This window comes from Humulus lupulus, chromosome 8 (assembly GCF_963169125.1).
Source record: "Humulus lupulus chromosome 8, drHumLupu1.1, whole genome shotgun sequence".
In the NCBI taxonomy this organism is placed as follows: Eukaryota; Viridiplantae; Streptophyta; class Magnoliopsida; order Rosales; family Cannabaceae; genus Humulus; species Humulus lupulus.
In genome coordinates, this window is record NC_084800.1 from 64,390,798 (window position 1) to 64,534,976 (window position 144,179).

The 144,179-nt window shown below is 35.1% G+C and overlaps 6 protein-coding genes and 1 long non-coding RNA gene across 15 annotated transcripts; 6 read left to right on the forward strand and 1 right to left on the reverse strand.

Moving 5' to 3' along the window:
• Window positions 1-18,258: 18,258 nt before the first annotated feature.
• Window positions 18,259-19,045, reverse strand: LOC133793841 (uncharacterized). The gene is made up of 3 exons (XR_009874981.1): window positions 18,967-19,045; window positions 18,557-18,621; window positions 18,259-18,372 (listed from the first exon to the last, which is right to left on the reverse strand). It is a non-coding gene; the product is annotated as an uncharacterized LOC133793841 (long non-coding RNA).
• Window positions 19,046-43,077: 24,032 nt separating this feature from the next.
• LOC133797545 (uncharacterized) lies at window positions 43,078-50,095 on the forward strand. Of its 2 annotated transcripts, XM_062235474.1 has the most exons (14): window positions 43,078-43,172; window positions 43,525-43,620; window positions 43,877-44,020; window positions 44,507-45,394; window positions 45,605-45,695; window positions 45,793-45,863; window positions 46,199-47,246; window positions 47,333-47,424; window positions 47,515-47,625; window positions 47,973-48,079; window positions 48,548-48,695; window positions 49,005-49,157; window positions 49,359-49,517; window positions 49,659-50,095. In XM_062235474.1, the coding sequence occupies exons 1-13, from the start codon at window positions 43,134-43,136 to the stop codon at window positions 49,416-49,418; spliced, it is 3,048 nt and encodes a 1,015-aa protein (XP_062091458.1). In that variant the 5' UTR covers window positions 43,078-43,133; the 3' UTR covers window positions 49,419-49,517; window positions 49,659-50,095. The 2 variants fall into 2 exon arrangements, with proteins under 2 accessions (XP_062091458.1, XP_062091457.1); XM_062235473.1 differs by having other exon boundaries at window positions 47,333-47,625.
• Window positions 50,096-52,806: 2,711 nt separating this feature from the next.
• LOC133797546 (putative 3,4-dihydroxy-2-butanone kinase) lies at window positions 52,807-61,247 on the forward strand. The gene is made up of 20 exons (XM_062235476.1): window positions 52,807-53,019; window positions 53,374-53,447; window positions 53,551-53,614; window positions 53,907-54,019; window positions 54,116-54,163; window positions 54,352-54,423; window positions 54,542-54,631; window positions 55,293-55,466; window positions 55,747-55,830; window positions 56,953-57,008; window positions 57,197-57,327; window positions 57,406-57,498; window positions 57,687-57,751; window positions 58,347-58,490; window positions 58,589-58,629; window positions 59,408-59,491; window positions 59,597-59,670; window positions 59,740-59,852; window positions 59,925-60,020; window positions 60,753-61,247. The coding sequence occupies exons 1-20, from the start codon at window positions 52,980-52,982 to the stop codon at window positions 60,876-60,878; spliced, it is 1,782 nt and encodes a 593-aa protein (XP_062091460.1). The 5' UTR covers window positions 52,807-52,979; the 3' UTR covers window positions 60,879-61,247.
• Window positions 61,248-62,570: 1,323 nt separating this feature from the next.
• On the forward strand, window positions 62,571-74,358 carry LOC133797547 (homeobox-DDT domain protein RLT3). Of its 2 annotated transcripts, none has more exons than XM_062235477.1 (18): window positions 62,571-62,728; window positions 63,133-63,237; window positions 64,030-64,365; window positions 64,943-65,001; window positions 65,198-65,431; window positions 65,550-65,615; window positions 65,700-65,895; window positions 66,239-66,339; window positions 67,385-67,471; window positions 67,599-67,730; window positions 68,089-68,229; window positions 69,213-69,335; window positions 69,485-69,943; window positions 70,318-70,728; window positions 71,391-71,996; window positions 72,896-73,000; window positions 73,207-73,424; window positions 73,807-74,358. In XM_062235477.1, exons 2-17 carry the CDS (start codon window positions 63,177-63,179, stop codon window positions 73,420-73,422), a joined length of 3,333 nt encoding a protein of 1,110 aa, XP_062091461.1. In that variant the 5' UTR covers window positions 62,571-62,728; window positions 63,133-63,176; the 3' UTR covers window positions 73,423-73,424; window positions 73,807-74,358. The 2 variants fall into 2 exon arrangements, with proteins under 2 accessions (XP_062091461.1, XP_062091462.1); XM_062235478.1 differs by having other exon boundaries at window positions 73,858-74,358.
• A 16,618-nt stretch (window positions 74,359-90,976) lies between these two features.
• LOC133797548 (uncharacterized) lies at window positions 90,977-93,844 on the forward strand. Its single transcript, XM_062235479.1, has 9 exons — window positions 90,977-91,135; window positions 91,223-91,295; window positions 91,514-91,583; window positions 91,819-91,900; window positions 92,165-92,273; window positions 92,741-92,829; window positions 92,911-92,975; window positions 93,083-93,161; window positions 93,340-93,844. Exons 1-9 carry the CDS (start codon window positions 91,067-91,069, stop codon window positions 93,508-93,510), a joined length of 807 nt encoding a protein of 268 aa, XP_062091463.1. The 5' UTR covers window positions 90,977-91,066; the 3' UTR covers window positions 93,511-93,844.
• Window positions 93,845-95,031: 1,187 nt separating this feature from the next.
• On the forward strand, window positions 95,032-99,739 carry LOC133797549 (uncharacterized). 3 transcript variants are annotated; one of them, XM_062235480.1, is made up of 7 exons: window positions 95,032-95,161; window positions 95,273-95,610; window positions 96,417-97,421; window positions 97,567-98,598; window positions 98,702-98,870; window positions 99,018-99,175; window positions 99,270-99,739. In XM_062235480.1, exons 2-7 carry the CDS (start codon window positions 95,317-95,319, stop codon window positions 99,510-99,512), a joined length of 2,901 nt encoding a protein of 966 aa, XP_062091464.1. In that variant the 5' UTR covers window positions 95,032-95,161; window positions 95,273-95,316; the 3' UTR covers window positions 99,513-99,739. The 3 variants fall into 3 exon arrangements, with proteins under 3 accessions (XP_062091464.1, XP_062091465.1, XP_062091466.1); XM_062235481.1 differs by having other exon boundaries at window positions 95,114-95,131; XM_062235482.1 differs by lacking the exon at window positions 95,032-95,161 and adding an exon at window positions 95,811-95,958 and having other exon boundaries at window positions 95,471-95,610.
• A 27,876-nt stretch (window positions 99,740-127,615) lies between these two features.
• LOC133797550 (chloride channel protein CLC-c-like) lies at window positions 127,616-132,083 on the forward strand. Of its 5 annotated transcripts, none has more exons than XM_062235485.1 (8): window positions 127,616-127,981; window positions 128,194-128,437; window positions 128,847-129,047; window positions 129,266-129,443; window positions 129,534-129,796; window positions 129,907-130,176; window positions 130,263-131,388; window positions 131,480-132,083. In XM_062235485.1, exons 2-8 carry the CDS (start codon window positions 128,214-128,216, stop codon window positions 131,576-131,578), a joined length of 2,361 nt encoding a protein of 786 aa, XP_062091469.1. In that variant the 5' UTR covers window positions 127,616-127,981; window positions 128,194-128,213; the 3' UTR covers window positions 131,579-132,083. The 5 variants fall into 5 exon arrangements, with proteins under 5 accessions (XP_062091469.1, XP_062091470.1, XP_062091467.1 ...); XM_062235486.1 differs by having other exon boundaries at window positions 127,616-127,923; XM_062235483.1 differs by lacking the exon at window positions 127,616-127,981 and adding an exon at window positions 128,036-128,060.
• Window positions 132,084-144,179: the final 12,096 nt, after the last annotated feature.

A 144,179-nucleotide genomic window follows, 5' to 3' on the forward strand; every position in this document is an offset into this window, starting at 1 on the left:
CTGTGATTAAGTTCACGGAAATATCATTTATAAGGAACTTAGTGGGAGTTAAGGATAATACTGATGAGGGGTAAAACGGTAATTTGCACCCAGCTCGTTAGTAAGTCATCGATAGATGATTGACTGATTGTAATGGTTATAACAATGGATAACGTATTTATGGTTTTGAAAATACGTTCTATGAATTCAAGAGTTCAATTCCGAGTCTATAGTGGAGTCACGAGGAATTAATAAGGTAGTGAAATTATTCGTAAATAAATTCACGGTAACTTGTTGGAGCTTGATTTCATGGATCCATGGTCCCCGCATCACCTTTGAGTAAATCATCTAGAATGTCTCAATTAATTGATTTAATTATCAATTAGGATTTTTAAAGTTGACTAGGTCAATTTTGGAAAATTTACAGAGATATGAGATTTAGAGAATAAAAGAGAATATTTTGGTAAATTTATTAATATTGATAAATTGGTATCAATATAAATAAATAATATTAAATCAAGTTTCAAATTATAATTAGTTAATTTGAATAAGGATTTAATTAATTAATTAAAAAAAAATAAAAGGTTTTGAATTTAGGCCCAGTTGGGATTTAAATTTAAAATAAAGAGATTGGGCCCAAGTTCATTTATGGCAGCTCAAGGCTTTTAGTTTTGTTTATTATTTTTAATTAATTTAAATTTAAATAAATCCCATTAAGTTGCCTTTATAAGGAATATGATATCTAGGGTTTTTAGTAGCAAGTCAGTCTCAGTTGATTTGGGTAAGTGAAAACCTAGACACTCTAATCCTTTCTTAGCCACAATCTCTTCTTCTTTTCTAGATCTCTATCTCATGTGTTGAGAGCCAGCCCACACTAGTTCTAGGTTGATCAAAGGCTTGGTGAGGAAGACTGTGTTGCTGATCTTGTTCAATCTCTTGATAATACTATGCTACAGAATGGAATCAAGGGTTAGAGAGATTGAAGGATGGAGTTGTTCCAGTTCCGTTGCGTAATGTAAGTTTTTACTTTACTTTGTATTTGTATCAATTTCATAGGAGCATGTTCTAGGAATTTGCATGTTTGTGTTGATAATATGTAAATTGCATGAAAATAAATAAAGATCCTGCAATTAGTTTTTCCTACAATCCTTGGCAACAGAAAACAATTCTTGGGGCAGGCTTTATTCAGGTCGGAGAAGTCGATGTAGGTCCGCCACTTATCGTTGGGCTTCGGGACCAGCACGGGATTGGCGACCCAAATTGGAAACTTGGCTTCACGGATAAAGCCGCATTTCTTGAGCCGAGCTACTTCTTCCTCTAAGGCTTCAGCCTGGCTTGTTCCGAGGCGCCTCTGCTTCTGGGACTTTGCAGGAACGCTTTTATCCAGATGAAGGGTGTGCATGATGACACTTGGACTGATTCCCACCATGTCCTCGTGTGACCACGCAAACACATCCAAGTTATCCCGCAGAAATCTGATCAGCTTCGTTTTCCTCTTGTTACAGAGGTTTTTCCCGAGTTTGACCATCCGTGAAGGGTTCTGCGGATCGATGTTTATTTCCTCGAGCTCCTCAATAGCCTGGAGCTCGGACCTGTCCTCGCCTATTCGGGGGTCAATATCCTCACTAAAGACGATATTTTTCCCCTCGGCGCTTTGAGGTTTTTCAATCTCAGGATCAGCTAAAGGTTCCTTAGATTCCTCTCCACCACCTTGGATGGCCATTGCTAGCTGCACGTGTTTCGATTTTCCCTTCATGGAAATGTTGTAGCATTCCCTGGCAGCGAGCTGATCGCCTCGGAAAGTGCATATTCCCGTGGAAGTAGGGAATTTCATCGCGAGGTGGAGAATGGAAGTGACGGCCTCAAAAGCTATGAGTGTGGGTCGTCCCAAAATTGCGTTGTACGCAGCAGAGAAGTCGATGACCACGAAATCGAGGTTTGGAGACTGTCCGAGGTCCTTCTCCTAGGGTGATCACCAGCTCGATAGTCCCTATAACCGTTGATCCTTCTCCCGAAAAACCATACATCATCATGGAGGTCGCCTTCAACTCGGCGACAGTCAAACCCATCTTCTCCAATGTGGACCGGAATAGAAGGTTTACCGAGCTCCCATTGTCGATCAACACCCTCCTACCTCTCCGATTAGCGAGTTGAATTGCTACGACCAGAGGGTCGTTGTGAGGGAACTGGACATGGCCCGCATCTTCTTCCGTAAAAATGATCGGTTGCCTCTGTAACGCCCTACTACCTTTGAGTCGTTACTGAGTGAGTTTTAAAAGAAACTTTGTGCAAAGAACTTGCTAATCGAGGTTATTAAAACAAAAGTGTGATTAAGCAAAAGCTAAGGCTGTAATCTTTAAAAATGCGTTGTTTCATTGAAAACTTCTAGTATTTAACATTTGGGATCCCGAAATAAGGTTTGAAAACTATTTACAACTTAAAATAAGTTTACAGTTGATTAAGTATTAAAATCACAGATTATTACAGCCATTTCTCAAATAAACCCCCAACCAAAGCAGTCGGGCAGGCCAAACATGTACGCGTCGCTTCATGCTCTCCATACTCATGGCTGGTCGACTCATTCTTTGCCCTTACCTGCAACACAGAGCACCCGTGAGCCGAAGCCCAGCAAGAAAACTCATGCAGTAAATAACATATGCATATAATATACCAGCATATAATCCATTGATAAACAGGAAACCATCAGACTGAACAAACACGGCCATGCCGCCCAAGAGGCCTAACCCAAGCCTGGGGTCTCGGTCCTTACCGTAAGGATAACTCATGTATCCATTGGGTCCCACCCTGACTATAAGCATCCCATGTGCTAGGTGTTACTTCCGGCCCCCACGGCCGTTCTCAGCCTTCGCCGTTCTCGGCCTTTGCCGTTCTCTACTATAATTGCAAATAGTATAACTCAAGTAGCATTCAAACATATATCAATTCAATTAAGTCTGCACCCTAACATGTAATGCAATATAGGGTCGTGCCCTGCAATCATCTCAGCATGCAATATAGGTTCGTGCCCTGCAATCACATCATGGGCCCATGCCCTGTCCTACGGGTGCTATAGTTTTCTTACCTGTCAATTAGATAGCTTTCAACACTTGACTCCTTGAGCACGATCCCACTTGAGCCTTAGCGCACACCTAAACACAACCATAGGTCAAAGTCAACACCGAACCCCAAGTCCGAAAACCTAGCCTCGGGACCAATCCCGAACCCCCCGGGAAGACCTAGATCCACAAAACAAGGTGGTGGAATCGAACCCCGAACCCTAGGTCAAAATCCCTCAAAAATAACCCAAAAACCCCTTTCTGGGAACAGGGTAGCGCTACAACGCTCAAAAGGGGGCGCTATAGCGCTACAAGCAGAATCGACATCCCCAGAAACAAGGCCTAGCGCTACAGCGCCCAAAGACTAGCGCTGTAGCGCTAGTTGCAGGCAGGCAACACCAGATTTCATTTTCTGCGATTTCTTTGAGCCATTCTCAACCCAAACTTCCCCAAATCTTTACCAAACTCAAAATCAAGCTTATAAACACTCTCCACTCATCCCAAGCATCCCAAATCCTCAAAACCCAAGCACATTCATCCCAAATCTCAAAATTTACCATGGTTAACTCTAAACCCAGAAATTCAGTCAAACAACAAAGTTAAAGGCTTAGAATTCATACCGTTGATGCAAATTTAGACCTTGATTCATTTCCTAGACCTCCATAGCTTGATCTTCCTCAAAGCTTGCCCAGAAATTCCCATCATCTCAGCTCAAAACACAGCTCAAACCAGCCAAACCCTTAAAACTGAAAACTCTAAAAACTTATCTCAAACATTGATGTGTTCTTGCTAATCCTTGCCAAATATTCAAATCCAACTTAGGATCCTTGATGCTCAGCCTATCCTAGCTCTCCACTGAGCTTTGCTCCAAGAAATTTGAAGAGAAATGGTGCTAGAATCCTCAAACCGCCCCTTTTGGAAACCCTCTGTTTTCTTTTCTTCCTTTTTCTTTCTTTTCTTCCTTTTTCTTTCTTTTCTTTCTTTCTCTCCACAGCCATCACACTCTCTCTATAAATCCCACTAAGTATATAAAGCCTTATTTAATCTATCTCTAAAAATCCAAATGACCAAAATGCCCTCCCTATTAATTCTAATCCCATTTGTCCAAGTAGGGCCATTTTAGTCATTTTACCCAATTCCCGCTAATCCTCAAGTGTCTCTAATATTTTCCTGCTTGCTTCCCAATACCTGATAAATCACCAAATAAGTATTCCTCGTCATCAAATTAACCTCAATATAATCATCAGATTCCTATTTATACCCCAGGCTCGCCCCGAGCTGGGTATAAATTCTCACCTGGACTTTTCCGCTAATTTGCTCTCCCTGGGATCGTCTCGAGTCACAAATCACAGACACACCCACATCACAATGTGGTCTCAACAATCATCGCATAATAATACAGTTATGCCCAAAATGGCCAAAATTACAATTATGCCCTTCTGACACAATCAGGGCCTACATGCATACTAATACACATAGTCATGCATCTCAAATATTCAAATAGTCATATAACATGCATTAAATCACAACCATGCATTTAACTCATTAAAGTCACACATAAATCCCATCATGCCCTCCTGGCACGCTAATCAAGGCCCTTAAACCTTATTAGCAAATTTGGGTCGTTACAGCCTCTCCAATCGCCGCTGCTTTGGCAGACGCTGTTCCGGGACAAACTCTACTTCATTATGCACCTTGAGTTCGTTTACGTACCTCTTCTGGGCACCCCTGCTCGCGCCAGCTAAATGCGGACCTCCAGAGATTGTGGATATCTCGCCTCCTATCACGGGAGGAGGGACGTCCTGATCTACCCGAGACCCGGGCTGACTGACCGGGACTTCCGGAGCAGGTCGACTTGCTGGAACCCTGTTCCGCACGTACTGGGCCAAGGGGTCGGCTCGGATGAGAGTCTCGATCTCATCTTTCAAATGCCTACATTCATCGGTATTATGGCCAACATCGTTGTGAAAACGGCAAAACTTGGAGGTGTCTCTCTTCCCATTTTGTTGTTTTAATGGCTCCGGCCTCTTCCAGGGGAGGCGAGTAGAATTAGCTAGGAAGATGTTCTCCCTAGAGTGGGTGACCTCTATATAAGTCGCATAGACGGGCTTAAACTTGTCTACGGACTTATTCTTCTTTAGGCCGTGCTGGCTGCCCTCGTCGTTCCCCTTTCTTTTGCCTCCACCGAGTTGGTTGTTCTGCGTGACATTTTGGGTCACTGTCGCGACCTCCGTCCCCACTCCAGCGAGCTACTCAGGGACCTAGCTGGTCCCTGTAGCTGAGGTTCGGCCTCCTCCAACTTGATCCATTCCTGGGCTCTATTTAGGAATTCGTTCACCGAGCTAACTCCTTTCATTTGTATATCTTTCTAGAGTCCCCATCCGACGAGGATTCCAGTTCTCAAGGCCATGAGCTTGGAGCTGTCATCCGCGTCTCTGGCCTGAGCAGCGACGCTCGCGAACCTGCCCAGGTAAGCCTTCAGAGGTTCGTCGGGCTGCTGCCTCAAGTTAGCCAGAGAATCGGCCTTGACGCAGGCAGCCTGGGAGGCTCGGAATACCCTTTTGAAGTCAGCAGAGAAAGCCTTCCAGGAGCTGATTGATTGTCTTTTGCTTTGCTTGAACCACTGCCTGGCTGGTCCAGTCAGTGTGGAGGGAAATATCAGACACCTCAGCTCGGGGCCGATGTTGTGGGCCATCATCTGGGTGTTGAACATTCCCAGATGATCCGACGGATCTCCGTCTCCATTGAATTTGGACAGGTGCGGCATACGGAAACCAGGTGGGTAAGCCGTTGCTACTATGCTGGGGCGAAGAGCTCCATCTCGTCCCCCGAATCATATTCATCTTTCTCTTTCTCCGACAGGAGCTTCCTCATCAGCTCCTCCATCTGAGCTAGGCGCTCGAGGGTTTTATCCTGATTTCCTTGGTTATTCCGGGGCTGCTCAACAGCTCCGGATCCATTGTACATATTTGGTGGGTTATTGTAATATCCAACATTTTCATTATACATTTTTATTATAAATCAGAATTTTAATACATAATGTAACGACCCAAATTCGCTAATAAGGCTTAAGGACCTTGATTAGCGTGCCAGGAGGGCATGATGGGCTTTATGTGTGACTTTAATGAGTAAAATGCATGGTTATGATTTAAAGTATGTTATATGACTATTTGAGATGCATGACTATGTGTATTAGTATGCATGTAGGCCCTGATTGTGTTAGAAGGGCATAATTATAATTTTGGCCATTTTGGGCATAACTGTATCGTTATGTGATAATTGTATTATCTGATTTGTACCATGTGAGTGTGGTGATATTATTGTGATGCACGTGCCGAGACGGTCCTGGAGAGCAAGTTAACTCAAAAGTCACAACGGGATTTTATACCCGGCTCGGGAGGAGCCTAGGGGGTATTTCGGGGATTTTGTAACTTAGTTCTTGAGAGATTATGGTAACTGGTAATATGGTAACTTATGTAACTGTTAGTAACCATAGAGAGTAACAGGTTTAGATAGAGAAATGGTAGAATTGTAATGGATAGGAAATGACTAGAGTGCCCTTGAGGTTTAGTTAGCAAAGGGTTTTGATGAAGGGGTAAAATGGTCATTTGGCAGGGGGTTTAGACAAAGTTCAGCTGGGATAAATGGGGTACACGGTTTGGCATTTAGTCATATTATGGGTTTTATAAAAAAAAATTGAAAGAAGAAGAAGAAGAAGAAGAAGAAGAAGAAGAGGAGAAGGAGCTGAAGTTGGGCAATTTAGGAGGAGAATCATGGGGTTTTTGGCTTGAAGCTGGATTTGGAGAGGGCTCAAGGTTGAATTCTTGATTGAGGTAAGAGTTTTAAGCATCCTTGGGTTTTCATATCTGTTGTGGTTTAAGATTTTGAGGCATGGTTTAGGTTTTTCAAGCTTGGGTTTGTGTTTTTGGCCTATGGGTTTAAATTTCAGAAGTTTGAATTCAAAGGGGTGGGTTTTGAGTGTGATTGTGTTATTGAGCTGGGTTATGATGTTTATGGGTTGATTGAATGGTCTACTTGGGGTTTTTATTTGGTTTTGGGGCTTAGGTGTGAGTTTAGGATGATTTGGGAGTGTTTTGGTTCGAGGAAATGCAAAGGAAAAACCCAGAAATCTGGGTTCGCGAAGGAGCGTCGCGGCCCTGTTCTTGGGTGCCGCGGCGCGAGGTTGCATCAGGAGGAGGGCAAGCCGCTGGGCGCCGCGGCCCTTGAAGGGAGTGCCGCGGCCCTAGGCCAATTTTGACAGCCAAAAATTGGGTTTTTAGGGCTTTTGCCCGGGGACTCGGGGGATGGTTCCTAGGTATTGTTTTAAGGAATTAGAGGTCCCGAGAGTGCGGGAATGGTTTTGGATTGGTTAATATTAAAGAGTGTTTTATATGTGTTGTGACTAGGTTTTTGGTGAGGCTCGAGATAGAGGACCATGCTCGTGACTTTGGTGCATTGTGAAGCTCGGGATACAGGTAAGAAAACTGTAGCACCTGTAGGACAAGGCATGGACCCATAGTGTTAATGCAGGGCACGGCCCTAAATTGTATTACATGTTATGGTATAGTTTTGATTGAATTTTTATATGTTTGAATGTTATTTGAATCGTACTATATGTGATTATAGTAGAGAGAACGGCAAAGGTGCCGAGAACGGCAGCAGGGCCGGAAGTAACACCTAGCACATGGGATGCTTATAGTCAGGGTGGGACCCAATGGATACATGAGTTATCCTTACGGTGAGGACCGAGACCCCAGGCTTGAGTTAGGCCTCTGGGGCGGCATGGTCGTGTTTGTTCAGTCTGATGGTTTTCCTGTTTATCAATGGATTATATGCTGGTATAATGTATGCATATGTTATTTCCTGTATGAGTTTTCTTGCTGGGCTTCGGCTCACGGGTGCTCTGTGTTGCAGGTAAGGGCAAGGATTGAGTCAACCAGCCATGAGTACGGAGAGCGTGAAGCGACGCGTACAAGTTTAGCCTGCCCGACTGCTTTGGTTGGGGGTATTTACGAAAAATGGCTGTAATAATCTGTGATTTTAATAACTAATCAACTGTAAACTTATTTTAAGTTGTAAATAGTTTTCAAACCTTATTTTGGGATCCCAGATGTTGTATACTTGATGTTTTCAATAAAGTAAAGCATTTTCAAAAGATTACAGCCTTAACTTTTTCTTAGTCACACTTTTGTTTTAAAAACCTCGGTTAGCGAGTTAATTGCACAAAGTTTTGATTTAAAACTCACTTAGTAACGGCTCTAAGGAAGTAGGGCGTTACACATAAAATGTACAAGTTTACAAATTTAAGAAATAGTAATGGAAAAATAGTGTTTAAAATATCATTTTATGTTTTTAATGAGATTAAAGAGAGTGAAACTTGAGTAGTCAAGTATTGGACCTAAATGTCATATAATTTTAATTGGAGATTTTTATAAAATTAAGAAAGTTTTGCTAAAGGGCTTATTTGAAAAGAATTTTAGTATTTTGGGTCCAAGTGTAATTTAAATAAATAAATAAATTAAAAAAAAAAGGCTTCAGCCTTTTAACCGAGTCTTTCTCTCTCTCTCTCCTCAGAAAATTTCTTTCTCTCTCTCTCTCTCTCTCGCGTGCGTGCGTCTGCCCGACCACCAAACATCCACCGGCGGTCACCAATTATAGCCACGCGCTGGACTGTTGGGTTCAGAGGCCTCCGAACTATCTACCACGCCGGAATCTAGAGCTCACTCGCCGATTAAACACCTCAACTGGTTGATTTAAGTTCGGCCACCCCGCGACTTCAAAGTTGCGATTCGGTCACCTCGGGCATCCGTGTGCCGATCCGTCACCACCATCGTGTTCCTCGTGTTGTGGGCTTCAAAACCCAATAACTGGTTCCTACATCTACCATAGTTGGGTGGTGGGCCCACCACAAGCCACCGCGATCCACCGTAGACCGACGGTCGAAACTTAGTGTTCGAGGTTCCGAAGTACGTTTTGAGTTTCAGAAAATCACCGTTTGACTTGTTGTGGAACCCGATCATTGTGGTATAATTTCTTTGACCTATATTGTGATTTAATTGTGATTGATTAGAGTAATTGTTATTATGTGTATTTATAGTATATAATTATATATTATTGATATACGGAATATTTTCTGTAATTTACTGGCTGTCTGGGATTATATGTATTTTTTATACAGGTTTTGATTTTGGGATTGTCCACTTTATAGCCGTTGTGCTGTCCAATTTTCTAGAAAATATTAGATATTAAATAAAGTATAAAAATACATATTTAATTGATTTTATATTAATATGGAAATTTTTATGATTAAGTAATTTTAATTATTATTGTTATTATTTTGTTAAGTAAATCAAGAATATAGTTTCATATATATATATATATATATATGAAAAGTGTGATTTATAGTAAACCTATTATTTAACAATTATTCTTATATATTAATATTTTGTTAATATTTAAATATGAAAATAGTATCAGTATTAGTTTCTTACAGTTATTGATATTTGTAAGACCAGTAAATTTTGGATAAAATATATTTATTATATCACTGGAATTGATATTATGACTAATTAATAATAATATAAATATTTATATTTATATTTATATTATTATCATTATATCGATTATTACAACTTTATGTTAAAAATATGATTTCTTTTATAAAATGACTATTTGAATATATACATTCATATATGTATTGTTATTGAAGTATTTTTATTATTAATATTGAAGTAAGTTTATTTATAGACGATAATTATTATTCTTGTTATTATTATCATAAGAGTGCATTATCTTATGAGCAAGGTTTAAAGCATGGTTTTATATGAAGAGTTATTTGTATTACGTTGATAATAATTATTATTATCATTTATATAGTTTCTGGTATTGTTAATATACACTATCAATAGTGTATATTTACGATTTTGATAGAATTTAATAAATGATGTGCCTTGAATAGGATTTGTATGGATTTGATTGATTGACTATTGCTGAGCAATTTTAAAATAAGCTAAGGACCTAAGGTAAGTAAATCTCACCTTTTGTGCTTAAGTGTAAGATGCATGACTACATTGATTGTGTACATCTGATGAGTTAAGTATGGTATGATGATGATGCATATGATAAGTATGTGAAGAATGGTTATATGAACACCATAAGGGTGTTGTGTGATATGTAATTGATGAATTTCGTGATATGTGAAAGATGTCTTACTTGGTTAAGAATGATATGAATTATGTGCAAGTATGTGTTCTTATGTTGATGGATATGTGGATTACTTTATGTTCATGATTTGTTATATGTTATGATATATGAAGCGTTTAAGTTTTTAGGCTGGAAACCTTAGACCTGAACCATAGCTCTACGTTAAGGTATAACAACGCCACCAACCCAAAGCTTCATGTATTATGACTAAAGATGTTTTGAGTTATATGAGATGTGATACAATGCCTTGATTGAATACCATCAACATGAATCATGAACATGAACATTGGCATTTCAGCATTAGCATGTATGCATGGCATGTACAGTTATGTGATACATTATTATGTGATATAAGACCATGCATATGAATATGAGAAAAGTTATGAAATGCCTTGAAAATTCTTATGTAAAATTTAACATTTTAATGACACAAGACTTAAGCAAAGTTATAATAATATGTTTAAAAAGGGTGCCACTGTTTTGATGAAGCAATTAAGTAAGTTCAGCAAAGAAGACGGAGGTCTATAAGACTAATAGTGGCTGCCCACTAGTATGGGCTAGGTCAGAGTTGACCATTCAGACATGCTTGCCATGTTCCCGTCTTTCTCCTCCATATGTGTAATAAGTATGACAGCTATGGCGACGATGAAATGAGTGTTATGATGAGCCTAGCTGAGATGATGGCTAGCTGAAGGAGAACCCATGGGATTCTATATGATATGTGTAACAAGCCCTGCAGGCATTGGCCGAATCAAACAGTGTGCACAAGTGATATTGGGCCCATAAAAATGTGAAACTAAAAAAAAGAGCATAAAAGTAAAGTTTGAAAGTGCATGAGCAATAAATGAAATGCATAAGTATATAAGTCAGCATATTAGTATATGTGCACTACAAACTCACGACATTCATGTGTATGTGTATGCATGAGATTTGCTTACTGAGCGTTAGCTCATTATGTTATTTTCCAACATTTTTCCAGGTGTGGCTTTAGCTGTTGAGCAACTTGTGGAGCACGGACTCAGTAGCAATGCAATAATGGTTTAGAGTTTTCATATGGCTGCCTTAAATTTAAAGTATTCATACGTGTAATAATTTCTTCTAATAAGTTTATATAAAAGTTTTAAATTTTTCTGTATTTCTTCGTATCATTTTATTTAATTCTTTTGGTCAAGTGCCTTACATACTCGTAAACCCTAGAATTACGAGTATGTGGCAGACGTACCCTACCTTAGGGACGTTATAGTTATTGCCCCTCCTATCTTGAGATAGGTTATTTGGGGCATTCCCGTCGTTACGTACTTCGGACAGGTCCCCCCCTGAGCGAGCATGGCTGCCACCTCCTACTGGCTCTCCTCTATGAGAGTTAAGGAGATCTCGCAGGTCGCCCCCCTGGGTGGTTTGAGGGCTTTGTGCCGAGCTTAAACGCTGACGCAGGTCTCCGCCAGAAAGGTCGCTCCGGCGACTGCCGGTCCAGTAGAAATGCTCGGAGTCTGTCTTTGGGGGTGAGGATCCAGGCTTTCTCTCGGCGCCCTCCTACGTCGAGAAGGTCTTGTGGACGGCGGGTTTCTCCCAATGCTTCTGTTGACTGCATTTTTAGCCAACGACGTGAGAACGTCAAAAACGACAAACCTTCAAGAGAATTCAAACGACACAGACAGTTTAATAAAGAAAATAAAGAACACACGCAATTTTTATAGTGGTTCAACCTCAACCAGTTGGTAATAGCCTAATCCACTTAGAGATTTGATTATTTTATCTACACTCAAGATCAGATGAACCAGTGTCAACTGAGTTTCTTCAGTGTAAATTCTCATTATACAAAAGAGTTCTCTCTCAAGAAAACGCACTTTCTCTCTCTAGAAAACTCAGGCCAAAAATTCAAATTGCCAAAAGTCCTTTTCTGATCCCATCAACCCTCTATTTATAAGATTGGGATCAGAAATTGATATCCCCCTAGGATCGGGATAGTTTATTATTCGTATTATATTTAAATTACAAGAAATATTCAAAATACAACAGAATCCTCAATTTGAGCAAAGAATGAGAGATTCCCGCGTATGCCCAGTCCGAGTCTTGCTGAAGCCGTTTCTGGGAATTTGACGCAGTCTGGTCTATTTGGTTGATGAATATCGTCTTCTGGTCAAACACATGCATGTTGGATACATACAAGTGCTGGTCGGACATATGCATGCCATTTCTTTATTTGGACAACCATGCACTTGCTGGACATATGCATAAGGACCAAACCATTGTCTCTCCTCGGACATGCGTCCGACCACGCCCTTAGACTGCTCCTCGGACCAAAGTCTGACCACACTCCTTGGACTGCTCCTCGGACCAAAGTCCGACCATACCTTGGACTCTCCTTAGACCAAAGTCCGACCACACCCTTGGGCTCTCCTCGGACCAAGGTCCGACCACACCCTTGGGCTCTCCTCGGACCAAGGTCCGACCACACCCTTGGGCTCTCCTCGGACCAAGGTTCGACCACACCCTTGGGCTCTCCTCGGACCAAAGTCCGACCACACCCTTGGGCTCTCCTCAGACCAAAGTCCGACCATGCCGTTGGACTGCTCCTCGGACCAAAGTCCGACCAGTCACTTGGCTTGGACGTGACACCTCTCATGCAGTCAAAACTCTTCATTGATGTACTGGGCTGCTGCTAAGCCAGATCACCCAACTATTCCTTGCCACTTGTCATTTCTATCGCCACATCATCATTTTCAAAATTTTGGGGATAACAGCTTCCATAAGATGGAATATCTTGGATGGGCCGAGGTGGAGATGGATATCTTATTGGTGAGGGAGGATGCCTGACCGGAGATGCAATCCTGGTTCCATCAGGGCGGATCAAGTTAGATGGGGGCCTCGCGGCCCTGCCAACCTGCGGGTCCCGCGCCTAGCGATCTGGACGAGGCGCAGGACGGCTGGTGGGGACGGGCTGATGCTGTGAGCCCTCCCCAGATCTCCTTCTGGAATTTCCTCGAGCTCTCCTGGGCGCGCTCTAGGCTGGTTGGGAGCTGGGAGTTGAAGTTCGGACCGAACGACTGTACTGTTGTTGTTCGACTCTAGGCATTTCTTCGAAGTTTGCCTCTCGACGGTGCGATGAGGGAATAGAGTTGGCTGTCGGAGGTCTGTCCGAGTGGCTAGGCCTGGACCGATTACCCCGGCGAGACTTATAAGTCTCGCCTTGCCTCTTTCCGGCGTTAGCGTCGGTTGTAAGAGGGGGTAGTCGGGCCAACACATCCTTGATTTGCTTATTAGCTTTCGCTAGTTGGCTCCTCAGCTGAGCGTTTTCCATCTCTACCGCAGTGTAAAAATCTGAGTTTGGATTAGGTGGCCGGGGCGCCGAACTTCCAATGTCATCATGGCCCGCCGGTTGTTTGCCCGGCCGCTGTTGGACCTCAGGAATTTGTTCACCGGGGATGGCGATATGATGAGCCTCCTGCCCATCATGTTGTTCCGTCTCGTTACCGTGTCTGGATCGAGTGGTCACCATAGTGGATGTTTGCGACAGCACCAATCTAACTTTCTCTCAATGAAAGCACCAAACTATTGACGCGGTTCTTCGCCAACAGGTAATTAAGAAAATAAGAGGAAGGGATTAGTGCTTATGTTGAACCGAAATAGATGAATGATCTTTTGAAAATGGGCGGGTGACACAATTACGTTTTTAGGTGGTTCAAAGGTTAAAATCCTTCTACTCCACCAATCAATATTATTGCTATATGCTTGGTATTCTTTTACAGGGTATTTCTTACACAATAGAATCCAACCCTTTGCAACTCCCAGGGTCTCCATATTTATAGGAGAGGGCACCTGGGAGTTGGTAAGAAGGCCATCCCTTGACCTTCTTACCTATCATGTCAACTCTGTGACATTCATGATTAATTCCTAAAACCTGACACATGAAGTGTGGTCTAATTAATAGGTAATGGGATAATGGGCCGCACGACCCAACCCAGTCATGGGTGTCTGAATACACACGTTCATGCTGCGTGTCCGAGAAGTCAGGGATATAGCAGACATGTGATGTCTGATATATGCACGTTTACCTTGCGTGGTTGACTTTATAAAAGGTCACAGCCTCCAACTCTAGCTCGTACCACGAGCTGGATGCTTCCCTCGACCTGTGGCCTTCAGAGTCCAAACTCAGTCTAACCTTGGTGAACCCTTAGGTTACCTCGAGCTGAGGGGGTAGGATCTTTCGATGGCAGCTCCGGTCTTGGGGGATGTCCACGTGGTAGACATGATTAGGCCGTATCTCATGATTAGGCCGTATCTCAGCTTGCTAACAGCCCGTGGGAAAACCAGGGCGTACAACGGTGTATATTGTAGTTATAGCAGACATCCCACCAGTTTTCAAAAAATTCTAAATATTTTATAATAATGAAAACTAAAGTTCAAAATGGTAAGTTGTACATGTTGTAATGACCCACTAATCTAGACTATTTGGACCATTAACAAAACTATACATAAACTTACATTTTTACAAAAATACCAAAATTTTATTTAGTAACTTGTAAAATAAGAGTTACTTATAAATAAATAAAATTCTAATAAGGATATGGGATCCCATTGTCTTTAAAAACAAAAGATGATTTTAAATAAAAGACATTACATAATTGGTGCGGAAAATACACATAAAACCATAAAAACATAAAATGAGACTACATCCTCGAATCGAATAACGCTCGGCCCCTTGACTCCATTCACCATCGATACACATCCTCTAAGCGTCACGAATCTTACCACCTCTAAAGCTTATTTTCCTGCACATAAAACAGAAAGGAATGAGCCTAATGCCCAGCAAGGAAAATCTAACACATAGTCATATACATAATTTCATAAGAAACATAAAGACTTAACATAATACATATAACATACACTTATTATAATGGCCATTATTACTTGGGGTCCCATAGACTAAACAAGCATATGCCCATGGAATTAGTGGGGTCCTACTAGCTAAGTAGGTCATATGCCCATAATCCATTTGGGGTCTTGTTAGTCATATGGGTCATATGCCCAAGCCTACAAACATACATACATATCATAACACATTAATAACATAAAACATATAGATAACATAAGCACATAACATATTGATTCTAGCCTATTTTCCTTACCAAAGTTACCGGGATATAATGGACTGAGTTGGGACTTTTTGGAACACTCCTAAAACCATAAGAAAGAGTGAGTCTAAAGAAAGGAGATGAAATGAAAGAGATGGAAAGACTAAACCATTTGAGAAACACGCTTACCGAACTTATGTGCTCAAGAACTTAGATTCCCTAACCAAAATGAAGATTAAGGTTAGAGATTGAGTAGAAGACTATGAGAAAGAAAATAACATAATACAGAAAGGAACTAGAGTTTTGGTTACCTCAAAGACTTGAAAGACCAATCTACACCTCCACCGAAATACTATAGAACTCACTTCCCAAAGTGTTTGATAAGATTATGTTGTTTAAGCTTATAGTATTCCCAAACCAGGTGTTTACACTCTCACACTCACTTAACACTAGCAGCTTCTGAACTTAGAGCAAAAGGTGAATAATGGCTGGGTACTAGGTCCTATTTATAGAGTTTGGGAATGAAAGTATCTTGATTTTACTTGAATAAAAATAATGGCTTTTTAGGTGAAAATCATTTGAATAATCGTTCAGCAGAGGCTGAAGACTCGTTCAAAAGATGCTGGACTTTTGAAGGAGTTTGAATGGCTGAAAGGAAATGAATTCAAAAACGTTTGAAAACATACTGGAGGAGGTGATATATCGCCCCCTATAGGCGATATATCGCCTGGGCCAGTATGCCCGAGGCGACCGTGCATTGTTTCGTGTTTTCCGTATTTACGTGCTGCGATATATCGCCCCCTATAGCTGCGATATATCGGCACACGCTGAATAATTAAACACGAAATTACACATTTTTAGCTAAGTTTGAATGGAGTAAACAACCTTGACTAAGCCCTCAACGTATTCAAAGTTGCTGACTGACCCTATAACATTCAAACTTTACTCCTTATTAAATTAAATCCTCAAAAATCTTTAATCCTTAATCACCATTCATAACATGTGCTTAAAATCCTATTGGTTGATGTCTAGACCTTATAATATAATAAATATAATCCTTAATATCAGTCACATTAATCAAACCTTAGGTTATACTTAATATTCTTAAACTATAGATTAAACTTAGAAAATCTATAAGTACTACTATGAGTGTCCAAATAATTCCCGGCCTGAACCAAAAATCCATAGTAACAAAGATAACACTAAACATACTATAACACTACTAAACAATTTGCTAAGTAAAGTTCTTGGACTCTACACATGTATATATATATATAAAAAAGTACTCGTGCAATTGAATGTTTGGACACTGCTTTGGATATTGTAAATTATTCAGAATTTACCAAAAACTGGTAGGATGCCTGCTATAACTACAATATACACCGTCATATAAAAAAATTGAGTTATAATTTCTCTACGTGCCGAAAACAGAGATGCCCCTACTGGTAGTGATGAGAATGAATGAGCAACACTAGAAAAGTCATTGCAAGTTCCAATTGGGCCAATTTCAAGAGCAATAGCTAGAAGGTTCAAAGAAGCACTTAATGGACTAATCCAAGAAATATGAGCTGATTATGAAAAGATAAAGTCCAAGATTAGTCAAAATGGAAATCAATGCATATTCAATGTTATTAAGGCAATTTAAAGTGGCTGGTTAACTTCAAAAAATGAGGTCATTGAGTTTAGATGGTTTATAGGCATATATTTATGCTTTATTTAAGATATTTAGTTATATTAAAGTTAGACATTTTCTCTTCAGTCATTTAACTACGTTTTAGAAGAATACTAGTATAAAATTGAAGGGTTTTTGTCTATATTGATGCATATGTATCAATTTAATGCTTCAAATGTGATTTTTCTTATTCTTGGAGGGATGTTCCAAGTATAAATAGGGGGAGATACGAGATTTCTAAATAGATTATTGGAATCAATATATTTTGGAGAGTATTTTCTCTTTAGTACTTCAAATGACTTCTTAGAACTTATCAAAATCTTTCTTGTGGTGTTCGTTTCTTGACTTATCACTCACAATCCTTCTTATTTCTTGAGTGTGGCGTTTATTATCCTTCTTATACCTTTAGTTCTTATCTCTTTATAGATAATTGTTATCGCTCAAAAATTCAGGGATGATGTGGCAAATGAAAAAGTGGCACGTGACATCACAAATTAGGAAAAAACGACGAAGTATTGAAAAAAGATTGATGAACAAAAAAGATAGGTCCAGGACCTATAGAGAAGTCGACATGGCCAAAACCCCCTAGGGGTGGTTACACTACAAGAAAAAACAGTATTCATAACACTTAAAAACTGCTAACCGGGACTATTGATAGCACTTCTGAAAATGCTAATGTAGCCCATGTTATTAAAAGTCCAGTCTTTTCTATAACAGTTTTTGAATGTTATGTTCGGTGTTATCTTAAACTATTCAATAACACATTTTTAGGTGCTATAATATTCAAATAATAACATTTAGATAGAGTTTTTGATTATAAATTTGAAGTTTAATCTTGTACTTTTTTCATAACACTTTTCAACTATTACATTTGATTATTTTGATAACATTTTTAGTTTGTTATATTATATAAACCATAACAATTTTTTACGCTTATAATATGTTTCTAAATCATAACATATTAAGGTTTTTTATTGTGATAATAGTACTTATAAGTTTTTTTTTTAATTAAAAGATTTTCATTATTGTATTTTGATAAAAAAAAAATCAAAATTAATCATAAAATATAATTATCAATAGATTGATAAACCATAAGTATTACATTAAACAATAACTAATTCAAACTCGGAATGTGTTTATTTCATGAGATCTTAGTTCTAACTTAAGTTTGAAAGTATAACATAATAAAGTATTATAATCTTGAACATTTTTTACTTCAAAAATGAAAAACAAAAAATTACATGATACATTTTCTTCCAAGAGAGCTTTCTCTTTTCTTTTGGCCCCTTCATAAGCCGCATCACTTCTTATTTTCCTTTCTTCTATTTGGGACCTGAGTTCATGGTCCCTTTGGATAGCAGTCAAGTGATTATCAAGTGCTTCGACACTACAGATGATGACCCAAAAATTAGAAAACAGAAAGTCCAAATCTGACTTAAACAATAAAAAAGAAGAAGGAGATGAGAAATCATTAAAATTCCAGGGAAAAAAAATATCAAAAGCATGAGCACTTCAATGAGGGGAGGCAAAAAAAACAATACAACATTATTAACAAGGAATTGCAGTCTTACATTTTTCTTCCATCAAGTATGGCTGAATTTCAAGTGCCGACTCATTCTCAGAGTCGTCATCATCACTAAGAGATAAATCAAGAAAATACAAAGTATTAATAGAAACTAGCGAGATCTCTAACAATCAATGCAATATCACATACCATAGAAATATCATAGAAGTCTGTCATGAATACACAACAGCTGAATAAAGCTTTTGATGACAGAATAGGGATGCAAAACTTGAATTGATAAATGGAATATAAGTAAAGGAAAACAATCAAGGCCAGTTAAATGCATACCTAACAACCATATACTTCACACTAGTTAAAATAGAACATTTCACAAATGACAAATATGGAATAGAATATAGAAATAAGTTGAGACAACTGCAGTTATATAAATATATAGAGAGAGAGAGAGAAAGAGACCTTTTCTGAACTATGAGGCCTTGAAAGTGAGTATCAAAATCTGAAATTCCAGAGCTTAACTGGTCAGAATCCATTGATGCATATAGAAATAGACATGTTCTGTAAAATTATCACTAGGCAGCCACAGAAAAGTCTTCTCCCCATCAATTGTAGGAAGCTTGCTTTTCCCTTTAGTCTTCACCACAGCTGCCATATGACTGCTGCCCTTCTGAAACTCGTTTAATATATCGTACAGTGGCATATCGGCAGGAACTCTGAGCATACAACATACAAATCAACATTGGATACTCTGACTAAATGTATTTTCTGAAAAATAAAAAATTAGTAATTGAAGAGTTAAGCAAACCGTGGTATTCTCCGGATGGAAACGGCACTGACTGGAGTCTCTGTTTCAGGTCGTACAGTAAGAAGACTTTTCACCTAACAATAAGCAGAATTGAACAAGTTAAAGAGCAGAGTACAAAGTATGTTGCCCGCTGTTTGTTCCTTTGATAAGTCAAATTTAAAATGCATCTAGTATACAAACATCTTCTAAACATTCACATTCTACTATGCCAGAGCACTGTATGCGAAAATAAAAATAAAATGTACAAACTATCCTCAGTGAAACTTTGTGTAAAAAGGTGACAGAACTATTGACAAGCCAGCAACTAATTGGGATAGTGTTCCTAAGATGATAGGCTAGGAGCCTAGGACTGATATCACAGCTAAAATATCCTTCTTTTAACACAATCTATCACTACAACAACAACAAAACTTTCTATATTTTATTCTTTTATAAAAATATAGTTTCTAAGGTCGAGTGACTGAATCTTTGAAAATCAGCTAAAAACAGCATGTAAACAAAAATTGTGAAAACCAGTAAAGGAAAAAAAACAAAGAAAAAAGATTGGAAAGGAAAAATCAGAGAAAGAAAATAATACTTTTTCCAGTTTCATGTTGATGAGTTGTAGAACAGGAATTATCTACCTGAACTTCAGAATCAATCCTGCAAATTAACACATTAACACGTTTGCATTATATCCATGAAGACAAGTAATAAAAAGAAGATTGGAATGAAGTGGAAAGAAAGATTGGAATGGAATGGCACAGAAACATAGAGACAAGCTAACAACCTATCAAGATCATAACCTCCCACTCCAAGAACAAAGTCCATGTCAACGGATCCAAACTTAGCTTGCTTCATTTGTGCCATCCCATTAATATGCTGGCACTAGTGCACATAAGAGTATAAGTTTTTAAAAAATTATTTATTATGAGAGTGAAACACAAAAGCTGAATAGGATACAAAAGTTGATTCTTTGGCTTCTGTTAGCGGAGAATATTCCATTTTGGAAGTATAAGCAGAGGAAGACACATATAGGAGCAATAACTTCTTATATGCTATTCGTTAAAACTGTATACAATTATTAATATCTCAGAAAGAACACCTTAATTCTCTTGGTCAATATCTCTAACTCAACCTCAGTCACTAAATCTATCTGCTGAAATAGTTGGAATCCAATTAGCTTCAAAGCTCAGAATCACCTCACATTTTAAAAACAAATGCCAGATTCAATGAATACACTCTAACTTGTTTTCTGATTAAAAAAAAAAAAACTCTACCTTGTTCAAAAATAATACAATCAGCATAAGCAATTTGTTCTACAGCCTCGTTAACCACAAATCTTGGTTTTATTTCATTAAGGTGTTGCATTGCGTGCTTGGAATCAACCAAAGTAACAACTCCATCAAGTTTCACAAGTTGCAAAACTAATTCATCGGTACAAAAAGTTTCTATAACAGGAGCAGGTTTAGCAAGTCCTACAAAGCAAATATCACAATGATAATCAAGCACCAAAACCAGTTTGAGATAAAGTTTGAATAAAGAATTATGAGTCATTTGACATTCCCAAATGGTAGAACCATTTGTGAAATTAAATGTAAAATCTACTAAACGAATCAATTTTCTCTTGTATGGCAAATACTTGGAGGGTGTTTTACTGTGCAAATTTATTGGTTTCTTCTCAATACAATAAAATAATAAATGCAGTTTTCTAGAAATGCCAAACCATTTGGTTTGTTTTGAGGTGAAACAGCTGACGCAAACAAACAACTCAATCTCTATGATTTGAGCCTTAGATTTGCGATAAAAATCTTTCTAGAGACATCACCCAAATCACTGATAATACCCCAAAACCAAAACAAAAATCAATACAAGTTTTACTTAACAAACTAAAACACTAAATATCAAAATCAAAGTTAAAAAAAAAACAAAATACCTTACCTCTTGAGCTACTCCGAGAGAGGCTTCAGTGAGGTGAAATTTGAGAGAGGCGAGGGAAAGAAGAGAGCGTGAGAAAGAGAGGCCCTGTGAGTGTTTGAATTAGCTAGCATACAACCTCTCTAGTTTTTATTTTCTGTGTTATCTCAATTAGAAACAAATATATATAATCAATATTCAAAACACTTTCTTGATATTAATTTGAAATCTGAAAAAGAAAAAAAAAACTATAGAAGAAACTAACAACTTCGTGAGTGATTGGGTCACTTGCCGCCTTTTGGGTAAAATTTCAGCTTGTTTTTTTTATTAGGATATATTTATAACACTTCCAAATTTACGTAATATTTGAACGTAATATATAAGAAAAATTGTTGTAGTGTTAGCCTGGCCCTAACTCCTAGGGGTGGTCGGCCTGGCCCTAACCCTTAGGGGTTGTCGGCCTGACCCCAACCCCTAGGGGTGGTTGGCCCAAGCATGCCCAAAAGCCCCCCGGGGTGGTCGGCCCACCCTATCCTCCATAGGGTGGTCGGCCTACACTCCTGAAAATGGGTAAAACTCACGCTCATTCAGAGCCTAGCACCCAGAAGATCAACAAGCCTAGCACCTAGAAAACCAACGGGCCTAACACCCAAGCTCTAAAGGGTCGTTGAGCCTAGCACCTAAGTCTCATAGACCAATCTAGACTTAGGATTTTTTCAGAGATTTCAATCATGCATTGTCTACCACGATCCAGAGAAACAACGAGAAGACCCACGATCTCATAATCATAGGGAGGTGGACACGTATCTCCACTACCTAATAATCGTGTACCAAACCACGATCCCAGTATTACTGATCATGTAATAGCCCTTGGGTACTATAAATAAATGACCCAGGGCTTCATTGAGGGGGATCTGACAAATATTTTGGGAGAAACTCTGGGCAAATTAGCAACGAGTGAATACTTCTGTTCATCATTGTAATTGTCTATCGAGTAATTTAATACTAAAAACTAAGTGCATTAGGTTATTACTGTTCATCAGAACAGGACTGAACTACTATAAATTCATGTGTGTTTGTTTAAGATATTTGTACTCTGTCGTATTTTATATTCATTCTGTTCAAAAGGTGTCGTATACTGTACATACGATCGTTGGCCAATTTCACAGGTCAACAATAACGGGTCAAGGTTCTTTTTTTTTTTTTTTAGAATTTGATTTTAGAACGATCCAAGGCATCCTTGTTCTAAATTGATTTTTGGGTATTATTATTTTTATTAGGGTTCAAATAATTTAGAATCACATCAGGTAGGGCTAAAATGACACTCCTACTATAAAATTCCCCTATAAATATATATATGCATTAAGTTTAAATGCGGTAAAATTGAAAACATATATATATAACTATTCATATATATAACGATGCAGTGTGGTGCAATTTGAATCGTATTTATAAAAATTTAAAACTACAAACCACACTGCACGGTTTGGCAAAAGTACAAACCACAACCGCATCACGAAGGGTTCCAAACACAAATTTTGCTGTGGTTTAATGAACACCCCTAATTTTCAAATACATTTGTGAATTACATTGATTGTCATTTTGACAGCATGTGTTTTTTAACAATTTATTTTAGTTTGCTAAGTTATCACGTGCTTTTTATTAGGATTATTTTAGTTCTCTTTAGGTATAAATAGGTTCAACTAGCCTTAATGATAACTAACCCAAATATTTTTTTAGACGGAGTATTTTGTCTATCTTATATTTGTCTTTCTTGGTTTTTTTCCCTCTAATATTCATGTAAAGAAATTTAGGAGCTTTCATGGAAGAACTGGGTGTTCTTGGCTGAAGGGATTTCATTCACTTCAAGAGCTGACTTGTTTGTTGAATATCGTCGTTCAAATTGCTTAATTAGATCATCATATAGGTAGCAAAACCAATTTTAATGTCCCAAGATACATAACTCATAATTTTGGTAAGTCACTGTCATTGTTTTAGAGTAGCTAGTATTTATAAAATAAATAAGTGCAGATCATATATTTTTACTTATTTTTGTACGGTTTATATTTTTTTATACCTTATATTTTTTCTCATTACCTGTTTGTACCTTGCATTTTGATAAATTATTTTTTGGACCATGTAATTTGTAAAATTATTCAAATAGACATTTAAACTCGATTTTGATGAAGAAAAAATATGAATATAACAACACATTTGTTAGACAAAATATTTGTAATTTTGTTATGAGTAATGAGTTGTTAGTTTGATGAATTGTTTATGATTTTAGTTCAAAATTTTTTGATCAAATCGGTCTTAGGGATCTATTTGAATATTTTACAAAACACATGGTTCAAAATGTAATTTGTCAAAACACATATTCTAGACAGGTAATGAGAAAAATCACATGATAAAAAAAAAAATATATTATTTTTAAAATTCACCATTATTTTTAATTTGTTTAATGTATTTAATTTTTAAAATTCACCATCTTTGAGGAAAAAAATTAAATCAAACAATGAATTTATTGTACATGCAAATAGAACTAAAGCAAGTAGTACAAATAAACTCTTAATAAAGTTATTATTGTATATGATTTTTTTAATTTCTTATTATTTAAATAAAAAGAAGTAAAAAATATATAATTTTTAAATTATTTTTTTAATTTTCAGCTATTTTTATTTTATTTTTTAATTAATTATATATGTGGCACCCACATCAGTGTCTATATGAATTATGTGAGTTATATTATGATATGACTAGTGTTTGCATGTCAGGTGTATTAAATATACATGTGGGCCCGTTTCTTATTAGAATGGTATTTTCGTAATTTTGACTCGTTGATGGTATACTTGTAAATATATGTGTTTTGTGATTTAGACCACATTATTATGTGGATATATTCAGGTTACTCGGCACGAGACGATCTTAGTGAGCAATTTAGCGATTTAGTTTCAACGAGGTCCAATACCCGGCTCGGGGTGAGTCTAGGAGGTATTTTGGTAATTTAGTACATTACCAGGATTTATAGGGCAATGGGAAGTTATTTGGTGATTATTTGAAGGTATTAGAATTAATTGGGAAATATGGTGTTAGTTGTTGATTATTGGGAAATGGTGGCAAAAGACAATTTTGCCCTTGAGGGCATTAGAGAACTAAGGTAAGTGCTGAGGGTATTTCGGTCTTTTCCCTAGCCTTGGAATATCTTAGTCACTTAGAAGTTTTCATAAGGAAATTAGATAACACTAAACCCTCCCTTTTTTTTTCTCTCTCATTTCTCTCTACCTCACTTTGGTGAAGTGTTGAGTTTTGGAGGAGTTTGATTTGAATTGAAGGCTTGGAGCTAGGATTGGATTAGGAGTAGCTTAGGGGTTGGATTACACAGCTGAGGTAAGTTTTAAACTTTGTTTTGCTGTGAATTTCTGGTTTGAGTTCTTTGTGTTTTTGAGCTTAGAAGCTCAAGATGGGATTGTTGGTGTTAATGGAATTTTGATGAAGTTTTGGGGTTTATATGTTGTTTGAAATGTTTGGGAACGTTTTGGGAGTTAGTTTTTACATTGGTACAACTTTGGGATGAATTTGGAGGGATTTGGCTAAGAGGAAAATATTGGAAATATCTTGGAGTGTCACGTCTTGTATGAACTCAAGGGCGTTAGGGTTATTTTGAACTGCCATAGCGTCGCGGCGCCTGGTGGGCTGCCTCGCAGCGCGTGTCCAGTGAAAATAGGTCCAAGGCTCTCTGCTTTGGGGTGCTTCGTGGCGCTAATTGGGAAGAATAGCTAACTAAGGTTTCGAGTTGCGGGGACTCAAACCTAAGGACTCAGGTCGGATTCTACTACTTGGTTTAGTAGAATTCAATGTCCCAGAGGCTAGAACTCGGTCCAGAAGCCTTTATCTACTCGATATTGATGGATATCCTTTACTATGGTTTTGACTAGGGTACTGCTAGGGCTCGAAAGGGGAATGTGCTCGAGGGTCATTTCTATTTACACAGTGCTTGAACCAGAGGTAAGAAAACTGCACCTTGGATTATGATTAGGGCTCGGGCCCCTATGAATGAGCATGATTATGATTATGCCTTTGATGATTTGATTAGGCATGCTTGAGTTCTCTATATCTAGATAATTATTAAATGATTTATTCTTGTTTGTATTATATGATTGGAAGACTTGAATTATAAGTCAAGGGCGACAATAGTGCGCTAAGCGCAGGTCGAAATACTTGTCTTATAAGTTAAGGGTGGCAATAGTGCGCTAAGCGCTGGCCGATATGGTTAGTCTTATCCAGGAGTGTGGTATATGCTTGACCGACCCTATGGTCACTTGGAAAATAAAACGCTAGGTACGCTTGGCCAGCCTTAAGGCTAGTTATACAGAAATAGGGTAACGGGCCCCAGGGTGACTCTACAGTCACTAATCTAGGGCAACGGGCCCCCATGTGACTCTATAGTCACTTATATGGATTGAATGCATGCACAAGTAGGGTTATTATTGCTAGGCATGCTAGTTATGATTCTGTAATATGTTTATTAACTGTTTATGAGCATGTTTAAGTTTTCTTGCTGAGTCTTGGCTCACGGGTGTTATGTGGTGCAATTAAGGGAAAAGGGAATTTGGACCAACCATGAGTTGGAGAGCTTCAGTGACGACGTGTACATATGTAGCTTGCTCTACCACCATGACTAGGGATTCACAGAGGAACTAGGGTTAAACCCTATTTTTGCCACTTAAGCCGACTTATGTTGTAACGACCATTTTGAGTTGTAAATGAATTTTTAAATGTCTATTTCGGGATCCCATGTACGAACTTAAACTTTTTAATGAAAGTCAATATTCCTTTGACCAAATTTTTTTAACTGTAGTCCGTTAATTACTTCTAGTAACACGTTTATGTCCAAATGACTTAATTTGCAAGTCCAACACTATTTAAAATACACAGTGTAACAGTCTTGGCTATCCAGGGCGTTACACAACATCCTAGGTGACGTATTTTCTGGCACTCGGTGACGCTGTTGCGAAAATTAAAGCTACGCAAGTATATGTAGCCGTGTCAAGTAATAAATTCCGTAAGAACGGATATCGTCCCACAGAGACTATCTCCCAAGTACCACTAATTGATTTTCAAATTCCATTTGGTTAATAAAAATTTAAATGAACAATTAACTATAAACAAATTTAAAGAATTAAAACCAACACAATAAATTACCACTTAAAAATCAATAATAAAAACAACCTAGGAATTAATTTCATCAATTCATTCTATTAATTTCAATAATCAATTTTAAATCTCTTCTTTCTATTCTAATAGCAGGTTAATTTATTCGATTCCTATTCTTTGTCAAGACATAAGATCTCAATTTATATGCAAGTCTTCTACATTTCTGTGATAAACTTAAACATACAACAGACATTAAACATAGAAACCTAATTACTACACAAGTCATATAGGTACTTTCGTCCAATATGCACCCTATGTCTATATGATATAGCATATTCAATTCTCATCTTTCGAATTTTGAATCAAAACCATTAAATCAAGCAAATAGTGATCAATTATTTACTAGCATTAAACACACATCATATAGATTAGATAGAAAAGAAAGATCAATAAAAAATCATAATAAAATTAAATAGAAATCCCATTGACTACATTAATTCCTAGAATAAAGAAATTAGTTCATAAATACCATGATGAAAATAAACTGCAAATAATTATTCATAAAAGTAACCTAAAAGAATTTAGATGAAAAAGAAAACTAATTACGGCAGCTTTTTTTTATCTAGGGTTTATAAAACTTCCCCTCCTCCAAAAATCGCAGAATAATGTCACTTAAATAGCCCTCAAGTGTTCCCAAGTGAATAAACCAAATTACCCTTCAAAAAGTCGTCTAAAATCTGAAAAATGCTTAACTAGCGCTATAGCGCTACTTTTGGAACGTTGTAGCGCTATTAACAGTGCCAAAATGCTTCAAAATCTGGTGCACTAGCACTGTAGCGCTCTCATTATGGCACTGTAGTGCTAAAGTCAGAATAGAACGAAAATAGTTTCGAACAGCCTGCAGCGTCAACTCATCGTATTTTGATCATAAATCCTATGATATAACTCCGAATTGAATGATTCAAAAATATATGGAAAGCTAAGATAAATATCTACAAATTATATTTCTAGAAGTATTTCCAGAAAGTGAATAAATAATGGTAAAAATTCGTCTTGAATTCTCAGACTTGCGTTATAGAGCATAAACGACATGTGTTGAGCATCTTCAATGTAGTATTTTCCACACATAATGTCTTGAAACTCCACAATCAACACAAAATCCATCTTATTTATCATATTTAACATGTTTCTTCTCATTTCACTCCATATTATGTAATTGACCATTAAAACCTGAAACAAAAAGAAAACAAGCATAAATCTGCACTAAACAATCCTAAATAACTAAAAACACAACCTAAAACGATCTCTAAAACAAACCTAAAATGAACCTAACAGTCGCCTCACAGGCAACAAATCGCCTAATAATAAGTGATACCTCGCCTGTTGCGGTTTCTCAAAATTTTCGGCTTAGGCGATGCGTCGCCTCCCGGATGGCGACACGTCGCCTCTAGACCTGGCTTACATTCTCAAAATGTGTCTTAAACACTTCCAAATGCTCCCAAACCTTAGACCTATATAAGTCAATTATAGATGCCTATTACAAAATCTCATATTTTCACTTCAGCTTAAGTGAAAACCATTAAGTGTTTTGCAAAACATTATGTAAACAACTTAATTATTATATTTAATCAATTTCAACAATTCATTCTCAAGAAAAGTCCATGAATGTATTTGTGAACGTGACCATTAATGGTGCAAAAACGATCCATGAGGTTCTCGAGTGAACATAGTAAATGTGTGTGCATTATCATCGGTTTGTTATCAATGAATATTGGTTCAATGCTTCAGCAACAGCAACCAAAATTTTAACAAACTTTGTGATAATTACACTAAGATAAAATTCATGTTGAAATATATTTTACTTTACGCTCTAATACATTAATTTTTATAAATAGTGGAATTATTTAATTAGGTGGGGGAATATTATAGAGGAAATTACACCATATATGAGATTTTTTCTTAAACTTTGAAAAATATGGCAGTTTTTTTTCCTTAAGTTTTTTATAACATATTTTTTTTGTTCACATTTTTATGAGAGTTTTTTTTTCCCATATATTTATAAAATTTTATTTGTATACCATATTTTATATTTTATACATTTTTAGTAGTTAGTTTTCATATGTTTTGAGATTATTTTTATAATTTTAATCTATTTGTATTATTTTTTATCATTCATATTTTATAAATTATTTTTTACACAATTCTTTGAAGAAAAAAAATATGAGACTTTCATCACCATACATTATATTCCCATTTCTTATTCTTTTCTTCCATTTTTATCTTCTTCAATCAATATTTTATCCATACTAACTGGTTACCACTATCAAAACAATTTTGATTTTTTTTTTGTGATAGTAATCCTGTGCCACTGTCAATTTTTTTAGTGATGTGTGGTAACTAGTTATAACAATAAAAACCACTTTTATTTTTAAATGATTTGTAGTAACTAATTACAACTATAAAATATAATGTTGATTTTTTAGTAATGTACCATTATCAAAATATAAACTGAATTATAACTGGTTACTTAGTAAGATTTGGAAAATTGATATGAAAAAAATAAATTAAATTGATCGTGAAGGTAACTGGTTACAACTAGGTCTGAAAAACAAAATAAATATGAAAAAAAATAACCAGTTGCGATGGTAACCGGTTACTTAGCCAAACCTGGAAACAAATAAGATCACAAACAAAAAAGCTAAACTAGTCATAATCGTAACTGGTTACATATTCAGATCTAAAAAAAAGAACCAACCGCTATGGTACCTGGTTACTTAGTCAGGTGTGAAAACAAAATCAGATCTAAATTAGCCGTTATTGTAACTGGTTACAGCTAGATCTAAAAAAAATCAGATATGAATACAAGAATCAAACGTCATTGTACTCGGTTACTTAAACAGATCTGGAAAAAAAACCTCAGAAACCATAACAGATCGTGACTGTAACCAATTATAGTTAGGATTAGAAGTAAAAAAAAAAAATGAAGTGCAAAATCATATTTGAAATGGCAAAACCAGATGTGAAAAAGAAGAAGAACAACAAAGAGAATCAAAATAAAACTAGATCTGAATAAGAAGAAGAAGAAGAGAGAAAGAAAGAGAGAAAGAAGAAGAACTAGAGGGGCGGAGGTACGTCGCAATCAAGGGCGGGGGTGGAGGTGCGTTGTCATCGTCGGGGGCGGAGGGCTGAGATGAGAGAACCAAATGGGAGAGGAAAGAGGAAGAAAGGAGAAAAAAGAGAGATGTCATGAGGGAGAGAAATGAGAGAGTAAGAGAGAGTTTTATGTATTTATGATTATGGTAATCTATTTTTTATATTTTATGGAAGTACCATATTTTTATTTATTTTTCTTCAAAACTTACCATATTTTGTATAATTTTTTCCATATTTATGTAAATTATGATGTATGATAAAATGCGGCCAAAATACCAAATATTATGTTTTGGGTATAGCAGTCACAACATGCTCTATTAAGTGCACTTAAAACTTATTGGTATGCCATGTGTATTTAAGGTTCTATTTAAACTATTTTACAAAAACATGATCAAAAAAATAATTTGTCAAAACACAATATCAAAACAAATAATAAGACAAAACACAAGATTAAAAAATATATAAACCATTATAGAAATGCAAAAAAAAAAAAAAAAACAAAGAAGATTATTAAGAATACAATAAAGAAATTTATTTGATAGATGTTAAAAAAAAAGACAAAAACAGGATCACATTCACCTGCTTATTCACACTTGTATATAATATAGTAGATATATTTATTTCAATACTAATATAACCTTCAATATTTCACCATGGGGTAACTCCACGAAGACCCTTTTTAACCATATATTTATAAGCATAACCCTCATTAATGTTTCTCACATCAATGTCCTTATAGACATTTAAAAAGACATTAATACCCCTCAATGAATATTAGGTTGTTCTCTCATTTGTTTGTCTTGCACGTACCAAGCAGCCATCAAGATGATCTACTCTCACCAAAAAGAGCAAAGACATCTTCTCTATTAAATCACCAAATCTCAAGGATCTACTATCATCACCATTTTTCTTCTCACTAAGATTTGGAAAGTGACGTTATCTACCACAGCCCTTGTCTTCTCACCAAAGTTGAAGAAGATTGAAACTTTTGATTTGATAATGTGTATCTCTTTTTATTTTTAGGTTATGGGTATCTTATGTAATAGTTTATATGAATTTTTCGAACTATTATAAGTTGAAAAATATGTTAAAATAAAGAATTTTATGTTGTGATGACAAATTTTCGATTGATTTTGCGATTTAGGGTACTGTGTTCACACATAGTTCATATGTAGTTCACACATGGCTCACACGCCGTTCACACATGGTTTACACATTGATCACCATACATTAGGATCGTGGTTCACACGTAGTTCACCCCTAATTCACATCTGGACCGCATATGTTTCACACCAAGTTCACACCTGATTCACCTCTAGTTCTCAACAAATTCACATCTGGTTCACATCTAATTCACCCTTGGTCCACACCTAATTCACACCTAGTTCACAACTAATTCACACCAAGTTCACCCCTAGTTCACACTTAATTCACAGTTGATCCACATATTCACACCTATTTCACACCACGTTCACCCCTAGTTCACACCTAATTCACAGTTGATTCACACCTAATTCACACTTGTTTCACTCCAAAATCACCCTTGGTTCACACCAAGTTCACTTCTGGTTCACACCTAATTCACCACATAATTCAAACCTAATTCACACTTAATTCACACATGCACGTAATTCACACATAATTCACGCATAGTTCACACCTGGTTCACACATGGTTAAAACACTAGTTCACATTCACACATAAATCACATATAATTCACACTTAATTCACACATAATTTACACTTGGTTTACACAAATTAATAAGAAAAAAGTGACAAAGTGTAACGCCCTGGTTACCCTAGAACAGTTTCGGTAAATTGGAAATTTGACCCGCTACCCGAGTCCTTTGGTTAAAAACGTGCTCTAAGTGTTATTAACAGGCTAAGGTGGAAAACCAATAAAAGGGAAATGATATATTTTGTTAAGTATATAAATTGTTCATGAGCTCATCAAAACATTTACAAGTTGTTTGTAATACAAAATGGTCACTACTGTTTCAAATTTACAACCCCACCGACCTAAGCGGCAAAAATAGGGTAAACCCCCTAGTTCCTATGAGAACTCCTTGGCCGTGGTGGTCAAGCGGCCGCATATGTACACATCACCACCTAAGCTCTCCACTCAAGGCTGGGTGAGCTTTTCTTTCCCCTTACCTGCACCACGTAGCACCCATGAGCCAATGCCCAGCAAGAAAACACAATACGACATGATATAATATAAACAATGATCATAATAATCATTCAGGACTATCAGTCCAAAATAGATAAGTGACAGTCGCAAAAGTCACTAAGTTGGGTATAGCTCCCTTTAGTCTTGTGACGATAAGGTCACTGGGGCTTAACAAATAAGTGATCCTTTCACTAGCTTGAACAGGATAGGTACATGGTGACTGGTCACCAACATAACTTTCCTCATGACCATAGAGTCATAACCTTGGAACATCGTTCCTTAGCCATGTGACAAACGATCACCTAGGCCTTTGGCCCTGGCTCTCAGTAACTAGTCTTAGACTAGCCAAGCGCTTATAAGTTTCATCAACCTTAGGGTCGGTCCAACACTAACACTTTAGTGCCATTCAATGCTGATCGATTAGATCTAATCTTCATTCGGCCCTACGTTCAGGACGCTCATGCCGTTCTGACTCTTAGGTCAGTGTCCCTGACTAATCAGTGCCATAGACATGTAAACAATATTCGCTAGCATTTAATATGCAATCAATGTCCACATTTATCAACTAGCATGTTCAATAGCAATCATGCATGTCATATACACAGGGTGCAGTTTTTTTACTTTAGGTTCGAGCGAGAAATATTATAAGAACGACTCCTGAGAACGATCGACCTTTTGGTTCCTTAGCGGTTACCTAATCACAATCAATTAGAACCTACATTAATGAAAATTAACATTTAAAGGGTCTTAACCTAAGCACCACCCTTGGGACCTTGAAATATGCCCACACGGTGAGTAGATTCGATCCCAGGCCTTAAGGATTGAAACCCCAAGCCAAAACCCCTTAAAAACACCCAAAACGGGACTTTGAAGGAACAGAGTAGCACTACAGCCCTGTTCCCTAGCGCCCCAACACTATTCTCAGAACCCCCAACACGCCCAAATGCCCTCTGTGTAGCGCTATAGCGCCCTAGGGTGGGCGCTGTTGTAAAGCCCCAAACTCCAGGGACCGTTACGGTGTGCCTTGTAAACAGTGCTAAACTCGCTAATCGAGTTATTTGGCCAAAATCGTGAACTAAGTATGATTAGCGGTTTAGGGATTAAAAACCTTGGTTAAGATGTAACGTTTCACTAGAACGTTTAACATATACATTGGGATCCCAAAAATATAATCTCAGAGTGTAATGACCCACTACTCTAGACTTTTTGGACCATTAACGAAACTATACATAAAACTTACATTTTTGTGAAAATACCATAATTTATCAGAAACTTGTAGAAACAAAGTTTACTTTCATAAAATAAGTAGGATATGGGTACCCATTGTCTTTAAAACAAAAATAACTTAAAAACTAAAAAGAGTTACATAGAAAATGCGGAAAATACATTTGAAACCATAAAAACATAAAGAAGACTACATCCTCGAATCGAATAACGCTCGGCCCCTTGACTCCATTCACCATCGATACACATCCTCTAAGCGTCACGAATCTTTCCGCCTCTAAAGCTTATTTCCTGCACATAAACAGAAAGGAATGAGCCTAATGCCCAGCAAGGAAAAATCTAACACATAGTCATAAACATAAACATAATTTCATAATAACGTAAAGACATATCATAACACATAATTCACTTATTATAATGGCCATTATTACTTGGGGTCCCATAGACTAAACAAGCTTATGCCCATGAGATTAGTGGGGTCCTACCAGCTAAATAGGCTTATGCCCACAATCTTTTTGGGGTCTTGTTAGTCAAATAGGGCATATGCACAAGCCTACAACATACACATCAATAACATATTCATAACATATGAAAACATAACACATAAAATAGCATAAACATAAACATATAGATTCTAGCCTATTTTCCTTACCAAAGTTACCGGGATTATGGACTGAGTTGGGACTTTTGGAACACTCCTAAAACCATAAGAAAGAGTGAGTCTAAGAAAGGAGATGAAATGAAAGAGATGGAAAGACTAAACCATAAAAAAAAAACATACTTACCGACTTATATGCTTATGAGCTTGGATTCCCTAACCAAAATGAGAATAAGGTTAGGGGACTGAGTAGAAGGTTTTGAGAAAGGAAATAACATAAAATACAGAAAGGAACTAGAGTTTTGGGTTTACCTCAAAGATTGCAAGATCACTCTAACCTCCACCGAAATACTATAGAACTCACTTCCCAAAGTGTTTGATAAGCTTATGATGTTTAAGCTTATAGTTTTTCCCCAAACCAAGTGTTTACACTCTCACACTCACTTAACACTAGCAGCTTCTGAACTTAGAGCAAATGGTGAATAATGGCTGGGTACTAGGTCCTATTTATAGAGTTTGGGAATGAAAATATCTTGATTTTACTTGAATAAAAATAATGGCTTTTTAGGTGAAAATCATTTGAATAATCGTTCAGCAGAGGCTGAAGACTCATTCACAAGATGCTGGACTGTTGAAGGAGTTTGAATGGCTGAAAGGAAATGAATTCAAAAGAGTTTGAATCCATGCTGAAGGAGGCGATATATCGCCCCCTGTAGGCGATATATCGCCTGGGCTAGTATGCCCGAGGCGACCGTGCATCGTTTCGTGTTTTCCGTATCTACGTGCTGCGACATATCGCCCCCTATAGCTGCGATATATCGGCACACGCTGAATATTTAAACATGAAATTACACATTTTTAGCTAAGTTTGAATGGAGTAAACAGCCTTGACTAAGCCCTCAACGTACTCAAAGCTGCTGACTGACCCTATAACATTCAAACTTTACTCCTTATTATATTTAATCCTCAAAAATCTTTAATCCTTAATCACCATTCATAACATGTGCTTAAAATCCTATTGGTTGATGTCTAAACCTTATAATATAGTAAATATAATCCTTAATATCAGTCACATTAATCAAACCTTAGGTTAACTTAATATTCTTAAACTATAGATTAAACTTAGAAAATCTATAAGTACTACTATGAGTGTCCAAATAATTCCCGGTCTGAACCAAAAATCCATAGTAACAAAGATAATGCTATAAATACTATCATACTACTATCTATCTTAGCTAAGTAAAGTTCTTGGACTCTACACAGAGTCTATTACAGAAAATATTTACAACAGGCCGTTCTAAGCGGCAAAACAGGGTTCAACCCTAGTTCCACTTTAAACCTCGGCCGTGGCGGACGAGCAGCTGCATATGTACACATCATCACCTAAGCTCTCCAACTCAAGGATGGTCCAGCTTCCTCTTGCCTTTACCTGCACCACGTAGCACCCGTGAGCCAAAGCCCAGCAAGAAAACACAATAAAACATGATATAATATCAACAACGATCATAATAACCATTCAGGACTATCAGTCCAAGCAAATAGGGGACAATAGCCAAAAGTCACAATAATGAGCATCGCTCCTTCTAGCCATGTGACGATAGGGTCACCAGGGCTTAACCGATAAGTGATTCTTTCTTAAGTTTGATTAGGACAGGTGCAAGGTGATTAGTCACCAACATAACCTTCCTCACGACTCTAGAGTCGAAACTATGGACAACGTCCCTTAGCCATGTGACAAACGGTCACCGGGGTCATATACCTTGGCTATAGTCATCTAGTCGTAGACCAGGCAAGCGCTTATAAGTTCTTCGACTTTAGGGTCGGTCTAGCATTAATGCCATAGAGCCATTCAATGCATGATTCTCGACTTTAGAGTCGGTCCCTGACTTGTCAGTGTCTTTCACCAGTAAGACATGCCACCAATCACATATCACATATTCCATATCCATAAACGAGGTATTTAGCATGCTTACTAAACAGGTATTAGTACCATTAGGGCCATGCATCAACACAGAGACTCAAGCTCTGAACGATATCATACTCAATATATAAGGCATGTCCCAATCACATGTTTCTCATGCATCACGTACAATAAATCCAACAATCTAACATGCACCAATAACAACCATGCGTATCACGTTTAATAGTCAACCAGCATGCGTCATGAATAGCCATGCATGTCATACATAATAATCAACCGACATGCTTCAATAATAACCATGCATGTCATACTCATTAATCAACCAACATGCATCATAATAACCACGCCTGTCATACATAACAATCAACCGACATGCATCAATAATAACCATGCATGTCTCATACATAATAGCCAACCGGCATGCATCAATAATAACCATGCATGTCTCATACATAATAATCAACCGACATGCATTAATGATAACCATGCATGTCTCATATACACAGGGTGCAGTTTTCTTACCTCAGATTCGAGCTAGTACCAATATAAGAACGATCCTTGAGAACGATCAACCTTTAAACCCTTAGCGGTCACCTAATCATAACCAAATATGGAACACCATTAATAACATGATAATCAAAGGTTCCACGCCAATATCTAGCCCCCAAGAGATCAATCCAAACTAATCCAAGTAGTAGGGACACTCCCGAGGCCCATAGCTAAGTTCCCCGGGTCAAAACGAGCAAACGGGGTGAAAACAGGGCAAGGGCTGCGGCCCTAGCACCTTGGGCCACGGCTCCCAGGGTTCTCTGAGGCAAGGGCCGCGGTGCCCTCCATCAAGGGCCGCGGCGCCCAGCGAAGACAAATTCCTGACACCTGCTTCATCGAACTAGGGCCGCGACGCACAAGAACAGGGCCGCGGCCCCCAACCCTGGGCCATTCCCAAACGTGTTTCAAGCACTCCAAATCCTCCAAAAACATACCCAAACATTCCCCAATCATCAAATCAAAGTTCCCAAGCTTCCCAATACTCCAAAACCCTCAAAACCCAAAGCTCAAACCGACCAAAAACTCAACAATTAACAAAGTCCAATTCTAAGCTTAGAAACTTTAAAAACTTCAAACTTCAAACTTAGATTACCTTCGATTGGGTTTTTTCTCATCAAATCCTTCGGTTAAGAAGCTTCTAATCTTTCCTAGGATCGCTATGCCTCGACCCTCGCTTGATTCCGACTCCCAGAACTCAAGATTTCCTCAAAAAGGCTCAAACGGTAAAACAGACTGTTTTGAGAGAGAACGAGAAGTTTCTAACGTACGTTCTTATCTGTCAAGCTACTTCAAGCTTAAGTAACCTCAAATAAAACCTAGTGCTCGGGGTCCCGAAAACACCCCCGGGGACACTATAGTCAAAACTTCCAGAATTTCACCCTGATCTCAAATATTCCCAATCTATCACCAAATAAACATTTATATTACCCCAAAATTGACACCGTTATGACGAAACCGCTAATCCATTATATATGACCGTCTCATGTAGAATAGCTCGAATATATCTCCATAATAATTAAATCTCATTCACAAATTACAATATGCACCCAATTTACAAATATGCCCTCAACATGCCAAATTACCAAAATGCCCTTATAATAAAAATACACCCATATGCATGCATTCACCATCATATAATAATATAATTCACGTAAACATGCATATAATCATTATATATCATATTAAATCAATTATGGCCCTCCCGGCCTCCTAATCAAGGTCCTAAACCTTATTAGGAAATTTGGGGCATTACAGCTATAGTGCTACCTCCAGAAGTGATACCCTTGAAACCTCCTTCTTCATCTTCTTTGATTCTAATTTGATTCAAATGCTTCCAAATCCCATTTTTTATGCCAAATGAACCCAAAAACCATCCTAACATACCCCAAACATCACAACCATAAGAACCCTAGCCAAAACTCCCAACAAAACTAAGTATTCAACCTAGAAATCATAGCTACAAAACATAACTAAAACAGGGTAAACCAGAGAATTCAATGGCTAGAAACTTACCCAAAGCTCAGCTTATGATGCTCTTCAATGGAGGAACACTCTTCCAAACTCCCAAGGCTTACTTCCCAAGCTTGAATCCTCAAGAATGGTTCAAAAATCTCAAAGGAAACTGAAGGAAAGAAGATACGGGAAAGCTCTTCAAGATACTATGTTTTTCTACCTCTTTCACAGCCCAAAAATGGTTTATATCTATCCTAGGAGTGAAAAGACCATTATACCCCTAGGTTAAATAAGGTTTTCTAAAGGCTCCCAAGGGCAAAATTGGTATTCTCCACCTATCTCGTTAATCATAATTAACACTCTCCAATTCTCGCTATTCTCAATAATCTCAAACACCAATAACTCACATCTCGTTACCCTTTAATTCCCAGCAACGCTCTAATTATTAAAATTACTCTGAGACTCACTCCGAGCTCCGAACTTAAACCTGTTATGACTAGACCGCTAATCAATAATCCAAGATCGTCTCATGCCGAATAGCTCGAACAAACCCACATTATAATGTGGTCTCAACAACATATCACCGACATGCATACAAATATACAATTATACCCTCAACGGGCCAAATTACCATCACACCCCTGAAATTAGAATGTGGACCCACATGCATGCATTTAACATCATATTATAATATAATTCACATATACATGCATTTATCAACTAATGGCATAATTAAGCAAATATGGCCCTCCCGACCTACTAATCCCGCCATTAAACTACATCGGAGAATTCGGGGCATTACACAAATTTTTCTTCCACTAATAAGATGAAGTTGACGAAGTCATTCAATTTTATTTAATGAGATGAAGTTGACATAATTTTCTTCATACATTAAAAAATAAGATACAAATATCTAAATAAAATACAACTATATTTGTAAGTTGTAGTAAAACAAATCTAAACAAGTATTTTTTCCAAAGACCTCCATGTTGTTGTCAACATCAACTAATAACTTCTCATAGTGAGTGTTAATTGGAGTTGGTATCTCTTTCTGGTCTTGCTCGTGACGATGCCCATCTACTACATCGGGCTCCGTGTGAGGTTCCTCGTGTTCTTCCCTTTCAAACTCCAATTCCACATCATTGTCTACAAAGCTAATAATACGACCCATGAGTGTAACGACCCGAATTTGCTAATAGGGCTTAGGGCCTTGATTAGTGTGCCAGGATGGCAATAAATGATTTAATATGTTAATATGTGGATTTATGTGAATATGTGTTAACGATGCATGTTTAGTTGAGTTAAATGTGCATGTGGGCCCCGTCTGGATATTAGGGGTATAAATGTGATAAATGCTTTATATATGTGATGTGTCTGTGCAGCACGATCTGAGACAATCCTGGGGAGCGGTTAGCCAGGAAGTCACAACGGGGTTGAGAATCCAACTCGAGGTGAGTCGAGGGGTAATTTGGGTATTAGTTATTATATGGGGTTATCGGGTTATGAAAATAAATATTTGGAGATATATTTGAGGATAGAATGTCTAGGAGGGAATATTGGGGAAATTTACCATTTTGCCCTCGGGGACGTTTTGGTACCCCGAGCCTTGAGGTAACCACATAGACTTAAGTTGAATAAAACAAACCTTAGAATTTTATAGAACTCTCAGAAACCGACTCACCTCCTCTCTCTCTCTTGAAGTGGTTTCTTTTCTTTGGAGGCTTAAGGAGAAACTTGGAGAGGTTAGCTAGAAGCTAGAGGAATTCAGCTGGGAAATCTTGGGAGCTAGGAGCTTGAGGATTAAGGGTCAAATCCAGAGACTAAACTCAGCAAAAGGTAAGCTCTAACTATGGGAATTATGCTTGAATTTCAGTTGTGTTTCTAGGCTATGCATGTGGGTAGAATTTGATCTGTTCTTGGGTATCTTAGTTGAGTTTTGGAGTAGGTTTTGATGGGTTTTGATGTTGGAACTGGGCTAGAATATTGGTGTTGATTGTCTAGAACTATTAGCTTGATTATAGGATGAGTTGGTTTGAAAAAATGCAGGAGAAAGGTGAAGAATTATGGGTTTGGAGAGGAGGGTCGCGGCCCGTGTGCGCGCGCGGCCATGGGAGGCCGAGAAGCTTCATGCGCGCCGCGGCGCTTGGTGATGTGCACCGCGGACCGTGTGGGTGTCAGTGAGGTGCTAGCCTCTGTTTCAAGGCTAGCCGCGACGCTTGTGGGTAGGGCTGCGACTCTTAGTACCAGTTTGTGTTTTTAAGGGTGTTTAGGCTTGGGAACTCAATGGTTAAGGCTCAGGATGGATTTTATCACCCGGATTGATAGAATTCAAGGTCCCGGAGGTTAGGGTTATGGCTCAAAGTTATTTATTGGATTAGAACTTGATGGATGGATATTGTTAATGTGTTGTGACTAGGGTTTCGGCAAGGCTCAAGTTAGAGGACTGTGCTTGGAGGGCTCGGGACTCAGGTAAGAAAACCCTTGTTCCCATAGAGCTTGTATGCAGGGCTGAGCCCAATGTGTTTGAATTGTAGGGCGTAGCCCTTTGATTGTATTTGTTAGTATTTTGTACTTGTTTATTATGCTATGAGTGTAATTATGTGAATGATCGGCAAGAGCCGGGAACGGTGTAGGCCGAGGTCGGCAGGGGCCGGGAACGGTGTAGGCCGAGGTTGGCAGGGGCTGGGAACGGCGATAGGCACGTTGAGTGCAAGGCCGAGTACGGCAAGGGGCCGGGAGCAACGTTGAGCACGTGGAGTGCGAGTTGCCAGGGCGGGTCCCTAAAAGGATACCTGGGATATCCTCACGGTGTAGACCGTGAACCCAGGGCCTGGTAAAGCGCCTGGGACGGCTAGACCGTATGTGTTTAGCCTATTGATGGCCAGTTTGTATACTTGGTGTATGTTTTGCATATGTTATCTGTTTGTGGGTTTTCTTGCTGGGCTTCGGCTCACAGATGCTCTGTGGTGCAGGTAAGGGTAAGGAGAAAGCCAACCAACCATGAGTGTAGCAGGCATGAAGCGGCGTGTACATGTTTGGCCAGCCTGGCTGCCACAGCCAGTGGATTTTGGGAGACGTTTGTAAATAAACCTAGATTTTGTCGTTTAGTCGACTTGGTTCAGTTTATATGTTGTAAATATTTCTAAACTTTATTTTTGGGATCCCAAGTGTTAAACTTTTATGATTTTCAATGAAATGGAATTATTTCTAAAGTTTTTTCCTCTGTTTATGGCTTAGTTACACTATTTGATCTAAAACCTCGATTAGCGAGTTGAGTGCACGTTTTTAAACTCACTTAGTAACGACTCTAAGGAAGTAGGGCGTTACAATGAGTAGTTCATTCAATCCTTGAATAATAGTCACGAAATTCTTTCTCTTTGGGTCTTGGATTGAGCGTGACCTTCACAAGATCCTGCAACAAAATAATAAATCAATAAGGTACAAACATTACTTATAAATCACAACCTCAAATAAAATCTCAACGACTCACACATGGTTCACACCAAATTTTGCATGATTCACACTAAATTCACACATTAATTGGTCATACCACATACACACTTGGGTCAAACTATATTCACTCATGTTCCACAACAAGTTCACACTAAATTCACTCGTTTTTCACACCAAAATGGATCAAAACTAAACAAACTTCTTCTAACAAATTTCGGCATGTTTGGCATTAGATAATAGTCCATGAGTATTCAATTCAAACCAATGGAGATAAATATGGTGCCTATTCTTTAGCTACTTTGAACATGTTTGGCATTAGATAATACTCATTCATATATTTGATAACAAACTAGTGCATTTGAGTTAAGTTCATTCCATATGATTTTCACTTATATATCATATATAATATGTTAATAAATTTATTCCAATAAACTAACAATATTAGAAAAAGAGATATATATCACACTAGAAATTAAGGCCATGCATTTTTAGTTGAGCATTATTACAAACACTTGGTGGGCACTATGAAAATTCAACAAATATGTTTCAAATTACTACAAAAGAATATCATAAACAATTGACATAAAAAATATAATCAAACAACAATTATATTACCTGATTGTAAGTTGTATATAAATTTATGTTTTTGGAGAAACACGATAGACAAAGGGTGGTGGTGGGAGGCTTCGGTGCTAGGGGCTTCGACTGTGGTGGTGGGAGGCTTCAACGACAATGGTGGTGGGAGGCTTCAATGAAGGGGACTCGACGAATGGGCGGAGACGATGACGCAGTGCTGCTGGGCGGAGACGACGACGCAGTTGGGTGGACATGCATTGGTGTGGCGGAGATGATGTGGGTGCTAGCCTGAGACGACAACACCACCGAAGCCTATTCGACAACAACGTTGAAGATAGCTGGGTTTGGGAGGGTTTTCGGTGGGAAGCTTAGAGATGAAAAGGGTAAGGGTTACATTTGTTTCTAATTGTTTATTGAACAGTGGGGTAATTTTGTCTTAAAGAGTCAATAATGTGAAAAACATGGACTAAGGGTTAGAATTATAAATATATGGTTAATTAGGGTCAACTAGTGTAGTTTCCCTCACTGTGCCATTATTATTTTTAAACAGTGTTAAAACTCTGTTGAAAAAAGAAAAAACAATGTTAAAACTTGGAGAAGTGCTGTGCAACACGGTGGAATTTGTAGAACGATCCACCCAATATATTTTGTGGTAGGTCATTTGTCTAAGTTTTCCACCCAATATATTAATATTTATTTATTTTAGAAAAATTTATAGTATCAAGTATTTTATTTATTTATTTTTATTTTGTACTTTTCTTCTTCCTCCATTAAAAAAACCCAACAATGGATGGAGTTCAAACCCAGAAAAAATATCATATTATTTTTCATGATAATAGGAACAACAGTCAAATAAACCACAATTGGTAAGAAAATATATTTATTTAATGATGTTCAGAGATTTTTTTTAAAAATAAAAATCTATATTCATTTTTATTGTCTTCTTTACTCTCATTAATAATCTAATTCAGACCTTAAATTTTCTGTGAACTCACACAAATAAAAATATAAAATTAAAAGTTAAATTCAAAATCCACATAAATGCATTCAAACCAAATAAATGCTAGGCAAAAATCACAAACAAAGAATAAGGATATAAGAAGTGTTATAGCTAATTAGCTATGGAACAACCCCACTAGTTTGGATTGACCATTGAAAGCAACTCTTAAAATTGGTGGACTAAAAATAATGTAAAATGTTTATTAAACTCTTCAGAAAATATTTAGAAGATTTATTGTGCAAGTACTTAAAAAAAGTTGAAGAGCTTGTTTTTACCAAAAAAAAAAAAATCAAAATAAAATTCTACTAAATTAAAAAAAAAATCTTTCTTGGAAATCATTTCCAACGGAGGGGAAAGAAACTACATTAAATACCAGAGCAGCCAAACTATAAAACTCTAAAACCAAAATACAACAAAAAGTAAAGAATTTGGCGGTAAAAATATTTGTATATCGGTGGGATCCACTAAAAATAGGCCACGTAAGCTCGTGATATACTTCAATCCATCTGGCTTGGGATGTTTTTATGGGCTTTATGGGGCCCTAAGCCCAAACGAATACCAAGCCAAACGGCCCAAGTTATGTCCTCTCTCCTATGATTTGTTTGTCTGTTTATTTAGTCCTTTTGGCGGTAAATTTACCTCCCTCAGCCTCGGGTTCTTTTTCTGGTTGTGTCCATGGATGCCCAAGGATTTCGTCCTCCTCAGTTCTCCGAGGTATCATTTTGCTCTTATCCTTTACCTTTTCTTTTCGGCTAATGATATTTATGGTTTTCTTTGTTCCTTCTTTCTTTATATTTGTGAATTGAATACTGTTATAGACCTCACTTAATAGTTTCAGTGTTCTTAAACAATACTATTTAGGTTTTTATGTATATATATATATATATTAGCTGGAAAGTAATGGACTTCTTGAAGGGTTCATTTTGGGTTTTGTGGAAACTCAGAAAATTTTCATTCATTATGTTATTCTCTGGGGTATTAGAGTTCATCATTTGGCTGCATTGCATTTGCCTTTATGTGGAAATTTTCAATGAATGTTGATGTTTTGATTATCTGCTGAATGTAGGATTTAGCCTGGGCTCCTGATTGGGTTCAGAATCAGGTGGAACAATTTGGTGGGTGCATAAAGGAACCTTTTGGGTCTTCGAAGCTTGCATCAAAGGTTTGGGTTTTCTTTCATATTTTACATATGCTTTTGCAACTGCTAATAGAAATATGCGGAGCATAATATAATTTCTCTATTTAATGGCCATTTTAAGAATTGTATTTTGAAGATTTAGTTGATAAGCGATCTGCATATTTTGTGTTCTTGTACATAAAATTTGCGGATGTGCAGATTGCACGTTATGCCAAGTCTAAATGCAAGGGCTTCCCTCGTTAAATTTTTGGCTCATGTTTTTATGTCACTACTATGATAGGATCTCACATCATTGCAAGGAAACATTTGCGCTGAAAATGATGTAGCTTTGTTGTCAAGGGAGGAAGGTATTCATGACCACTTATACTTGTTCATTTCTGGAGAAGACAATCCATCAATGAGTTTGGCTTCATCTCATGGAAATGTAAGATTATGGTTTTCAAGGGTACTAGCTAATATGGAACAATTTTTTAAATCAAGTACATGTTGCATGTCTAATTAGTTAGTTACTTTTCAACTACCTTATCTCATAGGATCCCTTGAGGTTTTCTACCATATTCAAATAGCATTCTAAATTTTGGGAACTATTTATTTAGGAGTAGATAGAGCAGTACAAATTGAGAATGTAATACAAAAGATGTTCAAGCCAAAGCATCCTTTTTAAGACTAGGACTTTTCTTCAACTTATTAGAGTCTAATTATTTAAGATGGATGGACTAAAATCCTAGAGTATTGGCCCATTTTAATTTCTGTGTGTTCTGTTTTCTTTGGTTTTCTGTAGCTGGGATTAAATGTTTTATAATTTTTTTAATTTTTTAATCATTTTCAAATTGATTTGGATGTATATTTAATCTTTTCTATTTTCTTGGTAAGAGTGTTTGTGAATTTATATGGGTTTTGCCATCAACAGGTGCTTCAATTTCTTCTCCATCTCTCGTCGGATGAAAGTGCACAATGTGTCCCCTCTCAAATTTTGGTTTCAGATGCATCTCAACCTGTTTCTAGATTTATTCCCCCAGTGCAACAATTTGAAAATCCCATTGCTCTAAAAGAGAATATTTGGCCTAAAATAAGCTGCAATGCTGGTGATCTAGATATGCATCCTAGAAATTCCAAGCCAGAACCTTGCCAAAAGTATCCTGGCAATAGCAAGAGTCCTCTGAGGCACTACGGAGAGTTCAATGTTGGACATCTTAAAGATACTGAAATGTATGATGCAGTTGAACTCTCAATCGCAGCATCTGAAGCATTGGTTATACATGAAATAGCAAATAGTAGGTCAGACGTAGAAGAAATAATTTCAACAGATTTGCTGGAAGTTACCCTTCGGGTGAAGCAGGCACGATTGGAATGGCTAGAAGATTCATTTGATTTCTCCACCAAAGAAAATGGTGATCTTGATTCTCTCTCAGACTTGGATGATTTTGCAATGACAGATGCTTTTGAAGATGTAGGATTGACGTGTGATACTTATGATCTTCAAGTTAATGGCTCTGCTATTTCTCATGTTGAAGAGACTCCTGCCTCTGAAAATTGCTACAGATATGACAATCATTCTGTCAGCACTGAACTTTGGGCTCAGCAAGTCAATTTTGATGATACTGCTACACCAAAGCAGTTTGAAAATAATTTAAAGATAGATGCAGTAGAAAGAATGGATTTGCCTTTAGAATCTCTTGATTGTGAGAGGCAAAATAATTTTTCTGACGATCCTATTCCTAGTTTAAATGCCACCACCACAGCTAGTAAAAATGATTCATCAACACCAAAAAATCCATGTGTTGTAGATACGGCACAGGTAAATTATGCTGACCTAATTATGCTTTCTTTTCTCACTTATCTAATAAGAAAAACAGAACATGCGTAACAGTTTCTTTCTCTTTTTTATGCTTTTTTTTTTACCTGTCTATTAATTATCTTTACTAAATTAGAATCCAGGAGGTTTATTGTCTTGGCATCCTGTATAGTCACTTGAATAATAAAATAACAGTGCAACTTTTGCTCCCAGGCAGTTGGCTCATCTGCGGTAGATCGGACTTCATCTCAGCTGCAAACCAAAGAACAAAGTGCTTCTCATGAATCAAAGTTAGAGGATGCCAGTGAGTTGAAAATTGAAATTGCTTTTCTTTTGCTTCTTTTTTTTTACTATAGTTGATTGCCAACTCAAATATACCCTACATTTATGGTTCTGTGAAGGAGAAGATAGGGTTACTTACCTAGTTTCAGAAAGATTTCAAAGTCGATGGTTAGGTGGCTGGTCAACAAAGGTGCTTGCTCTCATCTATCTAATTCCTTCTTCTTCATACTTTAAATTATCTGTACTATCTGTTATTGAGTTTAGGAAACTTTATGTTGTAATTTGTAAGAGAACATAATCGATTGACTGATTTTAATTGTTAATATTGAATTTTCTTTAGCATTCTCTGCATCCATTACCGTTGAGCAGGCACATGCAGCAAATATAGCACTGAAGCATAGAGAAAATAATTTCAATAGCTTATATTGTAAATTGCCTCTTCAGTTTATCTTGCCATAACTGTAAGACATGTAAAGTAAAACCAAGTTTTCTCATGTGGAAATGATTACATTGTCTACCTTTCAGAAGGAAGTAGATGCAGCCATTGCGTTGTCTACCTTTCAGAATGAAGTAGATGCTTCTGCACGGTTAAAGCTGAATAATGCCAAGATTATCATGAAAGCATTTGCTTGTGAGACAAGCTTACTGTCAGAGTCAGCAGACATTGCTCCGGATGCAAACTCTTTAGTTCCAATACATGAGTTCAAGTCCCATGGAGGGTCACAGTCAAGTATAAACAATGCAGGTTTGCTTGACAAAGAAAATCAAAGGATAATAATTTCTCAAGATGTTGTGAAATCTTCAAGTTCTTCTTTGGGCGATCCTCTCTGCTTGGTTGTTCCATGCAGTATTTCCTTAGATGATACCAACTCTGTTGAAGTTCAGAATCAGGGTGATATGGAAAATGGTAATGAAAGAGACTTCAGATCCACTGTAGAACTTGAAATAGAAAATTCACGCAACCTCTCAAAAGTAAATGTTGAATTTCAGTGTGGGAACACAGACATAGTTAATAAAGGTTCTGAAGGTATAGTTAGAAGACAGCTTACTTCACTCAAGACATACAGTATGCTTTTTCCACAAAATGTTTCTGCATCTAATGGGAAAAGTGTTCACTATAATCAATCATTTCAATCACAAAGTTGTGAGCCGTGGAAAGATCTTGCTTTCAATCAGAATATGAATTGCATTAGTGGTTCTGATAAAAGGAGTTCTAAGCAGTTGCCACTCTTCAATTCTGTCTGCAATTCTTTTGCTGGAAACAAGAATGAGGAAGTTTGTGAAACTATGGTGAATGGGAATTCAGTTGACAAAGTGAAAAAGCTAACACACCCGCAGTTAGCTTCTGGACCTTCTATTTTAAAATCCAATGGATATGTGCATCCTGAACAAGAACCACATCCAGATGGTGTTATCAAATTTCAACAAATATTAGGACTTCAAAAGATACAATCAAACCACAAGAATTCCCATGATAGACACTTTCCTGCTCGAAAGAGAGTTCGTTTCTCTGAAGAAGGACAAATTAAACCAAGGAAGAGCATTCAGGAGCTGCATTCTTCTAAAAGAAATTGTAAGGCTTGGTTGAGTAATTTAATGCCATTAGGTCAAAAAAAGTTTGAAACTGATGTTGTGTCTTTGCTTGTTGTTTAAATGTAGGCTCAACTATGGTTGCAAGCAAAAAGATCAAGTATATCGGTAAAAGGTCAAGCTATCAAATCGAAAAAGGTTTTCTTGGTTGTTGCTCTCAGGTTGGTAAGGGATTGATATTCCAAGGCATACAATTTTTGCTAACAGGAATTTCTAGTCAGAAGTCTAAGGATGTTAAACGACAAATACAGAAACATGGTGGTATTATTCTCACTGATATTCCTTCTCCTCCAAATTCAAGGAGAAAAAGATGGTCAAGAAATTATTGGTACCAGCTTCCTATTGTCTTATCCTCAAAAAAGGTGGATATAAAATATTATAATAATTTTTCCCATTTCTACTATTTATCATTTGAATGGTGGATTTGACAAAAATGCCATTGTGTTTAGACTTAGGGCCAGAAAGCATCTTTACAACTTGTTACTTCTACTTCTCATAAATCAGAATAAATCAAAAACTTGAAAAGTCATTTAGATTCTTATTAGGAGGTGGTGACCCTCCCATATTATTATGAAAATAGCTTTTAAAAAAATAAAATTAGACTGTTTTGTTCTTGTATCTCCTATAATTACAACATCTTTATACTTTGAGACGTGTGGATTAACTTTGTATACTTGTTTCTTAATAAGGTCTTTCTTATTTCTCTCAGCAACAAACTATCAAGTTCTTGTATGGATGTGCAGTAACTGCTTTAATATTGAAGGTTGATTGGGTTACTGATTCAGTTGGAGCAGGGTTTATTGTAGCACCTGAGAAGTAAGTTGTACTTCTTGTTTGAATATCATTTTTAGGTTTGTTCATGGGGTTATATCTCGTTCCTTTTTATAGAAATGAGTCTTTCCAGAACCATATCAGCAAATAGCAGAAGATTCTACAAGCAACTTGTATTACTTGTTAGTTGTTACCATAGATTCTATAGTATCCAGAAGATGTTTTTCTACTTTTATAATTTTAATGTGATCCAACAACAGCATATGTGAAATGGGTGTACTAAAAAGGATTATCATATGAAAGGGTAGAGCTAATAAATAATCAAGGAAGGCAAATTTAATTTTTGCCTTAATTATTATCATTATGATCTTATGATTATAATTTAAAGTTTTGGAATGTATATCACATCCACTGCTTTGAAATAGGCCATAAACCATACTGACTTTTTGCGAGCAAGCTTATATATGTATGAATATCTCAATGGTTGCATCAATCAAATTTATTCTTTTGCAGATACATGATTCTACCATGGCAAGATGTACATAGTAGCAGAGTTGAGAAGCAAGATCATGATGACAAAAATAATAGTATCTTCGACAAAGTAGGAATCTTGCTTCATGGGAAGCCAAATTTTTGTACCAAATTGTCTAAAATAGTCAAGGTATTTAATGTAATCCATGTTCAGATTTTTTACTTGCAGTATTCTCGATGCTATTTCCGTGTCTAATTATTGGCAAGAGAAATAGTACAGTAGAGAACAAAGAGAAACACATGTCAGAATACATTTTTTTATCTCTTAATATATGACAAGAAGAACAGGGAAGTTATGCTTTTCATGACATGTAAAACTTTGTTATGTTGTCATCCATAAGATTTTTTTAGGAAGTTACTGTGCAATAACTGATTAGGGTTTTATAGTATTATTTTTGCTCCTGCTAATTTAATCTTTCCCTGTTTCTGCATTGCCTAGCATGGTGGCGGGAAAGTGTTTAAGATCCTTCATTGGTTGGTCCATAATCTGGACAAGAAACAGATTAATGCGGGAGTTATTGTTACTGAGGATGAGAACACGACATCACGCCATTTAAGGCAATGTGCCAATGAACGGCAGATACCAATGATGGTCAGTTCTTAATTGCTTTAGAATAACAAGTTTTTTATCCATCTATGCTATCATGCAAAATGATAATTTTTTTTAATTACTGTCTTCCATGGACATTTCGATGCTAGTATGTTGTTCCCTAAATTTTGGAATATCTGAATTTCTCTTCAATGTGTGGATTTAAACTGAGCCAATTGTAAATCCCTTGTATCATTTTTGCAGCCGGCTGATTGGATAGTGAAGAGTCTACATTCAGGAAAACTTCTTCCCTTTGCAGAATGAATACTATTTCTTGTCAAGTTTAATGGTTACATAGATTCTCATTTACCAAACAACCAGATGAAGAAGTATAAATCTGCTGCTCAAAGCTCTGCTTAGCAGGTATTAATATATATTTGTTTTATTTTGAATTGCTGTCTATTGATTCCTGTTAGTGTGATCTTTTGGACTACGAAAGCATCCAATCAAGCCAGTTAGAGTTAGTTTTTTTGCTCAAAGAATATCTATTTTAATCTTTCTCAGGCTCATGTTATGGAATCTTAAGCTGATATTGGACCCCACCAGACAAGATTGCAATGCAAGTAAAATCCATTACAAGAGTGAGTGTGCCCTTTGTGTTTGAAAACCTAACCACCTCTTGAGCTGTTGGTCTGTTAGCCTCAGAGAGTCCAATTTTTATAAATTACCTTAACCCAAACTCCAAACCTAAAGGAAGAGACAGAGTGAGGAAGACATGAAATCTTTTGTGCTTTGTCTTTTTTTTTTCTTCTTAATAAATGTATTATATGTATATGGGTATAACTATGCCTTGTATATATATGTGTATTTAGCATAGTTTGAAATGTACAAATAAATTATATTTAATATCTATAAAGATTCTGCATGAAAAAAGAAAAGAAAAGAACTTGGAGGTGGAGGTGGCTGTATTGATGTGGTACTTCTTCTCCATCTGTCATAATGTGCAGTGTCTACTCACAGAGCATATACTTATCTTTCCAAAGGGAAAAGTACATTATGATACTTTTGACATAAATTACAAGAAAAAAAATCAGTGATATATTTAAACCAGTTGCAACATAAACACGGATTATTGTTATTTTTTACATTTTTAAATTCGAAATTTTTTAATGCTGACATGATTTTTCTAAACATAATGTTTGAATATAATACCAAATTTATACTAAATATATAGGCTATAGGCTAACTTTTACAATTTTGGATAAATTAAAAAAGAACTGTTTAAATGTTATTTTTTAACAATAATAATGATAACAAAATTCTCTAAAATTTATATTTTAATATTCTTTTAATAAGGTAGGATAGGCTAAACTTTTTTGTTATTAACTTATTATCCCATCATTTTAGCTTTTTACCTCAAAAGTCAACATTATGATTTTTTTTCCATTTAAATCAATAATGAAAATGAATATAAAATATTAACATTGTTCCTAATGGAATCTTTTGTTAAAAAATTACAAGAAACATTGAATAAAGACCTTTTTGTCTTATGGTATCACTTGTAACCCACACTATATTTCTTTAAAAATATAAAAATATTGATATATATATTATTCGTTGTCTATATTTGGCTGATGAAGTTTCCTATTAAAATCTCTGGAAAACGTTGTTTTTATATTTATTCAGTAAGAAGCTTCCCTAAATTGGATGCCACTCTATACATTTAGCTAATCTTCCTTTGATCCTTTATCTCTCTTATTTTTTTAATCAATAAACAATGTTATCATCTATAATATTAAATTCTCATTGTCTTTGTTTGGGATTGTGTTGGCTGTATTTGAATTGTAAAAGTAATTAGGATAAGAATACACTTTTTCAAATAATAATAATATCCAAATTTATGCAAGTGATTATAATTTTCCTTTTGTGTATTTATATCAGTCTAAAAACCAAACATAAATGCACAGCAAAATAAAATAAAAGTTCTTCCTTTTTTATTTGTTAACATCTTTCTATTATTATTTACGTTACGTATTCTATTTATTTCTATTTAAATATGAATATTTTGAGGTGAAAAAATGTATTAATTAGATATTTTTATTTTAATATACACAATACACAAATTTATATCAATATTTTAATTATTTAAACCACTTTTTTTTATTACCTTTTACAATTAAACCATAAAAAAAAATAATAGTAATGTGTAAATCATTATTTAATCAATTTTTTATTTATTTAATTAAAAATCTGACAATAAAATTAGAAAGTTTGTTTGGTAAGTCTATTTTTATTTTTTACTTTTTTAAATTTTCATTAAATTTTATCAAATTTTGAAAACATATTTTTCTTACTTTTAATTATTTTTTAAACAGTTTCTCATTTTTTTTCCTCTTCACCCCGATAGTCTTGGGCTTCTTTTCTCCAATGTTATCGATGACTTCCAAAACTATTTATCAAATATATAAGTTACCAAATACATCTTTTATGTTTTTATTTTTAAAAATAAAAAATAAAAGTAGTTACCAAATATATTTTTATTTTTAAAAAATCAAAAAACAAGAATAAAAACCATATTTCTATTTTCATGTTTAAGAAAATAAAAAATAAAATTTTTATCAAACACAGTCAATGTTTTTTTTTATCAAGTGACATGTGTGCTAACATATTCTAATAGAAACAAATTAAAGTATAGATACTTAAAAAAGATTAAGACTTATCCACTTTATTCACTAAAACAAATCTTACACTTTATTTACAAGAATATTTAAAATTCTGGCAACTTGTCAAATAGTGAAATATATAGGATTGACTTTAGGTTTTACACTATTTTATGATTTTATACTATGAATTTCATCAAATATTAAATGTAACCTTATATTCTTTAAAATTATATATATTTATATAAAAACTATGTGATTATCAACTTCTGACAAGATTTTATTAAAAAACTAAAAAATACTCTTTTATTGAATTATAAATAAAATTATTTATATTTATATTTGAATTTTTAATTTTAGTTTCGAATTTTGTATTTTGTATTTTTTAAGTTATAAGTTATCCTGTTTTATTTTAAATAAATAATTAATATCATTATATAAAAAGTAAGTTGGGTTTTTTATTAAATCTTATTCATAAGTTGATCAGCCAAAGTTTATCATGTTGGTTTTGACAATCACAAGATATTATGTCAGATATTAAAAAAAAATTATAATTATGTCAGATATTAAAAAAAAATCCTTGGTAAATATTACAATTATTTTAAGTAATTTTTGTTTGAGAAAATTTTATTAAAGTAATTAGTGAAAATAATTTTTTTTTGAGTAAGTGAATAATTTGTTTTTTAATGTTGACATTCTTTTGATAATTTTTTACAAATTAACTTATTAGATGGAATGTCAAATATGTCACAAATATTAACTTATTTTGGAAGGAATTATTAAAAAAAATATTATTTTTCCAAATATCCTATAAGTATTAAGATAAACATTTCCCCTTTATATATGATAGAAAGAGAGATAAATTCTCTCATGACAAACATTATTGAGACGAATAAGATAAAGAAAGAAAAAAAAATGGATAAGAGAATTTTTCTTTTAAATATAATATTTTAATAATCAATTAAGGAAAAAAAATATTAAACAAGTGTCACCAAATATATTTCTATAATAAATATTGAATTAGATATAATGGTATTTTTCTTGTAACACTTGAAGACAAATATCAATATTCAACCAAAAAAATAAAATAAATTAATTTAATATTCTGGCTCTCTGACGACGGAAAAACCAGTATTCCGCCAGGGGAGAGAGGAGGAGGGCATTTTGATTGACTTGTTTCATCACCATACTCTCTCTGTTCTCTGACTGTGATTCCTCTTTCGCCATGGCTTTTCAGGGCAAGAAGCTCATCAACAACCCCAATGGTACCGTTACCTCGCTCTATCTCTCTCTTCCTCAACCAAACCCTTTAGTATTTTTCTCTATTTGCATTGGCCGCAGAGTCAAATGTGCTGTTCTCGATTCTAATATACATGCACGAATTGTCCATCCTATAATCAAAGTTTTATTTTCTGGGTTTTCAATCATTATATTATTTTTGTTGGGAGTTCTGGGAAACCCAAAACGAAACTAGAATAATCGTGTCGATATTATGTGTTATTACTGATTTTTGTTGATTTTAAAGAGTGATCATTTATCGTTGATCGAAGTCTCTAGAAGTGTTGGCTGATGCATGTGTAAATTCTAATATTATGGAGTTGTTGTGGTGGTGGTTGTAGATGTGGTGACCGAGTTCATTGAGGGTCTTGTGGAAACGTACCCTGGCCTGCAATACTTAGATGGCTTTCCTCAGGTCCTATTCTTGGTCCTTACTCAAAATGCTTTCATTTTTATTTTGCATACATCAAAGTTATGAGTTTATCATCAACATTTCTTGTTGATTGTGGGAAATGCAGGTGAAGGTTGTATTACGTGCTGATGTTTCTGCTGCAACGTACGATAAAGTTGCTATTATATCAGGTTTTAAAAGTTGGAAAACCTCATTCAAGTGTTTTTTTTGAGTATTTGTTTCTAGTTAATATTAATATTTGTTAAGCATAGTGTATTGACTGATCTAAATACACCCACCTTATTATATGGTTGTAAATAAAATACCTAGTGTGTAATTTTCTGTGCCTGTTCTGGGTGCATTGCACTTTCGTCACTGATTTGATTTTCGAAACTAAGTGATTTGCATAATTTGAATTGAGCATTGGCAGTGAGTTGGAAGTATGAAATGATCCTTTGCTGTACTCTGAATTTAATGATGCAGGAGGTGGAAGTGGGCATGAGCCTGCACATGCTGGATTTGTTGGGGAAGGGATGCTGACAGCAGCAATTTGTGGGGATGTTTTTGCCTCTCCACCTGTTGATTCAATTCTAGCTGTATGATCTCTTCCAATTTATTCGTGTAATTAAAGAGGATGTTCACCCTATCAGTTATATAAAATTAGAGGATAATCTGATGTCGTTGAACTTTAGGGCATTCGAGCTGTAACTGGTCCAATGGGGTGTCTTCTTATTGTCAAGGTATTTTACTTTTTGTCATTATGGCATCTGTCAGCATGTCAATGCATTATTTGATATATCCACATTCAGAAGAAATTCTCACGGGCTTTACATCTATTTTACAACAACAAGAAATGTAGCGTTTTAAATTTCAAAGAGCCATGAAACTCATTTCTTGATTCATGGTTTTGCAATCTGGGTGTTTATAGAATTATACTGGTGACCGCTTAAATTTTGGTTTGGCTGCTGAACAAGCAAAGTCTGAAGGTTATAACATTGAGGTATGTTTTCATTATTAGTTTCTCATCTCTTGGTTGTTCTAGTAAAATAATATAGCGTACTGTCGTTTTTATTAGAAGGTTTTAACGCTATCGTGGAACTGTAAATTAAACCTTTCAGATTGTGTTTGTTGGAGATGATTGTGCATTACCTCCACCTAGAGGCATAGCTGGTCGAAGGGGTTTGGCTGGGACGATTCTTGTTCACAAGGTTCTGTCTCTCACTTCTTTGCATTATGTAGGATTTTGATGGCATGCACATTCATGTTTATGTATGCCACTCTATACCCTCTCGCTTGCTTTCCCTAGAAAAGAAAAAAGCTTGAACATTAGTTTGTAATACTTTCCCAGTGAAATGCAATTGATCAAAATTCAAAGAGTGAGTCATGGGAAAAGGATTTGCACAATTCCTAAAGCTTTTTGACATTTGGAATTTGTGAACTAAATTCCTAGTTACTTAATGATCAGTAGAATATTCAACCATTTTTTTGTATAGAAATTTCAGTAGAATATTCAACCATTTTTTTGTATAGAAATTTTATTGAAAAATGAAATGCAATATTGAGGAAGACATACAAGAAAGCTGCTTCCTTTCATAAGTGAAGCCATTAAGGTGTCGTTTAGTTGTAGTGGTGGAATGGTAATGGTAATGAGAAAAGAATGGAAAACTGGTAGACTAGGTGGGTTGGGTGATTCCTGCTCAAAAGGCCTATATTTGGTTTCTTCAATTATAAAGACTTAAAAGATTCTATGATGCATGTAGATCCTGATCAGGGCATAAGCATGTAGTTCAATTATTAAATTCCTTTTTCGCTAAGTAGGCAATGACCTTATCTACTTATAGTTCTGTATTCTTTTATTGTGAAAACTAGGTTGCTGGGGCTGCAGCTGCTGCTGGGCTTTCACTTGCTCTTGTTGCTGCAGAGGCCAAACGGGCATCTGAAATGGTTGGAACAATGGGTGTTGCACTATCTGTTTGCACACTGCCTGGTCTAGTTACATCAGATCGTTTGGGCCCAGGAAAGATGGAACTGGGTCTTGGAATTGTATGTTTATACACCTTATAGTGCTTACATTAGTAATTTCCATCATTGTAGCTTAGCACGGTTAATATTTTCTTGTTTCTGGTTTTTGTATAAAATAACTTAAAATTTAATCTAACTGCTGAGAGACTTGAAGATAGATGAGGTTTTTTTTTTATTATTTATTTAAATGTAATGATCATAAACTGGATATTTAAAATTATCACTCTCCAGCAGCTTTTATTGGTTTGTCACATTTGCCATAGTTTTATTCTTATAGCTGATTTCTTTATTTCTGTTACAGCATGGAGAACCTGGTGCTGCTGTGGCTGACCTTCAACCAGTTGATGTAGTTGTTTCTCATGTTTTGAATCAGATACTATCATCGGTAAGGCACAATGCTTTAGGGAGAGTCCATTCTAAGTAATTAGCAAATATGCAGGAAATTTTTATAGAAAATATTAAAATTTTGTGCTACCCAGAAGTTGTACCCTGTTGTATATGTCATCTTCTATAAGTAGTCCGATGAGGTAATTCTGTGGGATAAGGTTCAATTTAGGTTTCATTGTTATTGCATGCTGAGAAAGTTTTTAGAGTGTTTTCTGATATTTTGATGGATTGATTGTTTTGAGATATGTATATATACATATATTTTTATCTTTTCCATTTGTGATGGAGTCCCTGTCCTCTGATCATTGTACCTCTTATCTTCTTTCTATTTTATTAAAGTTTATGTATTCTGCATTGAAAAAAATGGAGTTGCCAATGAACATTCATTTGCCTTTATTTTGAAAAAAATGAAATCTTGTACCATTGGTGACTTAAGATCAGTTAATTGGTCTTGTCGCTAGTCATTACAATCTTTTAGCCAAATTGTTGTCCAGTAGATTACCTAGCTGCATCAGCAGTAGGAGTAAAAGGCCTCTGGAGCCTATATATTGGGAGACAACACAAACTTTGGATGGACATTAATGGATAATGAAGCGTCAGGTGATTATAGAGTAATGGCAAGAAACTTGTTTTAAAAATTGATGTTGAGAAGGTGGGTTTGGTATTTGATTTCTTTAAAGGTTTTGGAGGGAAGGGGAGATGCTAAGATTACAGGGGGTGTTAGTTTGGTAGCCTTTTTAGTAATGGTAAATGGAAAATGAAAGACACATGAATCTGCAACATATTTTGGATTCAATTCCATATTTGTTTCAGTTCCTGTGTTCCATTCTCTAGATTCTGCTAACATATTTAGCTTTGTTATTTAGAAAAATAGCAAAAAAAATTTATGGTGGGTAATGTTACACCCTCTATTTTTTTTCCCATTCCCAGCTCTCTTCTAAAAGTATCCCCCTGATATTAAAAAAAATTATAATTTTTTCTTGCACTCCCTTTATTTTTTTTTGCTCAAGTCTCTCACTCCCTTTAGATATTATGCATTGCTGAGCTTATAGTGAAAACATTTTGAATTTCATCTTACAAGATATCCAATCTCACATTGTCCAAATATTGCTGTTTGCAGGAGAACAACTATGTTCCGATTACGAGAGGAAACAGAGTTGTCCTAATGATTAACGGGTAGATTATGCTAATTTATTTTCATCTATATAAACTTATAGATGTGTGTGCGACTTGTATGTGTGTATTTTTTTTTATCAGAATCAAATTGTGAGGCTAAAATACGTATGAATGTAGAGATGGTTATTAAATTACTATGATGCATCCTCATTTGAATGAATTATAAAATAAATGCTTATTCATTGCAGTTTAGGTGCCACTCCTGTGATGGAACTAATGATTGCTTCTGGAAAAGCAGTACCAAAGTTGCAACTGGAGCATGGACTGGCGGTTGATAGAGTGTATACAGGATCATTTATGACTTCTCTTGATATGGCAGGTCTGGATTTAGAAAGAAAATACGAAATAGCTTATTGATAAAACATAAGAAAAATGTTCTCATTGTTATCCTTGTCAGGTTTCTCGATTTCCATCATGAAAGCGGATCAAGCTATTTTGCAACTTTTGGATGCTCCAACTAAAGCTCCAGCTTGGCCTGTTGGTGTTGACGGTCTGTATTATTCTTTTAATATTGTTTTATTCATTAGCTTTTAATATATATTCTTCTAGCAATATAAATCCCACACACACACAGACAATTTTATATAGTTATCTTGCCCCCAAATATAATTTGTATCCTGTGAATCCTCGAAAAAAAAAGTCCAAGTTTTTTTTTGAGCTCTGTAGCTGTCCTTGCAGGTAGTCATCCACCACCCAAAATTCCTGTTCCCGTGCCTCCATCTCGTTCTACAAAGAGTGATGAGGTATGTTCATTCAACAACAACAACAATAATAATAATAAACAGGTGGTACAATAACTTGGGATTTGAATTAGGAAAAGACCAATTTTGTTAATGCAGATTTTTTTTAAGTGGCCGATACATGAGGTTCTTTAAATAATTTGGCACCATAGTTTGAATTGTTGAAGCTACGTTCCATATTATCATAATTCAAAATAGACAAATAAACTTGAACCTTTAATTTGATATGGTCCATTCTCCTCACTTATCTTTGCCTTTTGAATGTCACTAACTGTCAAACTTTTCTGAATTTCAATGGATGTCAACTATTACCATGTTACAACTGGAGTTCTGATGGCCTCAATTAATAATGTAATTTTTGTATTCTTTGCTAGGGATTTGCATTGGTGTTTGTTTTCCTTATGTATCATAAATTAGAAGGGCTGTATTAGTTTTAATCTGGCCACCTTTCTAACATTAAAATCTTGTGTACATTGTTCGTTCTTCCATCAAGCATAATGACTAGTCTTTCCTTATATATAAGATTACTGCTATCCCTGATAACTTTAGCTACAAGATTATAGCCTGACTTTCTATATTTGTTTGCTTGTTTTATTAGTCATTAGGTCGGCCGCTTCAACTGAGTGAAGAAGGTCAGATTCTTGAGGCGGCTATTGAAGCAGCTGCAAATGCAGTAATCAAGATCGTGGATAGTTTGAATGAGTGGGACAGTAGAGCAGGTGATGGTGACTGTGGGTCAACAGTGAGTGTTATCAATCTGTCTCTACTATCTTATGCTATTTATTGTTGGGTGCATGGTATGTTGCTTGTTATACTCTTATTTTACTTTCTTATGTGCAGATGTATAAAGGTGCAGCTGCGATATTAAATGACTTGGAAACGTGAGTCTTATTTTACTTTCTTCTTCTTCTTAAAATTAAAGGAAAATATTAGAACAGAAAGATAATATTATTGTGTTTTATATAATTGTTAGGAATCTGAAGGAGAAGAATTTGACTTTATTTATTAATCTAATATTTTGAAGGATTATTCCAGATTAGAGTGGATATTTCTGGGTTTCTTTCCTTGTAAATCCCATGTTCTTTTCCTGTTAGATAATTCTTTGGTTTCTCTTTTTTCTTCCACTGAATATATCTGGATGGAAGGCCAAAGTCTCTACCAAAAAAAGTTCAGGCTTTTGCTTGGCTTCTAACTCTTATAAATTGTATGTGTTGAAAAGGAGGTTGTTCTATCCGGTGTAGACCCGTTCTTGATGTACTTTTTTTTGTAAGAGCTGCAATGAGACGGTGGATATATATATATTTCAAATGTACTCCCAAAATATGCAGGATTTGGTTGGGTGCCAGTTTTGCACTCAAGCCAGGCTTAGGGAGTTTTTGGGCATAAAAGAATGATAATATTATAGAAAATAATAATATTAGTTCTACAACGTTTGGAAAGATATTTAAATTTCTTTTCTTTTGTTGAGTTGGAGATATACTATATGTGTAATTTTTTTTTTGTTGTGTTTGGGCTCTATTTTTAGATTTGGGAGGATGTAGTTCTCTTTCTTGTATTTTTTTCTTTTTAACATAATTTTTTCCCCTCATTTTAGAAAAAGAAAAGATCTTACACTAAATGGTAGGGGATAACTAATTAGTTTCTGGTTTCTATTCTTAGTTATCCTCTGAATGATGCTGCTGAAACGGTGAATGAAATCGGATCATCTATTGGAAAAGCTATGGGAGGAACAAGCGGGATCATGTGCTTACTTCTCCTCATTTTTATCTTGATTTAGCTTTCCTTTCTTAATATGATTAGTTTCAGTTAAATAACTACCAAGACTTGTTTGCTTGTTTTTTTCACCAGATATAGTATATTTTGTAAGGCATTTTACGGACAATTAAAAATAAGCACCCGGTCAGATGTCACAGCAAAGAAATGTGAGGTGATTGCATACTGCAATAGTAACTAGCCTTAGCTCATCTTGACTTATCATTTTCTTATTCCAGGGGCTGAAGCACTCGAAGCTGCTATTGCCGCAGTTAGTAAATATGGGGGAGCCAGTGCTGGCTATCGCACATTGTTAGATGCCTTAATTCCAGCTTCAACAGTTCTCCAGGAGGTCATTATTATTGTTATTTAATTCCGGGTTCATTCTGTGGCTTTTTGTGCTTATAACCCTTTTCACATACAGAAGTTAAATGCTGGGGAAGACTCTGTTACTGCTTTTCTCCTTTCATCCGAAGCAGCTTTGGCTGGGGCTGAGTCAACCATACACATGCAGGCACAGGTAAAACTATTTCTGATCCTTTTGCTTTTGCCTTTTTTGAATTCGCCTATTGCAATTTGTTTTTCCTTTCATTAGCATCATTTACCTTCCCTCCTGGAGATTTGGCTTCTACTAACAAAGATAACAATACAAATTCTTTGTTTGGATCTTCGATTTTACTAAGGAAAAACTTTGAAGGAGAAAAGATGGATGAAAATATTTTAGACTTTTCTAAATATATTTAAAATTGTTTTAAATATTATAAAATTACACTACATTTAACTTTTATTTTTCTAAAACAAAAAGCATTTTTAAAATTTCTTGTTTGAATCCAAATACAATGAAATGAAATGAAATGTTTAGAATTCATCATTATTTTCCTTCCTAAAATCTAAGATCCAAACAAAGGTCAAGGGAACTTGGATTCTACAAAGGAAAACAGTGGGAAGACATTTCCTTGTTGGATTTTTAGCAATAAGAGGCTGGCAAAAGCTGAGAGCTCAAAAGAAAAAAACCCACATATTTTAAACATCAGGAAAACGTTCTCAGGGTTCTTTAGTTTCTGCTCTCAGCTTATGCTATTTCATTTTCTGCTCGTATTTCATTTTTTTTTGTTGGTCATGTAAGGTAACTAAGAAAGCGAAATAATTGTCTTGTTGTGAGGAATCTATCAATACTCATAGTCAACAAATTTGTCACACTTGAAGAAAGCTTTAACATATGGGATCCTAAGCTAATGCATTGTTTGTGTAGGCCGGCCGGTCAACCTATGTGCCCGAGGAGATACTTGCATCGGTTCCAGATCCAGGAGCAATGGCTGCAGCATCATGGTATAGAGCAGCAGCTTTAGCTGTTAAGGACAAGTGCCAGCCTTCGTGATTATGTATACGCCCTGCCCCTTATGCGTCGATGATCAATTCGTGCTCTTTTTTTTGGCTGCAGATCAACCAACAAAATCCTTTTTCTTTTTGCTCGTCATTTATAATTTACGGTCTTAACAATTTTAAGCTTTCCGCTTGTGCTTTTTTATGCATAATGCCGAGAGAGTTGAGCGCGCCCATGCGTGTCTTGATGTTTGTTTTTTGAGACTTGGAGACTAAGGTGTTTTAACTATACAAACATGTTTGTTGACATCACTCACACACACACTCAGAATAATTTGCATTTTTAAATATTTGGAGTTGGAAATAGGAGGAGGAATGGTTGTAACTTGTAACCTATCCTCATTTTATTTTATTTTTATGTTCATTCTTGGGTTGCAAGGAACCACTTCAGTGATTCATTTTAGTTCGAAACATGGTTCAATTCAACAAACTCATATTTGAGAATTGAGAAAATTAGCATTTATTTCAAAGTATGTTGTTAATGATACTTTTTATAAAATTAAAATGGATGAGATATTTTCAATTTTTTGTGACAGAAAATCTTGTGAATGAAATTTGATGGAAGCTTTATTTACTTTTGGAAAAAATTAAGACAGCTATATAAAAATTAAATAACACTATATTTATCCATGTAACTAATTTATCTATTTGTTTACTCAATTTTAGATGTATTTTTAAAATTATCAATGTCTCATCACATTTTCTCTTTCTTGTCCTAACACGTTCTCTCAAGTTTACTTTGTAAATTTTATTTTAATTTAAGTCTCCTTCTCAAAAAAAATAAATAAATAAAGTCTCACTCTATGACTTTATCTCCCTTTCCTTTGTCACGCAAGTTCACTTTGTAAAAAAAAGTATATTAAAATTTCTTTTTAACAGGAATAGACAAGAAAGTTAGGGTTTGTGTTTATGGAAATTTGTATGGTAGGGTCATTAAAAAGAGGCCTACCGATTGGACTATTTTGTATGTTTTAATTTATAAATAGTTTTCGGTGTGATATTTTTTATGATCCTGTATATCGTAGTTATTTAGAGTATCTTGTAAATTTTAAAAAAATTTTACAGTACCGAAAACTAGTTTAAAAATGAGATTGTTCTGACTAATTTTTTTATGAGTGTGGAATGTTTGAACCTAATTTTTAGCACGTTAAATTATTTGAAATTTTCTAAAAATTTGTAAGATGCTCTAAATAACTACGATATACACAATCATAAAAAAAATTACGTCGAAAATTATTCACGAATCAAAAATACAAAAGAACTCCACTGAAGCCCTACCATAGAATGTCCTATGTTTATTAACCTAAAATATTCCGTTGTTTATTATTATTATTATTATTCTAAATTCCTTATTATATTATTTATTTAACTTTTGTTCTTTTGTACCTGGTGATATATGATTTAATGAGTAGATTTTATGTATTTTCCATGCTGTTGTTACAATTTCATTTTTTGGCAAAAAAAAAGAAAAGAAAGTGTTATTTCATTTTATTTTTTAAACAAGAGTAAATAGTTGACTAGTTCTTATAACGAGGGGAACTATTTCTTATAATTTCTAAAAATAGGAAATAACAGATATTACTAACTAAAAGAAAAAGAAAATAGTTTTCTGGCAGCGGCACGTAAGAGAATAAAGATAGAAGATATTTATTTATTTTTGTAATAAAAAATCAAAATAATTTTATGGTAAAACCCACACCCAAAACCCTACGTGTTGATAATTTATCTCCACATGCCTCTAAACCCTTCTCAGTTCACTGCTCTGCTTTTCCTCTCGAGCTCATCCTCAATGAACCTCATTTCCATGGTAGCTCTCTGAGACACCGAGAGAGACAGGCACTGTGTGTAAGTTTCTCAATTCCATTCTCCCATTTCTGCAACCCAACCCAATCTTACTTTGTTTTTGTTTTTCTATTTCTATTTCTCTTTTTCATTTCTTTTGCTCTTCTTCTGTTCTCTGCAAAGTTTTTATGGCTTTCTTTGTTTTCGTTCCTCTAAGTGGGTTGGGGCTTAATTCGGAATATAAGTTGAATTATTTGCATTTGATTGAAATTTCATCATATGTAGGTGGTGATAATTCATTTGTTTATTATATTCTTTGTTTTCAAACGAATGGAAAAGAAAAGAAAAAAAAACCATTTTAGCTTTGTTTTTCCACACTTCTGGATACTGAAGTTTTAGTGCAATTATATGAGGAAATGAAGTTTTTTTTTTATTTTTAAATATTTTTTTTTCATTGGGAGTTGCAGATACCGGAAGCTGCAGTGGTAAATACCCACAAGGGGAAAATTAAATGATGGAGACAAAGAGGAAAACGCCTGTACAACTTGAAGCTCTTGACAGCATGTACCTAGGTAACAAGCTTAATCTCTCTCTCCCTAATATTTAAATACGTAAAAAAAGGATTGAATTCAAATAGAACCAATTTTGAAGTTATGTTCTCCAAGAGTAAGCTCAATTACCCAAAATGAATGTCATACTTGCAACTTACTCCTTGGTAGCTCAAATGTTCGGACATGTCTGAGATTTGAGTCCCTCATAGCAATTGTTATAGTTTCCTGGTCCCCAAATATTGTAGGGTTAGGCGGAGAGCCTAGTTTCAAAGAAAAAAAAGTGATACTTACAACTTCATGCTCAACAAAAGGCTGAACAATACATTCAAGAATCCCAATCATTCCAAGAACTCATGATATGTTGTTGTGAAGCAACAGTAGACATTTTATATATTCTCTATTGTTCTTCTATTTCTCTCCTTCCTTTGCAATTAAATACCACTACGTGCCTGTATTTTTTTTAGAATGCTTGGGTGATGCCGACAAGATTGTGCCCATTTTATACTTATGTTTTATTGTTATTATTCATTTTAAAGGAGCGAAGATAATTTTAATGTCAATAATTAAGAAAACCATAACAGGAAACATAAAAGGACAAGAGGGATAGAAGATTTCCAAAACATAAAAAAAGCACTCATTAAACCTCTGTTTTTTGTGCCAGAGCTTCCATAACAATGATGAATAGAAGACATTATACTGTGCATACTCACTTATTTAACATATGTTATTTGTGCAATGGCTTATGCCACAAGATTCTATTTTGATGTTTACCCTGAATGGTTGTAGTATCTAACATTATGATTATTGAGACAGAAAACAAATATCCTACACAAATGGAAATTGAAAACTATGCTACTACTGTGGGATTGACTTCCAAGCAGATTCAGTGTTGGTTTGTCGAGAAAAGGAGAAAGGAGAAAAGAGAAAATGTAATAACTGTATCCTCGGATTCAACTTCAACGGAGAAACATGCTGCTAGATCACGTTCTTCATCTTCCAAACACCAAAAGGCATCTGTTGCTAAGAACATAATATCCCAGGATTTGTTTGCCCCAGAGTACATTCTCAAAAGGGTCTTTCGGAAGGATGGTCCTCCCCTTGGTGTGGAATTTGATTCTCTTCCTTCAGGAAAACTATTCCATTGCAAAGGTATGCAGTAGAATCAATTCATTGCATATAGAAATATAATTGACGGCTTTCCTCTTTATGGTTGGAAATGTGATTTTTATTTTTTGTTCGATGAGCTTACTCAATTCGAAATATTACTATGGCTTTTCCATTTATTTTGAAGGTTTTTTAAGCTTAGCTTGTCTAAATCTTTCTTAACATTAAATATTGTTGATGGTCTTTCTTATGAACATTTGAGCCTCTGTTGCAAAAACTCCCCTAATGTATTGGCAATTGGTGCTTAGCTACTTGCTAGTTTTATTTGTCAACTTCTAGCCTAGAACGTTTTCTTTTTGTACGAGTCCTGATCTTTTGTTCTGCTTTTTATTTCTGTAGAATGTGTTGTTTGAAGATATTATTTTTGCCAGTTGTACCATAATATAAATTAGTCTGCTTATGAATAGTAAAACAGAGAGTATAATTCTGGATACTTTTCAAGTCCATGTCTTCATGTGGTTTAATGATTATTTGTATTGATTTTTTTTATTTATTTCAATATGCCTTTAGATTTTGGATATGTTTTCACACGCATCTCGATCTTCTGTTGTTGTTCTCTTAGATCCTGAAATTTTATATTCTTCTTGCAAAGAGAGCCAGAGAGCGACTAAAAGGACAAAGGTACCTGAGAAAATAAATTTCAGATAGCCTTTTCTTTTGATTATTTTTGTTTGTACATTTGGCTAAGGCCATAGGTTTTCTCTTGGGAGTAAACGAACCTCTTGAACTTTTGAATATTCATTTGTGCTCCTTACTTCTTCCTTTATTTGGTGCCAGTTTTCCTCTTTTTTTTAACGTGCACTATGATCTCAATTAGGTTTCCAAGCATGCTGTCATAAATACGATTTGTAATGGCAATAATGCACCATCAAAGAAGCATGGTATGGGTAAAGGTTTAATGACAGCATGGCGGGCAATTAACCCTCATGCTGGAGATAATCCTACCAGCATCGATTGTGCCAACGAAGAAACGGGACCATCAATTTCAAAATCCGGGTCACAAAATCCACAAATTCAAGTTAGAAAACCAAAAAAACAAAAAATTCTTACTGTAAGTCATTTAGACTGTGTTTGATTGAGGGTTAATAGATTGGTTATTTTTCGAAGTTTATTTGAATTGAATTTGAAAAAAGTTTACAAGTAGACTGAAAGGTTGGTTGCTCATTTAGATACAGGGAAGGCTAAGGAACAAATTACAAGAGAAGAAGAAGAAACATTCTGTTAAAAGAAGAGAGGTAATTACTATTTGTTATTGACTGCGATCTATATATTCCCAAGCTCGCAACTAGTGCTATACATAACATGTTGTTACATCCCAGGTGGAATCTTTCAAAGATGCAAATCAGAAGCCAGCGGGCAAAACAAAATGTGATCTTGCTTTGAGGGGAGGACATTCTCAAGAAAACTTTAATCTGATTTCTATGCTCATGGATGATGAAGAGCTGGAGGGGAGAGAATTACAAGCAGTATCAAATAGACCAGGGTGTTCTGGTCATTTTACTACTGGACTTCAAGGTTGCTCACTTTACAAAATTGGTTTTGTAGAAAGAGTTCAAAATTCTGTTTCCTATCTATCATTTGCTGTTTATGTATTTGGATCAGTTTTTCAGAAAACTACTTAATTGGAAATTTTACCACTTATTTTAAAAGTTTAATCTTTGATTCTTTTGATACGGACAGTTCCTTACAATTGTATTCTAGCAAAGTGGTCTTGAGTTTAAATTCATGAAACAAAATTATACTTTCCAATTAAAGCTAGGGTTCAGTAGTGTGATACATATTAACCTGTCTGTTTTCTTTTTTTTCTCTTGAATCATGATTATGAAATATCTAAGTAGACTTTGTTTTCATCTTTCAGATCTGTTGGTAAAGTTTCCACCAAATTCTGTAAAGATGAAGCAACCTTTCAGTATGCAACCTTGGGATTCATCTCCAGAGATTGTCAAGAAGCTTTTTAAGGTACAAATTTACCAAAGATTCTGCTGTTACCTTATTTAATGAAGTCCTCAGTTAGAAGCATAATGCAATGTATTTGGTAGATGCTAGATATCCTCTCATTTGGTTTTTTTTTGCATGTTTTGACGTTTTTATAATTATCAATATGCTCATGAAAAAAGATTGTTGTGTTAGTTAATACTGTTTTATAATCCTTCTGATAGTCTGACTCTGTTTAATTTTGCAGATTGTTCTTATTATTGTCACTTGGTATGTGTGTAAAATACAAGAGCTGTAATAAAATAATGATTCAACGTGGCTTAAAATCAATAAAATCATTGAAGAAATTAATCAAATAAGTCTAATTATGGATACAGAATCTTGTAATAAAATATTTTTCTCTTCAAATGTTTGTAGTTACTAATGTGTCATTTTTTGTTAGCTCTATATAGTTCCTGGATCATGCCTCATTCTTTTGTGTTTGTTGGCCCTGACAATCTAGAAATTAGATGTGAAAAAACTTCCAAGCTATCTTTATCTATAGGCTGTGTAGCAGCTTTCAGTTTCTAAAGGTTGCTTCAGGTATATTATTTCATTTAACTTGATTACATTCAGGCCTTACATACAGAATTTTTTCTACCCCATAAAAATTAATCAGGCCTGTACTTTGGTAGAGAACGGTTTGTGCATATATGATGCCCTATATCTCTTCCATCATATTTTTGTTGATTCACTCAACTCTGCCCATTTTGTTTTTTCATGTTAGGAAACAAAAGTTGTTAACAAGGTTTGGTCAGGGGTTGAATTTCTTTATGTGAAGTGTATTTTACTGATTACAATGTTTTCTTGCATCATTGGAACCTTTGTATGTTATTTGCCAATAACACTGTTTCTGACTGATAGAAGATTTATCATCCTAATTTTTTTTCTCTATTGTGAAATGCTGCTCTCCACCCCACCATTTCTCTTCTCCATGTGTTTTGAAATGGCAATATATTAAGGCATTTAGTTGAGACAATTACCTATCATTGGCATTAATCTTAAAACATGTGTTGACTTCTGTTGGCAGGTTTTCCATTTCCTCTATACTTACTCTCTTGTCATTGATGTCTGCCCATTCACCCTTGATGAGTTTGCTCAAGCATTTCATGACAAGGTTTTATTTCATCTTTAATCTGACTTTACTTTCCTTCTGTTTAACATTTTGTTTTCTCTTTTTGATCTTACCTCTTTTGATTTGAGTTCTTTCAGTGCTATAATATGTTCTCTAACATGCCTTTCAGGATTCCTTGTTGCTTGGGAAAATTCATGTGGCCCTTTTGAAGCATCTTCTATCTGATATTGAAGTGGAGCTCAACAACGAATCTTTGCCTCATCAGAGTAAATCTTGCAATTATCTTGCATTGCTTCACATGGTAAGTTAAAAAATACATACACTCACACTCACATTAGAGGGTTGTAAACTTTAGAAGTGAACTTTTTGCACTGAGATTGGAAGTTTAGTGCTATTTTATTTGAGTGCTTGTTGACATTGGCAGCATTGGAATCTAAAAGTATTTACTTTGAAATCCATATGTGTGTGTATATATATATATATGCTCAAATTCTGTCCAACGGCAGCAGAACTTTACACTCTAAAAGATGTGGTGCATTGTCAAGACTACACAAAACTTTTCATATGAATATTCATGCAAGTTTATTGTTTATCTTTGTTTATGATAAAACCAAATAGATGCAATCAATATTTAGGCTTCTTGATCAATGATTTTGCAGGTGGAAAATCAAGATTTTTCTTTGGAGTTCTGGGCGAGATCACTAAATCCTCTAACCTGGACAGAAATACTGCGCCAAATATTGGTTGCTTCTGGTTTTGGTTCAAAACAAAGTTCCATTCGAAGGGAAACCAACAACAAGGTATTCAAACATTTAATGATAGTGGCACTGATAAAGCTTCATGATGGATCTAGTAGACTGATATGCATACTTATATTATTTTTTTATGCTTGCAAATTGATTTTGCATGGCATCCCACATATGCATTATATGGTATTTTCTCTGCTTATTTGCTTCATAAATGTGAACCTAATACTTTGAAAACATAACTGTTCTCCAGTTGACCTAAAGTGTAACTGATTTAGAATCAGTTAATTCTACAATGTTTGATAGATTAATGTCACATAAAATTCTTATTACATCTTTCTAAGATCACTACTGAATAATACCAAAAGGTTGGTGGAGTGAAAGCATATTTACATGATTGGAAGGAAAAAATATTAGAACCTGTTTTGGAGTTTACTTTACCACTTTGGAATCAACTTCTCCTTGGCCCACACCAATTTCAGCAATCAAGGATGGAATTTCCCCAAAAATGTAATTTACTTGAAATACTAAATTAATATCAAATTACTAACAATGACTGTCTTCTGTGAGGCAATCATTACCTTTTTCCTCTCCAATTTTGCCTTCCTGCATGATGCTCAATCAATCTGGAAAACTGTGGTAGCTATTATCCTCGTCAATATTAATAACCATATTGTTATAGTTTTGTTACTGCAAAACTTTTTTTTTAATGCCAATATGTGTTGTTGCGTAGCTTTGAAAGTTCATACTAGTGCATCCAGATTTTGTCATCATTTATGGGCTTGCTGCATCAATATTTAGGGACTAGGGACTTTTCATGAAGGTTTCTTTATTTTATCGAATGGGTTTGTTTTCTACTTCTAGTAAGGTCCAAGTAATGGGTGGTTCTATGAGTGCTTAATGTAATGATTTACATCTTTTTCTGATTTACTTGGGAATTGGTGTCCTTGGTTGTTTTTCTAAGATGATAACTTATTATCTGCAATAACTTTTGTACTTTCATTTCATCTAAATAATAGAAGTCCATGTTTCCACAGGAAGTGCATCTTATGGTGAAGTACGGTCTACGTCCTGCCACTTTGAAGGGTGCATTATTTCGAATTTTGCTAGAACAAGGAAACAATGGATTGAAAGTTTCTGACATGGCAAAGTCTTTTCCAGTAAGTTACTCAAATGTCAATAATATTTCTTCCGAGGAAAGATGAAAGCAGTTGAACATGTTGTTTTTCTGCCGTTCTCCTTTTATCGGTTATATAATATAGAAAAACATTCAACTTATATCAGCAATGAATTTTGTTTTGTCTTGAAGATTGTTGATTTAAAACTGGCCGGCACTACTGAGGAATTGGAGTGTTTAATATGTTCAATGTTATCAAGTGACATAACTTTGTTTGAAAAGATCTCGCCGACCACATACCGTCTACGGATAAACTCTATCCTTAAGAAAGTAGAGGAACTACAGTCAGATACTGAAGACTCTGGAGCAGTTGATGATGGCCTCAGTGAGAGTGATGCATATAGTAGCGATGAAGATTCAAGATGTGATGCAGAAGATTCCACTCTTATAGAAGTGAAGAAATTAAACAACCAAAAAAATCAAAATGGCTTATTAAACTATTACACTGAAATTGATGAGAGCCATACTGGTGAATCATGGCTGTTAGGACTGATGGAAGGTGAATATTCAGATTTAAGCATTGAAGAAAAGTTGAATGTCCTGGTAGCTTTAATCGATCTGCTTCGTGAAGGATCTAGCATCAGAATAGAGGTAATCACAGATCATCTGGCATGGTCATCCCATGAATAACATGCAATGATTGTATAGTAATTTGGCGATGGAAGTTAGTTGCTTCTTCTTCCAATAATTTGACTAGGATTGGTTTGGTTAAAATCTATAAATTGATTGGCTCTCAAATCAGACTCATAATTTTAATTCAGCTAAGCCTTCAGTAGCAGATGGAGAAAAAACAGCTGACAAATTTACTTCTGAAATTTGTCTTCTTTTTTTTGCATCTTTATACTTCACTTTAATTCTGATTCGTAACATTTCTGTCCACGATTTTGAATAAGCAGTTGCTCATGCAGAAAACCTCTCTCAGACTTATAACTTTATTATTATTTTTTTTAAATAATTAAAAACAGGAACCTCCAAAAACTATTGCTGAATGTGTACCTAGTATCCATTATACTAGTTCGGGAGGAAAAATTAAGAGGTCATCAGCTAAGCGTCAAAACCTGCTAGTTTCATCTTGGGGACATCTTGGACAATTACAGGGCATAAAAGAAGCTTATGCCTACTGGAACTATCATGCAATAGATTCATCTGCATCAATCTCAAAGTTTTATGAGAGACCCTACAAGGAAAAAGATGCAAAAGATATAGAAATGTGGGTTGGTCTACATCCCATGCAATCTGTCTTTTTGGGGTCTGATCGTAGGTACAATAGATACTGGCTATTCTTAGGTCCCTGTGATGCAAATGATCCAGGCCATAGGAGGGTTTATTTTGAATCTTCTGAGGATGGTCATTGGGAGGTGATTGATACAAAAGAGGTGATGTTCCAGCTCTCCTTTGTTTTCTTTTGGTGTGTGTTTCTGACTATTTTATTGTCAAAAAAAATCATTTTCTCATCCACACTCACGCGCACACACACACAAAAGTTTTTTGTAGCTGCTTCAATTTTTCTGTTCTTGATTTTACATATATATTGTACGAGGAATTCTCCTATAGGAGCTTCCTACTGGTAGGGCTCTCAGTGTTCTGGACTCGTGAACAGTTTTCGACGCGATTTTTTTTTATGACCGTGTATATTGTAACTATTTAGAGCATCCTGCAAATTTTCAGAAAATTCCAAATAATTTACAGTACCGAAAAATAGGTTCAAACATGTTGCACGCGTGACTAATTTTTTTTATGCGCGTGTAAAACAACATATTTGAACCTAGTTTTTGGATTTTCGGTACTATAAGCTATTCGGAATTTTCTGAAAAATTGCAAGATGCTCTAAATAGCTACAATATACACGGTCATAACAAAAAATTCGTGCCGAAAACTGTTCACGGGTCGAGAAACATAGGGCTAAAAGTGAAGCCCTTATAGAAGAATTGTCTTATATTTTATTATTTGAAATATTGCATGATAAACATTATGTATCTACATGGATTAATGTAATTGATCAATAATTTATGTTTCTCCATATGGCTGTCAAGTGCAGGCTTTGTGTGCCTTGTTAGAAGTTTTGGATGACAGAGGTAAACGAGAGGCTCTACTTATTGAATCTTTGGAGAAACGGCAAGCATGTCTATGTGAAACAATGTCTAGTGGAATGGTAAACAGTAATGTTAGTGGACATTTGACTCAATCTGACCTGACTATCATTCGGGAAGACAGTTATTCTCCATTGTCTGATGTAGAGAACAATCTGACCTTGACTGATGTCATGTGTGATTCCTTGCCTTCATCTGGGGCCATAGTTATAGATGTCCGAAATAAGGGAGAAGAACAAAAACAAAAGTGGATCCGTCTTCAAGCATTTGATTCCTGGATCTGGAGTAAATTCTATTTGTGTCTTAATGCTGTAAAACATGGTAAAAGGTCATATTTTGATTCGCTTACCAGATGTGAATGCTGTCATGATTTGTTTTGGAGAGATGAGAAGCACTGCAGATTATGCCATACCACATTTGAAGTTGATTTTGATCAAGAAGAGAGATATGCTATCCATATAGCCACATGTAGGGATAATGAAGTTACTGATATGTTTCCAAAAGTCCTCTCATCGCAGCTCCAGTCACTTAAAGCTGCAATTTATGCAATTGAGGTATTTAGCTTTTTATATGCTACTTATATGTTATATCATATATTTTTGTGCTGGGTTGTGGGTGGTACCATGTGCCCCTTCATCACAATCCTTGTTTGATTTGGCCCACAGAAATTAATATTTCCACTTTTATGTAAGATTGCTTATGAAGTGATTTACTTGACCTAGGTGAGTTCTGCTTTGTAGAAGTATCGGAACCTAAGGTATAAGAAAAGTGTCATGCGTGACTAAGAATGTTAATAAATAAGAATCAAACTAGAGTAAATTAGAGAGGTGTTGGCAAAAATTTGTGATTATATTGTAATAATATCTTTATTTCCATTACATCTAGGCAAAGAATTTACACTCCTACCAGACTACTTTTTAGTTTATGTTTTTTTATTGTAGTCCTTGTATGATTTTGCCCCCATTAATTGAATTTTTTATACCCGATGTTGTTTAGAGATTTCTCTTTTCAGGAATTTCTTAGGAAATATTTGTCAATGGTTTTTTGCCATTGTTGGTGGAAAAATTGCTGAATTCCAGCAACAATTGAAACTTTATTTGCTTGTAACTTATATAGAAGTGAAACTTGGATTCATTAAGACTCTTACTGTACATTAACTAGATGCCCAATAGATATATAAATTATGATAACTGGGTAGAATCATTGGAGTAGTGGTGATTGGGTTCATGATACAGAATGACTTCTGTTAGTTACATATGGATTCCATGCATTTTACCTATATTCATTAATAGTTTGATCCCATAAGGTCAGAGGTTCAACTCTCTCTTGAGTACCTATGTAGTCATTGTTATACTTTCCTGTTTCTCAAATTTTGTAGGTAAGACAAGGAGCTATTTAAAAAATAATAAAAAAAAAAGAATAATTGTTTCATCCTCCTCATTCATTATTGCAGTCTGTTATGCCTGAAGACGCTTTAATTGGTGCTTGGACAAAATCTGCCCACAAGTTATGGGTCAAACGGCTCAGACGCACCTCGTCTTTGCAAGAGCTTATGCAGGTAATCTGCCTTTCATTTATCTATTCCTTTTTATGCTTTTTATTTTCTCAAAGAAAATTTTATTTGAAAATATTTTTGTAACACAAACACCTTGAGATAGAAAGCTAATTTTTCTCAGTATGCATGGTTAGTAAATAGTAAGGTCTATTTGAAAATTTCAATTCTCTAAGCTGCTCATTTTTATTCTATTTATTTTCATCTTGCAGGTTCTTACAGATTTTATTGGTGCCATCCATGAAAATTGGTTGTGTCAATGCAATGTCTTGCCGGGCTCTTATGATGGTGAAGAAATAATTGCATGCTTCACAACTTTGCCTCAAACCACATCTGCAGTTGCACTCTGGTTGGTGAAATTAGATGCCTTAGTTACTCCGTCCAAGGAAAGAGGTCATTCTGGAAAAATAGCTAATTATCAAAAGTAAAGGTATTGTCTATTTGTTCAATCATACTATCTAATATGGCATTTGAAACATCATAAACTTATCGAATGTGGGCATTTCTGCTCTCTTGTTCAGAACTTTTTAGTCGGCCATTCTTATTATCGTCTTCTTTGATGATTAGGGGTACAGTCCTTGTAAAGATTCTTTTGTTGGATGATATCAACTAAAAAATCTCAATAGACTAGGATTCAGTGTGAGATATATCATGTGAAAAGATCTTTCAAAGATTTGTTAAGTAATAGTAGTATTTTTGGAAGACTAGTTGTTTTGACAGTCCACTCTGATGTCCTTTATCAGAACAACTACATGTTTATTATCTTGACATTTATTCTCAACCTGAAATGCTTTCTTTTTCTAATATGTAAGATAATCATGGTCTGAATGAGGTACTCTACCTCTGGTAACGAACTTATGAAGGTGGGAAGCTTTGAATCCATAGTTGAGCTGTGCAGGACGGGAGCATACTCTACCTATTTTGTGTTGAGGAAAACAACCGGCTGTTGAAATCCAAAGAAGGGCGCTGACAATACCTTCTTATTGTTTTCAAGCTATTGAGTGGTTAGATGTACAGAATTTAGGACACTTAAAAAGACTATTTTGTGGCATTTATCAAGAGCCCTCCTTTTCTTGGGTAAGTTTACTCTTTTACGTGCTCTGATCAGATTTCATGTCTGAGCTCTTATTAATACTACATACATTCTCTGTATGGAGGAAATAAATTTTGTTCAGTGTACAGTCTAAAAGAAGAAAAAGGTTTTTGTGCTTTGTCAAATTTCTGCACATCTCACTCAATTTGAAAATAAATATAATGTATTACTCATATATTATATTTCTTAGCGTAAAAAGTCTGTTCTGTATTGTAAATTTACCTTTCGGCTTCTGGGAATATGATCCAAGTCCGAGCATCCTATTATATGATTTGCTATCTTCTGCTTTCTAGCAAAAGGGGTAAAAAATGTATTGGTAACTTAGAATTACACTCTCAAGTAGGGCTAGTTACATTTATATACTATCTATTTTGCTATTATTTTTGGATTGAAAGTGACAAATTTACCTTAGCACTAATATACTTGTTACTAATGCAGAGCAAAAATGTATTAGCATTTATATACTTATTATTTTTGGATTTATTACTAATGTATGACTAATAATCCATAACGTCCAATTTACGATATTAAGGTTCATATCACCTTTTAGGTTTGCTGGTAGACCACAACTATTATATTTTTTTGGTTTACTAATAAATCAGTTTATTGGTGTTAGTCATTTAGAGTGTTCATTTAAAGTAATAATTGTTGACTGCGTTTTTAGCCAACGACGTGAGAACGTCAATAACGACAAGCCTTCAAGAGAAATAAAAACGACAACAAACGGTATAAACAAGAAAAGTAAATAATACAGGAGATTTTTATAGTGGTTCAGCCTCGTACTCAAGATCAGAGTTGTGATTTATAGATCAGACAAGCCCCGTACTCAAGATCGGTAATAGCCCAATCCAGTTAGAGTTGTGATTTATAGATCCGTACTCAAGATCAGATGGACTGAGCCCACTGAGTTTCTTCAGTACAGATTGCAAAAATACAAGAATTCTCTCTTATCTCAGCACTTTCTCTCTCTAGAATAGACAGACCCAATTTTCTCTCTCTAGAAAGAAAAAGCGGAAGAAGCCCCTCTCTCATCCCATAAGCTCTCTATTTATAGGTCTGGGATCCTCAACTGATATCTCCTTATGATAGGGATATTTTATTATATTTATTACATTTAAACATTCAAAATTCGAAATGTAACAAACCCCCATTTGTGGGAAGAATGAGAGATTCCCGCGTATGTTGTTGAAGCTGTCTCTGGGAATCTTGACTTAGTCTCCTCTAGCTAGTTGATCCACCTCCTACTGACCACTCATGCAAGTGTTGGTTGGACGTGCATGGTGGTAGGATATGTTTTCGTGGGTTAAACGTGCATGGTGGTAGGACATGCACTTCTCTCCTCTAACATGACACTCTCCTCTAGCATGCCATGTTCCTCCTTGAACCAATCTCCTTGGCCCGAGGCAACCTCCTTGGCACCTCACCTTGGACAACATTGAGGCAACCTCCTCCATAACATCTCACCTTGGACAAGATCAAGGCATTCTCCTTTAGCATCTCCCAAACATGTCCGATCGAACATTGTATAGGCTCTCCTTATCAAAATCTAAGTCTCCTTCCTCTTGCATGAGACTCCTCCTCCTTAGCTACTTACCTTGGACACGTTCGAGCCAACACTTAGGAAACCTTGGGAGGCTTGCCTCCTACACACCCTTGGGGTCTCCTAAGACCACTCCCTTGGGGTCTCCTAGGACCACATCCTCCTTGGGGTCTCCTAGGACCACTCCCCTTAGCTCTCCTAGAATGCATTCTCCTTAGCCCCTTAGGATGCATTCTCCAATTTTTGGGTATAACAATAATATATTTAACTAATATTTATATTTTAAAGATTATAATTTAATCTGAATGTTCATAGAATCGTGAATACCCTAATTATGTTTGATTTATATACATCTACTAATATTAACAATATAGATTTATAGATTAAGTCGGATAATTTTCTGGTGCAATGAAATTTTAATCTAATTTTTTTTATACAATAGTGTACGTTACAAGGGACTTTACATAAATTTTCTAGAAATTATTTAAGGTATCAAAATAAGAATTCAAACAATTTGTTGTATACCTATTTATTTGAGATATGATATCGATAAATTCTAAAATCTTGTGAGAGGTCCCGATGACTATTATAAATATCGTTATATAAAAAATTTAGGTTAAAATTTCTTCAAATGCCGAAACAAAAAAGAATACATTGGTATATCCCTATTTAGGGGTTACGTCGGTAAAATCTTCTAGACTATATATTTTAGCATACTAAAAAATATGTTTATGTTTAGTTCATTATTTAAAAAGGTTATAACACTATATTACTGTTAAAAAGCGGTTTAAAGTGAAAAAGAAAAACTGGGGGACAATTATTGTATTTTGGTTAAACTAGACAATTCATTTTTAATTTTTGAAGGGTGAATGTCTAATATTAATCTACAAATAAATTATTCTCCCATCGTCTTCATCATCTTCTTCTTCTTCTTCTGTTTTCTTGAATGGCCAATCACTGCCAACGTCGACACATGCTACCAAGATGTGGTTGTTAGCCACTGAAACCCCCTTCTGTCATCCCATTTGTTGCCAACCACCATGGGTGGAAAAGATGTAATTTTGTTTAGTGTTGAACGAAAAAAATTTAATTACTATTATTTATATACAATTATTTCTTTTTAAAGGCTGAAAGGAAATAATTGATTATTAAAATAATAATAATAATAATACTAAAAAAAGAAATGGTCAGTCAAATTGAGAGCAAAATTAGGAGACTCTCTACTCTCTTAACTGCCCACTCCACCTATTTTTTCTCACCCATTAAGTTACATGGGTTGAGAAGTTAAAAAAAATAAATTTTAAAAAAAATAAATAGGCTCTATAAATAAGAAGAGTTGAGAACAAAAAAAAAAAAAGGAACCGACACTTTGAAAAAATCTGGGAAAGAGAGAGAGAGAGACATTTTGCATCAGAAAAAGAAACAGAGAGAAAAAAAAATCAAGAGACAATATTTCTTCAAATTGCTCAAGTTTCACAGGTAAATATTAATCCCTAAATTTCTTTTTCTCTATCCCTAAATTTCTTTTTCTTCCTAAGCTTTCTCTTGCTCTATGATGGAATGCACTAATTTCTTTCTCTTCATCTAACATGGAATGTACCCATTCCACTCTCAAACAAAAAAATAATGGATGCACTCATCCAAAAATCTATGGAATGCACTCATTCCGTCCCAAAAATTAATGGATGCACTCATTCCACTACAAATCTATGGAATGCACTCATTCCGTTCCAAATCTATAGAATGCACTCATTCTGCCCTTCATTTATTTTTCTTTAAAATAAAGTTGTACTGTTATGCTGTCAGAATTATCTTAAAAAAAATGTTAATTTTGATTGAGAACAGTAAAATCAAAGAAAGTACAAATTTGGCCTAAACCAAATACCTTGTCGAAATCTGAAATCAAAATAATTGCTTGAGTTAATTTCTTTGTTTTAAGCAAACAAAGTACAAATTAATTGATAAAAAAAAGCATTCACGGTGACCACGATGTTTGGTAGGCCAATCTGAATGAATATGAGCATCTATATATATATATATATATATATTAAATCATTACATGTCACAGTAAAAAAAAAAAAAAGAAGGCTTTATAATGATCCAAAGCCACTCTCCATGACTGACGGAAAAAAAACGGTGCAAAAAAGTGAAGTTATAAAATCAAACCAAGAAATATGTTATGTGTGCTTTAAAAGAAAAAGAAAAGAAGATTAAATATGTCCGAATCATAGCATAGAAGGGGACACAATCTTGGTCAAAGAAAAAATTCAACTTTGAAGGAATGATGATGTGCTTTTCAACATATGCTCAGTAAGTATTCATCCATATGTATGAACAATGAATTGCATATGTATACAAACAGTGCCTACAAAATCCAAAAGGGCACAAACGAAAAGGTCAAAAAAGACCAAATGTGTATTGCACTATATATGTTCCATGAAAAAAATAATATCAGTGACATATATTATGCTTATACTCCAAAGTTAAGAAACGAAAAGGGAATGTATAAAGGGCTAAAGACTGAATGCTTTAAACAAAACATATCATTCAAAAGTCATTCATGATCAAATATAATATATATACATATTTATATTTATATATATAATCACACAAGAAAGATTGTACTTAATATATATATATATATATGTATATGTATTGAAAATGATTCAAAATCAAACCACTTCCTCGACCAAAAGGGAAAATAGCATACATGAGGAAAAGATGAAAGAGATCTGATCAGGATCCTTTGACGATCTAATCATATATAAGTATATATATATATATATATATGTACGAATAAGATTAGACAAAAACTGAGAAACGAGACCTCAAAATAAATTTCAAGTCAAAGAAAAAAAAAATGTGTATCATGCATATACAACATATACATATAAAGGGGCTTACCTCCAAAAAAAATGTGTGTATGCTCTGTTTTATCTCTGTAAGTCTATTAAATAGACTCAGAGATATATCTAATAATCAAATAATATATAATAAAAATATCTTGAATTCAAAACCAAATTTAAATTCGAATTTAAGATATTTACATTATTTGATAAAGTCAAAATATAAAACTGTAAGATTTTATCTCAAAATTTTAAATTCAAATTTTAAAAAAAAAAATAAAATTTAAATTTTAAAATAATGATATTACGTGATATAAATTTTTTAGATTATTCTCCACAAATTTTTGGAATAATCAATCAAAATATTGGTCAAATAATCTCTTTATATATAAAATAAATTATTAAAAATATATATATAAAGAGATTTCAAGACATGAAATTATCACAAAAATGATAAAATTCTAAAACCATGCGAAATGGTATGAAATTTCCAAATCCCAAATGAGCTCATCAAAATCAATTCAAAATGACGAAATATCATTCCAAAATTTCAAAGAGGTCATTAACCTCACAAAAGCTCAATAATGGTAATTTTACCTCCAAATTAAACGTGCACTAAAATTTAAAAGCCATAATAAATGGTATCTCAAAAAGGGGTCATTCACCTCTTAATTATCCCAAATCTTTGAAAATACCGGAACTACGTTAGACTTGATTCCTAAAAAGGGATACGTAGGCAACTTAGTTGTTAAGACTAAGTGCAGTCGCCAATACCGCAAAATGGTATAAAAACACAAATCTCAAAATTCTATAAAAGGTCATCCACTTATGAATTTTTCCAAATTTTCAAATGGCAAAGAATTCCCGAAAATTGTCATATACCGGAATTCTTATATTCAAATTCTAAAATATCTCAATCTGAACTACAAGTGGCTTGATCCTTCACAAAGAAAGGTATGTAGGCAACTCAGTTAGCCAAAAGTACTGAGTTCAGCTGCAATTCCAAATTCATCACAGTTCTCCCTAAATTATTTAAAATTATTTAATATCATTGTAATTGGAATTAAAGGGTATTTCCTTTAAATAAAATGATTGTAATTAAGAGGTTATTCTTATAATCTTGGATGGGTTGAACTTAAATAAATAAAATCTTATGCTATAAATTTCGCATAGGTGAAATTGTGTTTCGCATTTATTTTTTATTTTCTAAATATGAAATTTTTGCTTAACATAATTTTTTCTGTAGGCAACTCAGTTAGCCAAAAGTACTGAGTTTAGCTGCAATTCCAAATTCATCTCAGTTCTCCCTAAATTATTTCAAATTATTTAATATCATCGTAATTGGAATCAAATGGTATTTCCTTTAAATAAAAGGATTGTAATTAAGAGGTTATTCTTATAATTTCGGATGGATGGGTCGAACTTAAATAAATAAAATCTTATGCTATAAATTTAGCATAGGTGAAATTGTATTTCACATTTATTTTTTTTATTTTCTAAATATAAAATATTTGCTTAACATTTAGTATGTGATATTTTCTTTTGAAAACTTTCGTTCGTATCTATTTATAATTTTGTTACTTCACATTTTTATAAAAAGAAATTTATGCTTTTGTTAAGAAAAAAGTACATTATTTTCATGATTATTTTTCCAACTATATTTTTCAAATTTTTTTAATTTATTACCACTTATCTAAAAAAAAATTATATTTTCATCTAAATTTGGAAAATTTACACAAATTACCAAAATTGACACATTTATTTCATTTTTACTTTTTTTACTATTTTGCTTTATCTTTTGTACTATTTTTATAATTTGAAATTTACAAAAATACTATTTGCTTACTAACACACATTTCTCACATTTCCATCACTTTATGATGTCACATATATTCTAATTGCTTCTACACATTTCCCTGTCTCTTATTGTTGACTATTCTTATTCTCAAACTTCCACTTTATTGTTTATTATTATTATTATGATAATGTGTTGAATGTAATTTAATAAAATAATGTGATATTTTAAGAAAAGACAGTTTTCAACCGCTAGCAAGTGAAAATGACAACCTACCTACTTCTTCTTCCTACACCTTTTAATCATTTTTTTTCCTTTTCTTTCAGGTTGCTCAATACTTCATACTCATTTCAGTTTCTATTCATCTTCTCCATTTTTTTTTTTTTTTTCAGAGACCAGCATAATTTTTTGATCTCATATTCTTCATAATAGTTACTACAGAGACAAACTCTGGTTCTACCTCTCCATTTACAAATAAAACTCTCACTCTCATGTTGTTGCTTATAAGTTTATGTTGTGTTGTTTTTTAATTATCTTAATGTTGTTGTTATGCTGATTACCTTTATGTTGTTTACTAATTTATATTTTGATGTTGTTTTTATTTAAGCATATGAATATCCTTTATATTATAAAGATGTATTTATTTTTAAATGTTTTGTAGTTATTGTTTAGTTGCTTTCAACTTTTAAGTTTGTTTTATTTCTTTTTTAATATTACAAATAATAAAAAGGTTGACCATACGGTTCAAGCAATAATTTTTTTTCTTTTTAGATGGGATGAGTAAACATGTTGTTGATGATATACTGTGTTAGAAAACTTATGCAGGATCTTTATTTATTTTCATGTATATCTAACATTAAACAAATTAATACGAAATAGCCAAAAACATGTTTCTAAAATTAAATTCAAAGAGAAATAATGAATAGAATACTTACAGTGTACGCAGCAGAATTAAAGAGTCATTCCTTCAATTTTTCTAACTCTTGTATCCTCTCTGTTGTAGATTGTTATCAAGAAACTGAACCGATCTTCTAATTTCTTCATAGTCTTCCAATGTAGCCTTAGAATCACCTAGACTAGTGTGGACAATTCTCAACGCATGAGATAAATACAGAGAGAAGAAGAGAAATTAATCAAGAGGCTTAGAAAAAATACTTGTGTTTAGAGAGAATCTAAAACTATCAGAAAATCTGACTTGTGACTTATGTTTTGACTTCTCTCTAAGCACTCATTTTATAGACTAAATTAGGCTATTTAATTTCATTAAAAAATTAATTAAATAATAACAATTTTAAAGCTCTAGGTCAAAATTATCATGGGTTTTAGGCCTGTGAAATTTCTCATTTGATTATAAGGCCGTTGAACTTAAAATAAATGCTTGTATTATTTTCTGTTGATTTAATTAATTAAATAATTATTTAAATCTTTTATCAAATTAATTATTTATAATTTGAACCTTTGATTTAAACTTATTTATTAATTTAGATACCAATTTATCTTAATTAATAAATCTGTTATAATTTCTCTTTTCTTCTCAAAATTACACAACTCTGTGAAACTATCCAAAATTGATCTGGTCAACTTTGATAATTCTAATTCATAATTAAATCAATTAATTGAGACTATCTAGATGATTTTATCCAAGGTACAATGGGGACCGTGGGCCTATGAAATCAAGCTAAAATAAGTTATCATGAATCTAACAAATAAATTTACTAACTTATTAATTCATCGCAACTCCACTATAGATTCGGAATTGCACTATTGAATTCATAGAACACTATATAACAAATGAAGATCCACTATTAATTATCCATCGTTACAACGACAATTGTCACTAAATCCTCTATAGATGGACTAAAATACGGTTTTACCCCTCATTGTATTTTATCCTTAAAACACTTAGTTCCTTGCAAATGATATTTTAGTAAACTAAGTTAAATACTGAAATGAGATCTCTATCATTTAACACCTTGAACCAAACTAAAAGGAAACCATCGTTTCACTTCTTCATCAGAAGCTATAGATGTTCATATCTATGATTAACACTCCCACTCAATTATACTACCGAGTTCCCAAGATGTAAGTATGGGCTAGTCCGTAGGGTAAGCTGGTAACGAACAAGTCAAAGAACTCAAATAATACAATCAGTTAGAATACTAACCACTCAGAATTGAGATTGAATTGTGATAACTCTACAAAATAGAGTTATTTTACCATATTTTGTATACTAATTGTTGCTTAGTTCTTGAGTTTTTAATTAACTTATTAAGTTTTTATGTAATTTTTAATTTATTAGTCTTAGTGTAGTTTTATAGATTTTTATACGTTTTTATAGTTATTATATTGTAATATGTTGTAATTTAATTATTTGAATTATTGTTGTGTGTTTAGTGGTAAAAATAAATGCATATTTATTCAATTTAAGTGTCAAAACAAATTAAGTTTAAATTAATATTTTTTTTAAATTAATGAGATGTATTTGTATGTTGAAAATATTTATTTGAAGTTAATTTATACTATTTTATAGAAATTAATTTGCATTTTTGCATTTTTATTTAAAGGAAATCAATGATAGAAGTGGCATTTTTGAGAAGAAGGCAAAGAAAATGGCTCAGGCATGGCCCAGCCCGCCTGTCCCCTGGCCCAGCCCGCCTGTCCCCTGGCCCAACCCGCCTGGCACCTCAAGTCAAACTCCTTCAGCCTTCAGCAGCTCCCCTTGCCGCCAGCTGTCACCGAAGCCTTCAATCACCCAGCCATCTTCATCTCCTTCAGCATATATGCCTCCTACGCCAGCTGTCACCGAAGCCTCCCAGCCTCTTCAAGAAGCCAGCAGCCACCGTGGGCCTTCCTTCTCTTCAGCCTCCACGGCCCAAGTCCCCAAGCCTCCTGGTGCTTCCTTCTTCAGCATCTCGGCCCAGCCCGCAAGCCCACGCGTGCCAGCCGCCTGCCACCAGCAGCCTAATGCTGCATTTTGTCATTTTTGAGCCTAAAAATGCATAAGTGTACCAATTGTCCCCTAGGCTCAAAATGCCACTTTTTACCCATTTTCTATACACTTTTTACCCCAAAATCATCATCACTCCTACAATTTACCCCTATTTACCACATTATTATTAATTTAATCAATTTACTTAATTTAAATTGATTATTTTAATAATCTCATTTTGGTTATAAATAAGGGTTTTGAAGACCATTTGGGGGGCTTAATGTTTTTGGGTTACCATCTTTTTCTCTCTACCTTTCTCTCTTCCATTTGGGTTTTTCAAGAGCATTTTGCAAGTATGTATGTCTTTTATTTTGTAATTTCTACTCTAGTTATGTGCTTCTAATCTTTTTCATAAGATTATTAAGATCATGATGAAGCAACTTGTAACTAGGTAATATTTATGTTGTATGTTGATTTCCCTTGTAATGCAACAAAGTCTATGGATTTTTCTTCTTCATATATTTCTTTCATCTTAAATATCTTGTATTTTAGATTGTTAGAACATATTTACACTTTGTTCTTCATTAGTGCATAAACATAATATTCTTTGTGTAAGATGTGTCATTAAATTGTACACATCCATGCTTAGAACAAAAATATTATGTTTTGCCTTATAAATAATGTTCATTGATTTATTTGTTATTTCATTAGATTGATTTACACTAAATGCTTTGAAATTATAATTTTGAAAAGTGAAGAAAAATCCTATATTTTTATAAGAAATTTGTGCTTAAAATTATAAATCTTTTTGGAAAATGATAGTTTAAAATATTTTAACTATCACTAAAACTTGGGAATCAATATACTAATAAATATTATTAAACTTACATTTTGTGGATTCTAGTATCTTAATAATCTTTTCTTTTAACACTTATTTTCAACTCATTATTGCTTTATTTTTATTCTCTTAAATAGCTTTATTTTTCAATCTTTTATCTTATGTTCATAATATTAAAACTCATCAATCTTTGGAGCTAGGTTAGAATTTATTATTTTTGATTTAAAATAGTTTCATTTTCGATTTTAGACAACTCCTTTGGGTTCGACATCCTTGCTTACGATCACTATTTTATATGGACGATTCGTGCGCTTGCGATATATAAATTTTTAAACATACCCGTTTTGGGTCCATCAAGTTTTTGGCGCCGTTGCCGGGGAGTTGCAAGAGAAAAGAAACGAATTTATCTCAAGGTTAGTGAATTCTTCTACTAGTTATTTTAATTTTTTTTTTAACACTTAAAAAAAAAAACTAAAAAATATATTTCTATAAAATCTAAAAAAAAAAAAGATAAAAAGAAATTTGGGACGGTTCAACCACCCATAAAAAAAAATATATACTTATATTTATATTTATTGTTTTTTTTTTTTTTAGTTGACGGCACTTGTGCCTCCTATCTATCCTTTTAATTTTTATAGTCGATGGCACTTGTGCCTCCTAATTTTGTTATAATTTTGTTGTAATTTTATTTCTTTTATATCTTTGTTAATTGATGGCACTTGTGTCTCCTAACATTTGTTGTAATTTTCTTTATTTATATTGTTGTAATTTTTATTTTATTTAATTTCCGCAAATTACTAGTTGATGGCAATTTTGCCTCCTAGTCTTCTATCTTATGTTTTAGTTGATGGCACTTGTGCCTCCTAATTTTTACCTTATTTTTGTTATGGTTGATGGCATGCTATGCCTCCCTACTCTTGCTTAAATTTGGATAGTCTTATTTAATTTTGCCTTATTTCTCTTTATCCTTTATCATTTTATTGTGAAAAATATATATATATTCTTGAAAGAAAAAAAAAAAAAAAAGAACTTAAATCTTGTCCTAGCTCTTGTTTTCATTTCTTAACATTGTTTTTTTGTTCTCTTAATTTTTATTTTCTTATTCTTTTTTTTTTTCCCTTAATTGCCATCTTTAAAAAAAAAAAAAAATTAGTTTGTCATTTAGTTTCTTCCATATGGATCATTTTAATTATAGTTGGAATTCTGAGTACAACTATTATGAGCATTCAAATTTAAATTATGGAGAAACTAATAATATGTATGATATGCATGAATCATTTGATATCCCATTTGCCCCCACCTATAATCCAAAATTTTCATTTAGTCATACCCAGTCTCCAATAGGGCATGAATTCAACATGCATAATCAAAGTCATGCCCAAGCCGACCTATCATATCCCATTGAACAAGAAACGAGTCCATTTTTAGAGGATACCCTACAACAGTTTATGCAATCAACCTACCAAATCTTACTAGCCCAATCTCAGTCAATCTCAAAAATTGAGACAATAGTAGGACAACTCGCAACTGTTATAGAGTCGGAAAAACAAGTTCATCCCAACCAACCCATTCCCAATCCAAATAGTCAAATTGAAAATGAAAAGGAGAATGAAGTTGTTGAAGAACTTGTAATATGCATCCAACCCCCTAATGAAACAAAAGAGTTGGATGAGATAATTTTCGAGGCTCATAAGGAAAATGAAAAAGATATAATTATATTTCAAGAGCCCATAATTGAACAAATTTGTATATTTACTCAAAATGAAAAGGAGTCTAATATAGATATGCAATTTTCTTATTTTATTGATATTCCATTAAAATTGCATATTTCTAACTTTCTTGTAGGTGTGATGTTATTAATTATTATTTATGGCATTTGCATCAAAGTCATAACTCACCCTACTAATGGAATTCTACACCATCGATTAGGTGTAGGTTAAAAGAAAAAAAATTATAGTCGAGCTAAAGACTATAAACTAAAGCGCTTTGTGGGAGGCAACCCATACTTTAATGTTTCATTTTATATTTCACTTGTTGTTGTGTGTTTTTTGTTTCATGATTTTCAATTTCCAAAAAGCTTGAAGGAAACTTCTTGCCCAAAAAGAAAAGAAGAGAAGAAAACAAATGAGCAAAATCAAGAAAGCATTCATCAAAGGGAGTAGTTCTTAATTTTTTCCATTTTATTAAACATTGAGGACAATGTTTCATTTAAGTTTGGGGGTAGTGTGTATGTGTTTTTCTTAGTGTTTATGTGTGTTTTCTTTGTGTTTATGCATGTTTTTCATTTGTTGAAAAATAAAAAAAAATAAAAAAAAAAATTCTTTATTTGTTTTTTTGTTTTTGTTTTTATGTGATTTTCATTTGTTATATAATGTTAAAAAAAAAAAAATTATTTTCTTTGTTTTGTTTGAAAAAAAAATTGGTGATTTTCATTTTCTAATGATAAGAATTATGATTGAAATTGTTCTTAGTTCTTAGAAAAATATAAATAATTATTAAGTTTTATTTTTAATTTTTAAGTTAGTTTTGTTTAAATATATATTTTTCATAATATATCACTTTTCTATTATATTTGAGCTTTTGTGATATTTGGATATAGTTTATTTAAACATTAAATTATTTAAATCTCTAAAATATATATATATATATATATTTGAAAAATCCTAGAATTTGCTTGATTATCTCTTGAGATTTAATTTATGTTTGTTTGCATAAACTTGTTTAAATGTTCACATGATGATTTGACATGTTAAATATTTATTTTGAAACAATTTTAACTTTTTAATTAATTACATAAGCTTTACTTTTATTTATAATTTTCTTTGAACTATTTCCATTATGTAATTTTTGACGAAAACATTTGACATCACCAATTTAAAAAAAAAAAAAAAATTGTGTTTTTAATCTTTCTTTTGCTCGAGGACTAGCAAAATATTAAGTTTGGGGGTGTGATAACTCTACAAAATAGAGTTATTTTACCATATTTTGTATACTAATTGTTGCTTAGTTCTTGAGTTTTTAATTAACTTATTAAGTTTTTATGTAATTTTTAATTTATTAGTCTTAGTGTAGTTTTATAGATTTTTATACGTTTTTATAGTTATTATATTGTAATATGTTGTAATTTAATTATTTGAATTATTGTTGTGTGTTTAATGGTAAAAATAAATGCATATTTATTCAATTTAAGTGTCAAAACAAATTAAGTTTAAATTAATATTTTTTTTAAATTAATGAGATGTATTTGTATGTTGAAAATATTTATTTGAAGTTAATTTATACTATTTTATAGAAATTAATTTGCATTTTTGCATTTTTATTTAAAGGAAATCAATGATAGAAGTGGCATTTTTGAGAAGAAGGCAAAGAAAATGGCTCAGGCATGGCCCAGCCCGCCTGTCCCCTGGCCCAGCCCGCCTGTCCCCTGGCCCAACCCGCCTGGCACCTCAAGTCAAACTCCTTCAGCCTTCAGCAGCTCCCCTTGCCGCCAGCTGTCACCGAAGCCTTCAATCACCCAGCCATCTTCATCTCCTTCAGCATATATGCCTCCTACGCCAGCTGTCACCGAAGCCTCCCAGCCTCTTCAAGAAGCCAGCAGCCACCGTGGGCCTTCCTTCTCTTCAGCCTCCACGGCCCAAGTCCCCAAGCCTCCTGGTGCTTCCTTCTTCAGCATCTCGGCCCAGCCCGCAAGCCCACGCGTGCCAGCCGCCTGCCACCAGCAGCCTAATGCTGCATTTTGTCATTTTTGAGCCTAAAAATGCATAAGTGTACCAATTGTCCCCTAGGCTCAAAATGCCACTTTTTACCCATTTTCTATACACTTTTTACCCCAAAATCATCATCACTCCTACAATTTACCCCTATTTACCACATTATTATTAATTTAATCAATTTACTTAATTTAAATTGATTATTTTAATAATCTCATTTTGGTTATAAATAAGGGTTTTGAAGACCATTTGGGGGGCTTAATGTTTTTGGGTTACCATCTTTTTCTCTCTACCTTTCTCTCTTCCATTTGGGTTTTTCAAGAGCATTTTGCAAGTATGTATGTCTTTTATTTTGTAATTTCTACTCTAGTTATGTGCTTCTAATCTTTTTCATAAGATTATTAAGATCATGATGAAGCAACTTGTAACTAGGTAATATTTATGTTGTATGTTGATTTCCCTTGTAATGCAACAAAGTCTATGGATTTTTCTTCTTCATATATTTCTTTCATCTTAAATATCTTGTATTTTAGATTGTTAGAACATATTTACACTTTGTTCTTCATTAGTGCATAAACATAATATTCTTTGTGTAAGATGTGTCATTAAATTGTACACATCCATGCTTAGAACAAAAATATTATGTTTTGCCTTATAAATAATGTTCATTGATTTATTTGTTATTTCATTAGATTGATTTACACTAAATGCTTTGAAATTATAATTTTGAAAAGTGAAGAAAAATCCTATATTTTTATAAGAAATTTGTGCTTAAAATTATAAATCTTTTTGGAAAATGATAGTTTAAAATATTTTAACTATCACTAAAACTTGGGAATCAATATACTAATAAATATTATTAAACTTACATTTTGTGGATTCTAGTATCTTAATAATCTTTTCTTTTAACACTTATTTTCAACTCATTATTGCTTTATTTTTATTCTCTTAAATAGCTTTATTTTTCAATCTTTTATCTTATGTTCATAATATTAAAACTCATCAATCTTTGGAGCTAGGTTAGAATTTATTATTTTTGATTTAAAATAGTTTCATTTTCGATTTTAGACAACTCCTTTGGGTTCGACATCCTTGCTTACGATCACTATTTTATATGGACGATTCGTGCGCTTGCGATATATAAATTTTTAAACATACCCGTTTTGGGTCCATCAAATTGACCTATGGTCAACTATATGATATGACTAGAATAGATAATAACGGTATGTTTACTTATCTTATCAACTGTTAATATCGGTCCAGTTCGATGTAACAAATACATCTGATCTTATCTACTTTGCTAATGTTCTGGAAAGAACATAACAATGTAATGTGTAAGTAGATCATATCGTAGATTGGCAAGTAAATGTAAATCCTGTGCACTGACTAATCTTAGGACTAACTTATTTTGAACATATAATCATATTTATATTCCACTGTGATTACGTCACTATAAATAAGATTAGCTATACGCTCGAGATTCAATAGAAGTTTATATTATTTAAATAATCATGAAAATAAAACATGTGAACAAAGTGATTGATCAAGTCAAAAAATGATTTCTATTCTTTTATTGATAATAAAATGAGATTACAAAGAATTTGAGTTTTAATTAGGGCATAAAACCCCAACACACTGTCCATTCTCTCTCTTTTTTCATTTCTTGTGCCCAACACCTCTCTCTCCATCTCTTTCTTTCATTCCTTCTTCTTCTTCTTCTTCTTCAAAATTTGAAGACAATGTTGCACTGTTGTTGTTTTGTATTGATCTTGCGTTGACTGTACATGTTGTATGGTACGATCATTGACAACAACGTCAACACAACATGCCAACAACCGACAATAACAATGTTTTAAATTGAAATTAAAAAATACTCTCCTTATTCTCATTATACTACCCAAAATTTTAATTCAGTGTTTTCCCTTCAAGATTTTTTAAAATAACTAGAAAGCAATCAGACGGCAACAAAATTTGATGAATAAATTAGGCCACCGACAAATTTTCACTCAATTTGAATGGTTCTACAAATTTAAACTAGTCGATTAGAAGTAATTTAGAAGATTTTGGTGATTCAATTTTCTGTTTTCTTACCAATTTTTTGGTTTCAATTTTACAAATTGAATGTTATTTTTTGTTTGTTGCCTTGAGATCTTGCTGTGGTTTTATGTACTGATGCTTTGCAAAGCTTGATTGCCGACATCCATGGAGATTTTCTGTTGCTTTGAGGTTCTTTGCTATGGATGATCAGCGAAGGAGAAACTCCCTATTCCCCACTAGCCTATTTTTGTTATTTTATTTTTGGGTTTTGGTTGCTGACCCATTTTTGTCCAAATAATTTTTCTGAGATTGAATGGTGGTATTCAGTTTTTTGCATGTAGATTTTGCTGTTGTTTTGTCAGATCCAAATTGCCGACAGCTATGCTGTTTTGATGTTGTTGTGTGATCAGTGCCATGTGATGCAAGAGAAGGAGAAGCACATTCCACATGAGAGAGAGTGGTGAGGAACTTCAAGAGCAAACCGTATTTATGTAAATAAAATTTTAGAACCGTATAAAAATTGTTTTCTCCGTGTGATAGTAAATTTTTTATTTTTTATTAGTTTTTGGTTATAACACAAATTTTCCCTTTAAATGTCTCATATGAATTTTAGTTTTAAAACTTAGATTTTGAGTTATTGAAATTAGTTTTTTTTTTTATATTAAAAAATGTTATTTGCGGTGAAAGTACCCAATTTATTACGTTTGTAGTACTTAAGTACCCAAATTATTTTTTTGGCGGCGAAAGGATCTTCCGTCCATGTTTTGAAGCAGATTGGTACAACTGTCAATTCTCATCATTAAGTTCGTCTATAAAACGTAGGCAAAAATACACAATTAAAAGAATATTTGCGGTGAAAGTACTCAATTTAAAAGATGTTTGCAGTGAAAATACCCAATTTAAAATATGTTTGTGATGAAAGTACCCAAATTATAAACAAATTGCATACCGCATAGGCGGACTTAAGGACAAAAGAGACAGTTATACTAAATTGCACAAAAACATAGACAGAATATACTTTTGCTGACAAAAAAATAACTAAAATACTTAAGTGTTACAGACACAATAATTTAGGTAATTTCGCCAGAAATATAACTTAAACAAATAAAAATAAAGAAGGTGATTTGTTGTTAAACCTAATAATAAAATAAAATTTGAGAAGTACAAAAGAAGGCATGGAACACAGCCGTTTTGAATAGAGCTAATTGTACAACTAGTCTCGTTCTTTCTTCTTCGTTGTTTTTGCTCGTCACTGAGACTTGGGAAGTTGCCATTCGGAAGAAGATGGGTGCTCAACCCAGAAAGAATCCCAATAAGTTACAGCTCAACCCCAACTGGGCTAATCTTCTAAAGGTGCTTCAACAGTTCTACTCTATCCTAATCTTATATATATATATATATTATAATTTGTCACTTCGTGACTTTTTGGGTTTTTGGCAGACACTGACGAGCCATGGCTCAAAACCTTCAAAACAATCTGATGACACAGAAGAATCTGAGACTCGCATATTAGGTAGCAAAAAATGTTTCTTTACTCAATTTGTTATTACGACTACTCTTTCTGTAACTTGCTTTATTAGCTATTGTTTCACTTCAAGGTTTTTTTTCCTGGGTATTGGAATAATAAGTTCATACTTTGTCATTCATAGTGGGGAGTTTTTCTAGGATAATGGGTTAAAAGTTCATTGATACTTTTGTTTGTCTTAATGAATTGATTGATTTTATTTTCAGGGAAGCGCAAGGAGAGGTCGAACTCTCAAATTTCAGTCAATCCTCTTACTCCGGTTAATGATGATTTTAGGTAATTTTTCAGGAATGGTTTGCTTGGTTGTTGTAAAACAAGTAAAGGGTAAATATTTAATGTGTGTGCGTTTGTATATAAATATATATTTATTTATTTGGTATTGGGAAATATGTAGTTCTATAATAAATGATTGAAAGAGTCTTCTTTCTAGTCTCATTTTTATCTTAAAGTTCTCTTCTTCCAAAAGGAAAAATAAAATGTAATGCTACTGATCATATGAAAATTTTGGCAGTATTACAGATGCCATAGCCATGGATTGTGAAATGGTTGGCGTTGGTCAAGGAAACAGAAGTGCTCTTGGGCGAGCTACTCTGGTATATTATTGTTTTGGGTAGCTCTTGTTCATTTGCATACTGACTCTTTGATTCAAATAGTAAAATATTTGGGGATTGTTGAGTTTGTCCCTTTTTGCAGTATTAGACCAAACTAGTTGGAGTATCTGTATAATCTTCGCTTTCATGGTTTATAGATGTTATTGTCTTATTGTGTGGGCACAGCCTATTCTTAATTCTTAGATAATTTCGCAGAGCATGTTGTTTACTTTCTGTCTCTGATGATTAGTGCTAATTCCATGCCAGGTCAATCAGTGGGGAAATGTCATCTTTGATGAGTTTGTTCGGCCAGTAGAGCGGGTTGTTGATTTCCGGACTGAAATTAGTGGCATCCGACCCCAAGACCTGAGAAAAGGTTAATTTTGTCAAATTTCTTTCAAGCTTGTTATTTAAAAATCACACTTTTATATTTTATTTTTTATGAGCTTTGAGCATATTGACTGCTTGTTAAAGTTGCATGCTCAATGGGACTTCTGGCAAGTTATTTTCAGTGTCAGTCGTTGCTTGCAAAAGTCTAATAAGGATAAGTTTTCCGATTTGATTACCGTTTGTTTGAATTCTTAATATTTTTTTATCTTATTCATCACTTTTTCTGTGTCTTCTTTGTTTGCACATAAGTGAAGGTTTTATTTTATTATAAAATTTTGCCGTTCATGGGTGTTATGTCCTTGATTGATTAGCGAGAACAATGTTGTAATGTCAATATTATCATCAAAATTTGGTTTAGCGATGTTTTGTGGTAGGAATTTGTAGATTTACAAGCCCATTATCTGTAAATTGTATTCAAATTTGTGATGCCTTGTTCATGCTAAAATCTTGCAGCCAAAGATTTCCGCACAGTTCAGAATAAAGTGGCTGAGCTGACTAAAGGAAGGATTCTAGTGGGCCATGCCTTGCGCAATGATCTTAAGGTAAGGTATCTGATTCTGGACTGTAATATGCTTTTGAGAAGTATGTATGTGAACCATTAATATGAGATTTTGGTTGGATAGGCATTGCTTCTAAGTCATCCCAAGATGGACGTGCGGGATACATCAGAGTATCCGCCATTTCTAAGGTAAATAATTCCCCTCCTGTTGGTACATTTGTTATTGAAAGCTGCAATTCGTTGCTCTTCACCTATATTACAACGCTGTTAATAAATGTGTGGGTTTTGTTGAACAGGGAAGGGAGCAGCAGGGCACTTCGACATCTAGCAGCTGAATTTCTTAATGTTGAAATCCAAAATGGGGAGCACTGTCCGGTTAGTGTTTTAGACTTACGGTGACAATTTTATCCAACTTTTCTGCCTGACCAGTGGCATTTACATTCCACTAATTAAAGACGAACATAATAATTATTATAAGATCATGTCCGTCCTTGAACGAATGAAACTTGTAGAATAATATGAATTTGTTGTGTGATTCTTAATACTGTTTTAGATTCAAGATGCTCGTGCTGCAATGGTGCTCTATCAGAAAAACAAAAAAATATGGGAAAAAATGGCTAAAGATCAGATAAGACTCAAAGAAAAGCAGAAGAAACGAAGGCCAAAAAAGAAAAGGAAACTGGGAGATGATCTGAATGTTAACCCTGCTCCAACTGCCCCATAGTTTCGATCGAAATCCCCTTTCAAAGGGAAAAAACAACTTTTTTTAAAGAATCAAAGTGTGAGCATTGCAAAATTCTGTAACGGTGGAAGGAAGAACAAGAGGAAAAACTGCACAAGAATTTGCTAAAACTGACAAGCTTTTCTTCACCAAGAGCCTCTACACAACCTTATTGGCTTAAAATGCACTTTTTCACATTGTTTAATGCTTTTTGTTTTGTTTATGTTTTAGGAATTTATTCTTTACTTTAGATGTTATGAGCCAAGGCTATTTTTGCATTGATGAAGTTTATGTATACCAAACAAGACTCATAATTGTAGAATTACTGTTTTGAGCAGTGAGTAGTTTGTCAACATTTATATGAATTGGTAGTGCAACCTTAAGAAGTCTCCTATGTTTATTACAAAAAAAAAAATCTCCTATGTTAAAAAAAAAAATTAGCAGTAGAACTGTAAGCATATCATAATGTACCATAAGTCTGTATTTTTATGTTTTAGCTTTGAGCAATTTGTGGAGTTTGGACCACTGTCCCCACCTAATAAGTAAAAACTGCACTCTTTCTATCCAAGAATTTGTTTATTACCCAAATCTCGGAAGAAAAGAAAAGAAAAAAAACACATTTTTTTTCCTTCTTTTGACTCTTCTCATTTCAAGCACATTATTACATCATATCAATTAGTTGCCTTCAATTGTTTTGTTCCCTAATGCACAATAGAAAAGAGTGTGAAACGATGTCGCTTTTTTCATGTGTCTCCAAAAAATATCATTTGTTTGGATAAACCAATTCGGTAATTTACAGGACTAATAACCTAATTAATGTGTTTAAAATAGAAACAAAAATTGTTTTGTGTAATTTATATGACATTAGCTTAATATAATGTGATATTCCCTTATTATTATTTTGGATTTATATCTTTTTAGATATTGTGTTTTTTCCGATTACCTATTTGTACTTTGTATTTTAAAAAATTCATTTTTGGACCTTATATTTTGTAAAATGGTTCAAATGGACTCCTAAACTTAATTTTGATTAATAAAAAATTAAATATAACAACACAATTTTAAGTATAATGATCTTATTTTTATTCTGAATTGTTTGTTTAGTGAATTATTTGTGATTTTAGTAGATAAAATTTTGACCAAAATCGAGTTGAACCATTTTACAAAACATAAAATCCAAAAATTAATTTTTATCAAAATACATTATTCAAACATTACGTCTAAGTACAAACCCTATTATTTTTTATTATAATTATTACAATAATAATAATTAAAAAAGAAAAAAAAAGAGTGGTGTGTGTGGGTAAGGAAAGTACACGAGAGTTAAGAATATATTAACCAATGAGATTTGGAGAAAGGAGGAAGAAAAGCGATGAAAGGATAGAAGAATAAGAGCACACGTCGGCCCACGCATATCCAATACCAAAATCCTCCACGTAACCCTTTCTAACCAATCAAATTCTTTCCCTAGATCTTTCTCTCTCTCCTACTCATCATTTTTTAGTGGCTCCCTTTTTTCATTTTTTTATTAATTAAACCTAAAATATTCTTCCCTTTCTAATCTCCCTATCTCTGTCTACACTACACTACTCTACTCTTCTCCCCGCCTCAATTGGAGTTGGAGGTTCTCCTTCCAAACCCTCCAAGATATTTGGTACCTCTCTCTCATATATATATATATATATATATATGTAAACTGAGAGTTTAGAGGCTACTTTCGTTAATGGCGATGACGAGCTTATGATATATTTGTTGTGTATTGTAGGAGATTAAGGTATATATACGAAGTGACTGAGACTACTGACTGGAATGGAAACTGCAGCGGCGGCGGCGACGCCTTCGCTGTGGCTGTCTTCATTGGAATCCATTTGCTCTTTCAGGATCAGCTCTTCTCACATTAACAAAACCGCCGCTTTCAGATTCCAACAACCACATCACCGTCTGCTTCTCACTTGCTCCCATGGCGCCCGTGCTTCTCAGCCTATCAAGAAGAAAACTCGTACCACTCGATCCAGCCCTAAACCCAAACCCAAAACCTTACGCCTCAATACTACTATTGACAAAGTTGCCTATCAACCCAGCAAGAGTAACAAGGTGGACCAGGTCAGTTATCTTTTGCTTAATTCAACTATTTTTATATTTAATTTTTAGTTGCTTTTAGGACTCGGATCGGATCAATTTTGTTATAATCGTTTTGGTAGTGTACTGTTTTGGGAACTTGTTCGACGTTTATTTATTTGCTGGTTTTATGTGAAAGATGAATTTATGCTAGAATTTTACAACTTGGAAAGTTTTCCAATTAGTGTATTGAAGGGAATTTTCGGTGTCAATTTACTGCGTGAGAATGCTGTGAAAATTTCTAATCAAAGAAAGAAGGATTCAATCGATTGGGCCTGTAAGCAATGTGCACAAGTAGACAAATCTTTCGTGGTTGGAGATTTAGCCTGATTGGTAATACACCCAGGTCTAAGCTTTCAAATCCTCCCACCACTTTTCATTCTACATTTTAGTTTTGATTTAGTTGTATTTGTTAACATAATAGACTGATTTTGTATCTGACTGAACAAATGTCACTTTGGTTTCCTGTTCGTAATTTAACTGTGTCCTTCTCAGTGTTAAATGTGCCAGGGGGAGACGTATTCATCCATATGATAAACAAATTTTTTTAATTTTTTAAAATGTCACTTCGCGGTTAACAATAATATGGTCAAAAACTTACCTTTCTGTTGAAACCATAGATAAGTCGGCTTATGATAGCAGCTTAGTTTTTTTTTTTGTTTTTAAAAAAGGTCGCAGCAGCTTAGTTTAGTATACATGGATTTAATAATATGTAAGAAACATCAACCTACTTCTGGAACTGCTTCAGTACAAACTTCATTACAGTTTCCTTTTTCCGGTGATGATTGCAGGCACAAAAAGAACAGCTTAATACCAATGCAAATGGGGATCCTCTTGGTCGCAGAGACCTCGGTAAGAAAGTGGTGAAGTGGATTACACAGGGAATGAGGGCCATGGCTGCTGATTTCGCCTCTGCTGAGGTTGGCGATGACAATGGTGATTTCTCGGAGATCCAACAACAAATGGGACCTGGCCTCGCCTTTGTAATTCAGGCGCAGCCGTACCTGAACGCTATACCAATACCTCTGGGCTTGGAAGCTGTCTGCCTGAAGGCCTGCACTCACTACCCCACTCTGTTCGACCATTTCCAAAGGGAACTCCGTGATGCTCTTCAAGATCTTCAACGCAGATCGTTGGTAGCAGACTGGCGTGAAACTCGCTCGTGGAAGCTGCTAAAGGAGCTGGCTGGCTCCACGCAGCACAGGGCAATGGCACGCAAGGCAGCAGGGCAGCCTCCAAAGAAGAGTGGCCAGAGCGTGTTGGGGATGGAGATGGAGAAGGCCAAGGCCATTCAGGGCAGGATTGATGAGTTCACCAACCGCATGTCTGAGCTTCTTTGCATAGAGAGGGATTCTGAGTTAGAGTTCACGCAGGAGGAGTTGGATGCCGTTCCTAAACCCGATGAATCCGCTGATTCCTCCAGACCAATTGAGTTCTTGGTCAGCCATGGCCAAGCTCAGCAAGAACTCTGTGACACAATCTGCAACCTGAATGCGATCAGCACATCCATTGGACTAGGTGGAATGCATTTGGTGCTGTTCAAGGCTGAAGGGAATCACAAGTTACCGCCCACAACTCTGTCTCCAGGTGACATGGTCTGCGTGAGAAGCTGTGATAGTAGGGGCGCAGGTGCAACCTCTTGCATGCAAGGTTTTGTCAACACCCTTGGGGAAGATGGCTGTACCATTAGCATTGCTCTTGAGTCTCGTCACGGAGATACTACCTTCTCCAAACTCTTTGGGAAGAACGTTCGCATTGATCGCATTCCTGGCTTGGCTGATGTGCTCACGTACGAGGTGGGACTCTTACTATTAATTTTTGCCGACCAAAGTAAACAAAAGAAAAACCAGAATGCGCTTTTTTTTTCCGCTGCTTCTTATTCTTATATTCGATTGTTCTTTTCATGAGTGATGAGTGTGCCTTCGCTGTTTTCATTCACAGCGCAATTGCGAAGCCCTTATGCTGCTTCAGAAGAATGGTTTGCGAAAGAAAAATCCTTCACTTGCAGTCATAGCTACACTATTTGGAGACACAGAAGATATGGCATGGTTGGAGGAAAATAATATTGTGGATTGGGGTGAACAAGAATTGAGTGGAAAATCGATTAATGGGACTCTTGATGAGGCTCAACGAAGAGCAATTGGCTTAGGTTTGAATAAGAAGCGACCTGTATTGGTAATTCAAGGGCCTCCTGGTACTGGAAAGACAGTTTTACTAAAGGAATTAATAGCACTTGCGGTTCAACAAGGTGAAAGAGTGCTTGTTACAGCACCTACAAATGCAGCTGTGGACAACATGGTTGATAAACTTTCGCGTATCGGATTGAACATTGTCCGGGTTGGTAATCCAGCACGTATATCTCCAACTGTAGCATCAAAGTCTCTGGGAGAAATTGTCAACTCTAAGCTCGCCAATTTTCGAGCAGAGTTTGACAGGAAAAGGGCAGATCTAAGAAAAGACCTGAGGCTTTGTTTGAAGGATGACTCATTAGCTGCTGGCATTCGCCAACTTCTAAAGCAGCTTGGAAAAGAGTTAAAAAAGAAGGAAAAGGTAGCAGTTAGGGAAGTACTATCCAGTGCTCAAGTCGTTCTTGCCACTAACACAGGAGCAGCTGACCCTTTGGTTCGAAAGCTGGATACCTTTGACCTTGTTGTTATAGATGAAGCTGGGCAAGCAATTGAGCCTGCTTGCTGGATTCCAATACAGCAAGGAAAGCGTTGCATTCTTGCTGGTGACCAATGTCAGCTTGCTCCTGTCATTCTATCTAGAAAAGCATTAGAAGGTGGTCTAGGAGTATCTCTGCTTGAGAGAGCTGGTACTTTACATGGAGGTCTTCTTACCACCATGCTAACTACCCAACATCGGATGAATGATGCAATAGCCAGTTGGGCGTCCAAGGAGATGTATGAAGGTTTGCTCAAGTCCTCTCCAACTGTAGCTTCTCATCTTTTGGTAGATTCTGCTTTTGTCAAGGTATCACAGCAGCTCTCTCGTGATTTCTTTGTTCGTTTTGCATTTCTTTTACAAATTGTGGTTTAGAAGTTTATGCTGACTGGTTTTGCATGCACTGTTACAGCCTACATGGGTAACACTATGCCCACTTCTCTTGCTGGACACTAGAATGCCATATGGAAGTTTGTCAATGGGCTGCGAGGAGCATTTAGACCCAGCAGGCACAGGCTCATTATACAACCAAGGGGAAGCAGATATTGTTGTGCAACATGTCTTTTCTTTGATATATGCTGGTTAGTGTTAGAGTCCTTTCAATACACCTTTATGTCAGTTGAACCGTTCTTGAAATATCTTCTCCCTTTGTCTACCACACTGCCTCTACTCTACATTAGTGATATTTGTATGTAATCACTTCTAATATGGTATTGGGTACCATGCAGGTGTTAGGCCAACAGCTATTGCAGTGCAATCTCCTTATGTTGCTCAAGTACAGCTCCTGCGGGACAGGCTAGAGGAACATCCTGAGGCTGCGGGAGTTGAAGTTGCCACAATTGATAGCTTCCAAGGTCGGGAAGCTGATGCAGTGATAATATCAATGGTATATGGCAGTCCTAAAATGCATGCCTAAAATAATACATATGAATCATAAAAAGTGTATATTGCTTGCTGATTCTTTTTTTGCTGTACTCAAGGTGCGATCAAACACTCTAGGAGCTGTTGGATTTCTTGGAGATAGTAGGAGAATGAACGTTGCCATAACAAGGGCACGAAAACATGTAGCAGTTGTTTGTGATAGCTCAACAATTTGCCACAACACCTTCCTTGCAAGGCTTCTGCGTCATATCCGTTATTTTGGCAGGGTGAAGCATGCTGAACCTGGCAGTTTTGGGGACTCTGGACTCGGCATGAATCCAATGTTGCCTTCCATCAGCTAAGAAAGTTTCACTTTTTGCTCCAAAGGACCATCTCCTTGTTACTGTACAGGTCTTTTTGTTTTACCAGCAAAGTAGTGATTATAGTAATACATGATCATTAATTAGTTTACTGTATATACACGATCCAATTCATTGATCAAGAACTTGTTTTGAATTCGTCTACACCAGTGAAGAACGAATGAAATTTATATTTCTTCACCACTCTACAAAGAATATGTATATCTTCCCCCTCTCCCTTTATAAATATATATATATATATATGTATATTTCAAATAAATGCTTTAGGTTTGATCCACTCAAAGTAGGAAGTCAGATTGAATAGTGTTTATATTAGAAACATACACCATAGAAAAGAAAACTTACACAAGGTAGAAAGTTGGAAGTCTTTTGATACAAAGTAGTTTCTTTTTGCAACTGTTTCTTTTGGGTTGTAAAAATGAGTTTGTCTTGTGCTTAATAATATCAATTAATAGAAGCAATTTCCTCAATTACATTGGAATTGAATGCTTGACCTCTGTTTTTTGTTCCTGTAAATGGAGTTGGTAGTGTGGTAGAATTCATTGTGGAGTGATATCCAAGTGAGTTGCAAACTTTTCAAATCAGAGTCAAGCTTTGATATTGTACTTGTAGTCAGTGACATCCATTCAAGATCACGGATATCTTATCCTCATAAATTGTAATTTTGGAGTTATATAAATAAATAAAAATGAGAACAGAGTATCAAAGATAATGACTGCTTGACTTTTTCATTCGATTTACTTTGGTTTTATTCTTTCCATAGTAGAAAGTGATGGTGAGGTTGTGGTTAATTCTTTTCTTTCTCAGTACTTGGTTGCTTCTAGATGAGGTTTTATCTGAAAGTATTTCTAGTGCATGAGCTGCGTATTTTTAATATTATTGCTTATGATTTAACTAGGTATGCACTTTTGATAGAAAATAAGTTTATTTGGGTCTATGAAATTCCTCAAGAGTCATTCTTGCAATTAAAAAAATATACTAAAATTCATGAGGTTATTTGGCAAATTTTATTTTCATGTGATTAGTTTAGCAAATCCCCAACTAAAAAAGCAAAAGAAATACAAGTAAGATGAAAATATCTTATAAAAGATCATTCTTACGAGCATGTTAAAAAATGAGAAAAATTACGATGCCAAAATCGTAGATTATAAACACACAAAGTGAAAAATGTGATCATTTCTTTCAGAAACTCAATAAAATAAAGCAACAAGCAGACACCGCATAAGAATAATAGTATAATTTACTTAAGTAATAAAAGTGTGATTCCATTCTATTAAACTATTATTATCCCTATAATTAATGTGTCCCTTAGTTTGAGGAGTATTACATTTTCATTCCAATAATTAAAAAAATAATAATTACATCAGCGAAGAACACCAAATCTGCTTATTTAAAACTCCACGGGTGATCTCATTCATAAATTGTACATCGAATGAAGGCATTTTAAAACAATTACTCCGTGCTCAGCTTCACTTTAAGCCCTATTAGTGGGGCTCTCAGTGTTATCGATCCGTGAATAATTTTCGGCGCGATTATTTGTATGACCGTATATATTGTAGCTATTTAGAGCATCTGCAAATTTTCAGAAAATTCCGAATAATTTACAGTACCAAAAACTAAGTTCAAACATGTTGTTGCACGCCTGACTAATTTTTTTTATGCGCGTGGAAAACAACATGTTTGAACCTAATTTTCGGTACTGTAAACTATTCGAAATTTTCTAAAAATTTGCAGGATGCTTTAAACAATTACAATATATACGGTCATATAAAAAAATCGTGCCGAAAACTGTTCACAGGTCGAGAATACTGAAGAACCCCATCGTTAGGGCTTAAAGTGAAGCCCTGATATAAAAAATTTCCTATATATTGAGAATTTCTCATATAGGGGCTTCACTTTAAGCTCTACCGGTGGGACTCTTAGTGTTCTCGACTTTTGAACAGTTTTCAGCTCGATTTTTTTTATGACCGTGTATATTATAGCTATTTAGAGCATCAACACGATTTTTAGAAAATTCTGAATAGTTTACAGTACCGAAAACTAGGTTTAAATATGTTATTGCACGCATGACTAATTTTTTTATGCACGTGTAAATTAACATGTTTGAACCTAGTTTTCGATACTGTAAACTATTCAGAATTTTCAAAAAATTTACAAATATTTTAAACAACTAAAATATACACAGTCATAAGAAATCATTGAAAACTATTTGCAGATAAAAAATATTGAAGAACCCACCAATAAAGCTTTAATGAAGCCTTCTTAAAAAATTATCCCATATATATTTTCTAAAACTTGACCACGGAATTATATATATATATATATATGCATATATATATTTTTCACATAAATTATAGATATTTTTTTTCTTCAACGCGCGATGACATTTTTAGTAATATGGGACTTTCCCCACTTTCTCAAGTTATTATGATTGGCATTTTTTTGAAAAAAGTTAGATAGAAAAAAGCTATAAAAGTTGGTTTACGTAGTTATTTTAAAGATGATTAGACTTAATAATAATAGAAGATTAGACTCAATGGAACGGTGGTTGAAGTTGAAGTTTGAAGATGAAGATGAAGATGAAGATGAAGATGGAGAAGTAAGAACACGTGCCAACCAATAATCGATGACCATTATTATTATTATCTTAATAAAAGTCTAATGCATTGAAAATATTTTATTCGTAAAGAGCTAGTAAAACCCATTAACGTGTAAGCAATGCCAATTTGTGTATGACCTACTAATAAAGCATATTTAAAACGTACTAGGTTCTGTATGTATGTGTACGATAACACGTTAGCGTTAATATATAATTTTTTAAAACACTACTAATAATTTGCAACCCTTGTGATATATATATATACACCGGAAATTCTTTCTTCCAAGCTTTATTGGTGGAGCTTTCAGTGTTTTTGATCCGTGAACAATTTTTAGTGCGATTTTTTTTATGATCATATATATTGTAGTTATTTAGAGTATCCGGTAAATTTTCAGAAAATTCCGAATAGTTTACAGTACCGAAAACTAAGTTCAAATATGTTGTTGCACGCGTGACTAATTTTTTTTATGCGCGTAGAAAACAACATGTTTAAACATAGTTTTCAGTACTATAAACTATTCGGAATTTTCTGAAAATTTACAGGATGCTCTAAATAGCTACAATATACACGGTCATAAAAAAATCGCGCCAAAAACTATTCACGGGTCAAGAAACACTGAGAGCTCCACCGGTAAAGCTTAAAGTGAAACCCCTATAAAAAAATTGTCTTATATATATATATATGGAATGTATATCTGCTATAATGTTTTGTTTCATAATTTTAGTTCGCATATATCATTAGTTCTTCATTTTTTCTATTATTGTTTTTTATCTCATTCTCTTATTTTCTATTTACAATTTTGTTTGTATCTTTTGTTTTTAGAATTGTAATTTCACCTTTATCTTTCTTCTATTACTTCTAATTTATTTGTATCTATTGTCTAGAGTTGTATTTTTTCATTATTATATTTTTATCTACTATTTTTACATTTATACATATATTTTTTACAATAGAGTTGTAACTTATTTAATCAATCACTTTGTCTTTTATATTATTTTGTTTAAAATTATAAAAGTATTATTTTTTTATATATCTCTCACAATATTTTGGTGCATAATTTTAATGCGATGTCATTTCTCATTTCAATTAATAAAAGAGGTGGGTTTTTTATTTCCATAACCGTGGGAAGGGGGATTGGAGAGATCTCTAATTGGTGAAGAAATGTCTAATACTATTAAGTTATGACTATATATAACTACCAAAAAAAAAGTTATTGTTTAGAATTTTCCTAACTCATACATATATATATATATATATATACATATTCACATTAAATGTTTGTGTGAATGAGACATTTAGCTAGGCAAAATAATTGAAATGAAATCATTATTGCGACTCCCTCACTTATTATATATATATGTATATAATATAATAAATAAGAAGAGTCTGTGTACTGCACGTTAATGCTACTACAAATACAATGAGATGTGAAGACCCGATATATTCCTTACTTTCTTCCCCACCATCCCCAAAGGCCAATCCTCTTGCCATATTCATGCTTTAAAAAAAATCGAATTAATTTTATTATTATTTAAGATATTTGCGGCGAAAATATTTAAGTTTTTTACTTTATAACACATAAATATCTAAAAAAAATTTTTGCGGCTTAAATACTTTCTGTCAATATTTTTGGCAACCGTAAGTACTTGGCTGTTAAGTGTCAGGTAAGCGCCTTCGTGTCGACCTCTAATTAGTTTAAGTTATATAATTTTTATTTTTTATTTAAAAAAATCATTTAAACATTTAAAATTATCAAAAATATCATAAAAAATTAAAAATGTTTATAAAAATTAAAAATTAATTTAAAAGCTTAATACCTAAATTAAATTTAAACAAAAACAATAAAATTAACTTAAAAAATAAAATTTTCCTTAAACTAATTTAAACAAATTAAAATCAATAAATTTATTAAAACCCATTTCTAACAAATCAAATACAAATCCAAAATTATTCCAAAAGTTTCAAACCCATAAAACTAACTAAAATTATTGTTCACCTTCTTTGCTTATTATTGAAGAGTCCATTACATTCATAACCAATTACAGAAAACGGAATGCTGCAAATTTTTTTTTTACAGAAAATGGAATAGACCCAAAATGAATCATTCCATACCCATCGACCATTGGTCTCTACAAACAAGTCAAACTCTTCCTGCTTATCTCAAATACAACAACCTAGAATTTTTTCAATAGATTTGAAAAGAAAAGAAAAAACGAACCCAGAATTTTCAAGATCGGGCTCAAGCAAATACCAAACTCAGATTCAAGTAATCCTAAAATTCAAGAAAAGCAAGATTCAAGAAAAATACAATATCTTTATTCCCAAATCGTAAAAAAGTTCGACATTTCAATCCAAATGAGTGTAAGCAACACAAAAAAAAAATTCTATAACTCAATTAAAATTTGAACCTACATTCAAATCTCAATATAAATAAAATCACAAGAACATAAATCCAAAAACCCATCTAGGCATCTTCTCAACTATCAATTCAGCAATCAAAAAATTAAAATCGATCTTTAGATGTAAACAAAATCCAAAAGAGAAGCACCTGTCGAATCTTCACCCACCAAAGTTCCAAGCCAGCAAGAAAAAAAAAGAATGCAAGAAGAAGGTTGGCCACAACTTTCCAGCTCCATCTGTCCATTAACCACGGACTTGTCGTCCATCAGCCACAACCTCATAGATCTGGTCATCCGTCACCCACAAACCAAGATCCCAAGCTTCAAATAATCAGATCTCAAATCCCCCAAGCTCTGTTGCGGACGGTGAACGGTGCACCTAGACACCTTGAAGTCGACGAGGTGCCATTGAAGTTGTCTGCCATTGAAGTCGAAAGGGGGATTTGAAGAAAACATATTGGGTAGAAGGGGGTATCGTGTAGGGGAGAGAGAAGGAATGGGAATAAATGATTTTTTTTTATTATTTCTTAATGATTTTTAAATTTTTTTGAAATTTTTATAATGTTTAAATGTTTTTTTAAGTAAAAAATAAAAATTATATAACTTGAACCAATTAGAGGTTGACACGTAGGCGCTTACCTGATACTTAACAGCCAGGTACCTACGGCTGCCAAAAATGTTGACGGAATGTATTTTAGCTGCAAAAAAAAAACTTAGGTATTTAAGTGTTATAAAGTAAAAAACTTAAGTATTTTCACCGCAAATATCCCTTATTATTTTGATGATTTCCCTTCTTTTTTATTTTCAAAGTATAGCGTGTAAACTAAGGTCTTATGCTTGAAACTTGGATTTTAATAGAAAAGAAGAAAAGAAAAAAAGTGAAGAAATTTGTTTTTTCTTGTGTTTGGAGTTGAATAAAAAGTTGGGGAAAGTTTTATAAAATGAAAAAGGAGGGAAAAATTGTAAGTAAAAAGGAGATTTCATTTTCCTTAATTTTTGGTGTGGAAAGTTAAAGAAAAACTAAGAATTATGACTCTCTAAGCAGTTTTAATATTCATATTGTAATCTTGGCTATAACATATATAAAGATATTTTGAAGTAGGATTTATTTTACAATGTAGTATGTATATATATATATATATATGTTACACCTAGATTTCGAGACTTGAGGATGAACCTCGAAAGCTGGATCCGTCAGGGGGTGAGTCCGAGATGGTCAAAATATATGATCATAACCTAGATACTGAACCTTCAAAGCAGGTGGCAATCTCGAAGATGGGCGGCCTCGAAGTCTTTCAAGCTCGAAAGACAGAACATCGGAGTACGTCCATTATCAGATGACCTCGGATCAAGTGGTCCGAGATTGGCATAAGTGTGAGCTCGAGGTAAGGCGGCCTCAGTGGTACTTACCCTCTCCAAACTGGTTTCGAAAAAATAAGGCAACTTGTACTTCGCTCAGAGACTTAGACGGACATGGTGTTGATTGCTAACCTCGAGCGGCTTGATAGGTCACTTGAAGAGACAGTCCATGCATTCAAGATATATTGTTGTTGTAACCTCCCTATAATAAAGGGATATTTATTAGTCAGTTACACGTCCCCTTGTCTTCAGGGGACGTTTCCTTGTACATAGGAGTTATGGGCTTTAAAGCCATTAAATTTGTTAATATACAGAATAACTTCCCTGAATGTGTGAGATAGTATTTTGAGACTTCCTCTATAAATAGAGAAGTCGTGCACCTTTGTAAAGGACCAAAATTTTGTGATCTTGAGAGAAACTCTGGAGAATTCATCCTTGAATAATTTCCAGAAATTTCCTAAGTTCTAATAACAAAGACTCGTGGACTAGGCAGAGTTAACTGCTGAACCATGTAAAAAATCCTCCTTGTTTTATTGTATTTTCTGGCCATAAATATTTACTGTTTACGTGCTCTACATTTCAAGTTGACTAAAAACGGCGTCAACAGTTTGGTGCTTTCATTGAGAGCCTTAAGCAGTGCCATCCCTGAACAAGTTATGGCCCAAATGATCAAAACATTCCTGAAGAAAACTATCCGAGACGCCCTGGGAAGCAGCCAATGGTAAACCCGGATGCTGAAGAGAGAAGCGAGTCCTCCGATTATTTAGGACCACCAGCACCTCCAAGGGATGAGGATATGTACTACAATCCTGAGCGGTACGTTCCCATTGTGGAACTTGAAAACCGGCAGCTGAAACAGCAGTTGGCTGAAGCCAACAAACGAAATGAGGAGTTGGCTAGGATAGCCGCAGAGGCTCAGGCGGCTCAGGCCTCGCCTCTGTGTGAAAACCAAGCCCCTCCTCCGAGGGACGTGCATGTCCCTCCTCGCAGGCCTCGTGGACGTCCGCGAAAAAATGCTGCCACAAGGGGGCCAGAGCAACCTCCAGCACTAGCAGAGCCATCTGCTCCCACGAGACCCCGAAGAAGTACCCGTGCCAAGGCTCCAGTTTATCCAACTGTGGGGGTACCAGCGGGAACTGAGAACAACCGAGCCCCTGCAGAGGCTCAGACTCAAATCCCTGGAAACACACAGAATGTAACCAACCCATCTCGGGCAAACTCCGGACCGTCTAGGCCACGAAATGGGTGGCAGCCACCATCGCCCATACGATTCCCTCCATCGCCTATAAGATACCCTTCACCTCCTCGCAGGAATGCTCAACCAGTTCGAGATGATGAGGAAAGACGTGCGGTGTAACGCCCTGGCTACCCCAGAACAGCTACAGTGAACGGTGGACCAAAAATTTGACTCACTACCCGAGTCCTTTGGTAAAAAATATGCTCTAAGTGTAATTAACAGGTTAAGGTATAAAACCAATAAAAAGGAAATGAAGATTTCCATTACAAACTGCTCTGTAGAGCTAAACAAAACATTTATAAGTTGTTCTCAGTACAAAATGGCCACTACAGTTTCAAATTTACAATCGCGCCGACCTAAGCGGCAAAAATAGGGTAAACCCCCTAGTTCCTCTGAGAACTCCTTGGCCGTGGTGGTCAAGCGGCTGCATATGTACACATCACCACATCAACTCTCCACTCAAGGCTAGGTGAGCTTTTCTTTACCTTTACCTGCACCACATAGCACTCATGAGCCAAAGCCCAGCAAGAAAACATAATACTATTCAATAACATTATCGAATGATTATCATTATAATCACACTGAGCATAAAGCTTTCAAACAAATGAGTGAACATCACACGTGGTCCTGATAGACCATACACTGAGTGACTGACAAGCAAGTCACTAATTCAAATGGAAGAGTGGCTGCTAGGTAAGCCACTAGCCTTCAACAGGTTCTGGTAAACCATACTGAGTGACTGACAAGCATGTCACTGTTTCAAGTGGGAGAGTGGCGGCTAGGTAAGCCACTAGCCTCCAAGCGCTTAACTCATTCATCGACCCTTGGGGTTGGTCTGGCATTAATGCTCTTTGAGTCATTCAATGCTGATAGTCGATTAGATCTAATCTTGTTGGCTTGCATTAACACGCTAAGGCCGTCCTGACTAATGAGTCAGCTCAATGTGACCAGAGCCTAGTAGCACTGCCGAACCTGACTAATAAGTCACAGCTTCACAGTTGATACTAGCACCTTTGCCAAATCTGACTAATGAGTCAGTACCATGCACAAGTGAGCAACATATGCTAAACATTCCATATTCAATCCAAGTCCATATTTACACAACCAGCATGGTTCATGAATATCCACGCATGTCACACTTGGGGTGTAGTTTTCTTACCTCTGGTTCGAGCTAGAATGAATAAAAGAACAACCCTGAGAACGATCAACCTTTTGGTCCTTTAGCGGTTACCTGGTCATAACCAATTATGGGATTCCATCAATAAAATGAACATTAATAGGTTCCCAAACCAAAACCTAACCTCTGGGACCTCAAACACTACTCAATCGGGTAGTAGGTTCAACCCCGAGGCCTTAGGCTTGAATCACCATGCTAGAAACATTATTTTGGCCCAAAATGCCCTAAGGGCCGCGGCCCTCCTCAGCTGCGCCGCGGTGCGCCCTCAAACAGAGAGGGTCTCCCCTGCCAGACGCCAAGGGCCGCGGCGCTCGACAGCTGCGCTGCGGCGCCCAGCCCAGACCAGCAACACGACAGCACGCGAACCCAACTTTTTCCCCTGTATTTTCCCTCTCAAACCAACCCTTCAAAACAGCTCCAAACCTCCTCCAAACACACAATTGAACCCCTAAACATCACCCATAACTTCCCCTCATCAAAACCCAACCTAAACATCACTTAAAACCTCCTCAAATCCACACTTCCATCAAGAATTCAAAAGCTGAAAACCAAAGAGAAAAACAGAGCACCACATGAAATAAGTGACTAAAACTCACCTTGAAACCAGCTTTAAACCTTCCTCAACAGCTGAACTAAGTCCACAACTTCAGCCTTTGAGTTTCCTAGCTAGAAACCTCTCCTAGAGCTCAAGAACACCAAAGGAGGAATGAAGGGAAGTGATGTACGGGGAAGAGGAAGAGAAGCCCTGTTTTTACTCTGTTCTTCTACAACCCTCCTAAGTCATATATATCCAAACCCCAAATGACCAAAATACCCTTAAGTCACCTTAAGCCTCTAAAACCACTTCAAGGGTAAAAATGGTACTTTCCACTTACACCGTTAATCATAATTAACGCTTCCCAAGTCCCGCTAATCTCAATATTCTCAAACACCAATAATTCACATCCCGTTACCCTTTAATGCCCGGTAACACTCTAATCATTAAAACACCCCGAGACTCACCCCGAGCCCCGAGCTTAAGCCTGTTATGACCAAACCGATAATTAACACACCATGATCGTCTCATGCCAAATGGCTCGAACAAACCCACATCATAATGTGGTCTCAAAATATATCACCAACATGCATCCAAATAAACAATTTACCCTCAACGGGCCAAATTACCATCACACCTCTGTAATTAAAAATATGGACTCACATGCATGCATTTCACATCACATTATAATATAATCAACATATACATGCATTTTATCAATTAATAACACAATTAAGCAAATATGGCCCTCCCGGCCTACTATTCATGCCGTTAAACACATCGGGGAAATTCGGGGCATTACATGCGGGAAGCAGGCAAGGGAACAGAAAAGCTTTCCGGGAGCGGAGAGGCGCCCCATATGAAAGAAGTCAAACATCCCGATCTCGCACGGCAGAGAAGAGGCGGCATGAAAGAAACCCATCTCGAAATAATCATGCGACAAGTCTTACTAGTGACGACTCTGGAGATAGCAGATCAATCAGTATGCATGATCGAGGTCGAAAGAATACAGGGAGCCGCAGGAATCGCTCCGACCTGCAGGAACACTTGAATCAGATTCGGGATAATGTTAATCCGACAAATTCGGACCTGAGGGATCGCCTAAATAGGCGTAAAGACCCCCTGCGGAGGCGCGAACCTGGAATTGTGATCGATGACAGCAAATTTCAGGCAAGACCCCTCGCGGACTCGGTCCAGGAAAGAATTGATCAGTTGGAAAAGGCCTTCAAGCTTTTGAAAAATGAGCAAGGTTAGGGTCGATATGAAGATTCTGACGAGGAGCTTGAACAGTTCGCTCCCCATATTTCCAATACTCCATTTCCTCAAGGATTTCAGATCCCTCAGGTCTCAACTTTTGAGGGAAAGTCCGACCCATACAGCCATTTGAGTACATTCAACACCATAATGAGAGCAAGTAACGTGGTTTATGAGCTCAGATGGATGTTATTTCCAGCATCGTTGACGGGACCAGCCAAAAGTTGGTTCGAGAAATATAGAAGACACTCAATCACTTCTTGGGATCAGCTGTTTAAGGACTTCAAGAAGCAGTTCAAAGCCATGATGAGGGTTAGACCTGAGGCATCAACTTTGACTAACGTCCGGCAGCAGCCAGGTGAGACATTAAAAAGTTACCTTACAAGGTTTATCTTGGAAGTTGCCCGAGCTCGAAATGTGGATGACAGCGGTCATCTAATGGCTGTCCAAGCTGGAGTGATGCCAGGAAGTGCTCTCTAGGACGACATGTAGAGAAAACCGGTGAGGTCCCTAACCGAGTTTAACAAACGAGCACAGAGGTTTGTTAATGTAGAGGAAGCGAGGTCGACACTTAATGTGACCTCCCAGCCCATAACTACAATGATAAACGTAAACTCTGCCTCCATCTCGGCGGACCCACCAGCTTCAAAGCCTGCTGCGGAAAACCTTTCCAAGAGAAAGAAGAACGAAGGGAGTATCCCCGAGGCCGAGGGAGGAAAGAAAAAGAAGGGGGAAAGATATTTCTCCGTGTACAGAGTGTACACCGAGCTCAACGAGTCTCGGGAGAACATATACCTGGCTAATGAAAACCACGTCCCCTTCAGACGTCCAGGCCCAATGAGAAATCAGAAGTCCAAGAGGGATTCCAACAAATATTGTCGATTTCATAGAGACACCGGGCACACTACTGATGAATGTCGACAGTTGAAAGACGAGATTGAAGGATTGATCTCGAAAGGTTATTTAAGACAGTATGTCAAAAACCAGAATACTAATCAGGCGTCTACGAGCCAGAGGGCAGCTGCGCCACAACCTGCACAAAATAACAATTCCCGAACAAGGGACGAAGATAGACCCCCTCTGATTGATGGAGAAGACGTAATAACCATCTCGGGTGGACCTCATCTCACGGGAATGGGCAGGAATGCCCAAAAGCGATATGTGAATGGGCTAAAGACTGGGGACAGGTCTCCTTATGAACCCGAACCTAGAGCTCCAAAAAGCCAAAAGATAGAATCTCAACCAATAACTTTTACCGAGGACGACGCGTCCCATGTCCAATTCCCTCACCATGACCCGCTGGTCATCACTCTCCATCTCGCAAATAAAAGAGTTCACCGAGTTCTCATAGACAATGGGAGCTCAGTAAACATTCTTTATAAAGACACCTTGGAGAAAATGGGACTTACTCTCCACGACCTGAAAGCGTGCGCAACAACGCTGTATGGATTTTCAGGAGAAGGGACTGCCTGTATGGGGTCCATAGAACTCCCCGTGACCTTGGGGGACTACCCAGTCTCAACAACCAAGATGATGGAGTTCGTAGTAGTAGACCTACCTTCAACCTACAACGTGCTGCTCGGAAGACCCGCCCTGGTTGGGCTGGGGGCAGTCTCGTCCGTAAGGCATCTGGCTATTAAGTTCCCGACCCCTAGTGGCATCGGGATGTTAAAGGGAGATCAGTTAGCTGGAAGGGAATGCTACAACATTTCCTTAAGAGGAAAGAAACAGACGAGCGCACATGCACTCGTCATTGTTCAAAATAAAGATGGGATGGTCTTGGAGATTGATGAAGAAATCGATCCAAGGGTTGAGGAGAAAGTTGATCTCGAGCCGTTAGAAGAGCTCGAAGAGATCCAGCTCGAAGAGTCTGATCCCTCGAAAAAGGTAAAGGTTGGGAAACACCTCTAGGAATAAACCAAATAGCAACTAATTTGCTTTTTGAAGAGAAACCAGGATGTCTTCGCATGGTCACATTCTGATATGGTAGGAATAAATCCGAACAAAGTGAGCCACGCACTAAATATCGATAAAAGCTTCCCACTGAAGCAACAAAAGCGAAGACAATTGGATGACGATAGAAAAAAGGCACTGAAGGAGGGCAAACCGGTTCATTAGGGATGCTTTTTACCCTGACTGGGTAGCCAATCCGGTGTTGGTCCCAAAGCCAAATGGGACACGGCGAACCTGCATCGACTATTCCGACCTCAACAAGGCTTGTCCAAAGGACTGCTTTCCCTTACCGAGGATTGATCAGCTTGTGGATGCCACGGCAGGACATGGCCTGATGTCATTCATGGATGCATATTCTGGATATAACCAGATTGCCATGCATGCCCCTGACCCGGAATATACGAGCTTCATAACGGACAAGGGGCTATATTGTTATAATGTCATGCCATTCAGGCTCAAAAATGCTGGGGCCACATACCAGCGGCTCGTGAATATGATGTTTTTGGAGCAAATAGGGAACAACATGGAAGTTTATATTGATGACATGCTAGTCAAGTCTCAACTTAACGATAACCATGTTGACGACCTTGAAGAGTGTTTTGGCGTGCTCCGGAAATATAACATGAAACTAAATCCTCAGAAGTGCTCCTTTGGGGTATCATCAGGAAAATTCCTGGGCTTTATTGTAAACGCTCGTGGAATAGAAGCCAACCCAGACAAGAACCACGCCCTGATCGACATGCCCTCACCTCGAAGACACAAAGATGTCTAAAGTTTGACCGGCAGGATGGCGGCACTGAGTAGGTTTATCTCGAAATCTACAGATCATTGTCTTCCGTTCTTCAACCTATTGAGGGGAGGCAAAAAATTTGAATGGACGGAAGAGTGCGAGCTGGCCTTTCAAGAGCTTAAAAAGCACCTCGCAGAGCCCCCCATCTTATCAAAACCTGTTACGGGAGAAGTACTATACTTATATCTTGCCACTACCGAACATGCAATAAGTGCAGTGCTCGTGCGAGAAGAGGAAAAGGTACAGAAGCTTGTGTATTACATCAGTAAAAGATTACTGGGGGCAAAGTCGAGATATCCCTTGATGGAAAAGCTAGCTCTCAGCTTAGTCCATTCATCTCGCAAATTACGACCCTACTTTCAAGCGCACCCCATCCATGTTTTAACCGATCAACCGCTTAGGCAAGTCTTGTCTAAGCCAGAAGCTTCTGGTCAGATTCTTAAATGGGCGGTTGAACTCGGGCAATTCGAGATCACCTACCACCCGAGGACGACCATTAGGGCACAGGCCCTGGTGGACTTTATAGTGGAATGTACTGGCATGACCAACGATGAAGTTATAATCCCGGCCCACGAGTTGTGGAAACTTTACGTCGACAGGTCATCTAATGAAAATGGATCGGGAGCAGGGGTCATTTTGATTACTCCCGCAGGAAGCAGATTTCATTCTGCCTTAAGATTCGACTTCAACGCATCGAATAACGAGGTTGAATACGAGGCTTTACTGGCGGGACTCTGTATAGCCAAAGAGCTCAAAGCTTAAGCAATACATTGCTACAGCAACTCCAAGCTTGTGGTTAACCAAATTTTGGGAGAATACCAGGCTCGTGGCACGAAAATGGTAGCTTACTTAGACAAGGCAAAGTCTGTGTTGGAACATTTCGAGTTTTATGCAATCGAACAGGTTCCCCGAGAGCAAAACTCAAATGCAGATGCCTTAGCTCGACTGGCCACTTCCACCGAGAATGATGAGCTAAATGTTGTGCCAATAGAACATCTCTCGGCGCCTGGTATTTGTTATGTAAATTCGATACGCAAGTGCACGTAATCGTAACAAGTAATAAAGAGTAAGTGAGATCGTTCCCACGAGGACTGTATATTAAGTACCAAAACTTAATTCCTATTTCTATTTGGCTTACGATAATTGAGTCTCAAGAATTAACTAAAATTATAAAACAAAAATCTGAAATGAACTTCAAGAACTGAAAATAAACAACGTTAAGAAAATTCAATGGATTAAAAACTAGGGCAATCAATTTCATCAACCATCCCCTTTAATTCTTATTAACACAAATCTTAATATTCAATTCTTCTCTTGTGATAGCAGGTCAACAATAATAACTTATATTCGTACTAGGATATATAAGTCTCAATCCTATGCAAATTTTCTACATCTCTGTGATAAATAAACATAAGATAGACATTAAGATTAACAACCCTAAAACTACACAGACCACATAGGTACTCTCGTCCTAATATGAAATCTATGTTTATTCAATTACAGCATATTCAATTCTCACTTCTCAGATTACGAATTAAAATCATACATTTCATGTCAATGGTGATCAATCATTCACAAGCATTAGATTCAAATTGAATAAATCACAAGATAAAATTGAAATCATAAAACTTGCATTAATTTAAAATAAAGGTTCAGGAGAATCCATTAACACCCTAGAAAAATAGTTTAGTTCATGATCAAATCCATAATAACCATAGAAGAAATAAAAAGCATCCAAATACAGAAATTCAAAGTAGAAAAGAAGAAAACTGTAATGAATTCTTCGATTCCGCTTGCAATCCTCCACAATGTGCCTTTAGCCGTATCCTAGGGTTAATCTCCTCTTAAAAATGTCATTAAGAAAGCTTTTATAACCCCTAATTAATTATGTGCGAAAGGACAAAATTGCCCTAACTTCGGCTTCCGTACGGACTGGCGCCGCAGCTCTAGTCCACTTTGCCATCCGGAATTCGTCTCTGACTTCTTGTAGCGTCGCAGCTCTAATTCATATTTTAATAGAGCCTTAGCTCTATCTGATAGAGCTGCAGCTCTAATGCTGACAGATTTGTTTTTCCTTCTCTGTAACTCTTAGGGCCGCGGCTCTAATTCCAACTTTTCACCAAATCATCAATTTGACCCCCAGTTTCGCCTAGTTTCCATTCCTTAGCCCGTTTAACACTGTTTCTTCAAGAATTAAGTGCTTTTCCTCCTATTTCAAGCTATTTCCTTCATAACCACACTTAATCCTGAAAACACAATAAACACTGGCATAATATCGCACAAAAACAAATAAAAGATTAAAATTGCATCTTAAAACACGCCATAAAAACATACCAAAACTAGCCCTAGCAGTATTAACGACCCGGGGCAGGAAGACGTGTGTATGGTTGATTCCGAGCCTACCTAGATGACCCTGATAGTCGAATATCTCGAGACCGGGGTCCTTCCGAAAGATCGGAACCAAGCTCGGAAATTAATGTATCAGATTCCCCGTTACACCATTTTGAATGGAAAGTTGTATAGAAGGGGATATTCCATGCCATTACTTCGGTGTGTGACCCCACCCAAGGCCAAGAAGATCATTGAAGAAATTCATGAAGGGTTCTGTGGAGACCATACCGGGGGGCATAGCCTGTCCAAGAAAATCATACGCCAAGGTTATTTCTGGCCTACCATCAAATCGAATTCTTTCGACTACGTAAAGAAATGTGATAAATGCCAGCGGTTCGCTAATATTCCTCGAGCTCCACCATCGGAGCTAACCATGATGACTTCTCTATGGCCATTCGCGGTATGGGGAATCGACCTCATAGGCTCTCTCCCAACTGGCAAGGGCGGTGTAAAGTATGTTGTAGTTGCCGTAGATTACTTCACAAAGTGGACAGAGGCTGAGCCATTAGCAACAATAACTTCCAAGAAAGTCCTTGACTTCGTGATAAAGAACATTGTATGCCGATATGGGATACCGAGGAAAATTGTATCCAACAACGGGACCCAGTTCGATAGCGACTTGTTCACCAACTTTTGCGAGAAGAATGAAATAATAAAGAGTTTTTCGTCAGCAGCGCATCCCCAGGCGAATGACCAGGTCGAAGCTGTAAACAAAACTCTCAAGAGTTCGCTAAAGAAAAAGTTGGAGGAAGCAAAATGACGATGGCCCGAAGAATTGCCCCAAGTCCTATGGGGATATAGGACTACAGCTCGAATATCAACGGGACATACCCCGTTCTCTCTGGCATACGGTTGCGAAGCTATGTTGCATGTTGAGGTCGAGATTCCTACAATTCGAACCCACGCTTATGACCAAAGCTCGAACCACACTCATCTCGAAGAAACATTAGACTTGATCGAGGAAAAAAGAAACGAAGCTCAGCTGAGGAACGCTGCCTACTAACAGGGAGCTACCAGGTACTTCAACAAGAGGGTTCGGGATCGAAAGTTCGGCGTGGGAGATTTGGTGCTATGGCGTGTATTTTTGGCAACACGAGATCCAGCTGCTGGCGTGCTAGGGCCAAATTGGGAAGGACCATACCAGATAGAGTCAGTCATCCGGCCCAGTGTCTACAAGTTAGCGAAATTGGATGGGAGCCTGGTACCACGAGCATGGAATGGCGAACACCTAAGACCTTACTATCAATAGTATAGGAAGGATGTTGCCTGTAACCATGCTTGTGTTATCTATACTGTTTTGTCGACTTTTGGATTTTATCAAATAAAGATTTATTTCGTTCAAAATGTTATGTTTTTCTTTATTTTTGCAATCTCTCTTAATTTAATAACCTATGGTCACACTAATATGATATTAAGGGGACATCATTGGTATATATACCATCAGCTTGAAAAATAAAATAACATACACGAAATACATGCAAGTGTTTGGATGTAACCAAATGCGCGAGCTAAGAACATATAAGTGTATGGATTACAAACCAGTCACGACCTTAACAATTTTGGAGCAAACCAGCTAAAAATAATCGACGATAAGTTGGAACATAAACCCACTTCGGGTTAAGTCGAGATCGAGGCTGGAGTATCTTATAAAAAATAGTTTCGAACTCATAACCTCGGAGAGATAACCGAGGACGAGAAAAGTAACTAAAAAAAATAAGATATAACTAAACTATTTGCCTACACACCATATAAGTACTTTCGGGTTCATGGTTAAAGTAATATTTGACCTTGACGAATAACGAGATCGGAAGTGGATAATTCGAGCAAACTGTGCATGAATGCATTGAGCCTCGAGCCTAAGTCCAAAATTATGTTTGTGCAAATAAACAAGCATACACGATTCTTTAAATAAAATGTGCAAAATATTTCGAATCAAGAAATGTAAAGCATATATATTAAAAGAAAGAAAAAAAGAAATTATATCAACCCTATGGGCGTAAATTAAAACAATTACAAAAATAAAGGGACGCAGCCCCGAGATGAGATTCAAGAAGGAGCAGTCTCCTTAGACTTCTCAGCACCAGCAACACTAGACTCTCCAGGTTGAATAACATGACTATCCTTTTGAGCAGCCTCCTGAGCAGCCTCCCGACCAGCCTCATCCGCCTCAAGTCGAGCATTCCACTGATCTACGAACTTCGCCTCAAGAGGACCTAGAAAGCTGGTGTCGAGGTCATCATTGTTGACCCAGATCTTGTACATGGCTTGGTCGACCGCTTTGTCTTTCTTCTCTTTGAACTCGTTAAGGAGGCAGGCCTTCTCATTTTCGATTATCTCAAAAGTGGCAGCTTTCTCCTCCTTGAGTTTGGCATTAGCTTTCTCCAGCTCCACAAGATGAGCTTTCACCTTTTCAAGCTCTGCCTTCGAGTCTTTGAGTTCATCAGCCGTTTTAAGCTGGAGATCCCTCGAATCTTGGGCCAGAGACATGCTTGTGTGCACCTCATTAGTCAGCTTATAATTAAGCTGTGCCGAGACGACGAGGGCCTGAAACACAAAGAGATTGAATTAGAACATAAGCCAAGACATAAGAAATTAAAGGTAAGTTACGAAAATTACCGCGTCAGTAAGTTCAATACTCTTATCATAGAGAGTATTGCAGTCGCGGGCCTTATTCACAAAATCTCAGTGATCAGCGCCGAATCCTGAAAGACTCTGACCCACCCGAGAAAGGACATCCGAACCAAGTATGGCTCCGTGGGTCCCAGTAGTACCATCAAGCACGAACTCATCAACATGAGGTCGGGCCGACGGCAGGAGTGCCTTGGAGATTGAGGGTTTCTTTGGGGGTCGGCCGAGTGTTGGGAGAGTTGTGGATGGAGGAAGCGTGGCAGGTGCGGTCGAAACAGATGCATCGACCTGGGCATTCGGGTCCTCGGATGTGCTCGCAGCAGTTAGAGCCGGTGGGGTCTTCTCAGTGCGCCTGGGGATTTTAGAGGGTCGATCTAACTTCCGCGAGCCTCTCGGGCGCTTACTCTTTTGAGCTCCCTCATCACTGAACAGCACGACGTCAAGGTCGGAGTCCATAACACCTGCACAGTTGCAATCAAGGTTTAGCATGGTGCTAACAAATTTAGAAGATATATAAAAAAAAAAAACAAGTGGAGAAAAACCTAACTGGAACTCTCCCCCGAGCTTGAGCTCGGAGACCATGAAATTCCCCCATCTTCAGAAGAGGCGGGGGGAGTACCTTCCCTATATGTGGATGTCAACTTCGAAAGGTCCCTATAGTCATTGGTCCTGTATTGGACGACTATTCTGTTCCATACCTCATTCAGGCTATACATAGTATCGTATTGCTCGAGCCAGCTATCGAACCTATGGACCCGTTCATCTACCCAAGTCCACACATAAAAGTGGTTCCTATCATCTTCGCATAGAACTAGCCTATCGGGTTTGTGCTTTAACAGGGTGGGGGACCACATTTTCGAGCTTAGGATGACTGTACCTTGATCATCCGAGCCCGAGCTCGAGGCTTCATCGTTGGCCTCGTTCCCTGATTGCAGGCTCCTTCGGCGAACTGGAGGCGGGGGCCTTACCTCTCTCCTCAGGGGGAGGATGCCTGTTGGTAGGGGCACAAGCTCCCAGCGGTCGTATTTTTTGTTGGACTAGTCCGAGGTAGACTGGCCATTTCCCAAGAGCCCGCAAGCTCGAAGTTTACCCTCGTTCAAAAGGTATGAGAGGGATCTCCGACCATAAGGGAGTTAGAGCAGGGCCTCCCTGCGCTCCTTCATCTCGGTAGAAGGAGTGGGGCGACGATAGTTGGTTGGAAAATAAAACACATCTCAACTAAGTATAAGCCTATAGACAAATGTTCGAGCACAGAGATAAAGGAGGTGGGATACTTACGGATCTGTCTAAAGGAATAGCATCGTGATGGAGCCAGGCCATCCGTCCAGAAGAAGGCCTTCTTAAAATCAGGAGGATGATTGGGAAGATCCTCAAACATCTTTTTCTCCTTCGGGTAGCTCGAAAGGTAGTAGAAGCCGTCTCCTCCCCGAGCTCGGGAGGGATTGCTTTTCAAGCAGAAAAGATATAGGATCTCCTCTGGCCTCGGTCCTTCCCACTTCAGCTCATGTTATATCGACCTCAGGGCAGATAGAACCCTATATGAATTAGTGTTGAGCTGGAATGGAGCTAACCCAACGAAGTCCGTGAAGTCCTTGAAGAAAGACTTCAAAGGCAGTAACGCTCCTGCCTTCATATGCTCCTGGCTCCAAGTCGCATACTTCAGCTTGTTATCAAGATTTCCATCTCCTGGAGCATAGCAGCTTCGCTTGCTGGAAGTAGGGGCTCGACACCTTAAGGAGCCTGACAGTCTGAGACCGTGAAAGGCCAAGATATCATTTATCTGACCTAGCGAGGTAACCGAGCTCTAATAGTGCTCGACCTCGAAGAACCCCTTCCTCGGCTGCGAGGTAGAGGGCTCCCCCATCTGTGAGAATTGGAGCTCTCCCGGGTTGTACGCGATTGTCACTCTTAACCTAGGATCAAGGGGGATCAGCCTGGGCCCTGAATCAGATTCCGGATAAAGAGCCTCTCGAAGGATTCTTCTCTTCTTTTCTATGACCTCGACGATTTGGCGGCGATAGTGAGCTTGGGTTTCTTTCTGTTCGCGCGCGAGATTGTATTCATGAATCAGACGTTGGTTCCTAGCAAACAGCGATTCTGGGCTCGGAGATTTTGGCGAGTACGGAATGGCAAGCAGCGACCCCCACCATCTTTCCCAATTCTGTGACATCTAGCGAGAAAGAAAAAATGGTGAGGGCCATGCATGCAAGGAGTCAAGAATAACGAGCTTGGTGAAACAAGCTCGGAAGTGCTTGGGTACGAGACGAGCTCGATCCTGGAAACCCGATTAGGGGTCAAAACGTGTATTCTACGAAAAAAAAGGAGGGAAGTGGGTCTAATTTTTTAGAATCCCGAAATATCAGGGAAAAAGGTGGCGGTTATTCAAAAATGGCAGTCTTGGGTATCGTGCATTCTTTAAAACCAAGATTTGGTACCCAATATCTTGATGTACAAGATACATCTTTTAAATTTTGAAAACCCAAGAAAGAGAAGACCATGTTTGGGTTTGTTCTACATACAAACTGGATTTAGAACCAGTAGTGGGAAAACCTAGACCTGAATACCTATTGATCAAAACGTCCTAGTTTATCAGATTACAAAGTGAACCAGTACATCCCCAGGAACAAAAAAAAGAAGAAAAAAAAAACACAGCAAAGCCAGAAACTGATAAAAAAATATATATATGTATATATCAGATACTTACACAATGAAGGCGACGATTGCAGAGAAATCGTTGATTGAAGAAGAGGCTGTAAGTATAACCCCACAGTCTCGAGCAAGCTTGCGGTCTTTTGCTTCTTTGGATTGGAAAACATGCAAAAGCGAGAGTTTTTAAGGATACCCTCTGGTTTCTTTTTCTTTTCTCTTTTTTCTTTTCTTCTGGTAAACGTAAAAATGAGGGAAAGAAGATGACTGAAGCCTTATATATAAGCTATCAGAAATGACAATAGAAGGAGTGATCTGGGCCATTGACCTGATTCCGTAACAAATCCAATGGTCGGGGATAGGAGACAAGGTGGTGCTGTAAAGGTGGCAGGCGAATGATCGTGGGCTGATTACCGAGGCACTCAAGTACCTTGAATAAGCAATACTCAACTGACGCGTGTCCACACTCGAGTATGTGTGACGGTGCGGTTCCCAAAGAAAGTAGTTCAAAAGTTTTCTCATAGGATTCAAACAAATACTTTTGAGGGGGTAAAATGTTACACCCAGATTTCAAGACTTGAGGATGTAACCTCGAAAGCTGGATCCGTCAGGGGGTGAGTCCGAGATGGTCAAAATACATGAATATAACCTAGATACCGAACCTTCAAAGCAGGTGACAACCTCGAAGATGGGCGGCCTCGAAGTCTTTCAAGCTTGAAAGACAGAACATTAGAGTACGTCCATTATCAGATGACCTCGGATCAAGTGGCCCGAGATTGGCATAAGTGTGAGCTCGAGGTAAGGCAGCCTCGGTGGTACTTACCCTCTCCAAACTGGTTTCGGAAAAATAAGGCAACTTGTACTTCGCTCAGAGACTTAGACGGACATGGTGCTGGTTGCTGACCTTGAGCGGCTTGATAGGTCACTTAAAGAGACAGTCCATGCATTCAAGATATATTGTTGTTGTAACCTCCTTATAGTAAAAAGATATTTATTAGTCAGTTACACGTCCCCTGGTCTTCAGGGGATGTTTCCTTGTACATAGGAGTTATGGGCTTTAAAGCCATTAAATTTGTTAATATACAGAATAACTTCCTTGAATGTGTGTGATAGTATTCTGAGACTTCCTCTATAAATAGAGAAGTCGTGCACCTTTGTAAATGACCGAAATTTTGTGATCTTGAGAGAAACTTTGGAGAATTCATCATTGAAGAATTTCCAGAAATTTCCTAAGTTCTAATAACAAAGACTCGTGGACTAGGCAGAGTTAACTGCTGAACCACGTAAAAATCCTCATTGTTTTATTGTATTTTTTGGCCATAAATATTTACTGTTTACGTGCTCTACATTTCAAATTGACTAAAAACGGCGTCAACAATATACACAAGTATATCTCTTTTATATAATAAGTGTGTAGATAACGAATTTTTTTAGTTTTAACGATTTTTATTTGTTTAATGTTAACTTTAGCAGAATCTTTTTATATTTAACGATAGTTTGTAAACACTTAAACTTAAATAAAATAAAATAAATAATTAAAAAAATAAAAATATGATATTTTTGAGATATTTTACAATAATAATTATTTTAAAATAATAAATAATTAAACGAATCAAAATATGATATTTTTGAGATATTTTACAATGATAATTATTTTAAAATAATAAAATCATTCGTTTTATAACTTAAATAAAATTTAATTAAACTTAAACTCACTTATTAGAATAATATTATATTATACATATAATATAATCTAATGTGAATTAGCGACAAATTGTTTTTTTTAAAAAAACTAGCAAGAAACTTAAATTTAATATTCACGTGTAATATTTAATATTACATTAAACATATAATATACAATCTCTTGTTGTCACTCCCAAATTCAAAAATTAGAACAAACATAAACTTAAACAAAAATAAATAAATTATTTAATTAAAATATATTTATTTGAAATTTATATGACATTAATATAAATTTAATAAAAATAATTAATAAATTCTATAAATAAAACTAAACAAACATGCATATTGCACGTTATTTATATCTAGTATATATATATATATCTTCTATACAATAAGTGAAATTCTTAGTTTTAAAGGTTTTTTATTTTTTTAATGTTAACTTTAACAGAAATTTTTTATATTTAACAGAGTATTATTATATTTAACAGGTAATTTGTAAACACTTAAACTTAAATAAAATAAAATAAATAATCAAAAAAATTAAAATAGGATATTATTGAGATATTTTACCATGATAATTATTTAAAAATGATAAATAATTAAACAAATTAAAATAGAATGTTTTTGAGATATTTTATAATGATAATTATTTTAAAATAATACATAATTAAACAAATTAAAATATGATATTTTTGAGATATTTTACGATGATAATTAATTTAAAATAATAACTAATTAAACAAATTAAAATATGATATTTTTGAGATATTTTACAATGATAATTATTTAAAAATAATAAAATCATATCTTTTATAACTTAAATAAAATTTAATTAAACTTAAACTCACTTATTAGAATAATATCATATTAAATATATAATATAATCTACTGTGAATTAACAACAAATTGTTTTTTTTTTTTAAAAAAATAGCAAGAAACTTAAATTTAAAATCCACGTATAATATTTAATATTACATTAAACATATAATATATAATCTCTTATTGTCACTCCAAAATTAAAAAACTAGAATAAACATAAACTTAAAACAAAAATAAATAAATTATTTAATTAAAATAAGATATTTCTTTGAAATTTATATGATATTAATATAAATTTAATAAAAATAATTAATAAATTTAATAAATAAAACTAAACAAACATATTGCACGTTGTTTGTATCTAATATATATATATATTAAAATATAGATGTTTGTTTGTTTAGAGAGAGAAAGTGAAAGTGAGAAAACAATTTGTAAGCAAAAATGACATTGTATCAATTATTTTTATTTTTGCTAAATTCTTTACTTCTATTAATTTTATCATTTAAAAAATATTTTTATAAGAAAATTATTTTATACCACACATTTTTCTTTTCCTATCAAACACAAGCACACATTTTTCAATCCTTACATTTTCCATGGTTTTTCCAACCCCTTTGCATAATTGTATATGGGAAACAAACAAAAACACTATGATAAGAAGAAAAATATCCGGGAGCAAAGCCACACACTAGGACAAGTGGGCCAGCTGCCATATTTGGAATTAATTTTTGAAATTTTTACATAAAATACTCATTTTCACTTAAAGATTAAGTTTTTATGATCAAATATTTTTTTTTATTTTATAATTTTAAGGAAATTTTTACATTTTTATGGTTTTGTCTTTTTTTTTTTTTTTGTGTTGTTTTTACATTATTTTTAGGTTTTTTTTTTTTTTTTGTTGATAATTGTTTTTTTCTTTAAGTTTTTTTTTCTTCAAGTTTTTCTTAGTTATTTTTCCTAAAAATTGTATTTTTGTAATTATGAAACTTTGAAAATTGTATTTTTGAAAACTTGAGTGCGTATTTTTGAAAATCTTATTTTTGGAAGCGTAAAAAAGTAAAAAAAAAAATGTGTTGACCCTCATTTTGGCCAACTGACACGGAGTCAAATGCTTGATGTAATCGAAAGTATTAAATAAGATCTAATGGAAAGAAAAATAGACAACACAACAATTTATAGTGATTCGGCCCCAAGAATTGGTAATGACCTACGTCCACTTAAGCTATTATTAATCTTGATTCTCAAAGAGGTGATCAAAGAACTAGAGTTATTGAGTTTCACAAGCCTTTGAGGGATGAGTAATACAACCGAAAGATAATAGCCAAAATTCTCTGCTAAAGCATAAACAAAAATGAGCCAAAAGTCTCTCCCTTGAGTTACTTTTTCTCTATTTATAGGCTCAAGGTGGGTTACATGAATCAATCAAAGATCTTTTTACCTAATTAATCGAATAATCAGGTATAAATGGAAATAATCTCGGATATGATTACAACTGTATAAGATTACTAAAACATATACGGTGTATACGACCAGTCTGGTCGTATATAAAACTCCAATGCTGTGTCAAGAGAACATCCCTGATCAATGGTCAAACAGAACCTCTGCCAGGTGTCAGCCACGTGTTGAAAAATATTTGCCACGTCATCCACACCTGCTTTTTGGACAACAAAATGTATTTAAGAAAAAATCTCTTAATTTTTTCATATAATTATGTAGGAAAAGTCTTTGATGTGGGGTACTAAATACTAGCATCCTAATAATTATGTATAGTTAGATATAATGTTTTGGAAGCTTCTTAAGTAGGTGTATGAGTTTTGCTCTATCGGTAGGAGCGTCTCTATTTTTGGCACAAAGGTAAATTATATCTAATTTTTTTATATGACGGTATACATTGTAATTATAACAGACATTCTACCAATTTTCCTAAAAAATTGAATAATTTGCAATACCAAAAACAGAGTTCAAACAACTAGTTGTACGCGTATATTTTTATTAATGTAAAATAAACTATTTGAACCCTAATTTTGGTACCATAAATTATTTAAAATTTATTGGTGGATGCCTCTCATAATTTATATTATAAAACTCTTATAATTTTTAGTATACTAGACGCAAGCAATGTACAATGTATATTTGCTTAGTTTTATTTAAAAAAAAATATTAAATATATTTATTAAGTTTTTATGATTGTCATATAATTTTTAAATAAATAAACAATATTATATATGTAAAAGAATGATATAAACATATTAAAAAAATAAACCTAAATATTGTTTATGGTTTTTTTTTTAAAAAAAAATGATAACATTTTAGATCATAAACTACACATTTATGATTGGAGAAGAAACGTGTTTATTCTTGATAGAAGATAAATGTTATTCTAATTTCTTATGTAGTTACACAGTCATACTATTTATACACATACGACACCATGTGTTTATAATGTTTGCTATTATTTAATATGAATATATATTTAGTTAAGTTACATTAAGTAATAAAAAAACCATGTTTTATAAATATTAAGAATATGTATTATATATTATTATAATAATGATATTTTATAATATTTGAATTTATATTAATATAATTAATAAATATCTATTTTTAATAGCTTTTAAAGGTATATTCCATTAAATATTGGTAATATTCGTTAAAGTTAACTAAAAGATCGTTGAAACCAAAAAATTATGTTATCTACACATTTTTTTTTTATATATAATAGATTTATAATTTAATTTTTTGTTACATCCAGATTTCGAGACTTGAGGTTGTGACATCGAAAGCTGGATCCGTCAGGTGTGAGTTCGCGATAGCTAAAATACATGTTCGTAATCTAGACGCCGAATCTACAAAGCAGGTGGCAACCTCGAAGAGGGGTAGCCTCGAAGTCCTTATAAGCTCGAAAAACAGAACAATTGGAGTATATCTATTGTCGGGCAGCCTCAGATCAAGTGGACCGAGCTTGGCATGAGCGTGAGCTCGAAGTAAGGCGGTCTCAGCGGTATTTACCCACTCCGAGTTGGTCTTGGGAAAATAAGGCAACTCGTAAGTTACTCAGAGACTTAGATGGGTATGATGCTGATTGCTGATCTCGAACAGCTTGATAGGTCACTTGAGGAGACGCAGTCCATGCATTCAAGAGATATTTATTGTTGTAACTTTCCTACAATAAAGGGATATTAACTAGTCGGTTATACGCCCCCTAGTCTTCAAGGGACGTTTCCTTGTATATAGAAGTTACAGGCTTTAAAGCCATTAAATTTATTAATATACAGAATAACTTCCCGAAACGTGTGAGATAGTATTCTGAGATATCCTCTATAAATAGAGAAGTCATGTACCATTGTAGGGGACCGAAATTTTGTAATCAGGAGAGAACCTCTGGAGAATTCATCCCTGAAGAATTTCCAGAAATTTCCTAAGTTCTAATAATAAAGACTCGTGGACTAGGCAGAGTAAACTGCTGAACCACGTAAAAAACTCTCATTGTTTTATTGTGTTATTCTTGCTATAGTTCTTTACTGTTTACGTGCTCTACATTTTAAGTTGACGAAAAACAGGGTTAACATTTTCTAAATGGTTTTTTTTTTCTGATGCAGTCCTCATTCTTTACATTTTGTAACACTTAGGTCTCGAAAGTTGATTTTATATCAGTTAAGTCCCAAACCTTTTCAAATCGTATCATTTAGGTCCCTAAATACTATTTTTTTTTTCAAAATACATAAATAAAATATAAAAAAATGGTAAATAAATATTAAAAAAATTAGACCACTTAATTTATGACAATACCAAATATGATATTGAAAAAAATATATATTTTCATAACATTTTAAAAAATATTTAATAGTTTTACAAATTAAATTAATTTTTCATTAAAAAAAATACTTACCAATATTTTTTTTAATATTAATAACTTAACTATCAGAATATTATCAATATTTATCATGTCCATATTTATTTATTTTTTTGTCAATTTTTTTATATAACACAACTTATAATTAATCATATATATATATACACATAAATAACTTTACATACACTATTAAATTTATAAAAAAATATATGAAATAAACAAGCATAAATATAATAAAAATTGATAATATCAAGATAATTGAGATAATATAGTTATTAACATTAATTATAAAACAACAATGTAGGTAGGAATATTTTTTTAATAAAACATTAATTTAATTTATAAAAAACATTAAATATTTTTTCATGTCATATTTGTTATTATCATAAATTAAATGTTCAAATATTTTAAGAATGATTCACAATTTATTTTGTATTTTAAAAGAAAAAAAAATAAAAATAACATTTAGAAACTTAAATCATAAGATTTGAAAATGTTGAGAATGTGATACAAAATCAATTTTGAGACGTAAGAATTACAAATTGGAAAAAATGAGACTACATTTGAAAAAGTCCATTTTCTAAATATATTCCATCTCATTTATTTTCTTTTTTTATTTGGCCCACCTATTAATTTAAATTTCTGTCTTGCCGGTGATATTGTAATCTAACACCTTATTTTGTAGCAAGCCTAATAAGCATCATATATGGTCCGAATAGTGATATATGAAATAATAAATCAAGGACATCTATTGGACGTTAAACCCTCATATTAAATATGAATAAAAATTCACGCTCGATCTAATCTTATGCTAAAAATTTTAAAAATATATATAAAAAAAAATCTTCATGAACTGTCCAAATATTATTGAAAAACTCAAAGTTTGTTATTTATCATCGTTGCAGAGTCCAAAAGTTCGTACAAATAAAAATATTTGCACGAGCCTAAATGTCACAACTACTTTTGGTGTATATATACACATGGATATAATAGTAGTGGTGATTTGAAGAATTTATCAAAAAAAAAAAATAGTGATTTGAAGAAGAAAGAAGCAAACTTGACAGGCGTATGTGGTCCTAGACAATTTTATTTCATTCTTCTTTATTAGTTTGATTACATTACAGGTAAAAGCACTTTAACTCTTTTTCTGAGCATTGTTGGTATCTGGGAATTTAGTACTATAATCCATTGACATGTATTCTGGTTGGTTGTTTTTGCTAAAAATATATTTTAGAATCGATAGTCAAACTCGATCCCAGTTTGATTTTATTGTATTTTGTCTTTGTGTCAAAACTATATGTATAGATATATGGTTGATGGGGGTGAGTTTATGCAGGGTTGCAAGGGAGGCGTAATATGGACCCGCATGGAGATGATGATGGTGGTTGTGAGGTGGTGGAGACTCAAGAGCTGTGGGACGGGAAGGAGATCCGAAGGTATTGGTCAGAGGTATCTGTGTCTGTCACCGATGATAAGAGCTTCTCCACTACTCAGCCTCTTTTGCTGAAGAGGCGAAACACCACTTCCCAAATTGCCATAGTTGGCTCCAATCTCTATTCCATCGAGAGTCTTGACTATGAGTAAGTAGACCCACTTCTTCAAAAAAAAAATTAACTGCTAAAACTCTGATGAGTAAATCAACCCACCTCTTCTTCTTCTTCTTCTTCGTAAGGTGCTAAAGTCAGATTAACAAGTCAAAACCCGACAAGCCAAATAATTCTAGGAAAATCCCTTTTTATTGCTGCAATTTTTGAGATTTGTTGGTGAAAATAACATTTATTTTTTGTATGTAATGTATTTTGGGCTCATATTACATTTTGATTTGTGTTTGAGAATGAATAGTTGTTTGAGTTTTATTATACTTCTAAAGGTGAGATTCTGTTGGAAATATAAACTGGAATTGTTTGCTATTTTTTTTCTTAAGTTAATTTTTCTTTTTTCTTTTCGTTGAGGCTAATAATAAAACAAGTTTCTATCATTTGAATTCAGGATTGCTGAAAATGAACTCTTTAAGCAGGATTGGAGATCAAAGAAGAAGAAGCAAATATTTCAGTATGTACTGCTCAAGTGGGCATTTGCTCTTCTCATTGGACTCGGAACTGGACTAGTTGGCTTCTTAAATAACATTGCAGTCGAGAATATTTCAGATTTTAAGCTTCTGTTGACTACTAATCTTATGTCTGAGCAAAGGTGAGCTTTGTCTCCCCTAACTCATTTATCTTTAGAGTTTTTCCTTTATTGTTTTATCCTGATTTATTTTAATGACCATTTAATAGGATATCAGTAATTGATAGAAATACTTTTCATCATAGGTTACTACTTAGATTCATCAAAGACTCATCCTACTCTAAGCCAAATGCTAAAGAAAACTCCTAATAACTAAGACAATAAACGTGGTTCCAGTGCAGATACTACACGGCTTTTGCAGCATATGCTGGTTGCAACATTTGTTTAGCAGTTGCGGCAGGTGCGCTATGTGCTTATATTGCTCCAGCTGCAGCAGGTTCTGGTATTCCAGAGGTCAAAGCCTATCTCAATGGGATCGATGCTCATTCAATACTTGCTCCAAGCACCCTCTTTGTCAAGGTATACAAGAAAAGTCTCTTTAGCATATCACTTCTCTGTTTTTGAAATCTCCTTGCCACTTACTTGGTATCCTTTACTCGGGTTTGGAAGATATTTGGATCCATTCTAGGAGTCTCTGCAGGCTTTGTGGTGGGTAAAGAAGGGCCTATGGTACATACAGGGGCTTGCATAGCCTCTCTGCTTGGGCAGGGAGGTTCCCGCAAGTATCATTTGACATGGTCATGGCTGAGATACTTCAAGAATGATAGGGATAGGCGAGACTTGATCACTTGTGGTGCTGCTGCTGGTGTAGCTGCAGCATTCCGTGCCCCCGTTGGTGGTGTTCTGTTTGCCCTTGAGGAGGCTGCTTCCTGGTAATTACCTTCCATATCTTGCCTGTGAAATAAAATTATAATAAATAAAAGAAGTATTTTATTGCAGTACTAAAGCTTTGTGTTTGGTGTCTTGGAAAATGGTGGTTTAGGTGGCGGAGTGCTCTTCTTTGGAGAGCATTTTTCACAACAGCAGTAGTTGCTATAGTACTGAGAGCTTTTATACAATTTTGCTCTACGGGAAATTGTGGTCTATTCGGGCTAGGAGGTCTGATCATGTATGATGTAAGCTCAGCTGAGGCAATATTTAGTGCCCCTGATATCTTGGCTGTGATATTCCTTGGTGTTATTGGAGGATTACTAGGAAGTCTCTACAACTACCTTGTGGACAAGGTCGTTCGAACTTATAGCATTGTCAATGAGTATGTGCCGCCTTCTCTGATTTCATTAGAAAAGAAGCCATACTATGATATCAGTCAGTACTAAGCATTATTTAATTTCATTGCAGGAAAGGTCCTGTTCCAAAAATCTTACTGGTTTTGACTATAGCCATTTTGACTTCATGCTGCACTTACTTCTTGCCTTGGTCTGCCAAGTGCATCCCTTGCCCCGAAGACATCACAGTTAGCTGCCCAACTGTTACTTCTGGTAACTATAAGGCCTTTCAGTGTCCACCAGGCCACTACAATGATCTCGCCTCCCTCTTCTTAAACACCAACGACGATGCTATTCGCAACCTCTTCAGTACAGGCACCAAAAAGGAATTCCAGATATCCTCACTCTTCATCTTCTTTGTAGCTGTTTACTTCCTTGGAATCGTAACTTATGGAATAGCTATTCCCTCTGGCCTTTTTATCCCAGTCATACTCGCTGGAGCTTGTTATGGCAGACTTATTGGAAGACTCTTCGAAACAATCTCTCACTTGGACACTGGTCTCTTTGCCTTACTTGGTGCAGCCTCTTTCCTCGGCGGCACCATGAGAATGACAGTTTCCTTGTGTATCATACTGCTTGAACTCACAAATGACTTGTTGCTGCTCCCCCTTGTGATGATTGTTCTTCTAATATCTAAAACTGTGGCTGATATCTTCAACAAGGGAGTGTATGACCAAATCTTGAAAATAAAGGGATTGCCTTACATGGAGGCTCATGCTGAGCCTTACATGAGGCATTTGGTTGCTGGTGATGTTGTTTCAGGTCCATTGATCACCTTTTCTGGCATCGAAAAGGTGGGAAATGTTTTACATGCTCTGAGGACAACAGGGCATAACGGGTTTCCGGTGGTTGATGAACCACCTTTTTCAGCCTCTCCAGAGCTGTGTGGTCTGGTGTTGAGGTCTCATTTGCTGGTTCTGCTAAAGGGGAAGAACTTTACCAAGGAGAAAGTTATGTGTGGTAGAGAGATACTAGGAACGTTTTGTGCGTCTGATTTTGCAAAAGCAGGATCAGGGAAAGGAATCAAATTGGAGGATCTTGATATTGAAGAGGAGGAGATGCAGATGTACGTGGACCTTCATCCTATTACAAACACATCTCCATACACAGTGGTTGACTCAATGTCACTTGCCAAAGCTGCCATTCTCTTTCGCCAACTTGGCCTCAGGCACATGTGTGTGGTGCCAAGGAGCCAACGGGTATGCATGCTTGCTCTCATCTATCTATGCTTTATTTATACTCTCTCTAATTATATAAATTAGTGTTAATTGTGTTATACTTTTCAAATAGCAGACAGATCCAATTGTGGGAATTTTGACGAGGCATGACTTTATGGAGGAGCACATTTTTGGACTGTACCCTCATATGGATCCTCACAAGCTAAAGTAATGCACCATGTCATGTCATCAAAAGTGTGTTTGTTGTTGAGTGTTGACACATGACAATAGTGTACATTTGGGAGGAAGCATTCGATGTCAACTGCAATGACATTTCTTCAATCTGATGTACAGCTGAGTTGGGTACTATACTATGGCATCTATATGATATCCTCCGCCCAATGTTGCAACTCTCACACTATGATTTCAGCTTTTATCCTCTTCAATTCATCCATTGTTTGTCACATATAAAAGTCGGTTTCATTGTTTTGGTTTTACTTTTTTGGGGTAGTTTCTTTCTATTGTTATTTTTTTCTCATTAAATAAAATTTTTGCTATAAGGCAATAATGTGGTTATGGTGCCTAATTTTATGAGTGTTTGGATTTAGGATGAGACACCACTCTTAGTGGTTTAAAGATTTAGAATTTAAATACAAATATTTATAATATACCACTTCCAGTGGTATTTGACACCGTATGTGCCTTATAGCAATAAACATGTAATGTTTACGTGTCTAGTTTTCCTGTATTCTCTCTTTTTTGTATTATTTATTTTTATTAAAAATACCCCATTGTAATATATATATTTAAGAGAAAGAAATGTGTTATTTATCAAAAGAGATTATTTACAACAACAACCTCAATTGGTGGGGAACATCTTCCATTCATATGTATATTTCTAGTGAATTTTATGTTTTTTTTATTTAATTTTTTGTTTTAGATATTTTATTTTAAGTTAGTCAACAAATAAGTCTAAGTCTTTTGGATTTATTAGACTTGTTAGAAAGATAAGATTTTAAATTCAAAAAATATTTTGTTATGTTTCAGCTTTATTTAAAGAACAATGATATGAATAAATCGTATTAGAATTCCAATTGCATATCTCTTTCTTTAATTATAGCTATTTTTTTTTTTAAACTTTTTCTTTTTCACAAAAAAAGATCAACAAATAGTATAGAGCTATTTCTTGAGGGACCTGCGAGTTGAGAAAAACACAAAACAATGACCTAAAAATTCATTACCCAAAAACCATAAATACAATCCATAGACACAAGTCATGGAAGGAGAAACAAATAATTTCTCGAAATTTGCTCTAGAGATATTCGACTGAAACAACTATCATCTTTAGGCAGTATGTAAGGAGACATACTTGGAAGCTTTGGATCTATGAGATTTTGTGGAAGAAGACTATGAAGTTCGTGCACTTCCGAATAATCCAACTATGGTACAGATTAAAGCCCATAAAGACAAAAAGACAAAGAAATCAAAAGCAAATGCTTGCTTGTTTGCTTCGGTCACAGCCACCATTTTCACACGCATCACGTCTTTCAGGTTAGCCAAAGAGATATGGGAGTATCTCAAGAATTAAAACTATGCAAGTCCTGAATTTGATTGGGAGATTTGAACTTCAAAAAATGAAAGATTGTGAAATGTTCAAATAATGTTATGACATGCTTCTCAATATGGCAAACAAAGTAAGATTTCTTGGAACTCAATTTTTTAGAATCTAGAATTGTACAAAAAAAAATTGTTACAATTTCAAAAAGATATGAAACGACAATCATTACCTTGGAGAATACCAAAGATTTGTAAAAAATATCATTGGCGGAATTAGTTAATGCATTACAGGTACAAGAGCAAAGAATGATGAGAAAAGAAAATGTGATGGAGAATGCTCTCAATAGAGGGTGAATCAAAACCATTAAGAACATATGAAACAATAGATAAAAGTCTAACATCATCAGCCTATTGGAGACTATAACTTAAAGTCTTTGCTTCCATTTCTGCTGCAGAATAGTAGCAACAAAAAAAAAACGGCTTAAAACAGCAGCAATTGTACCACCATTACAGTCACCCACAATAACTCCAACCCCATTTTGCCATTGGTTGAGTTAAGAGCAACATCTACATTTAGCTTAAGATGGTCTTGGGAGTGAGGGTGCCAGGAATGAGAGGAAACTTGCTTCGACATAGGTGCAGCGGGCGAGAGAGTGGTTGCACAGGCAGCATGGAATTGATGAAGATAGTCACGAGCATAGGATGGGAGCTGGGCACCGAGGTGCATCGAGGTCTATCAAAGTGCATCGAGTTTCTTCAAATTTCAAAGTTTCAGATTTGAAAAGGGTTGCAAAAAAAAAAAAAACCATGCCTAGATTTGTTCGAAATGTATAGATTAGTGTTTTAATTAACAATTTTATTTGTTTAAGCTTTGAATCATCAAAAAAATTTGATGGTGTCAATGGGATGGGAGCTTCGAAATGAGAGGAGATGGTGTTAATGGAGGTTTACCTTCCACATTAACGACAGAGCTCCTCCTCGTGAAGAATGAAGGATTATTCTGAATATTTTTTCACAACAATGAGTTGTGATGGTAGTGTTGTGGTTTTCGTAGGTAGAAGGAAATAGAGGAGAGAAATGAAAGAGCGAGATGAATATGAGAGGGTTATTTTGAGAAGAATGGCAAACAATAGCTTATTTTTTTGTGAAAAGTTGAGAACCACCTACTTTTAGGAGTAGTTAACTAAAATTAGACATTAAATATATTTTCTTAAAATTTACCCATTTTTATCACGAGACATCCCAAAATGCCCTTATTTGAGCACATGATTATCTTTCCTTCTCAAACTCATGAACAAGAAAGTCTCCACCATCTCCGATTTTTCTAGCCACCACAACCACCTCCACCAGTCACCAAGATTCTACCACCACCACTAGGGGTGAACATTTGACCCGCAAAACTCGCAAACTCGCCCGACCCGCAACCCAAAAACCCGATTTTTGACAATACCCATTGGATTCGGGTTAAATCCGGTCCAAACCTGACATGGCTCGGGTCGGGTTCGGGTTTTGAATGTTCGGTGTTGCGGGGTCGGGTTTAGACCCAAAACCCGAACAGCATTAAAATTTATGTTTTTTTGTTTTTTTGGTATTTTTGAAAGTGTAAAAAATGGTATTTTTGACAAATTTGTACCAAGGCCCATTTTCAGCCCATAGCTCAATTGGCCCAGCCCAACCCGAAACCCGGCCCTACCAAACCCAAAAATTCGGACTGGATTTGATACCACTTTTCTCTACCTGAAACTCACAAAACCCGAACCCGATGCACCCAAAACCCGAAAATTTAACCCGTGTGCACCCCTAACCGCCACCATATGTCCTCTTAAACCATCACTGTGGTAATTTTCTTTTTAGTTTGTCTTTCTTATATTTTTCTCTCGTAATTTTGTTATATGCTCTATTTGAACTAATTACCTTGAGGACAAGGACAAACAAATGATAAGTGTGGGGGAGAGATTTCGGTTTGACTCTTAATTTTTTTCAAATAGCTCACCAATTTTGTTACTTAAAGCAAACTCGTCACTTTAAAATGTTAAATGTAAACAACTAGGCTTAAAATCTAAATCTCAAATATTTAAAAATTAAACCACAAGACTTAAAATTTAAATTACGACTCTTTAAAATTTAAACCACAAGACTTAAAATTTAAACCACGACTCTTTAAAATTTAAACCACAAGACTTAAAATTTAAACCACTAGGCTAAAAATCTAAACCATTTCTCTTTAAACTATAAAGCATAACGTTTAAAATCTAAACCACAAGACTTAAAATTTAAACCACTAGGCTAAAAATCTAAACCACATCTATCTAAACTATAAAGTATAATGTTTAAAATCTAAACCACAAATCTTTAAAATGTAAACCACAAGGCTTAAAATTTAAACCACTATACTTAAATTCTAAACCACGACCCTTTACACTATAAAGCATAACATTTAAAATCTAAACCAAAACTCATTAAAATTTAAACAACAAGGCTTAAAATTTAAATCACTAGGCTTAAAATCTAAACTACGAGCCTTTAAACAATACAACATAACGTTTAAAATCTAAACCACAATACTTTAAAATTTAAACCACAAGGCTTAAAATTTAAACCACTAAGCTAAAAATCTAAACCACGTCTCTTTAAACTATAAAGCATAATGTTTAAAATTTAAAATTTAAACCATAAGACTTAAAATTTAAACCACTAGTTTTAAAATCTAAATCACGTTTCTTTAAACTATAAAGTATAACGTTTAAAATCTAAACCACAATTCTTTAAAATTTCAAACACAAGGCTTAAAATTTAAACTACTAGGCTAAAAATCTAAACCACGTATCTTTAAACTATAAAGCAAATCTAAACCACAACTCTTTAAAATTTAAACCACTAGACTAAAAATCTAAATCACGTATCTTTATACTATAAAACATAACGTTTATAATCTAAACAAAAACTCTATAAAATTTAAACCACAAGGCTTAAAATATAAACTACTAGGCTTAAAATCTAAACCACGCCTCTTTAAACTATAAAATATAACATTTAAAATCCTAACCACAACTCTTTAAAATTTAAACCACAAGGCTTAAAATATAAACTACTGGGCTTAAAATCTAAATCACGTCTCTTTAAACTATAAAGTATAACATTTAAAATCCTAACCACAACTCTTTAAAATTTAAACCACTAGACTAAAAATATAAACCACAACTCTTTAAAATTTAAACCACTAAGCTTAAAATCTAAACCATGTCTTTTTAAACTATAAAGCACAATGTTTAAAATCTAAACCACAACTCTTTAAAATTTAAACCATAATGGTTAAAATTTAAACCACATCTCTTTAAATTATAAAACATAACGTTTAAAATCTAAATCAAAACTCTTTAAAATTTAAACCACAAGGCTTAAAATTTAAACTACGTATCTTTAAACTATAAAACATAACGTTTAAAATCTAAATCACAACTTTTTAAAATTTAAACCACAAGACTTAAAATATAAACCACTAGGCTAAAAATCTAAACCACATCTCTTTAAACTATAAAGTATAACGTTTAAAATTTAAATCATAACTCTTTAATATTTAAACCACAAGGTTTAACATTTAAACCACTAGGCTAAAAATCTAAACTACGTCCCTTTATACACTACAACATTTTTGACCAAATATTATGGTAATATATCACGGATTTTAAAAAGCGTTATTAATGCTTTGTGTAAATGAAAAAAACACTTACAAAAATTTGGAGCCAAATGAAATAATAGGCGGTAATTGGAAAAAAATAGGCGCCAAATGAAATACATGAGTCCTTTTTTTCTTTCTTTTCTCTAAAGTAACCTATCGCATTTCCTCTCTCAACTCTCTTCTCTTAGCCTCAACCTCTCTCTTCTTAGCTCTCTATCTCCCTTCTAACCTCTCAGATCTCTCTCCAAGTCTTCTCTTGCAGGTGGCTAGCACAGGAGGCTCGACGGAGACGGTGACGGGGATCGACCTTACGTGGGCTGACGATATCCTTCTCTCTCTGCTTTTGTTGTTGCAAGTCTGACGGTTATGCTAATCTACGAAGGTTATGCTCTTATTTTGAATGGATTTACTAGCTTTCACCATTTATCTTTCTTTTTTGCCTTAAATTGCAGCTACAAATCTTTCTTCTTATGGTAATTTTGGACCTTATTTGCTCTTATGTACTCCATTTTTAAGTTTTGTTATTTTTTTTTTATTGTGAGATACCCAAACTCTTGATTTCGAGATTTAATATGTGAGTTATATTAGTGATTTGGGGATACTGTAACCCTTAATTGATAGCTCAGTATATGGACACACACAAATGTACATATATAAAGACCCTACTTCCATTTCCAAAAGGTGAAGATACTATACAAATGCATCAAACCGAATAATCAACACTCCAGGTTTAGTTTCTTACTTTTCTATTTTTTCCTTTCCACTAACAAGAACTCGTTGAAATTTATGTATTAATTAAAGGCATTTTTTAAAAATTTGCTTTTGGTCGGTTTTTGTAGAATTACGAAATACTAATTGTGTTGTTGAAGTTTAGGTTACGAAAGTCCAATGTTGAAATTGCATTTGATGCTAAATGATTTGAGACAGTTGGCAGGGGCTTTGAACTGTGTGTAATATCTCTTTCTTTTTCTATTATTTAATCTCAGTGCACACAATTACACTTGTTCTGTTAATTTAATTTCTTATCTTTTGTGGGTTTAGCTTCTATTAATATATATACACATCTCCGTGCCTATTGATTCAGCTGAGGAAAAAACCTTTTATCCATGTGTAAAATCACACCAATGAGGATTGTCTAATGTCTGATCAATTTGAAGAAATAAGAATTTCTATTTAATGACACATTTGGTTTATATATTGTTATTAGCTTATTGTTGTCTCGTCTGTTTGGAAGTATTTCAGGGCATGAATTGCATGTATAGACACTATCATTGATAGACTTAACTAGTTGTGAGTATAGGCACCTAAGGGATGGCTTGTACTAGTTGGCTAAAAGCTAATTTAATCACAATTGTGCCATGCTAGCTGTAAGTTACCAATTCTTTTATTTTGTTTATGTTTTTATATATGTTTGTGTGAATAGAGCGGTTTGATCTGATTGATTTTTAGTCTTATTTTGTGTTTGATTCTTAGTATCTAGCTTTTGATTATTCTGAGTTTGATTTTGACTTTGGTTTTGTTTTCTTTGTATATAGATTCTAATTTTGACTTGTGATTTTTTTTATCAATGGGTTTTATTCTGATTTTGAAGATTCTTTTTACTGGCTTTATGTTGTTTGTTGTCACTTTCTTTAATTGAGATTTTTTTTTGTTTTGCAGCATGTATAAAAGACTTTTTCTTGTAGTGTCACTCTTCTTTCTTTCTCTCTGCAGGTATTTGAATTTCACCATATATATATGTGTATGTATAAGTGGGCACTCTATTATTTGAATAAGGATATTGATCTTTTTGTTGAGCTCTGGACAAATTTATTTATACAAAATAAAATGCATCAACGCTAGTCAATGTTTTGAAGGCTTTTAGTGCTCCTTTTGAGCATTTACTAGTACTGAGGGGACCATTTTATGCTTATACCCCTTCTTTTGAGTGATTAAAAATATCTAGAAAGGAATCACTCTTAAAAAGTAAGCAGTGCGAGTACAAGGTGTTTGGAACATAAAGCCATTGTATGTGTGCTGGTATTCTTGTGGTGCCTTTTACTTTTTTAGACTTTAAGTAGTCCTAAGACAACCTTTATCCTTGGACCTTCATACACGTCTTCTATATATGATTTTTATACAAGGTGTGATTTAAGTTCATGTGCCTATCACCAGTGAGAGATTAGATGAATGGTTAGACCATTTGTTTGCCATCATAAAGTCTGAGATTTGATTCCTTATAAAGGTCTACCTATTAATTTTCTAGAATTTTTTATCTCATACCATATATGATTTTTGGGTTTACTGAGAGAAATGGTAAAAAAAAACATGGCTGTCAGAGTTTACTGTTTATTTCATGGAACTTGTTTTTTCTAGAAGAGAGTACACAATGTTTGTGGTAGATAATGTCGTGTATAAGGTCAACAATATAATTAGGTTATCTATAGTGTGATCAGAAATTACTTTTTCTAGTTCCTAGTGATACTATCTTATTGTAGTTGGGTAATATATATATATATATATCCTATAGACAATTACTTTATCTAGAATTTGCTTGCTTTTGAAGAGTAAGAAAAGTTTCAAATCTATGTGCATTTCTACTCTTTTTCTTGTTTTCCTTTTATCTCCTAAGAATTTGCTTGCTTTTGTCTAAACAATAGTTCTTACATCCATCACATAGGAGATAAAAGGACCTAAGATTTTGGAAATCAATAAAAGACAAGATATTTCTATTTCTTGAGATGTTCTCATATTATTAATAGGTTCTTAACCTCCAAGGTTCCACAACTTGGTTTCCTACACATTTGATATTGTTACTGCATAGTAGTGATAACCTCTTTCCTATTCATAGCTTATTCTCCTTTTGTCGAGTTAAATATCAAGCACTTTGACCTTGGCCTCCCAAATGCCACCAATGATAATGTCACAGTTCAAAGTGTTGAAGCCACTCTTAAGTAAGTTCTATAACTTAGTATTCTAGCTTTCTAACTTAATGTCAAACATACTAGATGAGTAAAATATAATTGCCAATTTGGCATTTGTAATATATATATATATATTCTTTCTTACGAAGTTTAATTTATCGTTCTATGATCTATGCTCTTTAACTAGCAGCAAATAAATTGAAATGAGGCATGTTCTCTATGCTTGGAGTTAACCTTTATATGTAAAAAGTAATCACTTTATATATTTACATATACCATGTAGAAATATTTCTCTGCAATAAAAATAAAGAAATAATAAAGAAATAAGTATTAATTTTAGTTCATTTTGCTATTTTATATGTTTGTTATTGAACCAACAATATACTTATCCCTACTTTTAATGGACTTGTGAAATCCATGTGTGTACATTGTCTTATACATATACATAATTCCTTTTGTTTTAATCTTATTGTGCTGTGAAATCATTTTCACTTGCTTATACTCTTTATGTCTGGCATAATTTTTCTTTTATCATTTCATCTCTTTAGGTACAATGTAGTAAGTAAGTGTGCAACTATTACTCTTGCTGGGCACTCCTAACCAAAGTAGAATTATGAATATAGATTACTTGGTTTAAAAAATGTTTGGAATCATTGTCTAATGGTACTTAGGCATTGTGATATGACTGAGAAATGACGTGTGAAGGAGTTTAACTTGAAACACATAACCAGACAAAATTGCATAGAACAATAAAAAGAAGGCCAATCTCATTTCAAGCTCAGTTCTGCAATTTTTTCCCTTGTATTGAAGCATTTATCTATCTCATTTCAACATTTCATATTTGAGGTGTAAAATTTGAGCCTCTCTCTGTCATTTTAAATTTTCTCTAGAAATCCAAGTCTCTCATCTTTTTTTTTCTGCAATTTTGGGTAAAATCCGAATCTTTCTATTTTATTTCAATCTCTTGCCCCAACTTCTCTCTATTCATTTCTATTTCAGATTTTGTTTTTAGAAAAAAACTTATATTCTTATATTATATTGTTTTAATTTGTTAAGGAATTTGGCAAGTCTAGATTAAATCTACAAATGTGGAGTTCAGGTGTAACATCCCAAATTTCTTAATGTAGCTCAGTGCCTGGATTAGGGGGTCGGGAGGCAATAATTGTGTTATTACGTGAATTATATTATAAAATAAGTATGCTTGCATGTTAGAAATATTAACTATGTGTGTGTGGCCCGTTTCTTATAAGAAGGGTATTATAGTAATTTGAACCGCTAGGGGTATAATTGTTTAATTTGAGACTGTGTGATTGAGACCACATTATTATGTGGATATATTTGGGTTATTCGATGCGAGGCGATCTTGATGAGCAAGTTAGCGGAAAAGTCACAACGGAGTTTAATACCGAGCTCGGGGTGAGTTTATGGGTATTTTTAGTAATTTAGTACATTACCGGGATTTAGTGGGCAATGGGAAAATTATGTGGCGATCATGTGAGAATATTGGAAATAACGGGAACTATTGGACGTAAATTGTGAATAGCGGGGTATGAGACGAAGGACAAAATTGCCCTTGAGAGCACATGATGAATAGGCTAAGGGCAAAGGTCAATTTGGTCATTTCTATCCAATATAGGACTTGGCGGCTGGGAACTTATCAGAAGGTTTGGGAAATTAAAAAGGAATTCTCAGCAGCTCTCATTCTCTCTCCCTCGTTTTCTCTTTAACTTCTGGAGCTTTGGGTGGCTTAAGTCAATTTGAAGGAAGTTATCTTGGAAGTGAGGCTTGAAACTAGAGATTGGTTTGAAGAAGATTAAAGCTTGAATCATACAGGAGAGGTAAGGGTTTTAATTTGAATTCCTCATGTTAGTTCAGCTGAATTATTTAGAGCTATGGTGTTTTGCTTGTATGTGAGTTGAGAGAGTGAATTTTGGATGTGTTGATGAGTTTTGAGTTAATAATTGCTAGGCTTTGTTGCTGGAAAGGGTTATTGATGGACCCCAAACAGGTTTGTTTAAAAATTTAATCGCAAGCGCACGAAACGTTCATATAGAATAGTGATCGTGTAAGCAAGGATGTCGAACCCAAAGGAGTTGTCTAAAATCGAAAAGAGAAAACTATTTTAAATCAAAAGTAATAAATTCTAACCTAGCTCCAAAGATTGATGCAAATTTGTAACAATAAAAATAAAATAAAAGACAATAGTATAGAAATTAAAGACAATATATATAAATAAATAAAAGACAATATATATAAATATAAATTAATAATAGAAATGAAGATGGTAAAATAAGATTATTAAGGGTTAAAATCCACAAAATATAAGTTCAATAATATTTATAAGTACATTGATTCCCAAGTTTTAGTGATAGTTAAAATAAATTAAACTATCATTTTCCAAATAGAGTTATAATTTTAAGCACAAATTACTTCTAAAAAGATAAAATTTTCCTTCACTTTTCAATATTATAATTTCAAAGCATTTAGTGTAAATCAATCTAATGAAATAACAAATAAATCAATGAACATTATTTATAAGGCAAAACATAATATTTTTGTTCTAAGCATGAATGTGTACAATTTAATGACACATCTTACACAAAGAATATTATGTTTATGCACTAATGAAGAACAAAGTGTAAATATGTGCCAACAATCCAAAATACATGATATTTAAGATGAAAGAAGATATTTGAAGAAGAAAATTCCATAAACTTTGTTGCACAAAATGGGAAATCAACATACAAAATAAATAATATCTAGTTACATAATGTTTCATCATCACCTTAATAATCTTAAAAAGATTAGAAACTCATAACTAGAATAGCAAATACATACTAAAAATTACAAACATAAATAGGAAAATTTAGAGGAGAAACCCCCAAATTTTTCCTCTAAAAATACATAGAAAAAAAATAAAAAGAAGAAGAAGATGAAGAGAATGGAGAGGTTTTGAAATGTGTAGAGTTTTTGGTATGGTAACCTCCCCCAAAATATGACATCCTAAATGGTCTTCAAAACTCCCTATTTATAGCCAAAATGAGTAAATTAAAATAATCAATTTAAATTAATTAAATTGATTAAATTATTTTAATTAATTATAATATGATAAATAAGGGTAAAATATAGGGTGTAATAATGATGTTTTGGGGTAAAATATGTAGAAAGTGTAGTAAAAAGTGGTATTTTTAGACAAAGGAATATAGAGCATTTTATGGGCTCAAGAAAGTGTAATAAAGCAGCTGGTTTGGGCGTGGTAGTGGGCAGAGGCGGCTGGCATTGTTGGTGGTGTGTGCTGAAGGAGAAATGGGCTGGCCTTGACCTGTTGGTGTAGCAAGTTGCTGGAAGGAAAGTGCTGAAGGTGAAATGGTCCTCACGTGGAAGGCATGTTGATGGCAGGTGAGTCTTGGGGAAGTGTGGCTTGGGCTTCATGTGATGGGCCTGGAGACTTGGGGAAGTGAGATAGCAAAAGTGCCAAATTTTGTTATTTCCTCTTCATAAATGCCACAATTTTACTTTCTTTTCCTTGAAATGCCACTTTTTTTCATCATTTTCATTGCTTTTCAAGAGCATAAATTTCTTACAAAATAAATCATAATACAATATTTTCAATTATAAAATAAATCAATTTAATTCTTTGAAAATATTAATTATAACTTAATTATATTTTACATTTAAGTTCAATAATACAACATTTTTTTACCACTAACTTAACAATAACAATTCAAATAATTAACTACAATATTTTACAACAAAATACTATAAAAACACACAAAAGTATATAAAATCATGATAAGACTAATAAATTCAAAATTACTTAAAAACTTAATAAATTACTTAAAAACTCAAGAATTAAGCAACAATTAGCACATAAAAAGTGGTAAAATAACTCTATTTTGTAGAGTTATCAGTTATGTTAATCATGGGAATGGAGTTGAAAGATTTGAGGTGTAATTAAATTGTTTTTAGTTGGGTTCGGCTAAGGAAAACCCAGAAAGTCTTAGTTCGAAGGGCTGGGCCGCGGCTCTGTTCTTGGTGTGCTACGACCCTATGGAGAAAGAGGAGCCATGATGGCTTGGAGGCAGAGGCAGGCTGCGGCGCCGCAGGAGAAGCGTCGCGGCGCGTGTTTGTTTTTTTCAGGGAGATCGAGCCTCTGATTAGAGGCGAGTCGCGGCATGGGTCCTTAGGGTCGCGACCCTTAAGGGGAATTTTGGCCCTAATGAGTTTTCTAGGTCGGGAACTTAACCTTTTGGTCTCGGGATCGATTCTACTTCCTTGTTGAGTTGAATTCGATGTCCTGAAGGCTAGGATTTGGTCTGGAAGCTTTTATTCTCTTGTTGTTGATGGAATTCCTTATAATGGTTGTGACTAGGTCTACGCTAAGGGCTCAAATTAGGGATCGTACTCAAAGGGCATCGCTAGTTACTTGCATTCGGATCGAAGGTAAGAAAACTGTACCCAGTATGTGAATGTGTGGTTAGGGCTTAGTTCAATGGTCAAACATAAACATGATTAAGGCTTTAGCCCTGTTAATGAGCATGATTATTGTAACGCCCTGGTTACCCCAGAACAGTTACGGTGAACAGTGAACCAGAAATTTGACTCGCTACCCGAGTCCTTTGGTTAAAAACGTGATCTAGGTATTATTATCAGGTTAAGGTGAAAAACCAATAAAAAGGAAAGGGTACATTTCA

Bases quoted from the DNA above. Each gene is read 5' to 3' on its own strand.
- LOC133797545 (XM_062235473.1), top strand. From the start codon at position 43,134: ATGGATGCCCAAGGATTTCGTCCTCCTCAGTTCTCCGAG. The intron at 45,864-46,198 runs GTGCTTGCTCTC...TCTACCTTTCAG, and splicing joins TAGGTGGCTGGTCAACAAAG to AAGGAAGTAGATGCAGCCAT. The intron at 47,626-47,972 runs GTGGATATAAAA...TATTTCTCTCAG, and splicing joins TTGTCTTATCCTCAAAAAAG to CAACAAACTATCAAGTTCTT.
- LOC133797546 (XM_062235476.1), top strand. From the start codon at position 52,980: ATGGCTTTTCAGGGCAAGAAGCTCATCAACAACCCCAATG. The intron at 57,009-57,196 runs GTAGATTATGCT...TATTCATTGCAG, and splicing joins GTTGTCCTAATGATTAACGG to TTTAGGTGCCACTCCTGTGA. The intron at 57,752-58,346 runs GTATGTTCATTC...TTGTTTTATTAG, and splicing joins GTTCTACAAAGAGTGATGAG to TCATTAGGTCGGCCGCTTCA.
- LOC133797547 (XM_062235477.1), top strand. From the start codon at position 63,177: ATGATGGAGACAAAGAGGAAAACGCCTGTACAACTTGAAGCTCTTGAC. The intron at 65,616-65,699 runs GTAATTACTATT...GTTACATCCCAG, and splicing joins ATTCTGTTAAAAGAAGAGAG to GTGGAATCTTTCAAAGATGC. The intron at 69,336-69,484 runs GTAAGTTACTCA...TTTGTCTTGAAG, and splicing joins ACATGGCAAAGTCTTTTCCA to ATTGTTGATTTAAAACTGGC.
- LOC133797548 (XM_062235479.1), top strand. From the start codon at position 91,067: ATGGGTGCTCAACCCAGAAAGAATCCCAATAAGTTACAGCTCAACCCC. The intron at 91,296-91,513 runs GTAGCAAAAAAT...TTTTATTTTCAG, and splicing joins ATCTGAGACTCGCATATTAG to GGAAGCGCAAGGAGAGGTCG. The intron at 91,584-91,818 runs GTAATTTTTCAG...AAATTTTGGCAG, and splicing joins CCGGTTAATGATGATTTTAG to TATTACAGATGCCATAGCCA.
- LOC133797549 (XM_062235480.1), top strand. From the start codon at position 95,317: ATGGAAACTGCAGCGGCGGCGGCGACGCCTTCGCTGTGGCTGTCTTCA. The intron at 98,599-98,701 runs GTATCACAGCAG...GCACTGTTACAG, and splicing joins TAGATTCTGCTTTTGTCAAG to CCTACATGGGTAACACTATG. The intron at 98,871-99,017 runs GTTAGTGTTAGA...GGTACCATGCAG, and splicing joins CTTTTCTTTGATATATGCTG to GTGTTAGGCCAACAGCTATT.
- LOC133797550 (XM_062235483.1), top strand. The intron at 130,177-130,262 runs GTATGTGCCGCC...ATTTCATTGCAG, and splicing joins ACTTATAGCATTGTCAATGA to GAAAGGTCCTGTTCCAAAAA. The intron at 131,389-131,479 runs GTATGCATGCTT...CTTTTCAAATAG, and splicing joins TGGTGCCAAGGAGCCAACGG to CAGACAGATCCAATTGTGGG.